General features: G+C 34.4%; 5 protein-coding genes and 4 pseudogenes across 5 annotated transcripts; 2 read left to right on the top strand and 7 right to left on the bottom strand.

Moving 5' to 3' along the window:
- Positions 1–6443: 6443 nt before the first annotated feature.
- On the top strand, positions 6444–7294 carry LOC139040427 (serine/arginine-rich splicing factor 10 pseudogene; annotated as a pseudogene).
- A 2170-nt stretch (positions 7295–9464) lies between these two features.
- LOC139040781 (olfactory receptor 5D13-like) lies at positions 9465–10412 on the bottom strand. The gene has a single exon (XM_070487789.1). The coding sequence runs from the start codon at positions 10410–10412 to the stop codon at positions 9465–9467; it is 948 nt and encodes a 315-aa protein (XP_070343890.1).
- A 12774-nt stretch (positions 10413–23186) lies between these two features.
- Positions 23187–27293, bottom strand: LOC139040916 (olfactory receptor 5D13-like). Its single transcript, XM_070488623.1, has 2 exons — positions 27288–27293; positions 23187–24257 (listed from the first exon to the last, which is right to left on the bottom strand). The coding sequence occupies exons 1-2, from the start codon at positions 27291–27293 to the stop codon at positions 23187–23189; spliced, it is 1077 nt and encodes a 358-aa protein (XP_070344724.1).
- Positions 27294–33692: 6399 nt separating this feature from the next.
- On the bottom strand, positions 33693–35965 carry LOC139040917 (olfactory receptor 5D13-like; annotated as a pseudogene).
- Positions 35966–49850: 13885 nt separating this feature from the next.
- Positions 49851–50619, bottom strand: LOC139040918 (olfactory receptor 4P4-like; annotated as a pseudogene).
- A 9159-nt stretch (positions 50620–59778) lies between these two features.
- LOC139040919 (olfactory receptor 4P4-like) lies at positions 59779–60962 on the bottom strand (annotated as a pseudogene).
- Positions 60963–87798: 26836 nt separating this feature from the next.
- On the bottom strand, positions 87799–88728 carry LOC139040920 (olfactory receptor 4P4-like). Its single transcript, XM_070488624.1, has one exon. The coding sequence runs from the start codon at positions 88726–88728 to the stop codon at positions 87799–87801; it is 930 nt and encodes a 309-aa protein (XP_070344725.1).
- Positions 88729–105869: 17141 nt separating this feature from the next.
- On the bottom strand, positions 105870–106799 carry LOC106821841 (olfactory receptor 4P4-like). The gene has a single exon (XM_014826733.2). It carries the CDS (start codon positions 106797–106799, stop codon positions 105870–105872), a length of 930 nt encoding a protein of 309 aa, XP_014682219.2.
- Positions 106800–134459: 27660 nt separating this feature from the next.
- On the top strand, positions 134460–135380 carry LOC139040921 (olfactory receptor 4C46-like). The gene has a single exon (XM_070488625.1). The coding sequence runs from the start codon at positions 134460–134462 to the stop codon at positions 135378–135380; it is 921 nt and encodes a 306-aa protein (XP_070344726.1).
- The last annotated feature ends 8799 nt before the right edge of the window (positions 135381–144179 follow it).

Genomic DNA, 144179 nt, shown 5'->3' on the forward strand with positions numbered 1-144179 from the left:
GAAGACACCATTTTAGTTTTGTCTGATCAAGTCAATGTACAAAGAAACTATTATCTCCTTCACAGCTAAATGCTATTTTTGACACACACGAAAATGTATTTCCTACATGTAGAAAAGAGAACGGGCAGGAAAGTGACAAAGAGCTAATGACAGACCAGGATAATGAAAGAAGCATGGCTTGGAACCATAGATTTAAATTCAATTCCAGGCTTTGTCATTTACTGTGTTATCTTTGGTGAATTAATTGTATTTTCTGAGTCTCAACATTTTTATCAGCAATAATGACATGATAATACATATTTCATTGGTGTGTAAGTTTTAAAATAGGAAACGATGTTAATATACTTAGCATAGAGTCTGACAATTGTAGAGTCTGGGAGATGTAGTTTTCTCCACCCTCACCCTTTTTAATTCTTAGAGCTATGAATAATTGGTATTATTTTTAAACCCTTATATTATTTTAAATATCTAAGAAATAGGGGCCGACCCCGTGGCCGAGTGGTTAAATTCGCACACTCCACTGCAGGCGGCCCAGTGTTTCGTCAGTTCGAATCCTGGGCGCAGACATGGCACTGCTCATCAAGCCACGCTGAGGCAGCGTCCCACATGCCACAACTAGAAGGACCCACAACTAAGAATATATAACTATGTACTGGGGGGCTTTGGGAGAAAAAGGAAAAAAATTTTAAAAATCTGAAAAAAAAATCTAAGAAATAGATCAAGGCCAAAGTGGGCAGTAATAAAGAAGTGGGTACAGTCTGGGACATTAAAGGGTATCTCAGCTCTTTCCTGGATCTCCTCTTGGCCCTGTTTGTCTTAATTCACCCCTTACTGTCCTTCAATAAATTGTCTTTTTTCCCTTGCTTTCTCATTATTATATGACTCTCTTGTCCTCCTTTTCTCATCTCAGGCTGGTGCCTGTGGGATATTTAGCAAGCTGCAATCACACTCCGGTGGATTACGGTAGCTGAGGAACAGCCACCTTCCCTGCAGTGCTGCTAGCTTGCCCTGTGAGAACATCAGCTTCTTCTCTTGATTTCTGTGGTTATTATGACAGTCATTGGTTCTGAAAACTTTGGCTTCTGCATATCAGCTAATTCTAAATGTCTCTGCTAAGTTTCACCTAAACCCTCACACTAGCTGTTCCCTAGTGCTCAAGCTTCTTCAACCATGCCCGTATTCTCAGCTTATAATGAGCAACACTTGCTCATTTATTCCTTGGCTTATTTGATTTTTCTCTTCTTTTATCAGGAGCATCCTCCTTTTCTAGTATACTGATGCAGCAGTTACAATATCTAAAGCTTTAAATGAAAATCACTATTGTGAAGAAACTTTCTCTTCACTCCAGCAATATTTTCCACTTTCTTGGTATACCTACAGACATTACTCAGGAAATCAAAATTTCATGATCTATTATGTTCACCATTACTTTACACATATTATTTTATCTCCTTTCTACAAGATTTTGAGATGTTAAGGACATTCTCAGATTTAACACTGTTCCTTTAAAAACTTTCAGTGTGACTGTGCTATGCTAGGCACGTGGTGAATATCCTCAAAGCAAAAATAAGGATGATACCACAGGGAAGGGGGAAGAGATCAAAACTCATTGATATGAGACTTTAGGAAGATGGACTCAGGAGACGTTATGGCATTTAGACTAACAGTCTTCCCTGCCTCAAAAGTTGCAGGACTTCAATGTCCCCCATGTAAGTGCAAGATAACACAAGACGGGTCACCCAACCTGAAACCAACTCACCTGAAGATCCTGTTCCTAGTGTTAATAGTCACCGAGAAGGTTCCCACTCAGAATTCAAACGTTATTGAAAATATTAAGAAGTTTGTAAATATAGCAGGAGTCTACAATAAATTGTATTTAATGTGATGTGAATATATTTCTTAAAATCCAGAAAAACTCAGAAAAAGGCAGAGAGGTAGAGAGAGAGAGAGAGAGAGAGAGAGATTTGGAAGCTAAATCTGACTCCTAGGAGCAAACTGTTGGGTTTATGTATGCCTCCATGACCTCAGGGATTTAGACCCTGGAGAATCTTTGCTGAACTATTTCTTTTTATATCACAAACTTAGAAATTAGATTGAATGTGCTCCTATCTTGGATTTTACAAGAAGGTAATTTCTTCTAAATTGCTGGAGACAATACTTCATCAAGGCCACCTCAAGAATTTCTTCTAAAATATTAATTGTAGGCAATATACAAATTGACTTAGAAAGCATGGTGATTACAGTAAACAGCAAAGGTAAAGATGAATCAGCTAAAATACAACCATTCAGAGAGAACCACTGTTAATATTTGCTGTTTCATTTGTCTGTCTTTTTCTTTGCATAATATATGTGTCCTGAAATGTATAAACAACATAACTTGGATTCTGTCTTTTTCATTTAACATAAAATGATCACTATTTTCCTTGGAAACATTGATTCGCTTCCTTGGAACTAATTTGCATTTATTCCAAATATGGGTAGTCGACTTTTCCAAGCTTATGTCAACAGAATTAATCTATACCATCTTAAAAATGACAAATGTATTTTAGAAGCACATTTAACTCTCTAAAATCACTGGGTGTCAAACAACCTATTCGTCCCACCATGCCCAGATATCACCCAATTAGATCCACTTATGCATTCCCTGGTCCCAGACAACATGATTAACCCTTTCCAGACTCTAGCAGAAACCCTTAACACAACAGTGGCTAATTATCACAAGGCACAAAATTATTTTTTGTAGATAACATGGCTTTGCTCCAGAAACTGATGGATCTGTATTACTACACTGTGAGTGGCATGAGTTTCACGCTGCATCTGCTTCCTATCACTGACCTCTGCACCCTGGACCAGGTCTAGAGCCAATTTCTGACCCAGAGTCACTCAAAGCTAGCAACCTTCTGTGTCACCTGCTATATGAGTTTTCTATGCTCCATAATAAATTACCACCTACCGAGTGCCTTAAACGAATGCACATTTTTATATCACAGTTTCTACAAGGCAGCAGTCCAGGCACCACTTAACTAGGTTTCTGGACTCTCCAGTGTGTCATCAGGTTGCAATTCAGGTGTCAGTCAGAGTTGTGCTTTGATAAGAAGCTCAACAGGGAAAAAACTTCAGGGAGGGCCCTGTCTTTCTTTTAGTGGCTTTCACTAGTTAAACCAAGCCCACCCAGGATAAACTGCCATTTGATTACCTAAAAATGAACAGATTTTGGAATTTAATTACAAGTGCACAATTCTTCATCTTGCTATATAACATCACTTAACCAAGGGAGTGACATCCCATTACCTTTGACGTATTGTATTACTTAGAAGCAAGTCACAGGCCTCACCTGCACACAAAGGGAGGAGATTATACAACATTATATACACCAGGAAGTGGTAATCAATTACCTTCAGGGTTGTTTATCAAGCTCAGTATAAGAGTCAGAGCAGTATTTAGAGGAATGTGTTGCCTCTAAAATCTTCAAAGACGTCTTCTAAGAGCTGTGCTTTCTCACTTCTGGTAGGGGACAGAAGATGCAATAACTTGTCTTTTATTTTGGAGAGGGTACCCTGGAATGTTTCTGATTACTGTCAGACTAAACACATCATCCAAGTGGCAGTTCCCTGAATCTCAACTTTCCTTTGTTTCTTACTAAAGCCTTCAGCATGTTAGCCCCCTCTTGTTTATCTTGTTGGTTAGTATGATGCTATCAATGTAATGTACTGGTGTGCTGTTCTGTGGCTTGTTCCGGTGGTAGAGATTTCTTCAAACTATACCATGACAGACAGCTGTAGAGTTAACATGGCCCTAAGAAAAACTTTAAAGAAATACTTTTATCCATCCCATGGAAATGTGAATTGTTTATTTTTTTTAATTAAAAAGTAAACTAAAATAATACACTTTCCAAATAAATGATAGAATACTATATTCCATAAGCCACATGCATCTCTTCAAGGGCTACTATTTGGTTGAGTTTTCCGTAGTCTACAGTCATTCTCCAAGATCCATCTGGTTTCCTTCTGCATGAAGAAGTCTTCTTAAGATTTTTTTTTTTATTGTAAATGTACTGAAGATATTCCTTTAACTTTGTTTTGTCTGAAAATACTTTGTTCCCTCTATATCTTTAAAGAATAATTCTTAGGCACAGGATCATAGTTCTACAGTTATTTCCTTCACTCGTTGTCTTCTGCCTTCCATTGTTCATTGGAGAGTCTGTCATGGTCTTCTGCTTCAGGTAGGTTAGGGAAGATCACTGCAGACCAACAATTCCATGAAATAACTTTGTTTAAAAAATTAATTGCAAAAATTATTTTTTACAGAGAAAAATAGAAGCAATTAGGACTAGATTATTAAAATTTCAGAGTGGAAAGAGGCCTTCCTTGGTGAGCTGGCAGTCACCAGCTGTTTCCTTCACTGTACACATTGTCTGATTCTGGGAACAGGCTGAGTTTCAGGTTTGGCACTTGAAGAGGGACATTACTGAGAAAACAAAGAATCCAGCAGTGCTTTGTGGACACACAAGAATTTATTGATAAATTGAAAACTAAAGAAACCAAAAAGACATGACCAGTTTTTCCACCAGGGCATTTGCTTTATTCTAGGAAGCATGGGGGGTTGGGAATCTGAACCAGAAAGGCAGAATCAAATGTCCTACAGAAATGTCATGGTGCTTAGGAAAAAAAAATCTAAATAGAGAATCAAGACCTTCCGAAAAAGCTTGACCATCTCTCCCTCACGATATTCGTCTAGCTATTAAGCTGCATGGGGTAGCAGGAGAGCGCGTTAAACTCAAACTTCAGAGGGTAGAGCTCAATCATTAACAACCTTTCAGATCTGAGGGAGACACACATCTGTCAGGTCTCAATCAAAACCCCAGCCAAGTCAAGGACCACAGAAGACCATAGGATGGCTGAGTCATGAGAAAACGTTTTCCTCTAGCCTGCTGATTTTAATGGCTTCTTTACTAATCTCTGGAAGACCTATTTCCTCCTTTTTATCCCAGCAATCCTTCCAGTACATTTAAGACAAGTCACTGTTCTAATTTCTCTCTTTTAAAAACCAAGAATAGCTGTTTTCTTTTCCTGACCAGACAATGACTCACATATACAGGGTCTGTTTTTCTCAGAATTAACAGCAATTTGAAATCCATTTTTTTATGGACAAACTGAATTCTCACCTTGAATCTCAAAGGGACAATTACATAAGAGGACAATTATACCTCATTACTACAATTCTCAAAGGCTTAGTAACATAAATATTATGAGAATGTCATCAGTCACAATGCAGGAGAATATCTGCATGCATTAACAAGTATATGTATATTGTACTATAATTTATTTAGCTATGTGTAAGTTTATATAAGCTTGTGTGTATATATAAATACTTCTCTATGTTAAGAGACAAGATCTTTCCATATCACTTCTGTCATTTCCTATTTATCCTTGATAGGTCTATGGAAACAGCTCTTCATGGATGAGAATCCACCTCTTCTAGGAAAATCACTTTTTGTTTTTTTTTGTTTGTTGGTTTGTTTCAGTTTTTTTTGAGGAAGACTGGCCCTGAGCTAACATCCATGCCCATCTTCCTCCACTTTATATGTGGGACACCTCCCACAGGATGGCGTGCCAAGTGGTGCCGTGTCCGCACCCAAGATCCAAACCAGCGAACCCCGGGCTGCCAAAGCAGAATGTGTGAACTTAACCACTGCTCCACCAGGTCAGCCCTTAGGACAATCACTTTTTAAAGGAACAAAGTCCAAAAAGCTCATACAAGGACAAAAATACCCACACGCATCACTCTCCTTACACTTTTCTCTTTCCTATATTACTGCATATGCCAGAAGAACAATTTTCTCCTAAGTTAAAATATTGGATTTCATTTCTCATGGGTGAACATCTAGGAAAGGAATTGTTGAGTTGTATAGGAAATGTTTGTACAACTTCATAAAATATAGCTAAACTGTTTTCAAAGTCATTTTACCTTTTACTACCATCTGAAATGTATGAGCATTCTGCTTGCTCCACATTTTCACCAGTATTTGGTATTTCAGTCGTATTCATTTTAGCGATTTAGCTAGTATGCAATGGTGTCTTACTGTGGTTTTAAAAAGAACTTCATTGATGACTAATGATGTTTAGTATCTTTTTATGTGTTTATAGATGATTTGTATATCTCGTTTTGTCAAGTGCTAAAATATTTCACTGATTCTTTAAGGAGATTGTTTGTCTTCTTGTTTTGAGTATAAACAGTTTTTCATGTGTTCTACAGACAAATTTTCTGTCAAACACATATACTGCAAATATTTACCAACAGTCTGTGGCTTACATTTTCATTTTCTTAATGGTGTCTTTCACCATTAGGAAACTTTTACCATGAGTTTTTAACATTAATGAAGTTTCTTTTATCATTTAAAAAAAAATTTTCTTGCTCGCGAGAAGAGGCGGTTGCCCTAGCGGAGCTCTCAGGCTGTCTGTCTGAGGATCCGCCGCCCGAGCCGCAGACAGTTTACGGAGCCCGTTAGCGCCCCGGTCGAGACCCCCGCCGCCGTCATGTCCCGCTACCTGCGCCCCCCCAACACATCTCTGTTCGTAAGGAACGTGGCCGACGACACGAGGTCCGAAGATTTACGGCGCGAATTTGGTCGTTATAGTCCTATAGTTGATGTGTATGTGCCACTTGATTTCTACACTCGCCGTCCAAGAGGATTTGCTTATGTTAAATTTGAGGATGTTCGTGATGCTGAAGATGCTTTACATAATTTGGACAGAAAATGGATTTGCGGACGCCAGATTGAAATACAGTTTGCACAGGGTGATCGGAAGACTCCAAATCAGATGAAAGCCAAGGAAGGAAGGAATGTGTACAGTTCTTCACGCTATGATGATTATGACAGATACAGACGTTCTAGAAGCCGAAGTTATGAAAGAAGGAGATCAAGAAGTCGGTCCTTTGATTACAACTACAGAAGATCTTATAGTCCGAGAAACAGTAGACCGACTGGAAGACCACGGCGTAGCAGAAGCCATTCCGACAATGATAGACCAAACTGCAGCTGGAATACCCAGTACAGTTCTGCTTACTACACTTCAAGAAAGATCTGAGAAAGCGGATAAAGAACCAAAGAAGGGCAGTTCAAGCGACCAAAGGGTGGGTGGAAGGTGCTGCAGTATGAATACTGTACGAATATTTTGACTCTGGTCTGAAAAGATAAAAGAATGTTATCGAAACTACATGGAATAATTGAAGTCCCTTCAAGTTTGAAAGTAAGCATTTTAGGACAAATCAAAGGAAATTCAACTTTGTACTTCTGGAAACTAATCCCTAAATCTGAATAGGTTTATATTGATTCTTGGGTAACAGGTCCATAATAAATTATTGAAAACTAGTATGTCTGAATATCAAGGAAGAGAGCCATAGTCTCTTACAGTGCCTGTATTGGTCTGTCTCAAATGGAATTGAATGAGAAAAGGTATGGTCCACTATAAACTTTTTCTTGGTTCTCTCTTAAAGTCAGTTGCATTTTCGCTATTGGCAAATCTTGCCTTTGTTTATTCCAGTGCCAGTGTTTTCTGCTTAACGGTTTGCTTTGTTGGCATCTGAGTTTATTTACTTGTGTGCCATGTGCAGTTTACATCTTCCTTAAACACTCTTTCCCAGGTAAATTCCAATTACAATATTTGACAGCCAGCTAAGAGGGTCCATTTCGTCTCACCTCTTTCCTAGTCAGTATATTCAGCAAACATTTACTGAGCCCTTAGTGTGGGCAAAAAAATGTACTGGGTGATTGGGGAGAAAAATAGATAAAATTCACTTATTCAATAAATGTCTACTGAGCACAATCCAGTGAATCATTACAGTATGGCCTCATTGTTTTGTTTGAGGTGTATTATTCGTAACAATATTTTACACCATTCATATCCTAATGTAATTATAAAACCCAATATACTATCAAAGATAAGTAATTTTGTGGTTATCTGCCATTTAAAAGTATCCAGTATTTCTGTTTGCATCCCATTAATACAAATAATGAAAAAATGATTTGTTTTAATCTGTAATAAACTGATTTATTGTGCAGTGGCTGTAATATACTAGAGTTATATTAAATTGTTAACTCTGCCTCCTCAAACACATATTAGGAAATAATCCCCAAAATAAGTATTTAACTTTGCGTTAGATATAAAGGAGACTCTGGGTGCTATAATTAGACTATTTTGAGGCAGATAGCTGTTATCCCAGTTGATTTAGTGTGTTCTGTAATTGAGAAAATGTTCACCAAGTTATACTTTTTAGTGATTTACATGTACATTTTATAGGGACATGTTCTGTGTATAGTGAATAAATAACTTTTATAGCATCACAAAAAAAATAAAAATAAATAATAATTTTCTTGAAGAAGATTAGCCCTGAGCTGGCATCTGTGCCAATCTTCCTCTTTTTCTGTATGTGGGACAGCTCCACAGCGTGACTGGTAAGTGGAGTAGGTCCATGACTGGGATCTGAACCAGCAAACCCAGGCTGCCTAAGCGGCGTACATGGAACTGTAACCACTCGGCCACAGGGGCAGGCCCTTATCAATTTTTGGATGGTCCATCCTTTCTGTGTTTCATCTAAAAAAATTCCTGCCACAAACTCCAGAATATTGTTCTGTTTTGTACTAAAATTTTGTAGTTTGATTTTTATGTTTAGGACTATGATCCAGTTCCTCTAATTCAAGTTAATAGTTGTGTATGATGTGCGGTAAAAGTTAAGGCTCATTTATCCATATGGATATCCAATTATCTCAGCACTATTTGCTGAAAATCATCTCTCCATTGAACTATATTGGCACTGATTATAATGGAAATTTAGATGACCACATATGCTTGAGCCCTTTTTGGGACTCTATTACTCTAATATCCTACTGCCTTTATTACTTTTTTTTTGGAATAAAGTATGAATTTAGGGAACATAGAGCAATATTTAATTTTACTTACTATTCAGCAAGCTATAATTTTCATGAATAAAAGTGAGCTTCTGCCATTCCATACGATAAAAAACAAGCGATTGGTTACTGTACAAGATACAGTGAGCTTAAGCATTTATTAAAGCCATCTCTGAAGTATGAGCTTCCTGATTACAATTCAAAGGAACTATTCTAGATCTGCACATACTTGATGAACTGAGAATTAGTTGTACTTAGGAAACACACATATATAATTACACTATATGATAAAGCATTGAAAAATATTTTATAAATATTACAAAATATAGTCCACAAATTTTATTTTCTAAAATTTTGGTTTGCACATGGTTTAGAGCTATTTCACTAATAATTAATGAATGCAAAAATTCATACTCATAAAATGTGCTGCCACAGATATATTAACTAATAGCTTGTTGAATAAATAGTTGGAATTATCAATTGCAGTATAAGAGTTGAACAATCTGTAGCATAGCAAATCAAATTTTTCAGAAATAAAATAATGAATCTAACAATATTATATTGAGTGACAAAGCAATTTTGTGACCACTAATTTTCTGAATGTGTCTTTCACATCTTTGTTCCTAAGGCTGTAGATCAAAGGATTCAGCATAGGAATCACCACTGTGTAAAACACAGAAGCCACTTTAACTATGAGCCAAGAAGTTTTAGGATTAGGGATACAGTAAAGGAAAAGAATGGTTCCATGGAAGATGGTGATGGCTGTCAGATGGGAGGCACAGGTGGAGAAAGTTTTCTGGCGCCCACTTGCAGAAGGCATCCTCATAACAGTGATAAAAATGAGTATATAGGACAGCAGAATAATCATCAGGCTGCTCCCCTCATTAAATATGGCAATAATAAAACACAGCATCTGGCTGATATGGGGATCTGAGCAGGAGACAGAAACAATTACTGAGTAGTCACAGATAAAATTATTTATGATGCTAGACTCACAATAGGATAATGCAAGAAGAAAATATGTGAGTGTCAGGGCACACACTATACCCCATGAGTAAGACCCAGCCACCAGAAGCACACAAAGCTTCTGGGACATAATAGTGGTATAGAGTAAGGGGTTACAAACTGCCACAAAAGGATCATAGGCCATCGCTGCTAACATGAAAGTTTCTGTTACAGCAAATATGCAAGCAAAACAAAATTGTAGAATGCAACCAGAGAAAGGGATGGTTCTGTCTTCTGCAATCAAGTTCTCCAACAGTTTAGGTGTAACTATGGTAGAATAACAGAAATCTACAAAGGACAAGTGACTAAGAAAAAAGTACATGATCGTGTGGAGTTTTGGATTGATCTTGATGATTATTATCATGCCTAAATTCCCCACGACAGTGACTGTGTAGGTAGACAAGAAAACCAGGAAGAGTGGAATCTGGAGTTCTAGATATTCTGAAAAGCCCAGGAGAATAAAAGTAGGTATGATACTTTGATTTCCTTTGGATAACATCACGATTCCTGTTGAGTAAAGAATCAAAAGTCATTCCTAAAAATACAACTGAATACAGGAAGAAACAGAGAGAAGAAAGAGGCTTCCTATTTGTCTGTGAAGTTTGTACAGAACAGTGATTCTCAAAGTATAGTTCCCAACCAGCAGCAAGAACACCTGACAATTTGTTAGGGGTGCAAATTCTCTAGCCGCATCACCAACTTCCTGAGGGGGGGACCACAGTTTGTGATTTAACCACCCCTCGAGGTGATTTTGGATTTTGATGCATGCTAAATTATGAGAATCATTGTTATAGAAAATGCATAGTAATAATCCTATTGTTTAAAATTCAGCTCTTGTTAGTATTATTAATATAGAATTGAAATATAAATTTAGAGCATGAAAGAAATTATTAAAAAACCCAAAACTTAGAGAGGCAGAACAGAAGCACAGAGCACCTTGTTATGGTTCTAAGAATCACACTAAGGATCAAGGAGATCACTTGGTATTGCAAGTGGTGCCACATAAATCTTAGTATTAATTATTTTTATGTGTTTGACATTTTCTAGACATAATACAGAATGAAATACCCATAGAATTTAGGAGTTGGAATAAATCTTAAAATGCATCCTGTTTGTGCCTTCCACATGATGCTTGAGAATTGAAGATAATTTCATCCATGAAATGATTATGTGGCCTCCATCAAAACCTCCATCAATGGTACACTGCCTCCTGGGGTAATTTTGTGGCTCTTTTATTGACATTTTGCATAACATTTATTATTTTATTAAAGTTATTTAATTATATTTTCATTAACTATTTATTAATGTGCTTTTAGGTCATCTATTTTGATATATGTTTTAAAAATTATATGCATATATTTAAATATATAAACTGTATATATGTTTTTTGAGAAGTGTCTTATATTCACCAACAATAGTTCGATACAAAATATGTTCTACAATCCAATGAAAATAACACATTTTCTTAACCCCTCTGAGAGGTAAGCCCTCTCTTATGAGGAGGCAAACTTGGAGACAATAAGGAAGTGAGAGCAGTGAGACCATAAAATGAAGGGCCCCAAGATATAGACATGAGGCTGCAGTGGAATTAGATGAATGATCTGTCCCATCCTCTTAGCTTTGTCTGGAGCAAGTGTCAGCCTCCAGACTTAGCTCCATGATCACCTACTTTTACATGTGCTACAAGCAACCCCGGATATAAAGCATCTATCATCAGCATCTTTTTTCCAGTAGCAAATGGGACTTGTCGGATACACTGTAAATATCCATTATTGTTCAGTCTATTTTAATAAGTAAGTCTCCTTCAACATTTGAATGTATTAGGAAAATCCTTGCATATTAAAGAGATTACTATTCCTGCTCTGGCTTATTGGCAAACTTCCTAGGTCAATAACAAAAAGATACTCAGGAAAAGACTTGGTCCTCGAACTCTAGCAATTTCAAATAATTTTGGTGAAAATCAATAGATTAGGATTAGGTTTGTACTCAAATTGAAACTAGGCCTATAACATTTCAAAAATCAACCTATATCCCATAAATTTTCTGTGACTTCACTATTGCTCACTGCTGCCAGTTTCTGTGATACAAAATTTAATTATCAGAAACACTTCATTGCCCTGTTAGTGACAATTAAAATGTCTCTGACCATGGGGCCAGCCCAGTGGCATAGTGGTTAAGTTTGTGCACTCTGCTTCAGCAGCCCAAGGTTTGTGGGTTTGGATCCTGGGTGGAGACCTAAATGTCACTTATTAAGCAAGGCTGCGGCAGCATCTCACATACTAAATAGAGGAAGATTGACACACATGTTAGGTCAGCGACAAACTTCCTCAAGCAAAAAGAAGAAGATTGGCAACAGATGTTAGCTCAGGGCCAATCTTCCTCACCAAAAAATAAGTATCTGAGCATAAGAAGAGTCATTTATAATTTTTGGAATAATCTACATGAGCTGTAGCTCCATATTTTCCACCTAAAGGGAAAGATACCAAAAGAGAAATGAACTGACCTGAAACCAGAGATCTTGATATCTTTTGATCATTAATGAACCTCAGGCATTTTTCTTCTCAGTAATCAAATATTCTGTAAGATAGCAACAGGCTTGAAGTTCGTAACAAAAGTGGCAGTATATTTTAATGAGTATGCCAGTAAAATGGCATTGTACTTTCAAGACATAGGAAATCTCAGAGAATACACAGAAAAAGCTGAAATCATAGTACAAACTCTGCCACTTATGTATGTCTCTATGACAGTGGAGTTATAAACTATAGAAAATTATAACTGAAGTAATCCTCGGTGGGCCATGAATCATACAGTTAGTAGAAACACTGTCTCTTGCCTCATTATGGTAGATGCATTTTCTTCTAAATCATTAGGGATAATTACGTCTTCACATCTATTCCATTAATTGCTTGTAGATATTAAATTATTGAAATAATACAAATTGATTAAAAAATGTAAATGGTTTGAGTTTTAACTGAGAAAAAAAGGGACAATCCAGAATTAGCTGTTATTAACTCAACTACCTTTCAAATTCCACATTGAAGTTTAGAGTGGAGAAGCTTGGCCAATGCTACCTTAAGCAAAGGACGAATATGACCATCACCAATGATACAATGTGGATATCATTTACCTCCTGTGGTATGATGTGATGAGAAAGATCTGACCTGTGTGATATTCTTCCCACACAATCCATATCTCAGTTTAATGTGAGAAAATCATCAGGTAAACCCATATTTGGAAGTATTCTACAGGCTTACTAGCCAGCACACCTTAGGACTGTCAAAGTCAAGAGAAGAGTGAAAAATTGTCAAATACTGGAGGAGGCTGGGGAGACAGGACAACTAAATACAATGTGGTAGCCTGGATAGGGTCCCAGGAAAGAATAAGGGCAATGGAAAAAACTCATGGAATACAAATAAAGTTTGGATTTTAGTGATCATAATGTACTAATGTTTCTTTTTAAAATTTTACTTTATTGTGGTAAGAACACTAACATGAGTCCTAGCCTCTTAAGAGATTTTTAAGTGTACAATGCAGTATTGTTGACTACAGACACAATTTTTACAGCAGATCTCTAGAACTTATTCATCTTGCTTAACTGAAATTTTATGCCCATTGATTTGTAATTCTCCATTTCTCCCTCTCCGAGCCCCTGGCCACTATCATTTCACTCTTTGATTGTGTGTATTTGATTATTTTAGATACCTCATGTAAGTGGAGTCATGAAGTTTGTCTTTCTGTGACTGGCCTATTTCACTTAGGATAAGGTCGTTAAGGTTCATCAATGTGGTCACATGTTGTAGAATTTCCTTCTTTTTTAAAGCTAAACTTTATTCTATTGTATGTGTATACCACATTTTCTTTATCCATTTATATATCCATGGACATTTAGGTTGTTTCCACATCTTGACTATTGTGAATAGTTCTGCAAGGAACATTGGAATGCTAATACCTTTTTGAAATCTTGATTTCAATTCTTTTGCATAAATATTCTAAAGCAGGATTAGTGGATCATATACTGGTTCAATTTTTAATTTTGTGAAGAACCTCCATGCTGTTTTCCATAGCAGCTGCACCATTTAGCATTCCCAGCGACAACGCACAAAGGTTCTGAATTTTCCATATCCTAGACAACACTGGTCTTTTGTTTTTTGATAGCAGCCATCCTGACACTTGTGCGATGATATCTCGTTGTGATTTTGATTTGCAATCCCCTGAGGATTGGTGTGGCATCGCACAATTTTTTCATATACCTATTAGCCATTAGCACATCTTCTCCAAAGAAATATCTAAACGAAGTCCTTAGTCCACTTTTTAATTGGCTTATTAGGTTTTTTTTGCTACTGTGTTGCATAAGTTTCTTACATATGTATTGGATATTAATCTTTTACCAGATACATAGTTTGCAAATGTTTTCTCCCGTTCTATATGTTACCTTTTCAATACTGAGAAGATATTACAGTGAAAAATAAAAAATAATTGATAAGCCAACAACAAAGATAATAATGTTAATATTTTTGTTTTTATTTTGTCCATTTTTAAATTTTACATGTTTTTATCAATAAATAGATATATACGTATATTTATCTATCCTCCATCCATCTATGAAGTGGTAAAGAAAGAGCGGACTTTTTATTCAATATATTAAAATCTATATATCTTTGTTACCTCTCCCCTCCATCATAAACTCGATCAAAAAGAGTAATCATAATGAAGGAATAAATCAAATAACAAAGTCACTCTAATAAAGACAATGGTAAAATAAACACCAACTGATATGATTTTCCCATAATTTCGGAAATGTATAAAGTGGATGGAGTATAGACTAATGTAGCAGAGAAGGCATAGCTACAGGTAAGAATGCTTTATAGTGTGGATCTAAAGAATAAACATAATTTTTACAGCCCATGAGGGGCTCAGGCTTCAAAAGTATGTAGTAAATGAACAAAATAAATCCTGAAGTTTGTATGAAAACGTAAAGGGCCAAGGACGATCAATATCCACTCATGAAGAAGTAAAAGATGAAACAATTTCTCTAATGGATATCAAGATTTATTGCAAACTATAATAATTAAGAATATGTAGTAATGGAAAATGCTTCAATAGAATACAATAGAGAGATAAGAAGCTGCCTGAAGTAGATTGAATAATTGGGTTCACTTATTCACCATCTCCTTGCATCCATAAATTCTACATACTTTGTTATTGATGGGGTGTATTTCTTCACCTTTGGATTATGAATCCAGTCCTGTGACATGTTTAATGGTCTGTTAGCAGAAAAAAAATTGGCAGTGCTTAACTTAGGCTTTAAGAAACCTTGAATATTTTCACCTGGTCTACTGCTTTTCTGACATTTCCATAATGCAAATATCCAAATAGTCTAAAGATGATAAAAGACATGCGGAGCAATCCACACTCACGGAACTGTGATGTGAAGCAAAACATTCCTAGCCTCAAAGTCCAGGGCAGAACCACCTCAGATGACCTCCTGATCTTTGAAAATAAATAATCGTACTTTTAAGCCATTGATTTTTGATGCGTTTTTCAAGAGTTATTGTGACAACAGCTAATAATTATACTGATAAGCACACATATGGACACTTCATTTATGACAAGATTGGTATTAAATGGCAACAAGGCAGGAAGGGATTTTTTTTTTCAGTAAACAGCATGTGACAATGATATATTCATCTGGTTAGAAATGAAGTAGTATCATGAATGTTGGTGATTGATTACAGCTCTGAGATGCTGTGTTTGGTTAAGTTTGACTCAATTCCCTTGTTTTCTCATTCCAGGACCAGGCTGAAGGAACACTCTCGCTTTGTGGTAGGCTGTTTTCCAAGTTTAATGCATAAGCTCAAGGAAGGAAGATTCAAACCATGTAGGGACATGTCAAGCTTTTTCTATGAGATAACTTATGACACACTCGTTCACTTTGCATTGTCCCAAGCAAGCCACATGGGAATTGTTCTCCTTCTGCCTACAGAGAAGCATGACAAAGATAAAGAGAGAACGAATAATGCTGAAAAAGTAAACAATCTGTCAAAGACCCAAACCTCATATCATCCACAAAAAACGAATTTTAGGTGACTCATACAGCAAAATATGAAGAAGAACAAACATTCTTGAATATTATATAGACAAATGTCTTCTTGACCTCAAGGGTAGATAAATATCTTCAACAATTACAAAAACATTACAAAAGTAATACAGTTGACTAAGTTAAAATTCAAGCTTGCTCTTTATTTGAGGACATTGAGTGAAAAGTAAAGCCAAAATGCAAAAAAGCTTTCAAGATACGTAACGGCCAAGGAGATAATATTCATAATATAAAATAAATTTTTGAATAAATTGGAACTATCACATAATAACTTAAATGAAGATTGGTAAATGCCCTAAGAATCCACTTTAAAAAGAAAAAGAAAAGGGCTGACCCAGTGGCGCAGCAGTTAAGTGTGCACATTCATGCTTCAGCGCCCCGGGTTTGCCAGTTTGAATCCCAGGTACAGACATGGCACTGCTTGGCACGCCATGCTGTAGTAGGCGTCCCATATATAAAGTAGAGGAAGATGGGCACGGATGTTAGCTCAGGGCCAGTCTTCCTCAGCGAAAAGAGGAGGATTGGCAGATGTTAGCTCAAGACTAGTACTCCTCAAAAAAAAAAAAAAAATACATGAACATATTGAAATGTGCCTAACTTCAATAATCATAAATATCCAAATTAAAACTACAAATGAAATATTCTAAATCAAATAAATGGGTAAAAACCATAACATCTAATAATACTGAACACTGGCAAAGAGGTGAATTATAACTTTAGAGCTTTCAAACATTGCTTTTAGGAGTCTAAATTGATAAAAATCACTTTGAAAAATTAAGAACCAAATAAATGCATAATACTTCTGGGTATAAATCTCAATCAAATAAATACTTATGTGCAGTGTAATGGTACACATGCCCCCAAATTGAAATTTCCCAAATGTCCATCATAGTAGACTGGAATAAAGAAAAATTCTGAAATATTTATAATATAAAATATGTAATAGAAACAAATGGAATAAGGTATAAATATATGTAACATGAATACTTTGTAAAATGTAATATTCATCTATGTAAGTCAGATATTTGAGATAAATAATGCATGATTTCCTTTAAATAAAGTTGCAAAAAAGGAATACGAATTTATATTTTTTGAGAGGCATAGTTAGATATTGAATCTATATAGACAAGTAATTGCATCATTTTGATAAAAATCATCCTTTTGACTCTTGCTGAGAGTAGGAGGAAAGGGCCAGTGATTGTCCTATGTATTGATCTACTTGAGAGTTACATGGATGTTTGTTTAAAAAATATGTTTTGGTATGTTTTAAATTTAAAATGAACAAGTCAGAGAATTAAGCAAATGCTAGATTTTGCAAAGAGTTAGAGTATAATCATAAATGTAATAAAAACTATTGCACAATACTAGGTTGGGGAGTAAAATACATTGATTCTATAGTTTTAAAATATCACTATGGATGATCTGAGATTCATGCCTTATATAAGGTTAAAAAAATATGAGAAATATATTAATTTGATACTAACTGCTAAAAACCCACTTAATGACAATGGGGACACAGGAAGCAGAGACATGAAGACGGTGTTTCATTTTAGAGCCAGAAATAACATAACTGACTGACATATTTGAGAGAGGCTGCAGAATAATAAATCAAAATAAATAATGCCTTCTCCTTTGCTTATTTAAGCAACTGAGTAGATATGGATGGCATTTACTGATATAAAGAAAATTGATAGGGGGCAAAAGTTTATCATTGAGAATGGATGATTCAAAAGTATACTTTATTACTCTCAGTCTTTTTATCAATAAGTAATGGATATAAGTTTTGTTAGAAATAAATTGAACTTTTCTTTAGTATTCAGTATTATTTCCAGTAACTTTTATTGAACTATAAAATATCACATTGATGTTCAAAAGATGAGTGATACATATAGAGAGTGGTTAATATTTTCAGCATCTGCTCACTCAAACTCAGATAATATTTCTCACAATGCAAACTCACAGATCCTCATTTTACTTCGAATGAAGTGAAGTTTTAAGGGGAAGAAAAAGTTCTGTTTTATAGAACTTTCTGAGTCAAAAGAATTGGTTGTGAGAACCTGAGTGCGGATCCAGTAAAGACAGTTATCATCTGTGTCTTTGCAGCACTTTTATAAAGGAGAACTTAAACTATGACATAAGTAATGAGTCTCTAAATATACATCCCTTCTTTGTCATTCTGACTTCCATAATGTCTAACTGGGAGATGTTGAAATATATTTCTTTCTTGAACCCAGGTGAGATGAAGTGCATCAGAATGAATTATTTCTGTATTAAGTCAGAGTGTCCCGACCACCAAAAAACAGGGAAAGTGCAACATTTAATTGATTTAAAACATAATCACATATGTACTTAAAATAAAGGTAAACTAGCATCAACAATATATGTGAAAAATTATTGGATGTAAGTACTACAAAATACATATATTTATTTGAATTATATTGGTTGAGAAAGTAGTTTGGAGTTGATTAAACCCCTGACAGCCTCTTTCACATCTTTGTTCCTAAGGCTGTAGATAATGGGGTTCAGCAGGGAGATCACAACTGTAAAAAACACAGCGGCCACTTTGATCAGGAGCCATGAGCTCCTGGAGGTGGGCACGCAGTAGACAAGAAGGATGATCCCATGGAAAATGGTGATGGCAGTCAGGTGGGGAGCACAGGTGGAGAAGGATTTTTGGAGTCCATTAGTAGAAGGCTTCTGGATGATTGTGACAATCATGACAAGATAGGAGGAGAGGATAATCAGGGGCTACAAGCCTCACTGAGTACAGAAATGACTAAACATATCAACTGACTGAAATAGCTGTCAGAACAGGATAAAGAGATAACGGCAGAATACACACAGCCAAAGTGATTTATGGTATTAGAACCACAAAAGGATAGTTCCAAAACAGAGTATGTGATTGTCAGGGAATATATTCAAATCATATGTAGGTTCCAGCTGCTAGGAGGGTACAGAGTTTATGAGACATAGCGACTGTGTAGAAAAGAGGATTAGTAAGAGCCACAAACCAGTCACAGGCCATCACTGCTAACATGAACATTTCTGTAATCACAAATGCACAGCCAAAGAAAAATTGTACCATGCATCCTTTGAAGGAGACAGCTGTGTCTTCCACAACTAAGATTTCTGGCAGTGTGGGTGTAAATACGCTGGAATAACAAAAACCGAAAAAGGATAAATGGCTGAGAAAAAAGTACAGGGGTGTGTAGAGTTTGGGATTGATCCTTATAACCACAATTATGCTTAAATTTTGTTTACTCTTACTTAGCCTGGAATGCAATACTGTCGGGGTTTGGGAAGGCATTTTATACTGAATGAATCAAATTAAAACTCATTAGCCTGGATTTGTATAATATGTCCATGAGCTATATAACCACATCTTTTTTTCACTGCAATACAACTTCATTCACAACAGTATTTTAAATTTTTATTGTACGAAAACAATTCATTTATATTTTCTAATATAATATGTTTACACCTCTGAAACGGCACATCTACCCTGGTTCTTTTATACTGTGTCATCACTACACATGTTACTACATAACTCTTCCAAGAAAACATTGCTGGTTAATCTAAATGTCTTTTCTCTTACTCTATTTTCTTTCCACTCATATCTTCACAATATTTATGCAATGCCTGGCATATTTTGCTATTCTTATGGATATATGTGTGTCAATGTGCATATGTGTGTGTGTGTGTGTGAGCTTTTCCCCTGAGGAATATAATTTCTTTAGAATAAGACTTACATTTAACATATCATCTATGACCCTTAAAGTGTTTAACGTAGACATATTTTCAAAATCAGGACTATGGCCCTGGAAATAATGAAAGTAGAATTTAGCCTGTTGGTTATAATCACGAACTAAGTAGATATTGCTGTTAGTCAGCTCATGTAGGTTTTTCCTGTCAAAAATTTGTTAGATTCCAGTATCCTTCACTTCAGATTGAAAAGATGATCCTAGGTAGAATCAACTCACCAAAAGCCAGATCTTGATATATTTTTTTATTCAAGACTTCCTTGTTAGTGTTTAAAAATCCATACATATTCTGTCTCAAAATTGAAATTTTTGTTTAATTTTTTCCAATGCCTTAGTCAGAAAGTTGATGATTCTTGCTAAATATAACTTAATAAAGATAGCAAGAAATGCCATTTTTGCAACTGTCAAGAAATTTTGGAGGAAACATAGACATGTCCTTGAGGAATAAACAGATTTTATACTGAATGAATCAAATTAAAACTCATTAGCCTGGATTTGTATAATATGTCCATGAGCTATAAACAGGTCTGGAAACTATACTCCATGATCACATTGTTTTATGTCTAACTAACTGACTTTGGGGACACAGGCCTTGGAGCATCCTGACAAAATTTATTTTTATGAGCTAAAAACAAAATAATTAGAGGAAACTTCCTCTTCTGCAATTTAGAATATAATTTCTTCTAAACCATTAACATGTGGATCTTTATGTCTCAAAAATAATTTACCTCTGTATAAAGGCTATAATTCTTAAAATCATGAAAAAATTATAGTCACATCTATCCAATGACTCCAACATAATTATAGTCGATATGATGTGCTTTTTAGTATATTTTGCTTAAGTGTTGGCACATGTTTTTTTATAGAAACACATTTAACATGACGCTGTACAAATTTTTACTTTCAATAATTTGGGCTTATTGTTTGTTATATCCTAAATATGCATTCCTTTAGCTGGGAGTTGGGGGGGGGGGGTAAGGTATTTATCCCTATCTAGGCTGTAGATCCACTGTATTCTTCAGTTCAGCCATAGGGGTTAACGTGCTGATATTTTAAATCCAGCTATGTGATTCCTACATGTACTCCTCTAGGACACAAATCAGGAAATAAAGAAAGTAATGTTAAATATTGATCTGTCTTGGCATAGGCCTTCAAGGAAAAACAGTCACATTTATACCTACTACAGCCAAAATTTTAAAAGAAGAGCAGCATATGAATCCATTGGCAGAAAAAAATTAACCTGTAAGCATCACTTAACACAACCATTAGTGAACTAAGATATTATCTAACATACATTTTTGCCTTACATTTGTGTAAGTTAACTGCTCATTCAAGAGTATTTACCAAAGTAAAACAACATCCTGTTCTAAAAGGATTTTGCAACTATTCACTCTTTTTTGCTTTTGTTTTATTTTCTACTAAGAGACAGAAAACTAAAGTGCAAAAATTAAAAGTTACATAACTTCAAAATCAATATTTAAGAATAAGATATTCTAGTTTTTAGCTTAGAGTCCTTAATGAATATATCAAATGTTCCATGATGCATGCTCAAACTTTCTAAATCTTTTTTCTCTTCTTAAAGACGTTTATTAAACTACACACACACACACAGGTTTTTATAGTATCTGATAGGAACAGTTACTTATATCCCCTTGTTGACAAACATTTAAAAATTAAAGTAAATCCTTTGTTACTACTGTGATACACTATGAGTATTGAGAATGTTGTTGTATATCCCCTAAAGAGTAGTCACACAAGACATGATTTGATGTAAAGCATTCTGGTAAAGAAATTCAACTTCCATATGGAAATAAATCTCTTAATCATGACAGAAACAAGTAACATTTAATGGGTTAAATTAGAACAACAACATGTGGATATCGCTCTATTCTTTGCTTGTAAACCTTAATCATGATTACTAAGACACAAGTAGAAAAGGCAAGCTCTTATATTTAATCTCGACCAGTCTTTTCGCTTAAAGTAACCCAATGACCCATCAATTATTAGAAAACTTTGCTAAAACGTGTCTCAGTCATGAGTTATCTGTTATCTGCCATAGAGTTATCTGGCATTATCAAGAAATAATGTGTTTCTTGAGGTAAATGTTTTAATCAATCTTTGGTAAAGTTTGAACCAAACTTTACATTTCTCCCTACACCCCTAACCACTGACTTGCAATTTTACTGTTCTATAAGAGGTAGATAACTTTCTCACACTTTGACTTTGGGCTTATCCATGTGTTTTGCTTTGATTCATAAAATAACAGCAGGTGATACCCTAACAGGAGTTTGAATTACGCTTTTGTGTTTGGGCATACATTATTGTGACTCAGCATTCAACATAGACCATTAGCCAAATGGTCCAACAAGGATGGCCTACAAACAGGTCTGTAGATTGAAGTTCATCTGATTAGCTCAGTCTTGACACTAAAGTGACCCAGTTGGTATCAGCTGAGCTAGCTTAATCAAGTCGCTGATTCAAAAGGATTGTTATTATTACATCCCACTGGAGTTCACGATTGTTTGCAAAAAGCAATTTTTGTCAATTTCAGTGATTTTGTCAATAAATCACTGGTGCCTGAATAAGATGTATGCATTGTATTATCAACATCCTGGTTGCTGTATTGTACTGTCATGGGGGAACCTGGGTAAAAGACATTGGGATCTCTCTATATTACTTACTACAAACAACTTAAAATAAATCTAAAATTATGTCAATAAAATTTCCAATAAATACATAAATGATATACAACTACTTTGACATAAATGTAAAAACTAGAGTGATGGGTACATATTTCCAAAATGTGTACCATTTTCTTGTGCTACTACATAGAAAGAAAATATTGTATATTTCGTTATACTACCAATTATAATTTAACTAAACCATATTCTGGAGTGTGCCAAACTTAAACACAACACCAAGGGGCTGGTCCAGGAACTTTTTAAGGGACATATATTTCCTATTTATTTTTGCTTGTCTGTGAATCTTCCGATGCTAAAGTGGTTTGTATGGAATTAAATATATATTTTTTTAGATATTTATGGTTTTATGTTGAACAGCTCTTAATGTACTACTTTTATATTAAGAAATAAACTTCCTCCTTGCAAGATATAACACTTCAGATCAACTCAAAAATTCCACATGACTTCTATTGAACACAAATTTGTCCTGGGCAATCACACAGTCATGTATGCTAACACAGAGACTTTTGCGTTTCAATTTCTGAATCAAAAACTTAGTTTAAGTAGTCTAAGTTTTTATCCCTAACATTATTTGTAACATTAAAATTATTCACTAAACATTAGAGTGAATGGATATTGAACTGCCAGTTAAAAGGTTACCATATTCATGTACTGCTTTGCTATTGGACAATTCTTACCAGACTCTCAAAAAGAAATAATGGATATTTCTATCTTTATATTTTATCACAGAACAATCTAATATTGATTAACTTCTTGAGTGTATCTTTCACATCTTTGTTTCTGAGGCTGTAGATCAGTGGGTTCAGCATGGGGATGACCACTGTGTAAAAGACGGATGCTACCTTGACCATGAGCCATGAACTTTTGGAGTTAGGAACACAGTAGAGAAAAAGGATGCTCCCATGGAAAATGGTAATGGTGGTTAAGTGGGAGGCACATGTGGAGAAGGCTTTGTGGCGTCCCCTAGTTGAAGGCATCTTCATGACAGTAATAAAAATGAAAACATACGAAGTAAGAATGATCATCAGACTGCATATTTCATTGAACGTGGCAGACACAAACATGATCTTCTGGTTAATGTATGTATCTGAGCAGGAAACAGCAACAATGGCACCATGCTCACAGCCAAAATTATTTATGAAGTTATTCCCACAAAAGGATAAGGTCAACAAAAAACATGTGAATATTAAAGAACAGGCTATACCCCAAGAGTATGATGCGCCCACCAACAAGGAACAAAGCTTCTGAGACATTACAACTGTGTAGACAAGAGGATTACAAACTGCTACAAATCGGTCATATGCCATCGCTGCCAACATGAACATTTCTGTCACGACAAATATGCCTGCAAAGAACAACTGCATGATGCATCCTGTGAAGGAGATGGTTCTGTCTTTCACAACCAAGTTTTCTAAGAGTTTAGGTGTAACTACTGTAGAGTAACAGAAATCAACAAAGGATAAGTGGCTGAGAAAAAAGTACATGGGGGTATGGAGTTTGGGATTGATCTTGATAATCACAATCATGCCCAGGTTCCCCACCACTGTGATTGTGTAGATGGTCAGGAATACCAAGAACAGGGGCAACTGGAGTTCTGGATATTCTGAGAAGCCCAAAAGAACAAAGGTGACTCTGCCACTCTGGTTTTCTTCGTTCCTGTGGACAAAATATGAAAGTTTATCCACAGAAGTAAGAACCAAAATTTGAAATAAGTAAAAGAATAGAAGCACTGAGAAGTTCGATGGGTCTCTATTAAGAGTGTTGCTGAAAATGCTACACTTCCACTGTTATATTATTTCAAAAGTTAGTCTTCACTTATGTGATGATTACATAGTAAATAATAATTTTGTGTAAGTGGAATAATCAAAAACAAAGTTGAGACAGGAAGGATGAAAAACAGAGTAGACATCGTTATGTTTCAAATAATAAAATTCGATTTCCTCATAGACAGCTAATGCCAGTCATGAGGGGTAGATCAACTCTGCTGAATCTCAGCTTAGTAAAACTAATTGTATTAGAGGAAATACCTATCATGAGTTTCTACAGTTTCTTCTTTCTCACCTCTTAAGCTGTGAGATAATTAACTTATATGTTAAAAAAATTTTGAAATGCTAACATTCCTACAAAATGATCAATTTAATAGCTTCTTTGTTGTTCTGTGTTCTTTCCAGTGCCCTTCTGACTCCTAGTAACACAGTAGTCTCGGGACGTTCTGGAGCTGTGCTGTAGATGTGTTATAATCTTTTCACTTGTGTAGAACCAATTTTGAAAATGTTTAAATATTATTGATTGCATATTACATTATGCATCAGGAGGCATTCACAATGAAATGTATACTGTGTCTTCAGTGATAACAGTTGAAACAATATTGAACAAAAAGCTCTTCATTTTCCAATGTAGCAAATTTTTTAAGTTGGGTAAGTGACAAACAATAAGAACTATGAAGTACTTGAAAATGCATATAAATTTCAGAGTGCAGGAAAAATTAAATTTAAAGCTTTTCCAAGGATCAGTGTCAGGATAGAGAACTACCTCAACATGGCACCATAGTATTTCTTGAATATTACTTGATGTCAGTAGGTATTTCCTCAGGAGTAAAATGAGCATAGTAATAGTATAAAATTTAAGTCACTAGAAAGGAAATAGGTACTTTGATAACGAATTGAAATGCTATATGATATGACATCATCCACAGCAGATATTTAGCTTTCTTGTTTATTGGATTTATGAGTAATTGGTATGACATCAAAAACCTTATTCGGTTATGCAAATCAGGCCAAGCATGTACAAGTGTCAACAGGTGGGGACACTTTGGAATAGAATGTAGAATTTTTTCCCTACAGAACCCACACAATGGAAATACTATAGGATTTCTTTGGGTACTTCATCTACGATGCATAATAAATGTTCCCCATTCTCCTACAGGTTTTTTCACCACAATAGAATATTCTCAGATCCCCACATTCTTCTGCCTGTAGGAAAGATATCTTCCAAAACCCAACTCCACGACAGATACTTCCTCTGTAAAAATCCTTCATAAGGTCTTAGCTGTGGAAAAATGGAGTATGGCAATTTTTCCCAGCCACATTCCTTCAATTTAAAATACTTTATGCAACATCGAAGGAACAATTTTCCATGATTACTTTAACCTAACTGCCAATGACATTTAAGATTTCAAATACTTTTTATTAGTTAACACATGAAGTTTACATAATTCAGCCTGGCTTTTCCAAAAATTCTTGTATCTATAAATTCAATCTCATTATCACTTAAATTCTTTTTTAGTCATGATGAATTTATCAAGCTCTGTTATGTAACACATGCTCATTTACTTATAGTTTATTTTCCCATTTTATCCTCACTCTTATAATGTTTTATTTTGCCACCTACCATTATTGGCATAGCTCACTGTTTCTTCTCTTTTGTATACATACAAACAATATTTATATCTCACAATTACCACGTGCTATATCCTATCATTCACAAATGTGATAGCTTTGTCACTTTCTTCCTCAGAGATCATAGGAAGTGTGAAGACAAGGCCCGTTTTTTATTATTCTCTTTTGCCAAAATGTTTATTTCGTTGCCGAGTACATTGTGGCCACCCAATGAGAAAACCAGGATGAATATCATTTGAAAGAAAGGAATTAGAATGTGATAATGTAAACCCTCTCCTAGTCAAACTAAGTGGATTTGTGGGCTCTTTGTTCTACGCATGTGTTTGTGTACTGCAAAGATCACTAAAACTCCATATTTACCTTTAAAGTAAAAGAAAAGAGACTGAATCGACTCACCTAAATACAAAAGCACTTGAATGAGTCATTTACTGAAGAATTCTTTGTTAAGATTAATGAACTCCAGGAGTGCTCCTGCTTGATATTTAATTAAGGGAAATAGATTTGAAAACACTAGTAGGAGTCCAGAGAATATTTCATTAAATACTTCCTATAAGTTACTTTTTTCCCCCAACCTATTAGGAAAACTCAGAGATACCAAAGATAAGATCACATCTGAAAACAGAATTCTAACACCAAACTGTGTTACAAATATATGAATCAAGACCTCAGGGACATGGAGCCTAGAGAATACCACTGAAGTATTGTTTGAAGCCTGCAATTCAAGTAATTAGATGTAACACTGTCCCATATGATATCTTCGCTTTATATTTTGTTCCTAAAGCCCTCCTGGGGGCATTTGTATTATCAACTTTACTCAATTAATCTTAAGAAAAATAAATAACCCTGTATATGTCTTTAACTTTACAGGGACATAAAAAACAGAAATGTACAAAGGGAGAAAGCATCTATAAGACAATAGCTAGGAGAGTGACTATTAATTCATATTGATTTATTTTTCTATTTTCTCATAAAGGTATATTTATGTTCCTATGTTTCTAAATATAGAGCTGCCTAAACAATGTCACATTTTTATTTTTTCTTTGTTAATTAGTAATGTGTTATAAACCATTTTCTATTTACACTCTCAGTTTTACTAAAAGAAAACAATTTGTGTTGGCCTTTTAAGTGTAAGTACAGAGGCCTCAAATGTTCATATTTACTATTGAACCTGAAAAACAATTGGGGATTATACATTTCCTAAATATACGAGTTTATGAAAAGGATGATATATTCACTGATTTTGGTAACTCTATCCATCATGCCTTTAAAGACACAAATTAAATTTACCAGTGACTTGATGCAGTAGAGGATTATTTCTTACTAAAGCAAGATAAAGCATGCATTTCTGAACATTGACAACTCTGTTCCTTGTAGTAGTATTATAGGGGCTGAGGTTTCTTCCAACTTGTAGCTTACCATCATTATGGGGCTTCTGAAGTTATGTTTCTCTTTTGTAAGTGAATAAGAGGCAATCATGGAACAACTCTGTGAGTACAGCTTTAGAAAAGATCAATCTCATTGAAGCTGACCTCACATACCACAGAGGGGAATCAAGGTCAAGAGATAGTCAAAAGTCTCAGAAACACTAAACCTGAGGAAGTACAGATACAAAGTGATATGGAGGGCTGGACTGGTAACATAGCAGTTAAGTGTGCACATTCTGCTTCAGTGGTCCAGGGTTTGCTGGTTCAGATCCTGGGCACAGACCTAGGCACCACTTATCAAGCCATGCTGTGGCAGGCATTCCACCTATAAAATAGAGGAAGATGGCCATGGATGTTAGCTCAGGGCAATCTTCCTCAGCAAAAAGAAGAGGATTAGCAGAGGATGTTAGCTCAGGGCTGACCTTCCTCAAAAAGAAAAAAAGTGATATGGATCTGTACTCATCAAGGATATTGGTCTGTACTTTTCTTGTAGTGTCTTTGTCTAGCTTTGATATGAAGGTAATGCTGGGCTCACAAAATTAATTTAGAACTTTTCCCTCTACTTTTGGAAGAATTTAAGAAGGATTGATGTTAACGCTTCTTTAAATGTTTGTAGAATCCTCAACAAAAGACTAGTAAATTGAACCAAACAACATATTAAAGGGATTATATAATATGACCTAGTGAGATTTTTTCCAGGAATACAAGTGTGGTCCAACATAAGACAACCAATCAGTGCAATATACAACGTGAATAGAACAGAGGAATAAAACAACATGGTCAGTTCAATCAAAACAGGAAAAGCATGTGACAAATTGAAACACTCTCCCATGATAAAAACACTCAGAAAACTATGACTAGTAGGGAACTTTCTCAACCTAATAAAGGCTATTATGAAACTAATAAAGGCCACTTATTAAAAATCCACAGGCAGTATAACAAATGATTAAAGACACCATGTGTGGACCTATACACGGTTCATCAGACCATGTTGTGGCGGTGTCCCACATGCAAAATAGAGAAAGATTGGCAAAGATGGTAGCTCAGGGCCTATCTTCCTCACCAAAAAAAAAAAGAAGTATAAGCAAGAAAATAAGAAATAAGTGAATTGGACTTCACAAAATTTAAACGATTTGTGCGTCAAAAAACATTGTCAATAAGGTCAATAAAAAGCCTACAGAATAGGATAAAAGATTTACTAATCATATATCTGATACTAGCCTAATATCCAGAATATGTATAGGACTCTTACAACCCACCAATAAAAAGTCAAACAAGGGGGCCGGCCCCATGGCAGAGTGATTAAGTTCATTAGCTCTGCTTTGGTGGCACAGGGTTTCACTGGTTCAGATCCCGGGCACTGATGTGGCACTGTTCATCAAGCCATGCTGATGTGGCGTCACACATCACACAACCAGAGGCACTCACAACTAGAATTGGGACTCTGGGGAGAAGAAGAAGGAAAAACAAATGAAGAAGATTGGCAACAGATGTTAGCTCAGGTGCCGATCTTAAAAGAAAAAAGGTCAAACAAGATATAAAACAAGATTTATAAATGTCTAATGAGCACATGAAAAGACACTCAATATCTTTAGATTTTAGGAAATTGGAAATCAATACCATAATGAGATATCACTTCACACCCACTGGGCGGACTCTAATTAAAAACTGTATATATATATACAGTAGCAAGTGTTGGCAAGGTTTTGGAGCAACTGAAACTGTCATACATTATTAGTGGGAATATAAAATGACTCAGACACTCTGGAAATCAGTTTGGTGATTCCTCATATAAACAAATATAGAATTACTATCGACCAAATGCATAGTAAAAATATTTGCCTTCCACAAAGAGAAGTTGCCCTTTGCCCTCAGTTTCTGGGAGGTAATCTATGTCTTACCTGACAAAAATGTCTGTTTAGGGAGGGTGGCTGGCCACACCTGATATCAAGGTGGGGCTGACCATATTACACAATCTTCAAGTAGGGATTGCCCATACCAGAAAGATTAACTATGAGATTTAGTGTGGAGGCTTTTAGATATGGAGTATCAGTCAACCTGGAGGCTGAGACCAACATTTGGACAATCAATCAATTAATCAAGCCTCTGTAATAGAGTCCTAATAAAAACTGAACACTGAGGTTTGTGTGGATTTCCCTGGTTGGGAATAACTCATGTGTATTGTACAATGTTAATTCTGGGATGATAACATGTCCTGAGGGCAATGGAAGTTTCCTTTTTGGACCCCTCCTAGACTCTGTCCAATACATTTATACCTTTGAGTTATTTGTCTGTGTCCTTATCTTGTGATGAACCATAACTGTGAGTATAGTTCTCTGTAAGATGTTTGAAATTTCTGGGAAATTAGGGTACCTAAATGCGTTTTTGGGAATTCCTCAGACTTGTAATTTGTGCCAGAATTGAGTGCTGGATTATATGATGTGACCTCAAACCTTACAGTCTGGCTAACTCCACGGTACCAGCAATTCCACTCCTAGGTATATACAAAACAGAATTGACAACAGGCACTCAAGCAAATACTTACACATGAATGTTCTTATCAGCATTATTCACAACCGCCAAAAGGTGAAACAACACAAATGTCCTTCAATAAATAGATGGACACACTAAATGTGGTGTGTATATATGTATGATGGAATATTACTTAGTGATAAAAAGGAATAAAGTACTGATACATTTTATAATGTGAATGAACCTTGAAAACAGTGTGCTAAATGAAAGAGGTCAGACACAAAGGTCACATACTGCATGCTTCCCTTTGTATGAAATGTATAATATGGGTAAATACATAGAGATAGAAAGCAGATTTCTCATTATTAGGACCAAGGAGGAGGGGGAAATGGGGAAAAACTGTTTAATGGGTATGATTATTTTTTGAGATGGTGAAAATATTTTGGAACTAAGTAGAGGTGTGGGTGTACAATACGGTGAACCTTTTAGTGTCAATGAATTTTTACTTGAAAAAGATTAATATTATATTATGAGAATTTCACTTCAATAGAAGAGAAACCAGTTATGAAAAGGAAATAAGATTTGATTCTATTTTTTATCTCAGTCTCTGCAGCAGTTGATTCAAATTTTTCAAAGGTAAAAATCCTGTTATTCGCCTAACTAAAATTCTATTGCTTCAGTCTTCCATATTATCAATAATTCATTATCCAGAAAGAAGGAAGTAAATAAGTTTTTCTTGTTCTAATACTCTATCCTTTCTGTTCCAGTTTGCTGAAAATTTTTATCATGAATAGTTGCTTAATTTTATTAACTATTTTTCACATCTTTTGAGGCGACTATATGTTATATTTTATTTTGTTAATGTGGTGAATCACATTGATGGACTAGTAATGATATAGCAAGCTTGCATTCCTGGATTAAACCTCTCCTGAATATGATTTATTATCCATTGCATATATCAATGAATTGATTTGATATTTTAAGCACTTGTCCATATATATTTATGATATATTGTTCTGGAACTTACCTATCTAGTGATGCAGGTATCATAAAATGAACTGGAAAATGTTGCTTGCTTATTCTATTGTTGGTGTAAATTTATGTAAGATTGGAATTAAACCTCTCTAATGTGCCATATACATTAGGGATAAGGCTATAATTTTTGTAAGGTATTCATGAAATTTTGTTGATACCAGTAGGGAAATAAACATCAAATATAACCAGAAAATCACTCATACATGTTGCTTCTCTGAGACCCACAAGGTCAGAACTATTTTCATACTCTTTCTATTGGGCTTTATCCTTGTGCTTAGAATGCAACTTTTTTCATCAACAAGACAGTCTTTGAGCTTGAATGAACTATGAATCTAAGCAGCAATATTCAGGAAAGAAAGAGCCTTGATGTAGGAGCTCCACAATCCCTTCCCCTAACTGCCCGTCTGAATTTCCTTATTTCTCTTTCAGAGTCAATCTTTTTCTAAGAAGATAAAGAGTAAGGAAGATCAGTTATGCAGTACAAATGTCACCTAACACCCCTGGAATCCTCATATCATAAAAAAATTGTCCAGCATTGCAAATTTCCTGAAGTTTTATTACAAAACATTATATGAAAAGTAATATTTACATAATATGGTCTACATTCAACTTACAACATTTTCTCCATTAAGTGACTATTAATTCTGTACATTCTTCCTTTAATCTTGTGAATACCTTCACCAAAAATCTTGACACAGCTCCTCAGAAATGAAACAAAGGAACTGCACCTATCCAAAGCACTATTAAGAATATAAAGTAAGAAGAGTATAATTCATATATAGAAATGAAGAGCCCATCTAAAAGTGCACAGATTAAAATTATAACTTTGAAATGCTTGGAGAATATCTGCATTATATTTGTGTAAGTAAATGTCCATTTAAAAGCATTTTCCAGAATAACTAAAATCTATTCTAAAGGAACTTACAGCTATTCAGATGTTTTTCTTTATAATTTGTTTTATTTTCTCCTTAGGATCTTAAATCCAAAGACCTATAGCATATGTCAAATACAGCTCACCCTATACTGTGTTCACATCCTTTAAATACATGTTTTCTGTCATTAAAATATTTTTATTAACATACACACAGCCTATCAAACTACTTGTTGACTGGAGCACTTAGTTGAGTGTGTATGACATCTGGCTGACAGAGAGTTAAAAGTTAAATAAATCACATAACTCTATACATTATATATCTTGAATTGTTGAATATATTGTTACATATTGTTCCACAATCAAATAAATAGGTTAGGTTACAAAGTTTGACATCAATCTTCATTAAAATGGAAATTAGAATTTTTTATTTGCAGATAAAAAGTCCATGATTTGGGTGAAGTCAATAACATGATTCACAGTCTGCAGTTGGACTGAAACCATGATAACTTGGAAATTTACCAAAATTTTGTCTATCCTGTGAGACATCAACCATGATCAGCCATGGAAAAGTCTGTCAAGCTACAACAGTTATTTTTATTTATTTATTTATTTTCAAAAAAAGATTCACTCTGAGCTAACATCTGTTACCAATCTTCCTTTTTTCTTCTTCTCCCCACCAGAACCTCAGTACATAGTTGTATATTCTACTTGTAGGTCCTTTTGGTTCTTATATATGAGTCACCACCACAGCATGGCTACTGACAGACAAGTGATGTGGTTCCATGCAAAGGAACTGAATCCAGGCCACCAAAGTGGAGCAATTATATTTATCTGAAATACAACAAGAACAGTTTCCATTAAACAAAATTGACCATAAACTTTAGGTATATTGAAGTGTTAGGCCCAAATCTTCATTGTATTCTGTATCCATGCTCATTGTCATGTAGCTTTTCAGTTCTACAAGGCAGATACAATTTCTTAACCATTGACTTTGTGCTCAGCTATATGATTTGCATTGGCTAATAGAATGTTAACAAACATAATACACATAGGAGCTTGAATCGGCTTTTGTTATAGCGCATTCTGTCTTCTGACTCAGTCATTGACAATCCAAGAAGATACTCTAACTAGCCCAATGGTATGCAGAGCAGAGCTATTGAATCACCAAGCAGATCCATAGACTAGAGATGATTTTGCTAGTTATGCAAGACTATATCAGGTTAATGAAGATGCTCTAGCTGATATTAACAGGGCTGCTCCAATAAATCCCCCAATAAAAAGCAAAAATTGCTTAATGTTACATGTCACCGAATTTTATATTCCTTATTATGCATCAACAGCTATATTATACACAACTCAAGATTGGCATGAATGACAATTTTAGATTTAGCAATAGCTACTTCTGAAGTGTGCAGTTTTTAATTTTAATTTTTGATGTTTTATATACAAATAGCAAATTAAATTTATATTAACAAACATAATTTAAGCAAACAAGATTCTGGAATTTGTTGGGGGCAGAGGTATGACTTCTTTGCACTTAAATTGTACCAATGCTTCCTGTGTGGAATTAAATAAATATTTGTTTTAAATTTAGAGTCTGAGTGCTGAATAACTCCTAGTTTACTATATTGCACTTGATGTATTCTCCCTGATAACAAGCTGTAAATATTTACAGTAACTCTATAAACCCATTCTGTGATGACAAAAAAAGAATGAAAGATTCACTGGGCAAACGGTAATGTGTACTAACTCAGAAATCTTTGCATGACAAACTCTGTGAGCAGATTCTTCATTTAAGTGGCCTCAACCTTAATTAGTGTGTTATTTATTATTTTATAGCTAATTTGCTAAAGTTTAAATTTAACAGACGCTAAATAATCTGTCAACTAGGGAGTTACATTGAACGCTGCTTTGCTTTATGAAAAAAAGGAATTTGAAGTATTAAAAATGCTAAAAGTCTTGGGCAATCCTCCACAATACTGTTTAAAATGAAAAAGTAAATCTTACCATCTTACATTAATGACATAACAATTTGCTGTTGATTGACTTCCTGACTGTCTCCTTCACATCTTTGTTCCTGAGGCTGTAGATCAGTGAGTCCAGCACGGGGATGACCACTGTGTAAAACACAGAGGCTAACTTGACCATGAGCCATGAACTTTTGGAGTCAGGAACACAGTAGAGAAATAGGATGGTCCCATGGAAAATGGTAATGGCTGTCAGTGGGAGGCACATGTGGAGAAGGCTTTGTGGCACCCCTCAGTTGAAGACAATTTCATGACAGTGATAAAACTAAAAAAATAGGAAGTAAGAATGATCATCAGGCTGTTTGTTTCATTGAATGTGGCAGAGACTAAAATGATTTTCTGGCTAATGTAGGGGTCAGAGCAAGACAGAGAGACATTGGCGGCATGCTCACAAAGTTATTTATTGTATTATTCCCTACAAAGGATAATTCCAATAGAAAGTAGGTAAGTGTCAGGGAACAGACTGCACCGCAAGAGTATGATACAGCCACCAAATGGAACAAAGCTTCTGGGACATTACAAATGTGTAGAGAAGACGGTTACAAACTGCCACAAATCGGTCATATGCCATCACTGCCAACACGAATGGTTCTGTCACCACAAATATGCATGCAAACAATAGTATGATGCATCCTGTGAAGGAGATGGTTCTGTCTTCCACGACCAAGTTTTCTAGTAGTTTAGGTGTAACTACAGTAGAATAACAGAAATCAACAAAGGATAAGTGGCTGAGAAAAAAGTACATGGGGGTGTGGAGTTTGGGATTGATCTTGATAATCACAATCATGCCCAGGTTCCCCAGCACAGTGACTGTGTAGATGGTTAAGAATAACAGGAACAGAGGCACCTGGAGTCCTGGAGATTCTCAGAATCCCAAGAGAATCAAAGTGACTTCAGCACTCTGGTTTTCTTCATTCCTGTGGACAAAATAGGGAAGTCAATTCAGAGAAATGAGAAGCTAATTTTGGATGAGGGAGGTTAAAATGAGGAAATGTTGAGAGACTTTGTGATTATCTATAAATAGTGCTGTGGAAAACTCTTTGTTTCAACTGTTACATTATTTAAGAGCTAGAATTTAATAATACCACAGTTTTAGAGTGAGTATGAAATCTGTGAAAATGGAATACAAAAGAAGGCGGTTGAGAGAAGAAGGACAAAAATAGAGTTGACCCTGTTACATTTCAAGTGATCAAATTCAGTATCCTCAGAGGCTGTTAGCATAATGAGAAAGACCAGTCTAGCTTTTTGCATAAATCTGAGTTTAGTTAAAATCCTCATCTTGGGAAAAATATACATGATGTTTCTATGATTTCTTCCCTGACAACTTGTTTAACTATGAGACCTTAGAACTCAAAAGAAAATTAATGAGCCAGTAAAATGGTCGAGTTACAATATTTTTATTTACTATTGTGCTATAACTATTTCTAAATTTCTCTTTCCAGTAGCTTTCTTACACTCAGTAATACACTTCTTTTCCCGTATTTAAAATATTTCCTTCAGAAGATTAATGCATTTGATCAACCACATTTACCTAATTGTTGCAAATTATAAAAATCTGTTACCCTTCCTTGGTGTATTGTAACATCAAGTATTTAGAGAGATTTGTGGTAGAAATAAAATTAACTGTAATATGTCCAGACCATTTTTATTATGCTGGAGACTTTTCTACAACATCATTATCAGATGGTCATTTTAGTGTACTTCAAAACCTCCAATTATGGGCCATTGCTTCCTGAGGTATTACAGTGTGGTTTTTATTTGGTTAAGGACCTTCTTTCATCAAATTGCTTTCAATAGACATAAAGATAATCCTTCCAATGCCCTGTTTTCTTAATTTCTGGATCTCTCCCAATAAGTTTACCTACACTTGAATCACTCCTCATTGACCATCGTCATAGTCTCAACTATGCATCTATCAATGATTATACGACCTCAAAAATGCCAATTTCATCCACATCTGTAACATAGTATGTATTGTACTTATATTTTATCATTTACCTTTTTAACATTGTGTGTTCACAGTAAAATAAAAGTCATGAAAGCTAGGATGGGGCACTAGAAGAGAGTAAGTACTCAATAACACATTGAATAAATGAGTATATGAATACATGAATGAGTGAACTTTAGGTATATAATATACATGTACTGGATAAAAGCTTATAATAATACTAAAGAAGTTAGACTTACCTATAGAGTCAGCACCACACTGTGAACTCACAATGCGCTGAGACACGTCTTGAGTCCTGCAAAACAGGTAGCCATAGTGAAACCCCATGGGACCTAAGCTTACTGAATTAGCATAAAATAAGGATATTTACAGGGGGGAAATAGGCTGAATTATTTTTTTAAATGTCCTGTGTTCCTCCAAAATGGCTCAACTGCTTTTGTCTCCCTTTATAATCCATTATTCTCAAAGCCACTTCCTGACTGCTTACTGAAACCTAAAATGGCACTAGGCATAAAAGCAAGGCCATTCTACGTAGAATTATGTAAAAATTCTGTCTTATTAGGAGCTGAAGTTAAGAGGCTATAGTTTTCCTTTGGTTGTTCTGACTTTATCCTCCAAGACCGTTTGCAGCACTTAAAGCTTCCCTGCATAAATATAAAGATATCATTGACATATCCCTGCTCTTTTTCTTCTTCAATTGCTCCTTAAATTCCCTTGATTCAATACTTGTGATTTAATCTTATACCACATTTATTATTATTTCCTGAAAGTATTTTTCAATTTTACATAAAACTCATTGAGTGCAAATTCCATAACAGAACATATTCCTTCCAAAATCTATACTCGTCTCCTATGGCTGTTATAACAAAGTCTCAGCAGCCCCGGATTGAAAGGGAATGCAAAGCCATCAAAGAGAAATAAAATTTTGATATATATTCAGCTCATTATTACCCATACATCTTTTCCACACAGGTAGCTTTTCACTCCACCTCCTGCACTCTGTATTTGTACCAAGAGACTTAGGGTAAAGTTCACAGTCCCCCATTTAGCCCCAGGAATCATCAACTATGTTGAGCTGGCTGAGAGCAGAAGGTGCTGGGCGCACTCTTTCCCTCCTTTCTGATGCCTACCATCATGACTGTCTCACTGCATATCCACTGTGTATTCAGCAGTATAACAGGCATTTAGAAACCACGATATTGTAAAATATGGTCCTTATCCTCAATTTTTTTTCTTATGAGTATTATTCCAGAGAACAATGCATATAGTTACCAATGATACGTTGCTACCAATAATTCTTGTTTGTTATTGAAGGCAAAGTTTGTGTGTATAAAGAGAGGAAAAGAATATTGTAATCAAGAAAAACTGGAAATATTTCCTAGTGTTGTAAGTCAGTGAATAATAATAAATGTGGTGAAAGATAAGAAATCAGATCTTCTAGTTGGCTGAACTAAGTAGGTATCATGGCAGTTAGAGTTACACAGATGTTTGCCTCCTGCAAAGATTATTGGAACACATTATTTTCCTTTTAAAGTTAAATAAAATAAGGATTGAATCAACTCACTTGAGTGCAGAAGAATTTGACTTATTCATTTAGTGAAGCTTCTTTGCTAAGATTAATGGATTCCAAGCAAGTTCCTGTTCAGAATTCAGCTTTTTTAAAAAAATATAGTAACAAACCTGAAAAAGTAGTGACAGGAATCTACAACATATTGCAATAGCTATTCCAGGGAAATGACTTTTTCCTTTAACCTGTCAAAAATAAATTCAGAGATGACAGAGAGAAAAGCAGATCAAAAAGATAAATCCTAACACCAAATGGTGTCACATGTATATGCGACCAAGACCTTAGGGACGTTAATCCTGGAGAACATCACTGAAGTCTTGCCCCGGAGGCCACAAACAGAGCAATTAGATGAGGTAATGCCCCATGTGATATTTTGTTCACATATAATTTCTTCTAAAGATTGGGGAATGATTTCATTGTGAAATTTAATCCATTGATCTTTTAAAAATGTTGAAGCAGACACTATATTTTTGTCTTTCAATACTTGTAAAATATAGAAATGTACCCAAAAAATCAGTTATTGGGCAACAATCCAGAGATAACTAATCTCAATCTTTGTTGTATTTCTGGTTTTCCCTTTCTATATAGATATACATTTATCAGTGTGTATCTGGATATAAAATTACTCAATAAGCATTATATTATAGGTACATTGATTATTATCTTTTCTTTTCTTTTATATAGTACTTTGAGTTTCATTTTCTATGAAAACCATTGATTTTCTTAAAATAATACAGTCTGCATTACTCTTCCAAATTTGTGCACGTTATTCAATTCTTACATTAATTATTGAAATTGTGAAAAGCTCATACTCTACTTTTCAATTATAATCTAGGTATGTATATAAGATTATATAAATTATATAAATAAAACTAAATGTTTATTATTTAGGTATATAAGATTATATAAATTATATAAATAAAATTATATGTTTATTATTTAAGAAGCTGCCATATCTTAACAAATAAACATCTCAATCTCAGTGACTTGACTTAAAAGAACAGGTCAGTGAACTTTTTCTGTAAAGAGTCACATAGTAAGTACTTTAGATTTTGTGAGTTATATAGTTTTAACCCCAACTGTTCAATTCTGCATGTTGTAGCATGGATGCAGCCATAAGCAATACTTAAATCAATAGGTCTTGCTTTTCTCAAATAAAATTTTATTTATAAAAAGGCAGTGAACAAGGTTTGGTTTGTGGGACATAATTTGTCGACTCATGCAATAAAAATTTATTTCTTGATTGTGCAAGGTCCAAAGTTATTTCGAGATCAGTAGGCAGATGTCCTCTGAGTAGCGATACAGGACCTAGCCTCCTTCCAAATTGTGACTTATAATAGTCTGATTATTATAATGAAATTACAATATAGTGGGAGAAACAACAATTTACTTTAAAGGATACCGCACTTTTCTGCATTGTCACTATGCATAAAGCTTTTTTCTTTGTTTAGTTTTTACTTTACGATTTGTTGAGCTGAGCACATTAGGGGTACTCTCCACAAGTGGGGATAACTGAATAATGTCCACGATTTTTTCTGATTGGTAAAATCATAAAAAGATTTTGAATTTTGGGCTGAACTGTAATGTTAACATAGGATTGCAGGGACAGGAAAGAAAAACAAAAGAATCTTTAAGCAGATAAGACAGTCTGGGCCAAGGTGGGAATTTGGATGTTCATGTTCCTATCAATTAGAAGTAGAGTTTATGCAGGTAGCAGTAAGAGAGAAGATTTGAGGATCAGAGGAGCCGAATTGTGTACAAAATTGCAATTGGGATCTGTGTAGGTTGTTCAACCTGGTAATAAGGTTCAATGCCAATAGGAAAAAGATGGAATAACGAATAGGTTGTGGTTGTAAAAAGGTATAGGCGTTGTGAACGAAGTTGATTCAGTTCTAATATTATAATCATGACATTCAATTTGGATGCATTAATACATTATGTAGACGGAGGTAGCTCCCATTTTCATTTTAGTTTGGAAGGGAGCATTATGTTCTTGACAGCTTGTCATTGCCGGTAAGCTAATAGTTCCCAATAACTATTAATAATTTTATAGGTACCCTGTGATGTCAAGTGATTAACAGTGAGATGTATATATTGGAATTAGAGCATTTAATAAACCAACCAAGGGTCTGAAGATGTCTGGAACATAGAAGAAAAACAAAAAGAGATCCTGACTAATGTCTTCAAATATTTCAAGACTAAAATGTGAATGAAAGGCTGTCCTTGTTTCCTGTGTCTTCAAGAGAATTAATTCCATTAATTCAAAAACCACAAGAACACCAATTTCAGAACGAAAAAAGGATTTTCTTTCCGTAATGTCCAAAAACAGAATAGTATAAAAACCTCTCAGTCTCCCTGGGTTGCTGAATTGACAAATAGCATATAAGAAGGGACTATAAAGATATGCAGATTAATGTGAGTAAAAGGAAGGGGGTGGCTCTTTGGGAAGAATGTCAAAAAAACAATAAAACCCCACAATGTGTCTCTACTTTTGGCATGTTCTGTGACTAATCCTTATATTGGTACGGAGCTCTCACTAAGATCACTTCATATTTGGTGTTCTCAAAATACTCTATTGTTTTCAAATCATTTTTTATGCTTCTCAAATGCTGGAACTTACACATATCTAACAAGTTGGTTTAATTGCCCATGCAATAGAAGTATCTAATAGTAATTGAATAGCACACTCTAACTTTCCTAACCAATAAGGATTTGCTTCAATACAAGATTTATTAATTCTTGCCTATAAGTGAGGAGACAAGTCTTGTAAGCAGATAAGTAATGCATACTATAAGAAAGAAGAAATTCAATTCAGAATAGCCAAAAAAATCTAGTATGATATATAGATAGTTATATATAGAGATAGAGATATTTGATATAAGTATAGAGATATATATAGAGAGACATAGATATAGTTATAGACAAAGATATAGATACCTTTGAGAATGGAAAGTGTAAAGTGTATGCCCATGGCTAGCACTCTGTGTCTACGGTAAGTTTCAATTAATGTGATTACAGGCAATTTTATCCATCTTTCTGATCTAAGCCGGGTCTCCAGTCCGGCATATATTTCAGAAAAGATCAAAGAGTTAGGGTGAACTCGATAATGGATGTCTTAAATCTCAGTCCAGTATTATTTTATTTTTTATTACAAAAGAAGCATTTAAAAAAAAAAGAGTTTATCCCAGTTTGACATAATGAGAAATATTTGTCTTAATTCCCCCAACATTGTCAATTCAATTTTCATCTATTTGTGGTCTCATTCTCAACCAAATTACATAGTAATGGGTAGAATTTTTTCATAAGGTCCAGTAGTACAAAATCCCTCTGCAAATAGTAGGAGAGGGTATGAATTTGTCTGTCCATTACAACTGATACAAACAGAAATATCCACTAGATGGCAGGATGATATCATAATTTAAATCAAGACACTAAAATCTCAGTATATTAGTTGCTTTAAGAGAAAAACAGAGAAAGAAATAAAAAACAAGAAGTTCATAGTCTGAATATACCTTGAAGATCGTTGATTGCACACTCTCTTCCATTAAGGGATAAGGAAATACATGTTCAAAGATGGTAAATTACCTGACTACATTCCAGAATCAACTCACCCATTATTTTTATCTTGCTTTCCAATTTATTAATTTTGAAGTAGGATTACTGTGTTGGCTCTTGGTCACTTACACAATCACATAGTTTTGGGAATAAAGAGCATTAACAGTTCAATTCATTTATAATAAGTAAATACACAAATAAAAAGGGGATTAATAATATATACAGATATTGGTATGAACATAAAAATCCTTATGAAAATGCAAATCTTCCTATAAGGAACGGGTAAATAAAACAAATTAAATGATGAAAAATCTTTTATTTATTTATATACACACATGAGTATCATATCTCCATACACGTATGTATGCACGTATATGATGTAAAATATCATATATATGACATAAAATATTACAGAACTAAAATACAGCACGTTGATTATATTAATAGATTTAATAACAAAGTTGAATCCATCATTGTGATTTGCACATGAAATACTCCTAATAAAAGTGATTCAGTAAAGGTAAAATTAAAGAATAAGTTAGTGATTTCTAAATTAATTTTACGGTTGTCACAGAAAATATTCTGAATAATTTGAAATTTGTTGTGGCTTGATTTATAATCCAGCACATGACCAACTGCAGTAAATTTTCTATGTGCACTGAAACACATGTGTATATTGTTTTTGTTGGGAATCATAATCTATAAAAGTTAACTACGTCAAACGTGTATGTCACTTAGAACTTCTATATCCTTAGACATTTCATTGCTTGTTTAGTTATCAACTGAAAAAGTATGTAAAGTTTCCAACCATGATAAAGGATGCATCTATTTCTTATTATAGCTCTGCATTTCTTCTCTAAGAATTTGGAAGATCTGTCTTGAGCACCTGGACACATGAATTTTAATATCTTCTAAGTAGGTAGACCTCTAAATTATGATAAAATAATCCTCTTTATCTTTAGTAATTTTATTTCACTTAAAACCTACTAAGTCTTATATTATTATAACTGCATGAGCTTTCTTTAGAGGCACTTTGCTTTGTGTATATTTTTACAGTATCTTAAGTAGATGAACACATGCATGACTTACTACCCAGAAATTTACTCAGGTCTAAAACCCACAGAAATATTTATTTATGTTGACCAAATAATATAGCGAGATTCTTTGTAATACTACTATTCATAATACCTGAAAGTAAAAAACAAAAACAAAAAACTTAGAAAGTCATCAACATCTTTACGTATAAAATTTGGGCTATATTCATACAATGAATGCTATACAGCAAAGAGAATAAAGAAATTTGTAAACATGATGAATAGGGGCTGGCCTGGTGGTGCAGTGGTTAAGTTCGCACGTTCCTCTTCAGCGGCCCAGGGTTTGCCGGTTTGGATCCTAGGTGCAGACATGGCACCACTTGGCACGCCATGTGGTAGGCGTCCTGCATGTAAAAAAGTAGAGGAAGATGAGCTCGGATGTTAGCTCACGGCCAGGCTTCCTCAGCAAAAAGAGGAGGACTGGCAGTACTTAGCTCAGGGCTATCTTCCTTAAAAAAAGAAAAGAAAGAAATATGATGAATAAATGTTATAAGTATAATGCTGATCAAAAGAAGTGGATACAAAAAAGTGTATTCTGTATAGTTTTGTTTATATAAAATTATAAACAGGTAAAATATTGGGGTTACAAATTTAAATAGTAGTTTCGTTTGAGAGAGAGAAGGAGGATAAATAAAGGGACCAAAAGTGCTTCTGAGCTCTGTTAACGCCCCGCTTGCTGATCTCTAGCTGGTCACAGAGCTGTGCTTGTTTGTAAAAAACTTGTAGTGATATTTATGCACTTTTCTGTATGCATACTAAAACTAAAAATATGTATATTAAAAATTCAATAAAGATATTAGACAAGGGCAAATAAAAACAAATAAGACGTCAAAATCATGATATGTGACAAAGGAGCATGCAGACCATAAAACTTTAAATGTATTTAAAACAACCACTATATTACAAACACTAGATTCCACAGTGAAGTTGTATATACAAAGACAAAGCAACAATTTTCATAAACCAGTAACTATAGGAGATTAGAGGAGGAATAAACAACTCTCAATTGAAGACAAAAGAAAAACAACATTCAGTAACAAAGGCTATAATCCCAAACAACACAATCACATATATATCACAGGACTCCGGTAATGGCAAATGCGATTTCTTTCGATTGCAATTGAGCTGTCATAAAAATTTACGATACTTTAACTCATGAGTAAAACCACAATAAATCCAACAAAAATGATGAAAATGTAAAGAGTATTCCTTGAACACTAGTAAATGCAAGTATAAATTTTAAAAAGTTTATCAAACAATGACATTCCACATGAAAATCTAAAAGCATGCCATTAGAAAATACCAGAGAGTAATATAGTCCACAACTGCAAAATTAGTATATGAGATATATTTAAGGCAATTATTAGAAGAAATTTTATGGTATTGCATATTGATATCATAAAATGAGAGCAAATAAAACATTCCACTCCAAAGGCCTAGAAAAATGCCTAAGATAATAACAACATCTAAAATTTAATGTTCCTACCCATCCTCCCAAAAGCCATTCAGATGAGGGAAAAGCAAATAAATAATCCACACTTTTTGCATCACTGTGAAAAAGACAGCCCTGTAAAATAGAAGTTGCCTATAAGTAGAGAAATATTTATCAGAAGTGAAGAGAAGTACCGCTGAACCTCAAAGTATCATAATTCTATGTGTGTACAGGGAAGAAGTCTGAAGAAGCAGGAATATAGCAATCTTAAACTGGAAATCTTACAAGCCTCACAAAACCCTCAACTTAGTTCACAAAGTTAACAAAAAGTCTGTAACCATACTATCCTCCTATATGGGGCTTGGGGGACGTAAAATAAGAGTCAAAACATTGTAACCAATGAAAATATCCCCCAAATAATATAACACAAAAATAAGCAGAAGGAAACTACACCATAACATTTTAAATTGAACTAAATACCCTTAAATAATAATTTCACAATATTAAAAATATGCCTTGAATAAAAATTTCAAAAAAATGAAACATAAATAGAAGAAAATGAGTTATACCAAAAAAGAGTTGATAAGATGCAATAAAAAAATTGAAGAAAAAATAGACGAAATAATAATGAAATCAAATTTGGTTATTTGGATAGAGCAATACAATTGGTAAATGCCTAGCTTAATGTATTAAGAGATTAAAAAAAAAAACAAAGAGAGCACTGTCAATGCCAATTTTTAACAAGGACACCCTACAGATATTAAAAAATATAATAAACAAATATTATAAATAATTTTGTCTTTATTTTCAAGTCATATACCTCACATTTATCCTTCTGTCTTTATATTTGCCAGGACTTTGTTTATTGAGCTAGACCAATGTAACACACATATGAAATAAAACAAGAAATTTTGTGATGCTGTCTCACATATTTATTCTTAAATATACTATGTTTAGAAGCTTACTGAATTCAATTGATAAAATTTTCATTTAAGATTTTTACACTTCTGTTCATAAGAGAAACTTGTCAACTTTTTGGTTTTTATCATCTTATTTACAATTTGATGCTTAGAATGAGATATGCAGATTTCATTCTTTTTCTATTTTTTGGAAAACTAAACACATGTATGGAATTTATTTTAAGCATTGTCAGACCTTAGCACTTAACAAAATCCAACTCTCCATTCCTCTTGTAGGGTAAAGTATAGAGAGAAGCTAATAGTCATTTTTATTCATGAAAATGGAATAAATAAATGTCTCGTATCAAGTTTTTTATTTCTTCTTGTGCATAGCCTGACATATTAAAATAGCACAGCCTGTATCCCAAGCTCTCATCCCCCCAACAGAAACATTGAAATAAAGTGCAGATACTATCAGAATCAACTTTGTCAGAAAATTGGAAAACGGTTAAAGGTTTAAAGCAACAAAAGTAATGCTAAAACAAGAAAGACATAATTGAAAAATGGTAGGAAAGTTTTGTGGCATCTATACTTGCCCTTGGTTGCTCCTTCCCTGGTGTGGTTGCAGTCTTGAAATGGTAGACTGAAATGGCATTCCCATTGTGAGATTCTGAACTCTACTTCTGGAGGGAACAGACACCCTCAATCATATTTGCAAATTATTGTGTATGTCTATTCTAATTTGTCTGGAGGCTACATGAAAGACTGAGGCAAAGTGCATGTCTTTGTTTCATCTAGAACAGAAACCTTGGGTGGGAAGAACAATGTGCATTGCTTGAAAACGCTACAAGATGAATAATGACGCACTGATGCCTAAGGTGTAGAACAAACAGCAGGGTAGAGTTTATTTGGGAAATTAGGACATTCAAAAGCATCACTGTATGTGAGAGAAGTGGGAAGATACAGTCATGTTCAGGGTAAGATGCATACTCAGAAAGAACTTGTGAAGATCCTAGGCTTTCACCTTGGGGAGATCCCTAAATTCAGTACAAGCCTGGCTGAATGTTGAAAGAGTGTCTCAGCACTCAGCCAATCTGCAATGACTGGAAGACAACTATATGATGTCTACCAGAGACTCACTTTACATACCCAGAAACAAATAGGTCAAAAGTGAAATGATGGAAAAAGTTATACTGTGCACATGGTAAGGAAAAGAGATCATGCATGGCTGTACCAATATCGGACAAAACAGACTTTAAGTCAAAAACTGCTACAAGAGACAAAGAAGGCATTATACATTGATAAAAGGGTCAGTTGGTCAAAAGGCTGTAATAATTATATATACCAAACAACAAAACCCTGTTAAAAAATTCAACCGCAAATTTTAAAGATTGTACTGGCTTTATTTAATGATTCATGAATAGGGCAGCATCCAATCTAGCAGACAGAAAGCAGTTCCAAGGAGCTAAATAAAGAAAAGTCTGCAGACTTTTATCAGCAGAGGGAAGCAAGAACAAGGAAGTTGTCCTAGGCATAAAAGCAGATTGGTTGTTCCAAGGTTACTATCATTTAGGGGATAGCAGTGGTCTATCATGCAGATTACCAAACTAGTGCTGACGAGACAATCCAGATTGACTGGTTTAAGATTCCATTTCTGGGAGAGCCAAAACTATAATTCAGTTAAGTCTTGGTTTGGTGATATGGGATTTAGCAAAAGTGACTCCATTTTGGGACTGTTGCCTTGTTTTTCACAGCCCCAAACTATATGAAGGAAAATTGACAGAATTGAAGAGAGACATATATAGTTCTATAAAAATATCTGGAGAATTCAATATCCCACCTTCACTAATGGATAGAACATCTAGACAGAAGATTAATAATGAAACAGAGGTCTTAAACAACACTTAAAATAACTAGACCTAACAGACATATATAAAACATCCCACCCAACAAAAGCGAAATACACATTCTTACCCAGTGCACAAGGGATGTTATATAGGAAAGACCATAGGTTAAGCCACAAAACAAATCTCAATAAACTTAAAAAGATTGAAACAATACAAAGTATCTTATACAACTGCAGTTGAATAAAGCTAGAAATCAATAACAGAAGGAAAACTAGAAAATTCACAAACAGGTGGAAATTAAACAGTACATTCTTAAACAATCAAAGGGCCAAAAAGAGAAATCAGAAAATTCCAGAGACAAATGAAAACAACACAATACACCAAAACTTATGGGATGCAGTAAAGGCAATGCTTAGAGGGAAATGTATAGCTGTAAAAGTTTACATTAAGCAATAAGAAAGATCTTAAGATAATAATCTATGTTTACATCTTGAGGAACTAAAAAAAATAAAGCAAACTAAACTCAAATCTACCAGAAGGAAAAAAATAAAGGTTAGAGAGGAGAAAAATTAAAGAACAGAAAAACAACAGAGAATAAAACCAAAAGTTAGTTTTCGTAAAGATCAACAAAATTGGCAAACCTTAGGTAGTCTGACAAAGTGTAGACACAAATAACTAACACCAGAAATGAAAGAAGGCTCACTACCAACACACGACAGCAATAAAAGGGTTATAAGAGAGTACAGCTAACAATAGTACAACAACAAATCGTATAACTTAGATGAGATGGGCAAATTCCTATAAACACACCAATTGCCTCAACTGACTCAAGAAGGCAGAGAAAATCTGAATAGACGCTTATAACAAGTAAAGAGATTGGATCATTCAACAAAACCTCTCAATAAAGAAAGTCCAGAATCAAATACTTTCACTTGTGAATTCTATCAAACTTTTCTCAAACTCTTCAGAAAAATGGAAGAGAAGGGACACTTTCTATCTCATCCTAATAGGCCAGCATTACTCTGATACCAAAGTCAGAAAAATAAATCACCAGAAAAGAAAATTAGAGACCAATATTCCTTATGTATTCAGTGCAAAAATCTTCAACAAAATGTTAACAACCAAATTCAACAGGATATTAAAATGATTATACACCAAGTGCGATATATCCTAGGAATTCAAGGGTGGTTCAACATATAACAAAATTAACCAATGTATGTATCACATTAATAGAACTAAAGAAAAGCCCCATCATCATCTAAATTGTCACAGAAAAGGACTTTGACAAAATCCAGCACCATTTCATGATTTAAAAAATAACGCAGAAAACTAGATACAGAAGGGAAGTTATGCAATAAGATAAAGCTCATCTATAAAAAGCCCAGTGCTAACATCATGCTCAATGGTGAATGACTGAAAGCTTTCTACTTAAAATCAGGAAGAGGGCAAGGATGCCCATATTCACAACTGCCATTCAACATTGTGCTGGAGGTTCTCACTAGAATAATTACACAAGAAGAAAAAAGAAGAAAAAAAGAGCATCCGAACTAAAAAGCAAGATGTAAAACTTCTTTTCTCACTGATGACGTGCTCCTATACATAGAGAATCCCAAAATATCCACAAGAAAGTTTCTCGAACTAATAACCACATTCAGCAAAGTTGGAAAATACAAGATCAACGTGCAAAAATCTGTTGTGGGGCGGGCCTGGTGGTATAGTGCTGGAGCTCAGTGTGCTCCACTTTGGGGGCCCAGGATCATGGATTTGGATCCTGGGCATGGACTCATACCACTTGTCAAGCCGTGCTGTGGCAGCGACCCACATACAAAAAATCAAGAAAGATTGGCACAGAGGTTAGATCAGGGCCACTCTTCCTCAAGCAAATAGAGGAAGATTGGCAACACATGTTAGCTCGGAGCCAATTTTCCTCACCAAAAAAAAACCACATATATATCATAAATATATATAAAAAATATACATAGAAAAGAAAGAAAAAAATCAATTATGTTTTTTTCACCAGCAGCAAACAATCCAAAAAGGTAAGAAAGCCATTACATTTACAGTAGCATCTAAAAAAGTAAAATTACAGGGATAAATTTCACGAAGGAGGTGAAGGACTTATACACTGAAAACTATAAAACATTGCTGAAAAAAATAAGAAATACTTAAATGGAAAGATACCCACTGTTCAAGAACTGGAAGGCTTAATATTGTTACAATGGCAATACTAGCCACTGATCTACAGTTAGAAAGCAATCTCTATCAAAATTCCAACTTTTTTTTTCTGTATATAGGCAAATTTACCATCAATTGCATGTGAAATTGCAAGGGGTCCCAAATAACTAAAGCAAACTTGAAAAAAATCAAAGTTTGAGGACTCACACTCCTTAAGTTCAAAACTTACTACAAAGCTACAGTCATCAAAACAGTGTGCTATGACATAAGGTTAGATATATGGACCAGTACAGCAGAAAGTTGAGGCTGGAAATAATTCTAAACATCTATGACCTATTCATCTTTAACAAGGGTAGAGGGTGAATTCAGTAAGGAAATACTATTCTCTTTGACAAATGTTGCTGGGACAATTGTATTTCCACATACAAAAGAATGAAGTTGTATCCTTTTATCACACTGCATAAATAATGAACACAAAATGGATCTATGGCCTAAATACGAAAGCCAAAACAGTAAAAATCTTAGAAGAAAATACAGGGTTAAGTCTTCATGATCTTGGATTTGGCAATGGATTCTTAAATAAAATAAAGGCATGAATAGTAAAAGAAAAAATAGGTAAATTGAAATCCATGAAAATTAAAAGCCTTTGTGTGTCAAAGGACATTACAAGAAAGTGAAAAGACAATCTACAGAATTGTTGAAAACATTTACGAATCATGTATCTGATAGGTGATTAATATTCAGAATATATAAAGAACTATTATAGTTCAGCCAAAAAGAGAAAAACAACTCAATTAAAAAATTTTTAAAAGATTTGAGTAGACATTTCTCCAAAGAAGATATACAAATAGTCAGCAAGCACATTAAATGAATCTCACCCTCATTATTCATTAGGGAAATGCAGTTCATACCACAATGAGAAATCACTTCACGCTCATTAGGATGGCAATAATAACAATAATAATAATGATAATAATAATAATGGGAAATAAATATTGGCCAGAATGTCTAAAATTTGGAATCCTTGGACAGCGCTGGAGGGAATGTAAACTGGTACAGCCACTGTAGAATAGGGTTTGGTGGTTTCTCAAAAAGCTGTACATGAAAAAGATGTTCAAATTCAACATAGAAGAGCGTTTATGAATGCTGGTTAGCCAAAGCAGTTAAATATTCCACTCATTTACCTATTATCCTCAGCTCAAAAGTCAACCTTAAATGCTCTCCTCTGAGATACAGGGAGTAAAATCTGACTATAATTCTCCTCTACCATATGGTTTCCTATTATTTATTGTCAGTTGAGACTGGAAATCGAGAGGAGGGGAGGAAATACTTCAGTACACATTCAAAATAAAATGTCAGATTAAGGAGGCCTTGAGACAGGTGTGAAGAGAATAGAGGAAAAATGAGTGAACGTGAAAAAATAAGCTAAAATTGCCCAACCAGGAGAAGTCTGAGAAAATTCTAAAGGTTCTGAGCTCTGATCTGTGGCTGGCTTTTGCAATCACTGTGTACTCTTTGTATATCATTCCATATTAATTCTAGGGCTCAGGGTTTAGCCCTAAGGTGAAATTCTGAGATGATTTTCGTACAACTTACTTCTCTTTCAAAAACAATTGCTCCAAAAACAATACTACATTTTCCTGAAGGCATTCTTCATCTCCAAGTTTCTCAACCCGTAGATCAGAGGGTTGAACTTGGGAACAATGAAAGTGTAGAAAAGAGCAAATACTTTGTCTTCAGTGAAAGTTGTGACTGGTCTAACGTAAAAGAAGAGAACAGGCACAAAGCACAGGACCACAACCATGATGTGGGAACTGCAAGTGGAAAGAGCTTTTGTGCGGCTCTCTGCAGGGTAAGCACAGATGGTGTATAATACCAAAAAGTAAGACACCATCAAAATCACAAGAGTTATCAAAGCAATCAGAACTGAATTAACAATTACCAAGAGGCCAATTTTGCAGGTATTAATGCAAGCCAATTTCAGCAAAGGATACACATCACAGAAGTGGTGATCTATTTCATTGGGCCCAAGGAACAGTAAGATGATGGTGAGAAGAAACTGAGTGGCAGAGCATATAAATCCCCGCGTACAGCAAGCTATGACGATCATATTACATCTCTGTCTGCTTATGATTATCCTGTAGTGCAGGGCTTGCAGATCGCCATGTAGTGGTCATAGGCCATCCCTGTGAGGATAAAGATCTCAATGCCTCCAAGGAAGTGAAGGATAAAGAGCTGTATCATGCAGTTATTACAGGGAATGATTGTCCTTTCTGCCAATAAATCAGTCATTAGTTTGGGGCTCACTGTGATGTATAGCAAAGGTTGGAGAGTGAGAGTTAATTAAGGAAGAAATACAAGGGTTGGTCAGTTAGCTGACTGCATGTGATATAAATCATTGTGAGTAAATTCCCATCCAATAGCAATGTAGCAAAATAAAATAATATAAAGCTGAGGACCTCAATGTTCTTCTTTCGAGGTAGTCCCAAGAGAATAAACACAATGACACTATTCCTATTTTCCATGGTCCAGTGGGGTAAAAATGCCTAACAGTCCCCCGAAAAGACATAATGTATAAGTCAATATCCAAAATGTTCATGGGGAAAATTGATGATAACTAACATCATCAATCTGTGTTTAATGGACATGATCCCAGTGTTTCAGAAAATAAAAATCTGATATTTAATAATTTTTTTCAGATTAGTTTCATGCTGATTTCCATAAATCAGTCCTTCAGGACATTATGTTCAATGTTGACATTAATAAAAATGAATGCATTCAATCAATCAATTAAAAAAAGTCTAAAAACTATTAATAGTTGCTAAATATTTTTCAATTCTAAAGGACCATACAACTAAGTCCTTGGAAAGGATATTACTCTGGATCCTTACAAATTGAAATTTGTTAAAGATGCAGTTGTGAGTCATAAAAGTTTCTGTTTAATGATATAGAAGCAAATGTAAAGCTTAACAGTGGTCACTAGTGGAATATATGTTACCTCAAAATAATTCTAGAATGAAATAGAAAATAAAATTAAAGATTTATATAATGATATGTATATATTTAAAAAGTGAAAGCTAAAAACTCTCTGTAAGAGGCCCTTGCAGTTGGTTTGAACAATTTTTGATAGCTTGTTTATCTTTTTCTTAGTGATTTGTGACAGTAAAATCCTGACATTTTATAACAGATGTGTGTTGATTTCTATAGGCACATCAATAAACATCATGTACTTAAATGAACCACAGAATAAAGCATTAGTTAAAACTAAAAAAGTGGAACAGAAGGCAGTCTTATCTTCACAGTTTTGCTCTTGACTCAGTATGTTATAGTTTGCAAATCAATTTATTCTCAGTGATTTGAATTACAGGATGTATTTCTGTTCTATATTTGCCTAATTTATGTCTTTTGTCCAAATCCATAAAGAATCTTGACACTGCATAATTCTGAAAAATTTTATAGGAAGCTTGTGGAAAAAAGGTTTATATGAAGACAAACATTTGGGACGCAGTGCTATTACTAATTATACCAATGTGTGAATTTGAGTACCCACCTCTTGATTTCTTTAAATTTAAGTTATCTCATTTGAAAAATGAAGAAATCTTCTTGGACTTGGTCACAAAATAGTTGTGAAACTCAAATCAATAAGTCGTCTTTGCTTTATTAACCATAGAGGTATTAATTGCTGATTTTATTTTCTTAATGTTAGTGTTGCCAAATCAGTAACCTAAATTTGTCAATAATAAGGTCTAGTAAATATGACTCCCATGTAGAAAATGAAATTTTAGTCATAAAATTATTTTGAGCAGGAAAATAACTGAGATCTACTAGCCAAATCCCCTAGTTCTAAATAGAAACAGTTTTAATTAAAAGGGTCTAGAAAATGTATGAAATGAATAAGAGTAGTTTGAATCTCTTCATCATTTAGCAATTATATTAAAAGAGGATTTGATATATGAAAATATAGGCAATTCAGCTGAGGTTGATCTTAGCTTCTGCTAATTTAGGTTGAGTTTCAATGATAATGAAAAAAGATATATAGAGCTGATAACCACATGGTCCAGTTGTATTTACTACAAATTTTGACCTTAAAATGCATCATTTACACTTAAAATTTTCTTTGAAATTTTTGATGTGTCTTCTGCCCTAATCTTGTAGCTACATTTTCTCATCAAGTAATTTTTAAATTCTGTCTTCATCACTCTCTTTTACAGACTAAGTTCATTGTGTCACTTTCCAAATAAAAAATTCCTTTGCAATGGAGCTTTCAAACAAAGAGATTTATTTTTATGGTACAATTTTAAGATTTAGAATTAGCTTGTAGGGAAACCATGGAAAAGTAAAGATTTTATGCCTCCAATTATATAATGAAAATATTTCCTTACCTATAAATAAATAAAAAATTATTTTAAAAATAATATTTAAAATACTGATTTGGTCAACTCAAAGTAATCACTTGTTTATTTGAATGGACATAAATAAAACCATTATTTTAATCATGTGCATTGAGATAAGAAATCATTTAAGTTGTTTTTCCTCTCCCCAAACTAGACGTGAAAGTTTTGGGTTATACATAAGCCTCTGAGGAAATTAAGGTTGTTAGAAAAGTCAGGCAAAGCCAATCATTCTATCTTCTTTTGACAGAAAATTAATTTTCCTGCTTATTAAATGTGGTCTGGTTTTTTAATCAATTTAACTAAATATTTATTTGAATCTCCAATTTTCTCCATACTCAAGGCCACAAATAATGCTTAATTTTCCTTCTCAGTAATCTTCTCTTTTTATTTCAACTTTCCCATACATTTGTAGTTTACCACGTATAAACTACCACCTATATTTCTAGCTTTTCAATTTTAGAGTAGTAGAAAATCTCTAGTTTCTATTCTTGAATCAGCCATCAATTTTAAGTGTAAATTCCTAACTTCACTTCCTTTCACACTTTTCTTCATCTAAAATGTAGAAAAATAATTGCTTCCCTAAATAAGGCAGAGAGTTTGAGTTTCAAATTTAAAAATAAATGAAGAACTTTGAAAACAGTAAAGGGCTATGCAAATGAACGCAGTTTAAGTTCAGTTTGATGCACATACAAGAGTAATAATACCTTAGAGAGGCAAAAATTAGTTGAGGCTTCTATAAGTGTATGTAGAACACTTAAATAGTGTTTAGCAAACCAGAACTTGAAACCAGAATTTTCTAAGTCTACAGCCTGAGTTCACAGATAAAAGATGCCGCATCAAAGCAACAGACAAATGTAGTGTTAAAAACTCCACTTTTTCACAATTACCTAATTATTTAATGCAAAACCAGATAAACTCCAAAGTTATTGTCCTTGAACCATTTCAGAATATTTTGATATGCAGATGACAAAATGAGATAATAAATTAAGACAAATTCTCTAATCTATAAAACTATAGGCAGTAAACAAAATCTACAAACTCAACCTGTTGCTCTCTCCTACATATGTAGCCCATTTATAAAGAGTAAGAAAGTTATACTCACATACATGAATAAAATGCACTAAATCTCCTCATGCCCTCAAACATGAACACTGCTACCACAGCCACAAAGAGTCCCTGTGTAAGAAAAATGGCTAGGGAAAAAAAGAGCCTAATTCATTCTCTAGAATAGCTCTTCACTCACTTTAGGAACTAGTATTCATTTGGTCTAGGGTCCCCAGCTACAAAATGATAAATCCACTATCATTAATTTCAGTTAAGATTTTGCATAACCTTTGGGCTTTCTACCATTGTTAAAAGCAAAGTTTTGAAAAATCTTAAACTTAAATAAAGTGAAATTCCTTGGGTTTATATACTGGCTTTGCTATGAATAAGCATATGACCTCACTACATTGCATAAATACATTGACAATCAACAGGTCTAATCATTCTTTTTATTAGCTTACAATTTGAGCATTCCTATGGGCCTAATGTTCTTCTTAACACGTTATAGGTACAATCTTTTTCAATCCTCATAATAAGTCTAAGAAGTAAATGCTATTGATATTTACTTAATAATTAAGTGATGTAATTAACATTATTACTCATTTAATTTCTCTATGATTCAGTTTCCTCTTTTGGGCTTATTGTGAACCTAATAAGTAGCAGAGTCAAGATTTAAAACAAGATACACTCGCTTAGCAATATACTTCACAAAATATTACAAAGTTAGCTCAATTCCTGATATATATGGTATACTCAATAAATATTTGATAATATATTAAAACAGAGGATCTCAGTGACCTTGATATTTCAATTTTTAATCTATGCAAAAGTAAACATTATATATGTTTAATTTTCATGATCCTAAATTTCTCAAAGACACAGAGACTTGTCTTTCATTGTCTTGAAATGTTAAAAAGTGCTTGTGCAAATTTAATTCTGAATTCTAGCCACTTTCTTTGATCTGTGTGATTTTTGGCATGTGCTTTTTTTTTTTTCTCAGACCATCATCTCACTGATGGATACATACAATCCTGATGAATACATCTATCTCCCAATGATGTTGTGAGAATTAACTAAATAAAGTGAATGAGCCATCCAGTATATGGTGTGACTCAGCAAGAAAGTATTTCCAATTATTTTTATATTTGTTCTATCCTTGTTAAATACAAGTTACCATTCATTTAACTAATAATCAGTAAATGTTTGTTGAATGATTAAAATAAATAACTTTAATGATTTAAAACAGCATTTGGGGGCTGATCCCATGGATAAGCTCTTAAGATCACAAGCTCTGTTCTGCTGGCCTAGGGTTCACCAGTTTGGATCCTGGGCGTGGACCTACACACCACTCATCAAGCCGTGCTGTGGCAGCATCCTATATAGAAGAACTAGAATGCCCTACAACTAGGATATACAGCTATGTACTGGGGCTTTGGGGAGAAAACAAAAAAAAGAAGGAACATTGGTAACAGACATTAGCTCAGGACCAATCTTCCTCACAAAAAAAGGCATCTAAAAAAAAGTCCCAACAAATAGTTTGACTGGAAGGATCACATCTCGCAGGGGTAGAGATCTCAGGACAATGCATGGACATTTAAAAAGTTAAACAAATGAATAAATAAAGGAAATAGAATATAAATAAAATAGTTCAAAATTGATATTGTTACCATCACAACCATCACATGCAACATGGGCAGGCAAGGAAGTCAATAGAGATAAGGTATCAGAGAGGAAAGATTTGACATACTTCCATTTGACTTTTAAGTGACCCACCCAGGATCTTTGGTTATGTTAATTCTTGGGCCAACTTTATTTTTTTCATGAGACAGAAACAGGGATTAAGGTAGTGGTTACTGCAGGGAACTTATTTGTCCTTTCCATTTGGGTTTTCTCACTTTCTTGGTAACCTGTGAATCACTTTTTTTCCTAATTGATAGTCAACTTTCTACCAAAAAATCTAATAATGTTTTCTTTCTATTTGGAACCTGCTATCCAGCTAAGCATCATTTTCCTGTCACTGTCTGACTGCCTCTTTTGGATGAAATATCACACTCTCAATGGGCAATTCCTTGATTTTATTGCTGACCAAATCTCAAAACAAATTATAAAATTCAGAGAAGATGCCTGTATCTACTGTATTTAACTACAAATGGCAGTCAATCTGTTATCTATAATGGAGACAAAAATATAACCAGATGATCTTACACATCCAGGCAGGACAATGGGAAAGGAGGAAAAATAATTTACCACACATGCTCTTCCACTTCAGTTGTTGTGAATCCATTTTTATTTCTTCGTTTCAGTGATTTCTCTTCTTCCTCATTGAAATGCTAGTCATTCACCTACTGTTCAGAGTATTTCACTTCAACTTCCTGAATTCACATTTCACTCAGCATAGTTCATTAGCCATTTATAGAAAAAGATTTTTGTATCATTTGAAAGACTACTGACACCTGTCACTCAAGCAATGTTAGCAACACTTTAAATTCAAGTGGAATAATTTTAATATCCAAAGTCACATCACAATCTATACTTTCATAGCTATAATTATTCCTAGAGATGTCCAGGCTCACATGATTAATTGAATACTTAATAGAGTACACATTCTAAAACTGCATTTCTTTTATTCTAGACTATTGACTCTTCCTTCCAAATTGTTTGTATTTACCTTCCCAAATATTAAGCTCTTCCTTTAGATTTAAATTATCAGACCCACCTCAGCTAAGATAGTCTCTGGATTATAAATAGTATGCAAGCCATAATAAATTTTGCATGTACTTTAGAATTCTCAATCATTAGACATTCCTCCTGGGCCCCAGTGACTGAGTTCCCCTGCACTTTATTCAAAGAGTTTTGAGATAAAACAAATCTGAGTGGCTTTTGAGTGAGGGACTTATCCTTTCTGTAATCTCTATAAACTGACTGAGGAGGAAAGAATAGTTCTGGACCATATCGTAGCTAATGGTCTTCATCTCTCCTCAAAAATTATCTTTATTGTATTCTCCTAGAGAAATAGAATAAATTTTAATTGTTTCCAAGTATTAGTTAGGTAGATTTCCAGAAAAATTATGAACTAATATAACTTAGTACTATTTTATATAGATTTAAACACTTTCCAAAAAACAATTTTAAAAAATTTGCAGTTGAATATGTGTTAATTTCCCCCAAATCTTTACATCATTTCCATATGTCTTTATTTCCTATGTTTCTTCTTTCACATCTGTAACCAAAGATTGGAGCTGACTTCAACTGTGCTTTGTGAGCAGAATAAATAATAGCAAATGCTTATTGAGGATTTACTGTGTATCAAACACTAAGTGTTCTCATTTAATCTTCACAAGGACACAGTGAGATGGGCACTATGAGCATCATTATTTTACCCATGAGAAAATTCTGTAACAGATAAGATATATACATTTCCTAAGGCTTCAAGGCAAGGGGGAGATTACCAACAAAAGTCAGGAGAATAGCAAATTCTAGGGGAAGGGAAAGAGTAAGGACAGGAAGGGACATATCGCTGACTTTGGAGATGATGACAGAGTTCCACTTCTTGATTCATGTGGTCATTAGAGGGATATTTCCATTGTAGTTCTCTCTCTCTATCATTTGCAAAATTCTTTTGTATTACATTTTATAATTTAAATATGTGAAAAATATGTAAGAAAGCCCTAAAAGCCATATCCAAGGCACCTAAGCTCCCCAGGGTAATGTGAAATTTGATTTTCCTCCAAAGAATTAACTCAAAAGCAAATCTAGCTATTTTACTTTTGTCCAGTCCATTTCACACACTCCTAAAGGCACCTGTTTTTTTCTTTTAACTTTATTGAGGAATAATTGACAACTATAATTACATTTATTTAAAGTCTACAATGTGATAATTTAATACACATATACATTGTAGCACTGTAGCGTGATTACCAAGATCCAGATAATTAACACATCCATCACTCCGCATATTTAACTTTTTGTGTGTGTGTTTGTGGTGAGAATGCTTAAGATCTGCTCTCAGAAACTTTCAAATATACAAAACCATATTGTTAACTATAGTCACCATGCTGTACACTAGATCTTCAGAACGCAATTCTTCTTATAACTGAAAATTTGTACCCTTTGACCTACATCGCCCTATTGAAACCTGCTTTAAGACATAAATGACACTTCTCTTTGAGATATCTCCTACAGACTAGATCATGTTTTCACAATTATTTCTACTCTTAATACTGAAGATCTTTCATGATATCCTCTCTGGGCTTCCCTTTCTCTGTCTTTGCAGACATGCTCGAGGCTCTGCTATATAAATCACAAGTTGGACAAATTACTAATAAAGAGATGAAGATTATGCCAGATTAAACTACTTCTCTAATACAGAAACAGCAATGTGCAATGTCTACAGGTTTTGAGAGAAAAAGGTTGAGAATGATAAACATTATTCCTAGTCTCATTGTCTTTCATTTATGCAGGAAAGTAAAGGATACCTTCATATTTGTTTGGCTTGATTATATGTATTACTTATGTGTTCTTTTTCACCAAAAGCTTTTAAAAAGTCTTTACTGAAATAAATTTTATAATACTGTGTTAGTAACTTGTCCCAATTGCAATTTATGTAATTCTTCTCTCACTTAAATGTGCTGCAATTTGCCTTCCATATACTTTCTCTAAGTTCCCTTCCCCTTCATTTTATATCAATGTTTTAATAATCTTTGTGAAAATCTATTGAATTTTAAGTTCTCAAATAATCTTCAGGTTTTTCAAATAACTCTGTTGTTACTATTACACTATTACCCACCTTCTTATGACGGTCTGTTTTTTTAACGGAAATCCTGTTTATTTGCATCCTATTGATGATACCAAAATATTTTCTTACATTTTTTCTGATTCCCTTGGGAAATCTTTCTCAGAAATCTACTCTTCACAATACCTACAAATAAATTGATTTATCCACAATAGTATTTTTTTTTGAGGAAGATTAGCCCTGAGTTAACATCTTCCGCCAATCCCCCTCTTTTTACTGAGGAAGATTGGCCCTGAGCTAACATCTGTGCCCATCTTCCTCTATTTTATATGTCGGATGCCTGCCACAGCATGGCTTGCTAAGTAGTGCATAGGTCCATGCCAGGGATCCAAACCAGTGAACCCTGGCTGCCAAAGCAGAGTTTGCAAACTTAAGTGCTATGCCACTGGGCTAGTCCCAGTAGTATGTTTTTTAATATCACCAATAGTTGTGTTTTGGTTTTTGTTATTTTTCTCTCACCTTGAGGAAATAAAATATATACAAAAAGTATTACGCAAAAGGAAAATTTATTTTTTAAAGACTATCACTTGGCCCTATTCCCTGTCCACTAGGTTGGAGATTGAATTCATTTTTCATATCTACCTGTCAACACAAGCTGATATGTACAGTTTCTTCCTATATGTAGTCTTGTAGTCACTCAACTAATTGAACTACTAGAAAAGGATGAGACCTATTAATTTTCTCATCCTGTCTTTCCATATTTTGAGTATCTGTGATGTAATAAACACAGTAACAGAAAAATAAATTGTCACCAGTCCCTTTGTCCCTGCCTATGACACTTTCAGGCAGATGGGGACAGGGTGCTGAAGCTCCAAGGAAACAGGTCCGACCACTCCTTTTCCTTCACACCTTAAACCAAATGATTTCTATGAAGTTTTTCATTGCACAATTTATTTCACAGGGCCAGCATTTAAGATTTACTTGAGTATCCTATTGGGAAATAAAGCTCAATAATAGAAAAATATTCTGCTTTTAATTTTTGAAAACCACTTTTAATCTACTTCATTTCTACTTCGTACAGAATGCCAAAAAATTGCCTAGTCTCCATGTATAAATTTTAAACACAAGTGCTTATTAAAATTCTCAATCAGCCTCAGAATCACCTACTCTATATGACATAGTCACCATTCCTTTAGTCTAGAATATTTTTAATACGCATATGCCACTACTCAATCTCAGTGCCACAGTGAAACTGTCACTTTACTCATAATCCTTCAGCTCATCTCTGACATTTATAAAGTGAATAATTTGAGTTCAATGATCTGAAAGCTAACAGAGCTCTCTGATTCCAAGTCCACTTCTATTCCTGAATAATTGAGTAGGAAAAGTCAATTATGTTTTTCTTCTGAAAATATCTTTTCACACCAAACCTTTCTCATGGCCTTTGTCATCTCTGTATTTCTCAGGGTATAGATTAATGGATTGAACATAGGAGCAATGATGGTATAAAATAGAGCAAATATTTTGTCCTCAGGGTAAGTAGTAGGGGGTCTGAGGTAGGCAAAGATTGAAGGCCCCAAAAATAAGACAACCACAGTGATATGAGACCCACAGGTAGACAGCGCTTTGCATCTTCCCTCTGCTGACTGATTTCTTAAGGTGAATAATATAATGACATAAGACCCAAACAAGAGAACAAAGGTTACTAAGCAACCATTCCTGAATTGGTAACCACAAGGACACCAGTGATGTATGTATCAGTACAGGCAACTTTCAGCAAAGGAAAAATATCACAATAGTAGTGATCTATTTCATTGGGGCCACAGAAGGGCAAATGAATTGTCATAGAAAACTGAGAAAATGAATGAATGGCTCCACCAGTCCAAGCAGCCAAGACTAGGAGATTGCACCTTGTCCTGTTCATGATAATCATGTAATGGAGAGGTTTGCAGATGGCAACACAACGATCAAAGGCCATGACTGTGAGGATGAAGACCTCAATGATGCCAAAGAAGTGTATGGAAAAGATCTGCAACATGCAATTACTATAGGAGATGGATTTTCTTCCAAGAGGCAAGTCTCTGATCAGTTTGGGTGTCACACAGGAGGTATAGCAGATGCCCATAAAGGATAAATGGCTGAGGAAATAATACATGGGCTGGTGAAAAAGGGCACTGTGTCGAATAGAGGTAAGAATCAGAAGGTTTCCCACCAAGATGGCAACATAACCAAGTAAGAAGAATACAAAGCAAAATATTTGTATGTTCCAGGGGCTGGCCCCGTGGCCGAGTGGTTAAGTTCGCGCGCTCCGCTGCTGCAGGCGGCCCAGTGTTTCGTTGGTTCGAATCCTGGGCGCGGACATGGCACTGCTCATCAAACCACGCTGAGGCAGCGTCCCACATGCCACAACTAGAAAGGACCCACAACGAAGAATATACAACTATGTACCGGGGGGCTTTGGGGAGAAAAAGGAAAAAAAATAAAATAAAATCTAAAAAAAAAATATTTGTATGTTCTGGTTACAGGAAAGTCCCAAAAGAATAAATTCTGAAATGTTCCTCTGACTTTCCATACAGTGTATACTATGCAAAACTAATTGAGTATCTGAAAAAAATGTAAATTTGAATTAAAACATTTACAATATAATTGCAATCATATAAAAACCACTAACAAACCATGGACGCTAATTCAACAAATCACAGAAGTTAATTTGTAAGTCAATTATATTATTGTATATTTTCTTAGAAATCATAGCTGATTTCTCTAATAGTTTTCTTATTTTTTCAAGTATCTTGTTATATTGATAATACTAGAAATACAATTTATTAAATTTTGAAAATATAATGATTTAAAAATTACTATTTTCCAGAGAAGTTATACTACTGTTATTTATAACATTTAGATAACACGGATACTAATGTAATTTAATGAAGGAAATTTACTTTACTTGTAATTTTCAATTATCTTCTTTATTCATAACAGATTTTTCATTTTAGATATTGTTCCCTTCCCTCAGCATGATATGGAACACCCTCCTGACTGTCTGTAGACATATTGATCAAGGAATGCAGACGCATTTTAAAAAATTGCCTAAATTATAAGATGAGCAATTAGGATTGTAACTAATGTTTCTGGAAATACAAGGGTGTGGTGGGATGAGTACTGAATATTGAATTTGTGAAATCAATCTTGCTGTCAAGTTGCATGACTAAAAATAGTTAAAAATACAGCAAAAATTGGATTTTTTTCCAAAGACTGACATTTTGAAAAAAGTTAGAAAAACTATTGATATTTCATTTAATTTTTATTGTAAAGAATGTTTTAAGGTAAACCCTATGGTCATTACAGTTAATGGAGCACATAAATAAAGAAAATACACTAATCAAAATGCACAAGATATTTGAACTCTGCACAATTTATGTGCTCTGTTGGAATAAATAGCAATAAAAATGATGTCATGCAACGTAACTCTAAGGCAAACATTGTGGTCAGGAAGTACTCAGCTCTTATCTGTTGATAGTTTATTCATGGATTTGCATATATTATGTTCTGTTTGATTTGGGTGGGACTTACACAAAGGCAATGGGAAAATGTACTGCAGAGAGCACAAACTTCCAAGTTCTATTCCCCTCATTCATGAGGAATTAGCTGGTGTCCAGGTGGTTGTCTATCCTACTCCTTTATGAGATGTGGCAGCCATATCCTGGCCCGACAAACAAGCATTATTAATTATACATAATTTTTGATGCAATAATATGTATACATTAACAAGTTCAGCATTTTCCAAATTCTGTAGCTGTATTACTAGTGATATTTAAGATTATTTAGCTGGTAAACACACATGGTTTTAAAGCACATTCTGCAGTAAATTGAGGGACTAATTCTCTTTTCAATTTTAGCTCAATATCTTTGACTACAGTAAGCGGGGAAAGTTTTAACTTAATCATATTATGTCAATATTGCTTAAGACATTTTGGTCCTCCTTTTTAACATGAAGACAACAGGTCTCATCCTCAAAGTTCTGTACAAGTTATAGCACCTCCATAAAATTTAATAACTTTTTCTTATATCTTTAAATATATTGTCAAAGTTACAGTTGCAAATAATAGCTCGTTTACGAAAAGAATATAGTGTGTTCCTTTAAATAAATGTACACAAAACAAAGGTGATTTTTAAAAGAATTGTTAAATAACAAATGTCTAGTTATTAGAGTGACAGGAATTAAATACTCATCTAATCCAATCATATTCTTTTTAGTGTAGAAGAAATAGATTGAGAGAAACTAAGTGAATTTCCCAAAATAAAGAACTGCTGAATGGCAGAGTTTTTAAACTAGATCTCCTAATTCTTATCATGTTTAGTGCTGCCTCCCACAGGAAAAGGGCATGTATCAGAGAAGACAGCAGTGGAGGAATTATCACGATTTTCATCTCATGAAAGATGACAGACACCTAGATCACTATGAGATATATCACAATAGTTATAAGAACAAATGAGTGATGTAGCATATCTCTGCTTTGATGTTGTTTCGCTACACCAGGCTCTGAATTTGACCACTACAGCTGTTAACATTCCAATTCGTATACCTATGGAAATTAGATATCATTACTCTTGGAAACACTAGTAATGACAGTGTGACCAACTTTAGGAGAAAGACACTGTAGTGAGGGAAATAAATGACATTTTTGGGGAAAACTTCAAGGTATTAAACACATAAATGAAGAAAAGAAGACACTATTATGTAAAAGAATAATTGATGTTACAAAGGCGATGTAGGCAGAATTAGAAATGATGGGGAGAGTAAAATAAAGTGGAGAAAAAAACCACTTTTATTCAAAGCACTGTCTATACATCAGTAAACGTGTGGTACTACAGAAAGAATATTGATCACCTGGATGTTTCCAATATTCAGATGTTTGCTATCAGGTGAAATAATATGAAGTGAAGTGTGGCTACATTCTTTTTTCAATCATTGAGATTTAAGTTTTATATAGGAACTGATATCCAAGTCTTAAAAGGCCTTCCAGATTAGAGGCAACGATAACCAATCACCCAGCATGAATTTAGACAATCGCTACATCTTATTCCCAACATTTTATACGTTGTACTTTCAGTTACCATTTATAATGAAATTTTAACAAGAATAAATAGGACAATTTTGTTTCTTTCCATTCACACAAGCTCTGCTCATTTGCATAAGACATTGAACCCAGCTAAGCTTGAGTATTAACTTCTATAATCGGGACATAGATACATTGTTCAGGGAAACAATGAGAAATACGTGAGGTTATGAAACAAAATCCCCAGGGAATATGGAGGGTACAAAACAATCATAATCTTTTCCTTATATTCTTTCTTTGACTGACGAGATTAAGAATTAGTTAAATTGTCCTGCAAACAGACATACGCCCACGATAAAATTTCGTGAAATAAACAAGAACAAAAGCGCAACATAGATTTTAGCAGGGGAATCAGAACAAACTCCAATGTGGATAATGTTTGGGTGGCAAAATAAAATCGATCTGGTGATATCATTTGTTACCTGGGGGAATTTCTTAACACTTAATGTTAAATAAGTAGTCTGTTTTTTCATGCTAACAAAATTAAGTTAAAAAGTCATTTTTCACCTTTTATGATATTGTTTAACTGTCCTGTTCATTCCTTATGAGGCACTGTCAGCATTGTAAAATTGCATTTTCCTATAGGTCATCTACGGTCTGTATATGCTATGTATATACACATTTCTATTGGTGTAATCAGCATGTGCCTTAGGAAAACTTACTTATCTGATTCTGATGAATGTGGAAAACTTTAAGGGATTGGTTATTTGAAATATGAGAATTTCTTCGAAGATTGGAGGCTGAAACATTACTGACAATTTAAAAATTTCATTATTTTTAAACATATTATCCAAAAATGCAAACTCCGTAATATAAAATCGAAACTAAATATTGCAAAAAGACCTTTTTTACTTTTGTTTAGATTTTTATCACATCTGAATGCATAGCCTTCAAATGACAAAAGAAATACCAAACAGACCAAGTGAGCCTAAAAGAAGAATTACAAGGGCAACTACCTGCACATCAGTCGTGGATGGCCCTCAAGTTAGTTTTAAGTTACTCAGGAAACCGTCAGGGTCACACACTTCTACTCATTTTGACAGTTTGCGAACCCTTCACTAGGATTTACATCTGAAATAAAACGAGAACTATAAAGCAGTAGCTGAGACAAATCTAGGATAATTCTCTAAAAATATGTTCAAGTATTGATGTCTTTGAATTTCCAGGAAGGAAAATCTCACTGTTTTACAATGTGAGTGAAGATTTAAATATCACTGAAGACTACTCTGGATTAACAGAGAAGTGATTATTCATTCCATAAGAAAGTGATCTAGAATTTTAAATATTAATTTCACTTGCTAACACCTGCTCATACTTAAAAGTAAAAAATAACGTTTTGAAATATCTGCTAAAGGAGCATGCATATATATATACCCTAGGAGTTGTCTCTTTTATGCATATGCCTGAAAGAAATTTGCTCTGCAAGAGCCAAATATAAACTGAGAGGAGATTATGAGAATATTTGACTTCAAAAGTTAAAGATATTACTTTCCCAGAAGCATTTCTTAAAAGATTCTCAGCAAATAACACTAATCAGTTGTCCAAGGTTGTATTCATTCCTCAGTCTTCTGGGAATGTTCAGGCTTTAAATGTATTTTCCACATTTGCGTTAGCCATGCCCTGGGCATTGTGTCTCTAGAGGCCAGTACTGTTAGCCAGACAGAGAAGCTTGAGAAATTCTGTCCGTTTTGGCTTATTTCCTCCTCTCGAGAATAGGAGGGAAACCTGGGTAACACCATAGGAGCACTGGGCTTGCACTGGAGGAGGTCTCTACTTCTGGGGAGGAGAAGGTGAAGAAAATCAGAGAGAAAGATATCCAGAGTCACCACAAGTGTCATTAATAAAAGGAACACAAGATTCATAAAAGTCAGTTAACAATTAAGTCAATGACTTTTCACTCCGCTATTCTTCTGGACCAGTAGCCACACCAAACAGCAATAAACTGTCACTGCTGCAATGGATGTTTGGGTTGTTAGAGGCAAAGGAAAAGAGAGAATTGTCAAAATATATTAAAATTAGAACAAATTCCCTACTCCTATTGGTAGTGGAAAAGAACCTACGTTTTTTGTTGAAAAGTATTGAAGAGTGTAATGAAGTCAGGAACCAAAAAAATGTATACACTTCTACACTACTTCCTGACACTTTACTTTGAGTAGTTGCAGTGCTACAAGGTATATAGATTCAGAGTAAATCTGCACTGAAATTCAGTTGGCATTCTTTCTTGAACAAAATATCTGTATATCCCATGTAGCCATGTAAGACCTCTAGCATTCACTATTTTATAACATCCCATCTAGATGAGGATGAGAACAATTCACTCAGTAAAATAATTATAATATTTATAAGCATTTTTTAATTACAATATGTGAGTCACTATATTAAGCATTTTAAGTGAATTGTCTAATTTAATTCTTCAGAAAGACATTCTCAGGGGCCAGCCCAGTGGCGCTGTGGTGATGTTCACACGTTCTGCTTTGGTGGCCCAGGGTTCGCTGGTTCAGATCCCAGGTGCAGACCTATGCACCACTTCTCAAGCCATGCTGTGGCAGGTGTCCCACATATAAAGTAGAGGAAGATGGGCACGGATGTTAGCTCAGGGCCAGTCTTCCTCAGCAAAAAGAGGAGGATTGGCAGCAGATGTTAGCTCAGGGCTAATCTTCCTCAAAAAGAAAAAAAAGGACATTTTCATGAGAATTATTTCCCCCGTTACTCAAAAACAAACAAACAAAAAATCTTCTAGAGATTAAATCGCTTGCTCAAGATCACAGAGCTGGTTTCAAAAAAAATAATATATTGTGGTGTTTATAAGCTAGGTAGAAATAAAATGTATGATAACAAGACATGAAGGCAAAAAGGGGAGAAATGGAAGTATATTATTGTAGGACTATTATACTATCCATAAAGTGGTACAATATTGCATGGAGCTGTGATAAGCTTGAGTTGTATACTACAAACCCTAAAGCTACCACTAAAATAACAAAACAAAAAGTGATAGCCAATAAAGAAAATAAAATGGAATCAGAATTATACTAAATAGATCTAAGAGGAGGAAGATAAAGAAAAAAGGGAACAAATAAAATTAACAAGAAAGCACTGCAAGATGATAGACTTAAACCCAAACTTATCAACAATTATATTAAATGGAAATGGTCTAAGCAGAAAATTAAAAGGCAGAGATTGTCAGATGGGATAGAAGAAAACACAACTATATTTTAGATATAGAAAATGTATTTTATATATGAGGATACAAATAGGTTAGACGTAAAAGGATAAAAGAGATAAATAATGCTAACATCAGTGAAAAGAAAGATGGAGCAGCTTTTTAGTTATTAGACAAAAAAAATTAAGAGTAAATAACATTACCAATGATAAAAAATTTCATGTTGTAATGATAAAATGGCCAACTAAATCAGGAGACATGACTACTAAATGTTTATGCCCCTAATAACAGTGCTTCAAAATACATGAAACAACAATTTATTGAATCTTAAGGAAAAATAGATAAATTCACAATATAGTTGGATATTTCAGAACTCATCTGTCAATAATTAGTGGATCAAGTAGACAGAGAATCAGCAAAGATTTAGCAGACTTGAGCAAAACTATGAACTGGCTTCACTTAGTTGTCTTTGTAAAATACTTCATCTAACTCTAGCAGAAGACACATTCTTATCAAGTATACTCAAAACATTTACCAAGATACATCATATTGTGGGCCATCAAACAAGTCTCAATAAATTTAAAAGACCTCTAGTCTTTCTAAGTGTGCTCTTTGACCACAATGGAATCAAATTAGAAAGAATAAAAATAAATCTATGGTATTTCCAAATATATCTGGAAATTGATAACACTTCTAAAAAACCTCATGGGTCAAGAAGAAATAAAAAGGAAGTTAGAATGAAATAACTGATGCTTGCAATTACATGGACTAATCTAAAAATAATTATGTTGAAAGAAGCTAAGAAACATAGAATATGTACTGTATGATTAAATTTATGTAAAAATCTAGAGAACACAAACTAATCTACAGAGACAAAAAACAAATCAAAAATTGCCTTAGAAAAGGTGCCTGTTATGGAACAGGAGAGGGGATTATAATGAATAGGAGGAAATTTTTGAGAGTGATGGATTCTCTCACTATCTTCATTGTGGTGATAGTTTCACAGCTGTATTCACGTCAATATTTATCAAATTGTACACTTTAAATACTCACAATTGATTTTATGTCAATTACACTTCAATAAAAGTGTTAAAAGTAACCAGGATTGAGGAAGAGTACACAAGGAATGAACTTGGAAGAGAAGACACCTCCATAAGGATGGGATTTAGACCTTATTGGAGAAGTTGCAGTTGCAGCCCCAGTCAGAACTGCCATGGTCCCTGAGAAAGCAGGAACTGCCGCTAGAGGGCAGGGTGGCTCAGGCTGGTGGCAGGCAATGCACATGTTGAGTGCAGAAAACCAGCTCAATGCACAGCTGTGTGAGGCTTGGGTTGTGCAGTGGACTCTTAGGGAAGACTCTAGAAAAGAACTTTCTTGGATGTAGGCTTGCACATGCTGAGGGGTGAGCACTCAGATTTAATTGAGATTTGGAAGTTTTGTTGTGGACAGGGAACCACAAATGCTGGGCTGCAAATGTCTGCTTCTGGAGGGTCAGCAGAGTTCAGTGAGATGATCACCAGGTTTGCCCTGGAGCTGTGAGTTTACTGAGGAATTGCAGACTTAGGTAGAATGTTTTTGTTAAGTGGAGCAGGATCCAGAAGAAACCAAAGCTAAAACACCAGAACCAGGAGGAAAGACTTTTCCTCCTGCAATTCACCTTCAGTGCCCTCTATAGACTGGCTCCACAGCATGCTCCCTACAACTCCACTACTACGTGGTAGGTAATGAAAGGATGAGATGGAGTTGAGAGGCAATAATAACTGGCTCACCAGAGACTGATACTGAAAAATAATATCTCTTTTATGAACTTACATTTTCTTAATTTTCTGTGTGGCCAGAGAGTGTCAGCAATTTGTCCTGTCCCCAATCCTGAAGATTACCATTGAATAATTATTAAAATTCTCTTTAACTTCACAACTGACCACTCCATTTGACACAACTACTATTGCTTTAACTCAGAATCTTTTATATACAGGTATTATGGATTTGTGGTGTTGTCACATACCATTTTACTAACTACTGTCATCTGTCATGCCATTAAATCAAATCAATGATGCGAGGTCATCCTGCAGGAAAAAGCTTGAAGGCAGGAAGAGTACTTTGTTTTCCAAAACATTTGTATCACAATATCATTCCGGAGGGTTTTAAGGCTCAAATGCAAACTAAGATTTTAGGTAAAGTTTATATCCTCAAAGTACATTTGTTTTCTCCCAAGATGTTGCTTATTTCATTCAAATTAATTATTTTACATTCCTGGAGTAATCAATTCACCAGTTAGTGTGCTTTTAAATCTAAGCATCCAGAGCAACTCTACAACTGGATTATAAATGCCCCATGAAAAAGTTAACTCTTTTAGCATGTTGTCAGAATCCCACTCTTTAAAAAGTCCTTGATGACTGAGATTTTCTACCTATGCAATTTGAATTTCTTTTTCTCTTTATTAAAATCTGGGGGAAAAAAACCCTCTAGTGATGGTCTTTGTGTTAAGAAATGATCTCCATCCAATCCCACATAGGGTTTTTATCCTGTTCTCTGGGGGAAAAAGAATGGGTGCATTCTTTAATGTATTTTCATTTCAGGTCAATTTCTGGAAAATTACAGATATATAGATTTTTCTTTTGTGTATTTTTTAGGGTTACAAAATGCTCAGTGAGTGTATAAATTATCAGTGGAGATGAACATTCTGTAATTTTGCTCTATTCTTATATCATTTTCAATAGCCTTTCCTCTTTTGCATCTATATTCAAAACTAGTGCTTGCTTCTGCTTTGCACCCTGAGCTTCACTAATCATAGCAAGTATTTAGAAGACCTGTGCTCTTTGTCAGACATGAGCTGATTGAGTTTAGCTTATTTTTCTTTACAACAATCCTATGCAATAGATACTATTACCAGTCCCATTTCCCAGAAGAAACAGGGGCATAGAAGAGTTACAGTGCAAAGGAGTAATTCTCATGAGATAGAGGTTACATTTACAGCGAGAAAGAGCATGTGACTGTGAAAGGATAGTGATGCTATTTTTCTGTCCTGAGTAAGAGTTATACGGGAGCTTACTTAATGATTATTCATTATTGGGTACATTGATGTTTCCTTGGGTGTCGTATTTAATGGTTAAATGTTAAAATAATAGAAGCATAAAAATAACTAAAGATCATAGCCCAAGGTACTAAAAATTAACAAAAACTGTAAATGTGCTTTGGCTCTAAAGTACAAACTACCAAGGGATTCTGGGAGATCTACTTATGATCAGCCTATTTCCTACCATCCAATTAAATTTTCTTTTCAATATTTTTTCCTTTGTGTGTTGTATGTCTCCCTCAATCTTGATGAAGTCAATGTTGTTACATTTCCTTCAGATTTCAGAATATTCTTCATGGGATCTCCTAAGTTCCTCCTCTCCTTTTTTACATATTTTTGTCATCACTCTCCCATTCTTTCTAGGTATACTTGTTTATTCAAAACCTCATCTACTCTGGATTCTCCTCCTCCTTAACAACAAAGGATCTAAGCATATCTTCCTGGATTTTTTAAAATCACCTTAAAAAAACCTTTTATATCTTTGATGCATTTTAGCCGCTTTTTGTATAAACTGTGAGTTGTAAGTCTGTGTTCATTTTCTACATATGTTTGTCCAGTTATTCTAGCACCCTTTGTTAAAAACAATATCTTTTTCTCCACCAATTTACCTTTTGATTTTTGTCAAAAATCACTTGACTATATTTGTATGGGTCTATTTCTAGCCTCTGTATTCTGTTCCTTTGATCTTTGTGTATATACCCTGTCCACCAACACCACACTGTCTTCACTACTGTAACTTCATAATGTCTTGAAATTGGATAATATGAATCCTCCAACATTTTTTTCCTTTTTCAGAATTATTTTGGCTATTCTCCTTGCTTTTCCTTTTCATATGAGTTTGAGAATCATCTTGTTGATATCTACAAAAAAAAGCTCCTGGGATTTTGAGTGGGATTGCATTGAATCTAAATAACAAATTGGAGAAATTGACACCTTAACAATACTGAGTCTTCTAATCAAAAAGCAATGCATATCTCTAAATTTACTTAAACTTTCTTTGATATATTTCATTATTGTTTTGTAATTTTCTGCAAGTAGATTTTGAATATATTTCATTAAAATTATATGCAAATAGGTTTTATTAGAAAAGTTTTATTTTTATTTTATTTATTTATTTATTTATTTTAGGATGTACGTCATAATATATTTCATATTCTGCGTAGATTACATCATGTTCACCACCCGAGAACTAATTATAGTCCATCCCCTCGCCTGTGAGCCTAATCACCCTTTTTGCCCTCCCCCCTACCCCCTTCTCCGATGGTAACCACCAGTACAATCTCCAATGCTATGTGTGTGTTTGTAGTTTTTATCTTCTACTTATGCGTGAGATCATATGGAATTTGACTTTCTCCCTCTGACTTATTTCACTCAGCATAATACCCTCAAGGTCCATCCATGTTTTCACAAATGGCCGGATTTCATCGTTTCTTATGGCTGAGTAATAGTCCATTGTGTATAAATACCACATCTTCTTTATCCATTTGTCCTTTCGTGGGCACCTAGGTTGCTTCCATGTCTTGGCTGTCGTGTATAATGTTGCAATGAACATAGGGGTGCAAGTATCTTTATGCCTTTGTATTTTCAAGTTCTTTGGATAAATACCCAGCAGTGGGATAGCTGGATCATATGGTAGATCTATCCTTAATTTTCTGAGGATACTCCATACTGCTTTCCATAGTGGTTGCAACAGTTTGCACTCCCACCAGCAGTGAACAAGGGTTCCCTTCTCTCTACATCCTCTCCAACATTTGTTGTTTCCTGTCTTGTTAATTATAGCCATTCTGACCGGAGTGAGGTGATACCTCATTGTAGTTTTGATTTGCAATTCCCTGATAGCTAATGATGTTGAGCATCTTTTCATATGCCTGTTGGCCATCTGTATATCTTCTCTGGAGAAATCTCTGTTCAGATCTTTTGCCCATTTTCTAATTGGATTGTTCTTTTTTTTGTTGTTGAGCTGTATGAGTTCTTTATATATTTTGGATATTAACCCCTTATCTGATATACGGTTTGCAAATATCTTTTCCCAATTGTTAGGATGTCTTTTTGTTTTGTTTAAGGTTTCCTCTGCTATGTATAAAGCTTGATGTCCCATTTGTTCATTTTTTCTTTTGTTTCCCTTGCCCGGTCAGACACGGGATAGTTTTATTTTAATTTAAGATTCCATTTTTCTATTTCTGGTATACGGGAATGAAATTGATTTTGTATGTGAAGAATGTATCCAATGAGCTTGCTAAACTCACTTACTAGTTTCAAGATATATTTGTAGATTCTTTGAGATTTTAACGTATGCAGTCATGTTGCCTAGAAATAAGAACAAGTTTATTTATTCTTCTTACTCTGTGTGACTTTTATTTATTCTTTTTGTCTCTTACACTAGCTAGGACTTCTGGAAAAATGTTAAAGAATAAGTGGTGAAAAAAGACATCCTTGTCTTGTCTTAGATCATAGAGGGAAGTCAGTCTCTCACTAATAAGTATTATGTTAGCTACTGGTTATTTACAGATATTTTTTATTAGGCTAAGAAAGTTCACTTTGTTCCTAGATTGCTGAGGGTTTGAATCACGAGAGGATGGTGAATTTTCTTGAAAACTTTGCCGGCATCTGTTGATATAATCATATACTTTTTCTTGTTCAGTCTATTAATGCAGTAACTTACATTCATTGTTTTTCAAATGAACAAGACATGAGTTGCTTGGATGAACCCTGCTTGGTTGTGATTTATTGGTTTTTATTGCTGGATCAGATTTACTAATGTTTTGTTAAAGATTATCATGTTTATGTTCCTAAGCAATAATGGTTTTTCATTTTTATTTCTTGTAACATTTTCATAAATAATGAGCCACACTTCTAACAAAAGGATATATTATATATTATGTTTGTGTTTTCAATGAAAATGTTGAACACTGCTACTTTTTTATTAACCCACTACCTCATGGCAGCGTGGTACAGTGGAAAGAGCAGAGATGAGTGGGATAGGCAGGTAGACCTGGGTTCAAAGCCCACCTCTGCCGCAAACTATGGGTGAAACTGCAGGAGTCACTCTAAGCTTTTAACTCTGTAAAATGGAGATAATTATACCTTAAAGTTTCTATGAGAATGCAACAAGAAAAAATATCACGTGCTTTACATAGCATATGACACTAGAGCAAGCCACCAATATATAGTTGGCTAGCCATAATAGACATCTAACTGATATTATTTTCTTCATTTACAAAAGAAATTACATTGTATTAAGCATTCTATCACAGCAAACCTTGTTCTTTTTTATTATTATTCAATGGTTAGAGGTAGTAGAGCATCACAATTAAGAGTTCTAACAGACTAATTATGAGACTTCAATGAATCTTAGCTCCATTACACGCTGGTGAGTAGATGTGGACTGAATTTCTTAATCTCCAAAACTCAATATCCTTATCTTTAAAATAATTATGACAGATTCGAGTAAACTGCTGAACGAAGTGCCTGTTACAGATTCCGATTATTTTTATCACTTATCAAGATTTGTATAACCTTGATAAATTTGCACAAATATGAGGCCCAAATGATGAAGCAACCGTTTATGAAGAGAAGAAGACTCATCCAAGAAGACCTGGGTTCTCTTTGTTCTTCCATTAGGTAAATAGGCTGCTTATTTTACCTCATTGGCCCTGAGTCATCACCCCTTGTTCTGACACTGTGCAGAACATTTTTAGATTCTGAAATAGAATGTATAAAATGTGGATGGAAAATTAAGAAAAAAAGAAAACTGCATTTCTCATCAAAGGTCAAGATGTGCGAGGTTTTCTGCCTCCTCTATCCATCATTTCTTTTTCTTTCGTCTTCCCTCTACGGTAAATCCTCTCATCTCCTCTCTCATCATCATCTATACCTGACTTCCACCTCAAGGGAGAGGCCACATCTAGAAATGGATTATAGAAGTCAGGCACAGATCACGCCTTGTCTTCTCTCCTGATCTCCCAGTTGCCTCAAGTCTCTCCCCACTCCATTCCATCAGGCACGTGCTCCAACCTCCCATGGATCATGACAGTGTCACATCTTTTCTCAAACACAGGGAACAGCTCCCTACTGCCCTCCAAAGACCAGTCATATTAACTATTACAGAGTGCATACTCAGTGCCAGGTACTGCACAAGGACTTTTCCTTCATTATTTGCAGTGACTAAATGACGCTGGAAGGAAGTTATTATTCTTTTATTATTGTTATTATCTCCAGTATTATTCAAACTTCATATTTGGTCAAGGTTGTGTTTTCAGGCTTTCTTCCAGCATTGTTCCTTGAACCCCAACCAAACTGAGCCCACTGTTTCCTATTCAAGTCTTGTAGTTCTCCTTTGGTCCTTGCTTGTGGCTTCTCTACAATAGGAATGCTCTCTTACTTAATACATACCCCTTTTTCAAAACTGATCTCAAACACACCTTCTCCACGAGGACTTGTTATACCTCTTAGCCAAAATAATATTTTCTCTCAATTAGTACACATATTTTTGTATCGCTTTTACGAGATTTCCATCTGATTCTGTACATTCCTGTCTCTCTTCTTCTAGAATGTTCATTTTTCAACTTTGTGATGCTGATACCTGCGCTTGGCATTAGGCACATAACACACATTTGCTGAAGGAATGTCTTATGGATAGACATCAACTTTGAGAAGAAAACCTAATCTCTATTTTTAGTGTCTTTTACATTCTGCTTCTCTCAATGAATACTTTTGTCTTTTCCCTAAATTACCTTTTTCATTCTCATTTATAAACCAATATCACAGTAAACCTCCAACAGTATTATATTATTTTTCAAAGTATATCTAATGATGGTTATTTAATCAAGTCTCTGGTTGGCTCTGCAGTTAAGTGGACACTGACAAGAAATTAAGGAAAGAATCTATACAGAAAACTACCTGTGCCTCCTCTATTAATTATTCCAAGCAATGCAACTATCTACATTTTCATTTAGACAAGCTTGCAGATTAGGAATAATAAGTTAGTATTTAGCTTTATACATTCCCCCTATCACATTGCACATCACTGAAAATGGCATTTCCTATAATTACCTGAAGGTATTTTTAGCTTGTTTACAGGTGTTCCTGGCAGTATAATGGAAATTAATGACCCCTAAACCTTACATCTGTTTTGATTTCTTTCTGATGTTAGTAAACTGTTTTACACAACCTGAGGTGAACTCATTTATGCCCAGGCTTATAGGTATATGTGAACATTTATTAAGCTATTTCTATCAGCAGGGATGATGAAAACTGTTCAAACGTTCATAATGCAGTAATTATTATTGAGCAAAGAATTACAACATAGTGTCTTCCCTAAGTTAGCAAACAGGCAGGCAAGAAAAGAATGTGTAAACACTTAGGTGAAGGAAGGTGAAAACATAATAAAAGAGTTAGAGAGATTTGATGAATGCTGAATCTCTTTAAGAAAGGTCTAAGCTGGCTCTGGAGGACACGCATATTTGGAAGAGAAGTGAAAGCCAGAGGAGAAAAAAGTAGATGATAAATAATTAGTGACTGAAATAAAATAGGTAAATTTGAGAAAAAGACTGAGGAGTTACAAGATGAACCAGGATGCGAATAAGCAGGAAATACGAGCAAAAATGAAAACCCTTAGGATTAACTTTCTTATTAAAAAAAAAATGTTGCCAAGATGTTTTGAATTGATAAGACCAGTAGCTGGAAATGAAATGCTAAGCAAGCTCAGAGTGGGGCCAGTTCAATGCAATAGCTATTTACAGAGGTCCTTCTATCAACAAGACTCCATGCTAACAGCTACCAAGACAACAAAGACAAAAAAGAAAGGACCTGCCCTCCAAAAACCCAGCAAAATGACAAAAACAAAGCTAGCACTACACCTAAAACCATGATAAAGAGCAGAGTGAGATGCCTTATGGTAGAGAAGCGCCCAGAGATACTGAGAAAGGTGAACACTCCCTAGTGAAAAAAGTGACTCATCACAAGCATGTTTGAGCATATGTGTTATTCTCATTCATGGAGAAAAAGAGTTAAATACGCACCCCAAAATGTCTTGAATTAATACACAAGAAGTAGACATTCTCATTTTAATGGAGTTAGGGTGGGATGAAAGAATTTGGAGATAAAAGACAACTAGAACCTTACTCTGTTGTGATTTATTGGTTTTTATTGCTGGATTTGATTTACTAACTTTTTTCAAAGAATTTTATGTCTATATTTATGAGAATAATGGTCTTTAGAGCTCATTTCTTGCAGTATTTTTGTCTGGTTTTGCTACTGGTGTAAGGCTGATCTCATAAAACGCGGTGGGAAATGTTCCTTTTTCACTTAAAGAGAATACGAAGAATTAGAACTATTGATTCTTTAAATGTTTGGAAGAATTCAATGCTGAAGCCATCCGGGCCAGGAGTTTCCTTTTTTGGATGGTTTTAACTGCAAAATCAATTTCTTTAATAGATGTGAGTCTGTTCAGGTTATGTATTTCTTCTTTAGTGAGTTTTGATAGTGTGTATCTTTCAAGGAATTTGTCTATTTCAATTAAGTTGTCAAATGTATGGCATGAAGTTGTTCAAATATCTTTTTCACTTCTGTAGGATGAGGGGTGGTGTCCCCTCTCTCATTCCTGATATTGGCAATGTGTCATCTCTCTTTTTTCTTGGTTAGCCTGGATAGAGGTTTATCAATTCTATTGTTATTTTCAAAGAAACAGCTTTTGACTTTGTTGATATTCTGTATTGTTTTTTTCTTTTTACAATTTAGCTGATTTCATTTTTCATATTTATTACTCTCTTCTGCCAGCTAGGTTTGGGTTTTATTTGCTTTTCTTTCTCCAATTTCCTAAGATGCAAACTTAGCTTATTGATTTTAGATTTTTTTAAAAATGCATACCTGTAGTACTTTAAATTTCCTTAAAGCATTGCTTTAACTGCATCCTGCTAATTTTAATATGATGCATTGTCATTTAGTTCTAAATACTTTATTTACAATTTCCCTAGAGACTTCCACTTTGACCCAGGGGTTGTTTAAAAATGTATAGTTTAATTTCTAAATATAGATCCTTTTCAGAAATGTTTCTGTTATAGATTTCTAATTTAATCCTATTATGGTTTGAGAAAGTGGCTTTTATGATTTTTATAAATTTGTTAAGTTTTGTTTTATCATCCAGAATATAGTGTATCTTGGTGAATGTAACATGTACACTTAAGAAGAATGCATGTTCTGCTCTTGTTGGATGAAATGTGTCTATGAATGTCCATTATGTCAAATTTGTTAATAGTGCTGTTTTCAACAAATCTTTAGTCTTAGTGATTTTCTGCTTACAATTAGTAAGAAAAGGATGTTGAAGTCTCTAACTGTAATTGTACATCCGTTTCTCTACTAGATCTATCAATTTTGATTCTCTGTTTTTAGGAAAATGAACATTGGAATGGTTATGTCTACTCAGAGAATTGATCCTTGTATCATTACACTATATTAGTCTTTACCTCCTGATAGTTTCCCTTTTCTGAAGTCTACTTTGTCAGAATTTAACATTTCTTCAGTTTTCTTTTGGTTAATATTTTCATGGTGTATCTTTCTTCATCCCTCTACTTTTAACTGTTTCTTATATCCCTATCTTTTTAGTAACGTATTTGGATCACTCACACTTAAAATCATTGTTGAAATATTTAGGTGAAAATCTGTCATTTTACTAGCTCTTTCTATTTGATATATTTGTTGTTTACTTCTTGTTTTCCCTTACCATGCTTTCTCTGGTTTTGAGTGTTTTTTATAATTCCGTTTTGCCTTCCTTATTGGATTATTATTTATACCTCTTTTGAAAACACTGCCAGTGGTTTCCCTAGGTTTAGCAATATAATTTAGTGTTTTGTTTTTTTTTTTTTTTTTAGGAAGATTGGTCCTGAGCTAACATCTCTGCCCATGTTCCTCTATTTTATGTGCAGGATATCTGCCACAGCGTGGCTTGATAAGCAGCACATAGGCCCATGGTCAGGATCTGAACTGGCAAATATTGGACTGCCAAAGCAGGGCATGCAAACTTAACTACTATGCCACCAGGCAGGCCCCAGCAATGTACTTTTAAGTCATATGATTACATCTTCAAATAATGTGAGTCGACTTCCCATGTAGCGAAAGATTCCTATAACAGAATATCTCCAGTTCCTCCCTCTCATCACTTGTGTCACTATTGCCATACATTTCAGATTTCCCTATACTATAAACAGTCAATACACTATTACTCTTATTGCTCTACGTGGTCAGTTATCTTCAGAACACATAAAGGTGAGGAAAATGATGGATGGTGTATGGTTGGAATAATGGCTAGAAAAAACCATGTGTTACTGGTTTAGAGACAGAGATTACAGAGAGATAGTATAAACTCAAATTTTAGTTTAATACACAGATGAATAGATACAGAAACAATTAGAGATATATGTGCACACAAAAGTCAGTGTACAGACCTGCTGTATACATGCCTGCTGGGAAGTATAGAAATCATGACACCCCAGTAGCAACAAGCATACCTGGGATATCCACTTCCCATATTTTGGTTTCTAAATATCATTCTCCAATAAAAAGGAAGCAGAGTTCCTAGGAAAAATGGCTGATTCTAGGACTGGGGCATGGGAAATAGAAGATGAGCCTTGAGTATCTTGTAGTACTATAAAGTCAGTAAGTTCTCAAAGAAATTAAAGAATGTCGGCATGCCAAAGGGACACAGGAGCCAAATTGGATTTGCTCTCAATGTCCAAAGATTGAATAAATTGAGTAACAAAATAAATAACATAGCATTGGATTAAAGTATAAAATAAATATAAATATTGCTATACTAACATGAATGAATGGGAGATTAGAGACAAATCCTGCAGAATGATTCCAAATATGTGCAAATACTACCACCATAGGAGGTGAAGCTTCATTCTCACACATCTCCCTGAAGGGTGAGCTAGATTCAGTGTCTTACTTTCAAAAAAAGATTAGGAATGGGGACTATAATGTCTTTACTGTGGAGAAACATGACAGACACTACCTTAAGCAAGTGATAACCTTTGGCATCGCCAGTGATGTCAAGTGAATATGATGTGATATGATGTCACAAGAAGGATTCTTCACCTCTGTTGTATGATTTCTAAAAAAAAATCTCAGTTTGGGGACTGTCTACAGGATAACTAACCATTACTCTTCAAGATGTTTAAGGGCATGAAAAACAAGGAAATAGTAAGAAATTGTCAAAGACCAGGGAAGACTAGTAGAGAGACAATATAACTGTTTTCAACATGATATCCTGAACTGGACCCTGGAACATAAAGAAACCATGAATGAAGTCTCTACCTGTAAGAGATATATGCACCTCCATGTTCAATGCAGTGCTGTTAACAATAGCCAAGACATAGAAACAATCTAAGTGTATACTGACATACGAATGGAGAAGGTGATATATCTTTATTATATACATATATATAATACAGAATATATATATTAAATATTTGTGTAACATATAGATATTCAGCCACAAAAAAGAAGGAAATCCTGCCATTTAAGAAAACATTGATGGACATTGAGAGTATATGCTAAGTGAAATAAGTCAGACTGAAAAGGCAAATACTGTATGATCTCACTTATATGTGGAATCTTAAAAAGCCCAACTCATGAAACAGAAAGTAGGATGGTAGCCAGTAGGGGAAATGGAGAGATGTTGGTCAACGGGCACAAAATTCCATTATAAGATGAATAAGTTCTGGGGGTCTAAAGCACAGCATAGGGACTGTAGTTAACAATATTGTATTAAATAACTGAACTTTGCTAAGGGAGTACATCTTACATGTTTTCATCCCAAAACAAAGGTAATTGTGTGAGGTGATGGATGTATTAACTAATCTTATGGATCATTTCACAATATACAGAAGCGTCAAATCATCATATTATGCACCTTAAACTTACACAATGCTATATTTCAATTATATCTCAATAAATTTAGTGAAAAAATAATGAAAACAAAACATAAGGTTTAGTTAATTTATCAATATTGGTTTCTGATTATTGAAAAAAAATAAACCATGGCAATATAAGATGTCAACAATGGGACTAACTTGGTGAAGGACATACAGGAACTGTACCATGCTGATAGCCTTTACGTAAGTCTAAAATCATTCAAAATTTAATAAATATATATCTTTTAAAAATCTTCACAATCCCTCCAACTAAAGATAATAAAATGTAATGTATAAAATACATACAAGTATGTGCAAAAACTACAATTGTGTTTACACTGAAAACAATTTTTTGAAACTACTTGTACAATTAACATTATAATTATCAAAAGTGCAGCAAAACAAAGAAGCGAACAATGTTCACTATAATACCAAACCAGAGATACTTAGAGTCAAACTTTTCAGGTACTTTACTCAGTAAGAAATATTAGACAATAAGAAATATGCTTGCATAAGAAATAGTTATGTTTTAGTTCGGAAATCAACTAAAAAGAGAGTAAATGAGAAATTGTTTGGTTTTATTAGAAAAGACTTCATAGGTGTGGAGTGAATCATGGCTAAGTGCTGTCTCACTAAGAAATGAGGAAGGGGTTAGATAGTTTAGATAACTTGCTGAGCCAAACCCAGACATAACCATAGAAAGAGTTTTGAGGCTTATGTTGTAAAAGTTTAATTCTCTAGATAGGCAATGATTCCAGGCTTACGAATGGTACAGTTGTCTTTCCTAGGTATTCTTACTTTATCCTTTCAATTTTGTGTGCTATCAATATTACTGTATTCAACGTTTTACTTAAAAATGAAAAATCTAAAAATCACAAGGTTAATCAATTTAGTCAAGTTAAAACAATAAATGAAGGGTCTCTTTCTCCAGTGTAAGTCATTGATGATGAACAGAGAAGGCATCAAACCTGAATTTTCTCATATCATTATAATTAAGTTTTTCTTTTTTACATCAATATTCTTTGCTCATATGGCAGTGTCATAATTGCTATAGCCAGATGATTTTTATGTGTATAAACATACTCACAACATCTCAAAAATCTCACAAAATTAACTAAATTTCCAACACAATTTTTGTGGGGTAAAACTAGTATTTTATTAGTAGCTACTTTAAATCACTAAATCCCATTTATGTCATTCATAAAATGATACCAATGGGACAATTAATCTGTGAGATAATTTTCTGTTTCTCCCATTGCACATCTAGTTGTCCTTCCTTTTTTTTGTAAAGATGTTTAGCTATGACATTTGACACCAAACTTTGCTCATGGCTTTTTTTCATTTCTGAATTTCTCAGTGTATAGATTAAAGGATTGAACATTGGAGCAATGATGGTGTGAAAAAGTGCAAATACTTCAGGGAAAGTGGTGGGAGTTCTCAGGTAGGCAAAGACTGAAAGTTTTTCAAGTCTTCAAGTGTGTATGTAGCATTATCATTGTGTTTTTTATTTGTATTTACCTAATCATTAATGATGTTTAGTATCTTCTCATGTACTTATTTGTAATGGGTACATTTTCCTTGATGAAGAATCTGTTTAAATTTTTTACCCATTTTTACTGGGTTGTGTATTTTCTTCTCAATGAGTTTTGAGAGACTTCTATTTATTCTGAATAGTTGTTCTTTAGTAACTAGATACTTTTAAGATATTTTCTTCCAGCATGTAACTTGTTTGTTTTATTCACTATCTCATTCTTACAGCAAAATTTTTCATTTTGATGAAGTCCAACTTACCACTTTTTTCCTTCTTAAGACATACTTTTGGCATCCTATCGAAGAACTCTTTACCTGATCCAAAATCGTAAAGATTTCCTCACATATTACTTTGTAACAATTTATTCATTTGTATTTTATGTATGGATCTGGATATGTTTTGGATTAAATTTTACACAAGGAATGGTGTACAAACAGAGGTTTACTTTTTCTGCATATAGATCTCCAATTATTTCATTACAATTTGTTGGAAAGACTGTCTTTTCTTCACTGAATTGCCTACTGAGCTTTGTTGAGAATTAGTTGACCATAAACGTGCATGTCTACTTCTGCGCTCTCTGGGCTGTTCCATTGATCAATTTGTCTACCTTTATGAAAATACCAAACTACTTTGATTACTGTAGCTTTATAATATGCTTTTAAATCTATTAGTGTAACTTGTAACTTCTTCAAGTTTCTTTCTCTTATAAAGTTGTGTGGGTTAATCTATATCCTTTAATTTTCCATATAACAATATAATATAATAAATTAAAATGTTATAATAAATAATATAATAAAGATAAAAATAACTAAAATAATATAATAAATTAAAATGATATTTTGAATTGAAAAACAATATCTGCTTTAATTTGAGAGGTATATTTCTTTGAGATTAAATCAAGGTGGGCAGAAGAGACCTGAATGTGGTCTTTTCATCTGGTCGATAAACATGGATTGCTTTCGATCATTAAAGTCTACTTTAACTTCTCTCAACAAATTACTACAGCTTCCATGTACTTTTGCTACACATGTTTTGTGGTATTTATTCCTAAGTATTTCATATTTTTGATGTCACTCCATACGATATTCTTAAACTTTATCTTCTGATTGTTTGATACTAATAGAAAGTACAATATTTTTGTGTGGATTGATATTATATGTTGAAACCTTGCTAAACTCACTTTAATAAGAAAATGTCAATGATAGTGGAAAGGAAGACAAACTGTCTTTATTCAAAAATGATGATATGATATGGAGAAAGATCTGAGACGTATAGAAAAGCTACAGTAATAGAGGAGAATCAGAGAAATGCTGGCCTTGTAGAACAAATTCAGATGTAATCTTTTATATTCTATGTTTGTTTAGAATTTGTGTAGAATAAGTATTATTTCTTCTTTAAGTTGTTGTAGAATTCACATATGAAGATATGTGTATGGGGGTGTTCCTTTGACAAAATTTGAGACAGGAAATGCAATTTTCTTAAGAGACATAGAGATATTGAAATTATCTATTATTTATTTTTAAGTGAATTTCAATAGTTTACATCATTTGAGGAATTTTCCCATTCTACTTAAATTGTTCAATTTGTTGAGCTTAATATATTCATAATATTCCTTTATTATCTTTTTAAAATCTGTGGAATGTGTAACAATATCACCTCTATCATTACAAAACAAAGTATTGTGCAAGTAAATGATCTAAGAATCCTAGGTATCAAAACCTGAGAAAATACAAACAAAATAATTATAGATATAATGTAGATGTAAGAATATAATAGATATAAGGAAAGAAATCAATGACATAATTAACAATCCTAAATGGAAAACAAAAACAAAGCCAGAAGTTGTTTCCTTGAAAGAATTAATAAATGTCAGAAACCTTTGCCAAGATCAATCAAGAGAAAAGAGAGATAACAACTACAAAATACTAATATGAAGAATAGAAATCTTATATATTACTGGTGGTGGTATAAAATTGTGCAAACTTTAAACCACTATTTCACAATATTTACTAAGGTGGTCATGATCTGTGATATGGCAATACTACTTCTAGGTAATGATTTGCTATACTATAAATGTGTATGACTAGCACCAATGTACCACCAATTAGAAGTGTAGATATAGACTAAACGTGGTCTTAACAGGAACAGTAAGTAGAATGAGCATACGGCTCAAACTTCTATGTGCTTGATCTTGTTTGCAATAAATAGCAAAGAGCATATGAGCAACCTCAAAGAGGGAGAAATAAGTTATCCTTGGACTTAAGTGAGATTATGCATCCATTTCAGTAGCAGGAATCAAAAACTATAAGGCCAATCTTCTTACTGACATGTACTCAATTGTTTGGGAAAAGATGTCTGCAAACTACATAGTTCAGCATTATAGAAAATCTAAAATACCCAGAATTCTATCTACAATAGGCATAATGATTCTAATGTGGAAATCTCTCAAGATAAATCCAGACCTGAATTAAACTGTAGCTTGGTTATTTGGATGGATCAAAGAGAGAGCCTGAGGGAAGCATATTTGCATGGAGAAAAGAAACAGCTGGGAAGGGAACAAATACCATGCAAAGACGCCTTCAAGAATGTGTTAATACAGTAACAAAGAGTTTGCACTTGGAAGGAAAGAAATTAATTTAAGTAAAACATACTATGTCCTGACCATTCTTATGGTTTAAGTGTAATTGTGGTGCATTCAAATCATGTTGCACGTGTTATCTTATAAAGTTATCATAGAGATGACAACACTGGGGACGAAGGAAATAAAAAAGACTAAGGAAACAAAACCTTAAAAGAAAGATAAAGAATGTTTGGGAAATACAATGCTAAAATTATTTGGGAATCCAATCACAGATAATATATGTACCCAAAATAGTGGTACCACTGGCAGACCTCTGAGATATTTAGATAAGGAAGCCTAGCAACTAGATAGGGCCAAATAGGACCTTCAGAGTCCCTTCCTTATTTTGAGGGAAAAATGAAGTCAAACAGACCTTGCTCTTTGGAAGAAATCTCAAGCTTAGCTCCAGTTACATGCAGGGTGAGAATCACCAACACCTCCATCTCCCTCTCCCCAACAAAAGGTGGCCCCAGGTGCTGAGAAAGCAAAACACTTGCACTTCTTTCAGTAAGTTATTTTTAGGACTAGAACTGCTGTTGCTGAAAATGGAGAGGAAATGTAACACGGTGATTAAAAACTTGAGCTTCAAAGTAAGAGAACCTTGATACAACCTCTTATGAGTCCCACTATTTAACTTCTCTAGCGAAGGTACATAAATTCTCTGAAATCCTCAATACACCTCCAGTCACAAGAGGAGTAACTGCAACCACATATAGAATATTTATTTCATGGTAAGAATTGAGTGAGATGCTTCATGTGGATTAATTAAGGTCACACAGCTAAACTATCATTAATCTGTTTTTCTGACCTCAGAGCTAGCCTCCTGGTCATCATAACACATCCTGGCACATCACATGTCCTGACATACTCAGAACAGTATGACCACCTGCATGTGAGAATGCATTTTAATCAATGTGGATCTAATACATATTGAAATGTGGAAGGTCCATTCTAAGAAAAACCAACCATCTGCTATGACATAGTCTCAGGGTCTTGAGAAAAAAGTATTGGAGAAAAAACCTGCTAGTCCAATATTTCTTATGGTGAACACAATTCAGAGTATAGCTCATAGCTCATCTTATAGTAATAATATCAGAACATGAAGTAAAATAAGTCAATTTTGTGTACTTTCAGATGAAGCAGGTAGTTTAAGAGATATTTGGTAAACAAAAATGTTCTGGGAAAGTTGAAGATTTAGGCACAGAGAAAAAAATAAAGTATTTGAAATTAAGAATGTTTTGAAAAACTTAAGATATATGATAACTATAATCATAGACCTCTCTCAGGTGTTGAAGAGAATACCAGAACAGGCTAGAGGTGTCTAAATTCGCCCTCTCAATGGATACCTGGAAATAGATGTAGGGTTGAGGAAGAGAATGAGGGGTACAGTGTGTGAGTGAGACAGGAAGTCGTATAGAACTACAACACTGAGAGCTGGTTATGGCCTTCGATATCTCCATTAGGTCCCAATCAGGTCTTCTAAGCATCTTGCACTCTGATGCTTTCTGACACCCTGGAGTTTAAATAATGTGCCTGTGTAATGTGAGTGCTTGTTAGGTCTTTAAGGTATTCCTTTAATAAACTTGTAATGGTGGACTTTTAAATTACCTATACATTCCTGTATAAGTGGATAGAATTTCTTAAATTACACATTTACAACCATAAATATTTCTGAAATATTCTGTGTTTATACTCACATGCTAAACAAAACATTTTATCAAATTCTTCCAAACTTGACAGATATTTTTGAAGATATTAGGCATTGTGCTACAGGCTGGAAAGTGAATCCTAGAAAGAACACCTCGCAAGTAGACAACTAATCTTAAGTCAACATATTTTTTTTGTGGGATTTTCATATATCTTCTTTTTTTCCCAATAATATTGTGGACCCTTGAGAAAAGAAGATAAATAATAATAAAAGGTTTGTTTAGTTTTCTTTCATAATATTCTTTCAGATGGGGTAAGAATTTCCCTTGACGGGTTCTCAAGACCCGCAAGATCTCCCACACCATACACACACAGACACAGTCATCAAACGCACAGGCACACATATGCACACCACATTTTTGTAGTTAAAAAAGTTTTCATTGGAAAAATTCTACTTTTAGTCAGATCAAACAGAATTATGAATAACTCGTTCAAGTTAATTTCTATGGAAGAGTTACAGGGTTTTCCCCTCATATTCCAGAGGTTTGTATGGTTCCAGGAGGGGGAAAAAAGTATTAGATGTGCAAAATATTGTAAGAGTTGAAACAATAAATCAAGGGTGCCTGACATTAAAGGCAAACTCTACTCTCCATAGAGTTTTTCCTGGAATTTGCCTTTGCAGTGGGGCAGGTGCAACTCAAGGAAAATGTGTGGAAGAATGCAATCATTCACTTGAGAAAACAAGTGCCTGGGCAGAGAAAAATGTTTAGACAAATAGGAGCCAGAGCACAGAGCTGATAATGAGTTATGTGATTTGATGGACATGGCAGTAAACAATAATTAAAATAGTAGTACCTCCTAAATGCAGAAAATAAATAAGTTAAAAGACATTATAGGAGGCTGAGGTCTGCTGGATTTCATTCGCTTCCTGATAGACCCATGAGATTTTTGTTAAATTTTCAGCCTTTCTGACATTACTTATTTTATATTAAGGCATGATTCTTAAAGACAAAAGGGGAAGTTCTAGATATGTGAGAACAATTTACATAGTCAAAAAGAGAAGATAACATCTTTGAACGTAACTCAGATGCTCTTTATTTACATCTTAATTTGTGCCAGCTTTATTGCTTAGAAAAGAGAGACAAAAAGAAAAATAATGATATAGCACATAATATAATGGGTCAGTCAAACTGGAAAAACATAGTTCATAAGAAAGAACACTATTATAGGGCACAGGATTATTTGAAATAGAGAAAATGGGGGTCGGCCTGGTGGCACAGTGGTTAAGTGTACGTTCTGCTTAGGCAGCCTGGGGTTCGCCTGTTCAGATCCCGAGTGCGGACCTGGCACCACTAGGCAAGCCATGCTGTGGTAGGCGTCCCACATATAAAGTAGAGGAAGATGGGTACGGATGTTAGCTCAGGGCTAATCTTCCTCAAAATAAATAAATAAAAATATGAAATACAGAAAATGTTCAGCTGTATTGCAATTCAAACACTTCTAGTCTGTTGATGGATCTGCAGTCTTTCTGAATAAAGTACTATCAGGAGTATGAATTGCATGTAAAATGTGCACTATGAAGTATAGGGATGGAGGCATCCTAAGCAGAGGATATAGAAAAATAAAGCCACAAAGATGAGAGATTTCAGAGAATGTTTGGAGAGTGTAGAGGGTTCCAGTGTAGTTGGAGGAAAACATCCAAGCAAAGTGGAACACATGAAGACAGGAAGGAAAAGAGGAAAATGACCTGACATGAATTTCCTATACACCACACACGGTCCTAAAACTTCCCGTGTGTTAGCCAAAGTAATACTACATCTTTATGAAGGGTAATATTACCCTATTTCATAGATATTTTAAAAATAGAGACTTGTATAATTAAAGCAAACTGTCAAGAAACAGAGATAAAAACTTACAATCAGTAGTCACCCATTTCTTCCTGACCCCAAAGCCTATCATTATGACACCATACTTTCTTCCAGTGCAGTGACTTCTAGGACTAGTAACTTAGCCTCAGACCAACTTTGAAAATTTCTGATAAACAAATGAAAAGGTTGATTTTACTCTAAGGAAGATAGGGTTCCATACCAATTTTTGGAGAGGGCAGTGACATGATCAAACGTCTACTTTAGAAGGACATGTCTCCATTACTCAAATGCACGTAGTCATACACTTTAAAGTGCAGATTGCATTCTAAATCACACTAATGTGTTCTTTGGCTCATATATTGTCAGAGATCATTTATTTCAACTCCCCAATGAAAGTTTATATGTTTTCTATAATATCTCAAATGATAAATGCTTTTGGGATGCAGGACTCAAAGCACAATGAATATCACCTTAGTTACATTAATTCTGAATGTGCCATTTGAGACCACACCTTCTGCATGGTGATTTTCATCTCCACATTTCTCAGGGTATAGATGAGAGGATTCAACATTGGAGCAATCACAGTGTAAAACACAGAGATTTCCTTATCCTTGTTCTCACTCCCTGCAGGTAGAACATAAATATAGATACAGGGCCCAAAGAATAAAACTACAACCATTATGTGAGAGCTACAAGTCGAGAGAGCTTTGTGTCGCCCTGCAGAGGAATAGGTCCTAAGATTATATAATATGAATATATAAGAAGCTACTAAGACAAAAAAAATGGCAACTGCCACCGTCCCTGAATTAGCAATCACTAAGATACTAACAAAATGAATATCTTTGCACACTAGTTTCAAAAGAGGCTTCACATCACATACATAGTGATCTATCTGATTAGGACCACAGAAAGGTAAATTGAGTACCATGAACAGTAAAGCAACAGAGTGCCAGAAACCTACAACCCAGGCCATGACAATCAACATGTTACATCTCTGCCGAGTCATGATGACCACGTAGTGCAGGGGCTTGACAATGGCAATGTAGCGGTCAAAGGCCATGGACACCAAGATGAACATTTCTACACCTCCTAGCAAGTGGGCAGTGAAGAGCTGGGTCATGCAATTGTTATAGGAGATATTTTTTCTTGTGGCAGCTAAGTCCCTGATTAGCCTGGGGACCACAGTGGAAGTGTAGCAGAGGTCCATGAGGGAAAGGTGGCAGAGAAAGTAGTACATGGGTTGTTGGATTAGATGGCTGCAAGTGATTGTGAGTAAGATGGTGGAATTCCCCATTAAGACAGCCATGTAACAGAGCAGGAACAAGAAAAAGAACAGTAGCTCTATATGCTTACTTTCACACAGGCCCATAAAAACAAATTCCGTGACATTGTTTTGATTTTCCATGAGGTTGAGTTGAATTCAGAGTACACAGCAGAAACTCAATACATCTGAAATGGACAGAACATTATACATCTTTAGTAGCACTTTTTAAACTTTGGGGAGATTTATACATTAAAAAAAGATGTAGATCATACAGGATTTACTACAGACTTAATCTGCTAAATGCTTTTTAGATTAAAGGCATCATTATATGTCAAATGATATTTAATGAGAGCATATTTTCTGTCTAAAAAATTTTGTAAACATTTTGCATGCATTTAACTTATAAAAATGCGATAGGTACTATTTTAATACTCATTTTAAATATGGGGAAACAAAACATAGGAGAGTTCAGCTAATTAAACCAATTCATTGAGATATTAAGTAGCAACCTAAGATGAAGATATATTTGATGCCAGATTCCATGCTCCTGGGAGCTGACACTATACACCGAGCAAATGAAATTCCAGCTCTTGTCCACCTCCATAAAGGATATGAGATGTTTCTCCATCTCTGCTGTTAACTTCCGTATAACTTTAAGCCAGTGCCTCCCCTTCTCTATGCTACATGTAAGTTGTGTAGAAAGATTTTTGTGTGAGTGTGAGGAAGATTGCTCCTGAGCTAACATCTGTTGCCCATCTTCCTCTTTTTGTTTCAGGAAGATTGTCGCTGAGCTAACATCTGTGCCAACATTCCTCCATTTTATGTGGGATGCCTTCACAGTGTGGCTTGATGAGCATTGCTGGGTCTGCACCCAGGATTTGAACCTGCAAACCCCAGGCTGCTGAAGCAGAGTGCATGAACCCAACCACTACACCCCCAGGCCGGGCTCCATGTATAAAGCATTAATCACACACAAACATTCCATACATCCAGTGGAACAAAATATTTCGTCTCAATATAAAAACTTTTAATCATAGCAGAGCATGGCTGATTTGGTTGAAAATAGTTTCAGTGACTCTCCTTCCTAACATGTCTGGTCAATATTCAGAATGAGAAGAGGCTGGACATAGGGAACTAGAAGCACAATATTGAGCATCTGAATATAGGAATACAAGCTGTGATTATATAAAATCTTCACCTTTTTGCTAACAATTCTAAAGACATTTTAGAGGTCACTGTTGAAATGTTGTAAACATTTTAGAGGGATAGTTGTTTTCTGTTGACATGTTGAAGAACTCATTGTGATTGAAGAATGACCTGCTTATTTCAAACTCACATTTAGAACAGTGCTACTATTTTAATATAATATAACTAGAAGCAGAGAGTAAATATGTTGAAACCATCACCTTTTACCCATAACCAAATATCCTCCACAGCAAAATCATGGTTTTCTTTAATGTGTTCATTTCAATGGTTAATGTTTTTCACTGGTGTCAATGGTTGAACAATATGATATGGTAGACAGAACCTTCATCAAACGATCGTGAAGATGAGCCTCCAGTCTCACATGTCCTGTTGATTTTCTCTTGTGAGCACTGAGCAGTTCAACTTCTCTGAGCCTCCTTCTTCAAATGGCAAGTGGAACTAGCAATACTGGATCTATTTGCCTTATGCCAAGAGTAAAATAAATAAAGTTCAGGCAGAGAATAGTCAATATAAAGATCTTATGATTCTAATTTGTCAACTCCACAAAACAGTACGCCCACAAACATTTGGAGAGTAACAAACTGTTGTATAAGACAATAGATAACAGCATTTTCATCAGTTAATTGGTTTTACCTTTGGATTTTTGTATTCTGTCAGAAGAGGATTAAATGAAGAACTCATATTAGACATACATTAAGTTTAGGAAGAAAAATAGGAATTGGTATAAGTTTGTACTGGGTTCAAAATAGATCTTAGCAAGGTACTTTTTTATGTACAAGTTGAGAATATCCAAACAGTTATTTTAATGTGGAGGAATCCGATCAAAGGATGTAAAAAAAATCTAAAGATAACATTTCGTTAAAATTATAGTACAAAACTGTACAAAAGCTAGAGAATCAAATCTTAGAAAGGGCAACTTTTAGTTTAGAATGTCTCCTGAACATTGGTGCAAGCCTCAGTATCTCTTAACATTTGGGCCAGCACTGCTCAGATTACAATGATTGAACATCAGCTGGGAAAACACAGACCGATAGGAAAAAGAGGCTTCAAAGCAATGCCCATAGACTGGGTCTAGCAGGAACTCTCTGAGCAAGCTACCTCATACAGAAACATCACCCACTCTGATCCTCAGATCATTTTCCTTCTGGTCTTCTTTTAATTCATCAAATCTCCCTGTGACTCTTTCCTTTCTTTCTCTATCCCTGTTCTCTCTCTCTCTACCTTTCTCATACACACACATACACACATACTCCACCCATATATATGTTTAGATACACAATGTTTTTTGAGCGAAGAATATTGAGTTTACCTTTTCACATACCTTTCAGTTAAAGAGCATCTCCCAGAAATCCCCTCTTTACACTTTAAATTCCTTGAGAAAAATCTGTGTGAGAAATTGTTTGCAAAGACATGTCAACTGGAGTTTGAAAGGAAAAAAAAACATTGAAATAAGATTCTTGGGGAGTGGGATATATAACTAAGGACATTAGAGTATACGGATAGTGTAAAAATCTATCAAGGTCACTTTGAGATGATTTTTCTGTTTATTCAACACATCTATAATAAAGAACGATTGTGAAATTGAAAGTTATGGGCTATATTATTTGACGTATTTAGAGCAAAATGCTTAGATACCACAGACTAAGTAACAATATGTTCTAAATACTAAATACTTTTCGTGTACCAACAATTTCATCTTCCCTATGACCTAATGATAGCAAATAATTATTGTATTATTGTCCCTGTTTTGCAAATGATGAAAGTAGGACTTAAGGTTACAGAAGTACTAAGGGGAAGGTCTATATAAACCATTTCTCTCTGATTTGAAAGCTCATACTTTTTTCATTATGTTTGAATGTCTTCTCACTAATACAAATAAAGGCTTAAAATCCTCAATTTACCCTCAAATTATCATGCAGATTTTCCTGAATATCCTTTCTTGAAAATGAACACAAAAAAATATTAATCCATAAGAATTTAAACTTAAAAATTTGAATTACTAAGATCAAAATTTTGTATAAAATGGCTATTCAGAATTCCAATTATTTTATACTAATTTAAATATATATACATATAACTAATTATAATGCTCACTTCTGCAAGATTTTACATTTCTTTGGAATGTCAGGTTATCCTTTAGTCTAGTTAATTTTATTTTTCTGAGATTATGCTACAAAACATCATATAGATGTGGAATGCCTCTGACTCCACCATGAATCTTCCATCCAAAAGAAGCTTTTAGGACAGCATTTCTGGGAATACCTGGGGTTAAAAGCACAAGAGGGACTAGAGGGAAAAAAGTCCCACAGGCATTTTACAGCAGCCAGTGTGTGTGGTTGTAATTGTAAAAATAAAGCCGATACTATTAAGTGGGCATATAGATGGACCTGAGACTCACTTCTTTCATTTAATTTCTTGAGACTTATCATGAGAATGATTCAATACTTCTGTAATATTATAACAGTGATGAAAGATTATGTGTATTTTTTCTATTTCTCTCTTCTGCTAGAATAATTTTTATAAGGACTGAAGTATATAATATATATTTAATAAATATTGAAATCTTTATTATCCAATTATAAAAATATACTGAGAAAATCTGAAAAGTAATAATATTTTCCTCATCAACATGACATCATTGCCATTAGGATGGAGATTTAGAAACAATTTCTCAACATTTAATTATACTCACCGGAAACTTAGAAGCCATGTACACTATTTTGTGTTACTTAGCATCATCTAACATTTGAGTACTGGTTAGAATTGGGAAATGCCACAATGTATAGTCATTTTTCCTTCTTATTTTAGTTTGTATTTGTTTTGCCTTGTTTTGTCTCCCCCCCACCTCAGGTGAGAGAAAGAGAACAGTCAGTAGAACCTAAATGGAACAGGTTGAGTAAGTCATAGTCCTTAGTACATAGTGCATGATCCTCATGGGTCCATGCAAGATCCCTCCAAAGTTTATTTTATTTTGTAACATACTTTTTCCTGTTTTAATTGCTTATTTCCACTCTGTTTGCCATTATGGATGTCCATTGTACTCTTACATATCCAGATCTTTCTAGTCCCAGGGTGTTGCACATCTTATGGATTTCCTATAGCCATACACATCTTGAAAATAATCTCTTACAATACTCCCCTTAAGTTATGGCATTTGACTCACTCTTCTCCTTGCTCCATGACCCTGACTCATACATGTACTTAATAATAAAGTCTAAAAATGTTTGAAACAAACTTATATCTACATTAAGAACCATAAAAATACAACTTCATAGTGATGATTAAAATGTTCCTTTTTAAATTATTGATGAATAAACCAGGCAATAAGGAGGGATATAAAAGATCTGAATAGCACAATTCAGAAGCATATATAAGCATATATAAAATTATGTATCTAACAAAGAATACTTATTCTTTGCATGCACAGAGAAAATATTTATAAAGCTAATTATTAGATAATTTAAAAAGCCTCAACATATTTTATTTTGACCACTAGTCTATTCATGTATCTATGTGTTGGTCATTGCTTTATTGTCCACATATGAGTCAAATCATATGACATATGACTGTCCCCATCTGACTTATTTTGCTCAGCATAATCCTTCAAGGTCCATCCATGATGTCACGAATGGCAAGGTTTCATCTTTTTTATGGCTTAGTAGCAGTCCCTTGTATAAATATACCACATCTTCTCTTCTCTTTCATTTTTTGATGGGCATTTAGGTTGTTCTCAAGTCGTGGCCCTTGTGATTAGTACTGCTATGAAGAAAGGGATGCATATGTATCCTCAAATTAGAGTCTTTGTGTTCTTTGGATAAATATCCATTAGAGGAATAGCTGGGACATGTAGTAACTCTACTTTTAATTTTTTGAAGAACCTCCGTATTGTTTTCCCTAGTGACTGCTCTAGTTTACATTCCCACCAGCAGTGTGTGAGAGTTCCCTTTTCTCCACATCCTCTCCAACACTTACTTTTCAGCAATAGCCATTTTGATGAGCATGAAGTGAGATATTGTAGTTTTTATTTGCATTTTCCTAATAATTAGGTTCACAGCATAATTGAGCAGAAAGTGCAGAAATGTCCCATACACCCATATCGCCACAAGGGGACAATCTCCCACACAGAGTGGTACATTTGTTACATCAAAGGAACCTACATTGACACAACCTTATCACCCAGATTCATACTTTATATCTTGGTGTTGTACATTCTATGACTTTTGACATGTATAACGATGTTTTATCCATAATTCTAGTAACATACAGAGAAGTTTCACTGCCCTAAAAATCTTTTGCTCTACCCATCCATCTCTCCCTCCCCTCAACCCTTGGTAACCACTTATCTTTTTGCTGTCTCCACGGTTTTGCCTTTTCTAGAATGTCATATAGTTTAAATCATACAGCATAAAGCAGATTTCAGTGGTACTTTATTTCTTGACTGTCACCACATAAGTGATCCCCTTCACTCCCAGTGCCCCCCACTGCCCTTCCCTTGGTAAACACTGAACTGTGTTCTTTGTCTCAGTACTTGTTTATATTCCACATATGAGTGAAATAATCTGGTGTTTACCTTTCTCAGACTGGCTTATTTCGCTTACCATAATTCTCTCTAGGTCCTTACATGTTATTGCAAATGGGATGAATTTGTCAAGCCCTTTTCTTTTATGAAGATGCTTAGTCATAAGCTTCTTCAAATTAATTGTGTGCTTCCTTTGAAAATAACATTGACACAAAATTTTTCTCATGGTGTTTTTCAGCTCTGTATTTCTCAATGTATAAATCAAGAGGTTGAAGATGGGAGCAGTGATGGTATAAAATAGTGCAAATAATTTGTCCTCATGGAAAGTAATAGGTCTAGGTGGATAAGGATTGTAGGCCCCCAAAATAGGATGACCACAGTGATACGAGACCACAGGTAGAGAGAGCTTTGCACCTTCCCTCAGCTGAGTGATTTCTTAAAGTGAGTAGTGTAATTACATAAGAAACAAATAAAACAAAAAAGGTAACTAAGCTAAATATACCTGAATTTGCAACCACCAGGATACCAGTGAAGTAGCTATCAGTACAAGCAATTTTTAGCAAAGGGAAGACATCACAAAATAGTGATCAATTTCTTTAAGACCACAAAATGGCTGCTGGATTGTCAGAGATAAATGAAGAAAGGAATGGACATCCCCACCAACCCAAGCAGCCAGAAGTAGGAGATCACACTTTTTCCTGTTCATCATAATCCAGTAGTGTAGAGAGTTACAGATGGCAGCATAGTGATAAAAATCCATAGCAGTAAGAATGAAAACCTCAACAGTGCCAAAGAAGCGCATGGCAAAGACCTGTAACATGCAACTACCATCGGAAATGGTTTTTGTCCCCCCCAGCAAGTCAGCAATTAATTTGGAGGTAAGATTAGAGGTATAGCAGATGCCTGTTGAAGATAAGTGACTGAGGAAATAATGCATTTGTTGCTTATAAAAAGGACTGCATCTAATGGAGATGAGGATCAGAAGGTTTCCTACCAACTGGACAACGTAACAGAATAAGAAGAGCACAAAGCAAAATACCTGTATATTTTGGTCATAAGAAAGACCTAGAATAATAAATTCAGATGTATTCTAATGGAGATGAGGATCAGAAGGTTTCCTACCAACTGGACAACATAACAGAATAAGAAGAGCACAAAGCAAAATACCTGTATATTTTGGTCATAAGAAAGACCTAGAATAATAAATTCAGATGTATTTATCTGACTTTCCATATATTTGAGTTTGGAGTATGATATACATAAATGAGTTATGTATCTGAAAGAAAGAAAATATAAATTTTGATGAAAAATTAACAATGTGGTCACAATAATATAAAATTTATTAGAAAATAAACTGACATGAATAGAATATTAATTGTTCTTGATTTATTGAATGAAACTGCTTTATCATTTTTATTAGTATCTTATTTGATGAATCTATTGTGGAATAATATTACAGGGGGAATAATGGGAATAATTATATATTTCACCAATTATGATTTAAAATATTTAAATGATATTTTGAAAATTAAAAACTGTTTATTAGTGTTAATTATATTATTTAGATAAAAATATTTTAAAAAATTGGTCTAAGTAAAGCATGCTTTTTTGCTTATATTTTAAATATGTGTATCTTATACATGAGGCCATCTTTATTTTTCTACCATTATCTGGTCAAATTCCCTGAATTATCTGAGAGTAAATCCCAGGAAATTAAATGTGTTTGAATGTGAATTGCTGAATTCTAATTTGTGTAGAGCACCCTCTTCTTTGCTGTGTGATCAGCCTTTTACAATGGGTCATGCTAAACCAATGTTGTTGCTGTCTTATTCAAAAGCAAAGAATGGTTAAAAATTATTCAGCAAAGGAAAGAATGCCAACTAACAACTGAAATTGTGAAAAATAGTGAGCAAAGTCATTCTTTTCTAATATTTACATTTTAATGTGTTGAAAACAATTAGTACTGCCATTGAAGTTTGTGAGGGCAATCATTAAAGGATAGATAAAAATCATTAAATTGCCCAAATTGTTTGAATTGTGCATATGTCGTGATTTTGCTAGAAATTTCATGTGTTTTACATGCAATCTAAGGAACTATCATCAATAAAAGGAGATGATGGAGATGATACAGAAGGTAACTTTAGAGAAACTTTGTGGTCAGGAAGCACTCAGTGGTATTTGATGCAATAATAAATAAATGAAAAATTCATGGATTTGCATCTTTTGTATTTAATATGTAATCTTAAGACATTATTGAATCAGTACAAAATGAGTAAAGAATAAACAGACTACACCATTGATGAGGAATTATCTGACTTCATTTGGTTTTCAAAAGCTACAATACCTTCTACCTTTGTCTGGACCTGATGTGACAGTCATATCTGGATCCCTAGATGTTTATTTTAAAAAATAGAGAATGTTTTTCTAGCAAAGTTATTTAAAAATCATCAACTTTTCTGTTACCAGATGTTTGGTCTCTGAACTCAGTGCCAATCCAAATAACGAGAACTGAGTTTTAGGTGAAAAGGAAAGAAGGCTTTATTTTCTTTGCCAGGCAAAGGGAACAGCAGCCAGCCGGTGCCTTAGGAACTACTGGCTCCCCATCAAGAAGTGGGTAAGGGGGCCAGCCCAGTGGTACAGCGGTTAAGTTCGCACCTTCCGATTCTCAGCAGCTGGGGTTTGCCAGTTCAGATCCTGGGTACGACATGGCACCATTTGGCAAAAGCCATGCTGTGGTAGGTGTCCCATGTATAAAGAAGAGGAAGATGGCCATGGATGTCAGCTCAGGGCCAGTCTTCCTCAGCAAAAAGAGGAGGATTGGCAGTAGTTAGCTCAGGGCTAATCTTCCTCAAAAGAAAAAAAAGTGGGTAAGGGGTTATATAGAGGAAGTCCAACAGTCCGGTTTGGGGCTACATGCCAGAAAGCACATATTTCTTTCTTGCTGGTGGTCTCAAGATTGTGAGTGGGTGCCAGACTTTGCTGAGGCAGATGTATTTTTTCTTTATGGTCAGTGAGATGCGGGATGTGACAGCCAGACACTTTAGATGTTATCCAGGCTTCCTGAAACTGGGGTTGTTCTTAAGTCCTAAGGGAGAAGGAGACACTTTTAATTGCCAGCCTCAGTTGCTGGGAAAGTTTCACTTCAGATAAGGAAAACATTGTTAGTCAGATTGTTATTTAACCTGCATACTTCTAATTTCAGAGAGTAAAAGCCTATAAAACTAGTGATTCTTAAAATCAGTATCTATGTTATTCATAGCCTTGGAGGCAATTACAGATATCAAGTAGTTAACAGGTAGGCATTCAAAAATGTACTGTAGGACATCAATTTTATTTTTAATTATTATTCAAATCTCTAACTTTGCAAAGGAGAAATTTTCAGCTTGTTCTTACTGTTTTAGGATAATTGTCAGTTACAGAGTATTCAGCAGTTAATGATAACATAAGCATATTGAAAAATTTTCTGGGAGTGGGGATCACTGACCTATCTTCTACTTATTACAACTAATACTGATTCTTTGTTTATGAGGTGGAATTATGTTAATTTTTCAAATACATTGGTTTACCTAAAACAAAGTGATTTACAAAGAATTATCATATAAGTTAACTGTGAACAATTTAAAGGTGGAAATCATTGACTAATCCAAATCTCTAATTTTAAATAGAAGAGACTCAGATCAAAAGAAGCTAAACATTTCTCACGATTGGAAAATAATATACTGTGAACGTTTGAAGACAAAAGTCCTGATTCTCCCTCAATCTGGATCTACATTGAATACAAGAGAGCTGAGAGGGATGGCAGAAGGTGTCCTGAAGAACAGCAATGAAAAGACTATTTTGAATCTGTATCTGAGTATAAAAGAACGTGAAAGATAATGGGTTAACAAAACAATCCGTCTTTCTAAGTATTTATGTATGTAAAGAGATATGGAGTATTTAATATAAACATGTACTCTAGAATTCTCTGATTCTAAATTATTTGAACCAATTTTCCTTCAGTTTTAAAAAAAATGTAAATTGCTTAAATTTGGATTCTTGTTTGTCCTCTAGATGATCTTTCATATTCAATTTACAATAGCTCTTAAAATCCATTCTGTAATCTGAGGGAACTTGCTATACGATCATTTCTGTTGCCAGATATGAAAGAGGAAAGTCTGTTGAGGAGAACTATTGTCATAAAAATAAAATTTTGATCACAGAGATACTAAGGAGAACTCCTATGAAAAAGTTGAAGTCACAGTTGATGAAATAAAGAATATCAGGCAACCACTGAAAAAGTCATTAGAACAGTTGGCATCAACAGAAAGAGGTACAAACGTTGAGGAATGCCAAATAAACTGATCAGAGCAATCCTTGAGCTAATTGTTTAATCACTTTAAACTTCATTTTCCTCTTGTACAAAATTAAGATATCATTACATAATTCAGAAATTTAATGAGGAATGCATGAGGTAATGTGACTTACCCCAGTGACATACGTGGTTCATAACACAGCCATATTCCTTTCATGCTCTTTCCTCTTTGAGTGAGTAGTTTAGAATCACATAAATTGTCATGCAAATACATACAATCTAGTTAAAAGGAAAAATAAAGAAAAAAATTCACAACATGAATTTAATAACTGATCAGATAAACTTTAATGTCAGCATGTGTTAATGAAAACATTTAAGTAAGTTTAATGATAGATAGATTGGTCCTCTTAGGGAATGTTTAACATTAAAACTAGCCTGATTTTTTTGCACTTTAAAAGTATAGTCAAACAATTAATTTTCTTCTTTGATAGTACTGAATAAAAATACTGAGTACCCTTTTGATTAAGCTAGTAGCATTAGAATAGAAGCTCTTATATTTAAATTAGAGTTCCCATGGCATACTCAAATTTTATCTTAATGTATCAGAACGTAGCATGGTATAAACTTACTGTAGTTGACTCAGATGAAATTAGTCTATTTTAGGATGGCAGGTGCTTTGATAGATAGAAGACTCTTCATATTTGCATACATTCTAGCATAAACTGTGCTATTTCTTAACAGTAATATGGAAGATTACACGTAATCACAAGAATGGGACACAGTGTAATTCACTACCAATTTGAAAATGTTTTAACTTTATTATTCTTAATGACAACTTTGCTTTTAAATATGCACAATTAAAACTCAAACTAAAAGCTAAAACACTTTTATAATAATCAAATTACCATAGGCTACAAAAGAAGTTATAGCCTTCAGAATGAAATTATGTAGAACAAATATAAAACTCATATAATTAGCCAAGCATATGGCTGATAGGGCCCTTGTCAAACCAAGGTGCCATGGGTAATTCACTACCTTCACATCAGATCTGAGCGCTGTCGGGATAGTTTTAGGCTGCATTAAGGAAAAATTTCACCCTCAGATACTCACTCTGCCAATTCATCTCTAGTATCAAAATCTGCACAGAATTACAAACCAGTAAACCAAACACATCCAGATTAGTTCTCTGAAAATATTTTGAAAATCTCAACACATCTTAAATCTTCTATAGGTTTACAAGGGAAGTAGACTTCAAATATTTATTAAAACTGTCTGTGATGCAAGGAGAAGTGCATCTTTATGCCTCAGGAAAGCACGATAGGATTTTAAATGTCAATTTAACATCTCAATACTAGTGCACAGTAAAAATTAAACAAAGTGTTTTTAAATTCCTGCAAAAGCTAACACAGTATTTAGGTCTTAGGAATCGTCTATTTTATGCCCATGCCTGAAGAAAATTTGATTCAGAAGAACAGTACGAACTTCAGCTAAATACAAGAATTAATACGTCTCTGAATGCTGTAAGTAATTAAATTCCCAAAGGTGCTTCAAAACACATCCTGGCCAAATATCACTACACCACTGTCCATGACAATGTCCCTAGAGGCCTTGGGTATTAACTTTCCACATTTGCCTTATCCTGCCTCAGGCACTACTTCCCTGGAGGCCCAAAAAGTTTATAGGAAACTGACTGCTCTGTGCTCTTCCAACTTTCTGAATAATAGAAGGGAAACTAAGGTAGCTTGTGATAGTATTAGGTTAGCTTTTAAAAAATCTCAGAGGAGTAGGACAAAGAGAACCAAATATGGGCATTTACAGTCCAAGAATGAACCATTATCAAGATCTTAGGTGTGTAGAGCAGATAGATTAATAAAATCAGTGATGCCTGATAACATAATTTGTACCAACTTACTCATTGTTAGGGGTTAAAATTGATGAAGTAGATGGTTGGGGGAAGGGAGACAAAGAAAAGCAAAGATAAAAGAATAAATTTATTTTTCCCCATAAACTTGGCAGGGAGAAAAGTAAAAGTAGATGGAAAAATCAGAGGAAGAAAGCACTGGAAGTATAGCAAAGCTTTTACTGTGCTTGCCATTTGATTTTTTCTCCTGTCACTGAATATTCACAATAAAGTTCAGTTAGTCTCTCTTTCTCTACGATATAAAAATCCATACATAAAGTCTTCTCTTCCATTTAACACATCAGAAAATCAAATTTTATATTACCTAATCTGATTTGGATCACGCTACTAAGCAAACTAATAAGAATAACAATAATTTATTGAGGGATTATTGGTATGTATTTAAGATCATTATATTATTTAATACTCATTATAATGCACATATTGACATCAATATTGTTTCCTGTATTATGCATATAAGAACACAGAAGTTTCTAGAGGTTAAATAACTAGCTCAAATAGCCAGTAAGCAACAAAAAGCAGAAAATGAGTATTTTTAATTTTGGTGCTCGCTTCCAGTCTTTGAAAATCTAGAAATTCTGAGTAAATGAAGGATCTAGGACTTGAGCATAGAAGATATCAAAATCCAGTGTTTTACTGGTTCTTCATTTCAACATTATGCTCAATGTTGACCAAGCTTTACTCAAACTAGCAGGTATCAATCCACAGACAAAAAAAAAAAAGACAGCTGGTCATATCTCTAATCTTCTCCTCTGATAAATACACACTAGGACACCTCTTAGAAACATATGTAAGTATTGCATTTACATCCTCAAATCTTAAACTCACCCCAGAGATATAACTTGTTCTGCTGCAAAAGTTTTAATTTTGGTGAAATACATTTTATCTTTTTTTTAATGGACCAGACTGTTGGTACTGTATTTAAAAATTATCTTTCTGATCCAAGGTCACTAAGATCTTCTCTTACGTTTTATTCTAAGTTTTTTATATATTTGCATGTTGTATGTAGGTCTAAGATCCACTTTGAAATAAATGTATACAAGGCGTGATGTATAGATGAAAGGTTTTTTATGTTGTTGTGATTGTTACATTTGGACGCCCAACACTTCCACTACCGTTTGTTGCAAAGGCTATTTTCTCCACTAAATTACCAGATCTTTGTTCAGAATTAGTTGACCAACGGCTGCCGGTCTACTTCTGGACTTTCCAGTCTGGTCTATTGATCTGCCAGTATATCTTTACAAAAACATCACAATGTTTTGAACACTGTAGCTCTATAATTTACCTTGAAAGCAGATAGTGTAAGTTCTCCAACTTCGTTCTGTTTTAAAGTTCTGGGAATTAACTTAGGTCCTTTGCATTTCCATATACATTTTAGATCAGTTTAGAAATTCTAAATTTATGCCTGTTCATATTTTGTTTGGGATTGCTTGAAGCGAGAGATTCATTTGTGGAGAATTCACATCATAATAACGCAGAGCTATGTGGTCCATAAACACAATATTTCTTTCTATAAATTAAGGTCTTTATACTCTTTCAACATGGTTTTCAGTTTTCAGCATGTACAATAACAAAGCTTTTGTAGTTGGAAGAAAAATATATTTAATGAAAACATATGGTGTCCTGCCCACCCTCATGTTTTACGTTAACTGTGGAACAATGAAATAATTATATGCATGTTATCTCATACATTTATCAAAGAATTTACAATATTTAGAGGGCAGAACTACATAAGATTAGTGAAAGCAAAACATTGAAGTTAAAGAATTTAGGGAGCATAAAAAGATAACAGTGCTTGAGAAATCAATCAGAAATAACTTGAGCATGTGAAAGAGAGTATGACTTGCTGATGTTGAGGATATTCACTGAATGAAGGCAGGACAGTGGGCGGGGCAAACAGGGGCTTCCTAGTTTCTTTCTTCCTTCTAAGGAAAAGTGAAGTCAGGAGACACCCTTGTTCTACAGGAAAATATTTCCAGTGAAGCCCATAGCTATCTTCAGAGAGAAAATCACCAACATGTCCACCTCCCTTTCCCCATCAATAGGTGGTTCCAGCTGCGGCAAGAACCAACCATCTGTGTTTTTTTAGTGAACTTACGATTAAGTACAGATTTTTGCTCCTGTTAATGGATAGGCAGGCAGCACAGTTTTTAAAAATTTGAATCTTCAAACTCAAAAAGCCTAGATAAAACCTCTTACTAGCCAACTGCTTAAGATCTCTGGCCAGGGAGCTTGAATTCTCTAAAGTCCTGATAACAAGAGCAACTGCTATAACCACACAAAAGATGTTTGCTATATACCGAGAATTAAACTAGGAACTGCAGGTGGACTATGTTCAAAGTCAGCCAACTAGCCTATCATAAACAGATCTTACTCACATGAGAGCTTAGATTCCTGGCCACCATAATGCACTTGACACACCATATCCCCTCAGAACCACCTGCATGTGAGAACATATTCTAATTATTGTGGCTCTAATGTACAAGTTGGGCAGAAGTGGGAAGGCACCAAGCCTCAGAAAGGGCCTTCATCTTCTTTTGATATATTTAACTCCAGACTACTTTTCCTTGTGGTGGACTCAATTCAGATTATGGCTCCTTATATAGTAAACATATCAGAACTTGAAGTAAAATAAGATTATTTTGTGCAGTTTCAGATGAAGCAGCTATTGTAAGCGATATTTAGTAAAATCAAAATGCAGTGGGAAAGTTGTTGGTTTAGGTACAGAGGAAAGGAAGAACTATTTGAAACTAAGATTGCTTTGAAATATCTAGGATATGTGACACCATAATCGTAGGTCTCTCTCTGGTGTTGAAAAGAATACTAGAATAGCCTAGAAGTGTCTAAATCATCTCTTTCAATGGATGACCAGAGACAGGGAAAGGGCTGAGGAAAGAGTGAGGGATGGAGTGTGACTGAGACAGGAAGTCACATACAACTGCATCATGCATAGCTCATTACGGACTCCACTCTTTCCATTAGGCCCCAGTTAAGTCTTCTAATCTTCTTCCAGTCTGATGTTTTTTGACAACTCTGGGGCTTAAATAGTGTGTCTCTCTAATGTGAGTGTTCAGTAACCGATTAAGGTATTCCTTTAAAAACATTTAGTAAGGTAGGTTTGTAAATTACTAATAAATTGGTATATAAATAGATAGAATTGATTAAATTACATATTTAATACCATAAATGTTTCTTAAATATTCTGTTTGCACTCACATGCTGAGGAAAATATTTTATCAAATTCTTCTACACATTAACTTGACAATTTTTTTAAGGTATTAGATATTGTGATGCAGGCTGGAAAGTGAATCTTAGAAATAGTGCATAGCAAGTAGATAACTTACCTTGGTTCAATATATTTTGTGACGTTAATATATAATATCATTATGGTTTTGACAAACATCTTGTATACATTTGAGAAAAGAAAACAAATAATATTTTTGTGTGGTTTTGTTTCATAGCATTCCTTCTGATGGCATGAGAATTTTCTGTGGCCTTTTCACAAGAGCCACAAAACCCCCCACACCATATACACACAACACAACCCGCACACGTACACAGGTACACTTAACACACCACGTTTCTATACTTTAAAAAAATCCAAAGACTCTTTCAAACAATTCTCCGTTAAACCAGATCAAACAGAACTACGAATAATTTGCCAAAGCTATGGACAATGCTATGGGATGGACAAAATGTTTTCCCATCATATACCAGAGGTTTGGGTGGATCCAGGAGAACAAAAATATTATTAGATATGTGAAAGGTTTTAAAGATTAAGACACTAAAAGGAGGGTGTTTGGCCCTAAAGACAAACACTGCTCTCTCTCTGATTTTTCCTGGATTTTGTGTTTGTCTGTGGGGCTGAAGTAACTCAATCAAGGAAACTGTATGTACGTAATGCAGCCATGCTGCTGAGAAGACAAGTGCCTGGGCAGAGAGAAATGTCTGGACAAGTGGGAACCAAAGCACAGAGCTGAGACTGGGTTATGTGATTCAATGGACAAGGGAGTAAACAACAATTAAAATAGTAGTGTCTCCTTACTGCAGAAAATAAGTAGGTTAGAAGACATTACAGTGGGCTTAGAGTCTGATCAATTTCATTCCCTCACTGATAGACACATGATGTTTAGCTTAAACTTTTAGCCTTTCTGACATTACTTATTTTACTATTAATGTATGATTGTTAAAAACAAAAGGACAAGTTCTAGGTAAGTGAGAACAACGTATAAAGTCAAAAAAAAGAGAAGATAGATAGTATCTTTGAATATAGTTCAGTAACTTTATTTACATTTTAATTTGTGCTGGCTTTATTGCTAGAAAAAAGAGAGATACAAAGAAAAGCTAAGAAATAGCACATAACCTGGCTCAGTCAAAGTAGAAAAATACAGTTCATAAGAAGACAGACTATTACAGGGCAAAGGATTATTTGAAATAGAGTGAATGTACAGATGAATAGCAACACAAAAAAACAGGGCAGGAATCAGAAATACTTCTGGTCTGTTTATGGATCTGCAAAATCTTCATGAATAAGAAAATAAGAGAAACATGAACTGTACGTAAGAAATGTACACTAAACTGTAGGGGTGGAGGCATTATAAATAGAGGAAATAGGGGACATAAAGCCACAGAAGTGAGAGATTTTAGAGAGTGTTTGGAGAATGTAGAGGGGTTCAGTGTAGCTGGATGAAAGCATCCAAGCAAAGGGAAATGCGGGATGAAAGGTAGAGAAAGTGAAAAATGACCTAACAGGAGTTAGGTATGCCATATACAATGCTAAAACTTGACGTGTTATCCAGAGTAACATTACATCTTTATGACATATAATATTACTCCATTTTACAGATATTTAAAAATGGAGACATATAATTAAAGCAAATTTCTAAGACAAAGAGATAAAAACTAGAGTCAGTACCGCCCATTTCCCATAAACCCTAAAGCCTATCATTGTAACACCATACTTTCTTCCAGTGTAGTGACTTCTGAGACTAGCAAGTTAGACCAGTTTTGGAAGTTTCTGATAAACAAGTGAGAATGTTTGATTATATTTCAAAGAAAATAGAGTTGCATATCAATTTTTGGAGAGGGCAGTGATATGATCAGAGATGTGCTTTGGAAGGACATTTCTTGAGTTCCTCAAATTGAAGTAGTCACACCTTGAAGTATTTGGACCCTTTAAAGTAAAGATGCCATTCTGACTCACAGTAACTTGTTGCTTGGGCTCATATATTGTCTGAGGTAATTTAGTCCAACTACCCCTAAAAGAGCATAAACACTTCCTAAAAATCTCAAACGATAAATGCTTTGAGGACACAGGGTCAAAAATACAACACATATCATCTTACTCACTTTAATTTTGAATGTACCATTTGAGACCATACCTTCAGCATGGCAATTTTAATCTCCATATTTCTCAGGGTATAGATGAGAGGATTCAGCATGGGGGCAATTGCTGTGTAAAACACAGAAATTTCCTTATCCCTGTTCTCACTCCCTGCAGGTAGAACATAGGTATAGATACAGGGCACAAAGAATAAAACTACAACCATGATGTGAGAGCTACAGGTCGACAGAGCTTTGCGTCGTCCTGCAGAAGAGTGTGTCCTGAGATTATATAATATGAGTATGTAAGAAGCTACTAGGACAAGAAAAATAACAACTACCACAATCCCTGAATTAACAATGACCAAGATTCTAACAACATGAATATCTTTGCACACCAGTTTCAAAAGAGGCTTCACATCACATATGTAGTGATCTATCTGATTAGGACCACAGAAAGGTAAATTGAATACCATGAGCAGTAAAGCAATAGAGTGCCAAAACCCCACAACCCAGGCCATGATGATCAGCATTTTACACCTCTGCATGTTCATGATGATCATGTAGTGCAGAGGCTTGACAATGGCAACAAAGCGGTCAAAAGCCATGGACACCAAGATGAATGTCTCCACAGCAGCCAGCAAGTGGGCAGTGAAGAGCTGGGTCATACAGTTGTTATAGGAAATAATTTTTCTTACTGAAGCTAAATCCCTGATTAGCCGAGGGACCACGGTGGAGGTGTAGCAGAGGTCCATGAGGGAAAGGTGGCAGAGAAAGTAGTACATTGGTTCTTCAATTAGATGACTACAAGTGATTGTGAGTAAGATGAGGATGTTCCCCATTAAGACGGCCAAGTAACAGAGGAGGAACAAGAAAAAGAAGAGTAGCTCTATTTGTTTATTTCCCCACAGTCCCATGAAAACAAATTCTGTGACATTGTTCTGATTTTCCATGATGTTCAATTGGGGTCAGAATACACAGCAAACAGAATTCATCTGAAATGCACAGAACATAAAACATCTTCAATAGCACTCCTTAAGTTTTGGAGAGATTTATACATAAAGAAAACATGTAGGTCATACAGGATTTATTAGACTTAATCTTTTAAATCCAGTTTATATTAAGCGCATCATTACAGATCTAATTATTTTTAATGAGTATATTTTTTGTCTGGAGCTTTTATAAACATTTTTCATGCATTTAATTCATAACAATCCAATAGGTAATCTTCTGATACTCATCTTAGATATGAGGAAGAAAGAGTTTGTTAATTGCACCAATTCTTTCATATATTAAGTAGCAACCTAAGATGAACCTGTATCTGATGCCAGATTCCACGCTCTTTGGAGCTAACACCATCCAGTGACTAAATGAAGTTCCAGTCACTGTCCACCTCTGTAAAAGTTCTCCATCCCTGCCATTAAATACCTGTATAACTCTAAGCAAGTCCCTCCCCTTATCTATGCTACATATAATTTATGTATGGAGTTTTAAGCACACACAAACATTCCATACATCCAGTGAAACTAAATAATTATTCTTGAAATAAAAATAACTAAGGGCTCTTAATCACAGCAGAACATAGCTGAATTAGGTGAAAATAGTTTCAATTACTCTCCTTCTTGGCATGTTTGCTCAAGATTCAAAACATGGAGAGGCTGGAAATAGAGAACCAGAGGCACAATGCTGAGCATCTGAATATAGGAACAGAGGTTATTATTAAATACAAGCTTCACCTTTTTCCTACTTATTCTAAAGACACATTTTAGAGGTCACTTTTGAAACATTAGAAACACTTAGAGAGTTAGTTGCTTTCTGTTGACATGTTGAAGAACTCCGTGACTGAAGAATGATTGGCTTATTTCAACTCACATTTAGAACAGTACTGCCATTTTGATGCAGTATACCTATGAGCAGAGTGAATATGTTGAAACCACTACCTTTTACCCATAACCAAGTGACAAATGTCTGCCACACCAAAATCATGTTTTTTTTCCTTACCATCTGTTAATTACAATGAATGGTTTCAATGATACCAATGAGGAAACCATTTAAAAGGTATGAGGTTCCAAATCACACAGAAGTGGTTTAGATATAGACCTTCCCCTTAGTACTTGTGTAACCTTGGGTTCTACTTTCATTATTTCCAAAACAAGGAGAATAATAAAAAATTTCCCGTGAGTCATGATACAGTGGACAGATCCCTCATCTAATGATTGTGAAGATGAGCATCCAGTCTTACATGTCCTGCTAATTCTTTCTTGTTAGCACCAAGCAGTTTTTTCGTCTCTTAGCCTCTTTCTTCAACTAGTAAGTGGAACTAATAATATGGGATCTCTTTGCCTTGTGTCAAGAGTAAAATAAATACAGTCCATGTAAAGAATATTCAATATAATGGACTTGTGATTCTAACTTGTCAACTCCACAGAATGATACTCCCACATATGTTTGGAAAGGAACTTTGGTATAAGAAAATTGATATCAACATTTTAATCAATTAATTCGTTTTACCTTTGGAGTTTTGTATTCTGCCATGAGTAGATTGGTCGAAGAACTCATTAGACTATATCAAGTTTAATAAAGAAACATGGAAGTCATTATAAGTTTCTACTGTGCTCAACGTAGAGTTTAGCAAAGTACTTTTTATGTATAAACTGAGAATAATCAAACAGTTTTTATTTATGTGTAATAATCTGATCAAAGGATATAAAGAAACCTAAAGATAACTTTTCATTAAAATCATAGAACAAAACTGTAGAAAAACTAGAGAATCAGACCTTAGAAAGTACAGTTTTGGTTTAGAATGTTTCCTGAACATTGGTGCAAGCCTCAGCATCTCTTAGCAGTTGGGTCAGTGTTGCCCAAATCGCAATGATTGAACATCAGTTGGGAAAATACAAACTAATAAGGAAAAAGATCCTTCAAAGCAGCGCCCACAGAGTCTCTACTAGGAATCCTGTCAACAATCTTCTTCATGCATAAATATCCTCCAGTCCCATCCTCATGTCATTTTCCTTCTGGTCTTCTTTTAATCTATAAAATCTCTCTGAGACTCTTTTCTTTCTCTCTCCCTGTTCTCTCTCTCCCCATCTCTCTCTCTCAGAAATACTCTTTCTCTCTCTTTCACACACACACATGCCCTACCCACATTTATGTTTAGACACAAATGGCAAAGAATATTGAGTCCACGTTGTAACGTACCTTTCAGTTGAAGAATGTCTCCCAAAAATCTCTCCTTTATACTTTACATTCTTTGAAAAAGATCTCTGTGAGGAATTGTTTACAAAGAAATGTCAACTGTAGTTTGAAAGGAAAAAAAGACATTGAAATAAGATTCTTGGGAAGTGGGATTTATGACTAAGGACATGAGAGTCTATGAATAGTGTAAAAATCCATCAAGGGCAATTGGAGATTATTTTTCTGTTACTTTATTTATCACATCTATAATAAAGAAATATTGTGAAATTGAAAGTTACAGGCTTCATTATTTGATGAATTTAGAGTAAAATGTTTAGATGTTATATACTAAGTAATTATATGTTCTAGGCATTATACTTAATTCTTCTAATTTACCAATCATTTCATCTTCACCAGTACCTGATGAGGTATAATTATTGTATTATTGTCCCTGTTTTGTAAATAGTGAGAGTAGAACCCAAGGTTACACAAGTACTAAGGGTAAGGTCTGTATCTAAACCACTTCTGTATGATTTGGAACCTCATACCTTTTAAATTATGCTTAAATGTCTTCTCACACATGCAAATATAGGCTTAAAACCCTCAACTTGCCCTCAAATTATCATCCAGATTTTCCTGAATGCCCTCCTTTGAAAATAACCACTAATAAAATTATTCCAGAAAAAAAACCCTAAAAAGTTGAATTACTATGACCAAATTTTTATATAAAATAAAGAGCTTTTCAAAACCCCACTTTTTTTTTTTTTGAGGAAGATTAGCCCTGAGCTAACTACTGCCAGTCCTCCTCTTTTTGCTGAGGAAGCCTGGCCCTGAGCTAACATCCATGCCCATCTTCCTCTACTTTATTCATGGGATGCTGCCACAGCATGGCATGCCAAACAGTGCCATGTCTGCACCCAGGATCCAAACCGGCGAACCCTGGGCCTCCAAGAAGCGGAACATGCAAACTTAACCACTGCGCAACCGGGCCGGCCCCAAAACCACCCTTATTTTATCCACATATGTATAATTTATGATGCTCACTGCTGCAATATTTTACATTTCTTTGGAATGTCAAGGTGATCCTTCAGTCTGGTTTCTCTTATTTTTCTGAGACTGTGCTATGAAACAGCAAATAGAGATAGAAAGCCTCTGACTCTCCCAGGAGTCTTCCATTTCAAAAGAACCTTTTAGGAAAGCATTCCTGGGAACACATTGAATTAAAAGGCACAAGAGGGACCAGAGGGAAAAAATCCCAGAAGCACTTTACAACAGCCAATATGTGTGTGGTTATTTTTAAAGAAATAAAGCTAATACTATTATAATGGTTATATAGAGGGGCTTGAGGCTTACTTTTATTGTTTATCTCTTGAGGATAATCACAGGGATGATTCAGTAGTTCTGTAATGTGATAGCACTGATGAAATATTGTATATATTTATTTTTCTATGTGTCTACTGTCCTAGAATGATTTCCTCAAAGACTGAACTTGCTGACATTTACCATGGTTTTATGTATACATATATATGATATTGAATTCTTTATCATCTAATTAAACCAATATGCTAAGAGAGCATCAGAAGAGTAATAATATTTTTCTCGTCAACGTAGAATCATCGCCATTATTGTGGAGATTCGGAAATAGTATCTCAATATTTAATTATACTCATTGCATACATAGAAAATATGTACACTGTTTTGTGTTACTAGGTATCATCTAGTATTAAGATATTGGTGAGAATTGGGAAATGCCACAATGCATATTTTCCCCTTATTTTAGTTCATATTTGTTTTGTCTTTTCCCCCCTTGGGTGAGAGAAGAAGAGGAATGTCAGTAGAACCTAAATGGAACAGGTTGAGTAAATTGTATTCCTTAGTTCATAGCAGATGATCCTCTTGTGTCCATGTAAGGTCCCTCCAAAGTTTATTTTATTTTATAGTGCGTTTTCTCTGTTTTACTTGCTCATTTCCGCTCTGTTTGCCCTTCCAGACATCCACTGTACTCTACCATATTCAACTCTTAGTAGTCCCAGGGTATTGCACACCTTGTAGTTACACTATAACTGTCCACATCTTGAAAATAATCTCTTACAATACTCCTTTTAAGTTATGGCATTTCACTCCATCTTCTCCTTGCTCCATCACCTTGACTCATACAAGCATTTAGTAATATAGACTTAAATGAATAAAATAAAGTTAGATAAACCCAAATGAAGTAAAATATCCATCAACATTCACAGTGGAAGATTTCAATGCTCTTTTTTCATTATTGATGAGTAAAGCAGGCAATGAGTCAGAAAGGATATAAAAGATCTGAACAACATAATTTAAAAGTATATAGAGGTATGCACAAGATTATATTTTAACAAAGAATACATATTATTTGTATGCATAGATAAGATATTTACAGAATTAATTACTGGATCTTTATAGAAAGTCTCAACATATTTTAAAGAAGTGATTGCATACAAAAATCTTATCACAATAAAATATATATCTAGATATAGGTATAGATAAAGATATAAACATAGATTTAAATATAGATAGCTATAGATACAAACACATATACAATATTAGGAAATTATAATTACATCTTGCAAAATACCTAATTTGATTGGAAAAAATCATACTGGAATTTTAAAACTACCTATATTTGAAGTATAATTAATAGAATACATACCAAACTTTATAAGATGCACAAATTGTGGCACTTAGAAAGAAAATTATAGGGTCCAGCCCTGTGGCCGAGTGGTTAAGTTCGCGCGCTCCGCTGCTGCGGCCCAGGGTTTCACTGGTGCGGACATGGCACAGCTCATCAAGCCATGCTGAGGTGGCATCTGACATGCCACAACTAGAAGGACCCACAACTAAAAAGACACAACTATGTACTGGGGGGCTTTGGGAGGAAAAGGAAATATAAAATCTTTTTTTAAAAAAAGAAAATTATAGCCTTAATATTTACATTATAAGAAAAGAAAAGCTGAAAATAATTCTATCTTTAGAATTATATCTTTAGAAGATTATACAGAAACGAAAAGAGATGACATAAGAAAACTCATACTTGAAATTAATGAAAGAGAAACATAAAAAAGAAAGCGAGAAATTCAGAAACTGGATCTTGGAAAAAACCTATCAAAATAAAGAAACTGAGTAATATGGATCAATACAAAAGAAAAAACATAAATAAAGAAGAGGTACATAACTGTTGATAAACAAAGGAGATTAATAAAACTATAAAATGTTGTCAACTAAATGCCAATAATTTTGAAAATTTGGATCAAAAAAAGACATTTCTAGAAAAAAATTACCACCAAAAGTGAATCAGAAAAATTACAAAACCTATCTAGTCTATAACTAGTAAGAAATAGAATTAATTAAAAATAACTCCATAAAAGAAATACCAGGCCCAAATGGATTCATAAAATTTTACCATATTCTTGCAAAATAAATAGTACTACTTTTTTTTTTTTTGAGGAAGATTAGCCCTGAGCTAACATCCGCTGTCAATTCTCCTCTTTTTGCTGAGGAAGACTAGCCCTGAGTGAACATCCACGCCCATCTTCCTCTTCTTTATATGTGGGATGCCTGCCACAGCATGGTTTGCCAAGCAGAGCGTAGGTCCACACCTGGGATCCAAACTGGTGAACCCTGGACTGCTGAAGCACAGTGTGTGAACTTAGCCACTGCACCACTGGGCTGGCCAATAGATAACACTACTTTTTTGGTGTGTTTGTGAGGAAGATGGGCCCTGAGCTAACATTTGTTACCAACCCTTCCTCTTTTCGCTTGAGGAAGATTGTCACTGAGCTAACATCTTTGCCAATATTCCTCTATTTTGTATGTAGGATGCTGCCACATTGTGGCTTGATGAGCGCTACCGAGGTCTGTGCCCAGGATCTGAACCTGCAAACCCCAGGCCAGCAAAACAGACCACATGAACTTAACCAATACTCCACAGGGGCTGGCTCCCTAGATGATACTACTTTTATACAAAGTCTTTCATAGAGAAGTAAAGAGTAAACTCATTATTTTGCAAGACTATATAACTATTGTAACAAAGAAAGGCAATTAATTACTTGTATTTTTCCCTTCAAAAGTGAGACTGCAAAAAGTTTTAAAAAATATTAGCAAGCCCACTCTAGCTTTGTATAAAAATTAATGTTCCATTACCAAGTTAAATTTATGCCAGATATTCTAGAATAGTTTATTATTAGGGTCTTGATAAATATATCTACAAAATTGGAAATTAAAAGCGAAACACCAAATAATTATTTTACTATGTGCAGAAAAACGTGATAAATGTTTATCACTATTAAACATCTAGTTTGTTAATAATATAAAGAAACTTTCTTAACACTAAAATTATTATTTATTAAAAACCCTACATAAAACATTATCATAAACAGCTTAAGTTAGACACATTAGCTTTAAAATTAAGAATGAGAAAAAGATATTCATTCCTATCACTGATATCATTCAGCATTGTAATGCAGGTCGTAACCAACACAATGAGACAAAAATCTGATACATAAGAAATGGAAAGGAGAAAATAGAACAGACATTATTTGTGGATGACGTGATCATTTACATAGATTTTATAGATATTATTAGAAATAGAACAGCATAGTGTCTGACCATAGGATTAATATACAAAATTCAATTACATGTCCATCTGCCTTCAACAAACAATAAGATGTGTAGTTAAAATACATGTAATTTACACTAGTGTTAGAGAATAGAATATTGAGTAACTAAGAATTTTCTATATATACATTTTTTTCTGAGGAAGATTGGCCCTGAGCTAACATCTGTAGCCGATCTTCCTCCTTTTGCTTGAGGAAGACCATTGTTGAGCTAATATCTGTGCCAATCTTCCTCTATTTTTTATGTGGGATGCCACCACAGTGCGGCTTTATGAGTGGTTCTAGGTCCACATCCAGGATCTCAACCTGCAAACCCCAGGCTGCTGAAGGGGAGTACACAAACTTAACCACTACACCACTAGATGGGTCCAGAATATTCTGTAATTTGATGAGTAGTATTCCATTGTTTGGCTGTGCCACAATTTTCTTACCCATTTACCTACTGCTACACTTTTGGATTATTTATAGTCTTGGACTGTTACAAATAAAACTGTTATTAACATTCATGAACGAGAATTTGTGTGTATGTACATTTTTATTATTCTTGATAAATACCAATAGAATGTCTGTATCATAAGGTAAGTGTGTGTTTAGCTATTTAAATCCCTGCTAAATTGTTTCCCAAAGTTTCAGGACTATGAAACCTAAGCAAGAAGATACAACAACCAGGGGAATGCTCAATAAAGAAAAAAGCTGACAAAGAGAACTTTGTGGTGTTTTAATTAACTCCCCTACCATTTTCCACTTCCCAGCACAGTGGTAGCCATGAGGATGATGTCCCACATTCCTCATGTGGTTTGCACGCGCCAGAGGGAACAATACGGACCTAGGTCTCAAACAATTATGATTGCATGTTTTGAACTTAGTGGTAGCTCCCTGGAGATTTGACTCATTTGCTTGACTTTGCTTTATCTGCCTTGAAAATTTCCCAGGGCTGGAGTGAACTTCAGAGCAGATTTTGTCACAACCATCTAAAGTCATATATACTGGCCACAACTGTCTGATGTAATGGTAAGGCAAGGAAAGCAATAGATAGTCTGAATAACCTGAAAAGAATGAGGCTGGGGAAGGAGATACATGGAAACAATAAGGGCTTTGAAAAATTCTTGTGTATAACAAGGACTCTAGACAACCATCCACATACTCAGAGCTGGATGCATGCTCATAAAATTTAAAGACATTAAACTTTTACTACCTATTTATCTTTAGGTCTGTGAAGGCAGGCAGTGAAGATTAAGGTTGAGTTTTAAACAGTCTGCCTAAGTATTCAATCTAGTCAAATAACTAGCTGACCACTAAATTAACAGAAGAGACACTTCAATAACCACACATGACAACAAATGTCATTTTACAAAAATAATTTGGAAAAGTCACTAAACAAACAAAAAACTATACCTCAGAAAATACTTCGCTCATAAAGTCAAAACCATACAAGGATGTCCACTCTTACTATTTATAGTTAACATTTTACTAGATATATTACTAGAGAGATTATGTTAAAAAGAGAAGTAGTAGGCATCCAAATTGGAAAGGAAGAAGTAAGAATATCTCTATTCACAAGGGCATGATTTTATATACAGAAAATCCTAAAGAATACATATATACTTTGTATATATAAGAGTTAAAAAACAAGTCATCAAAGAAGTAGTATACAAGATCAACATGCAAATACCAGTTATATTTCTGTACACTAGCAACAAACAATCTGAAGATAAAATTAAGTAAACTATTCCATTTATAATAGCATTGTATAGAATAAAATACATAAAGATAAATTTAACCAAGGAGATGAAAGACTTTTTACATGAAAACTATGTAACAGTTTTAAAAGAAATTAAAGTAGACCTAAAAAGATAGAAATACATCCAGTGTTCATGGATTAGAAGATGATGTAATTAAGATAGCGATAGTCCCCAAAGTGATCTACAGATTCAATGCTTTCCCTATCAGGATACCAACAGCCTTTTTTTGGAGAAAGAAAAATTTGATCCTAAGATTTATAGAGAACATCATGGAACCTCAAACACTCTTGAAAATAGAAGAAAAAAATTGAAGGACTCACGTTTCCTTATCTATGAACTTACTAAAAGCTACAGTAATTAAAACAGTGTGGGATGGGCATAAGGAGACACATATAGATAAAAGAAATAGAAGTAAGAGTCTGGATATCAACCCATATATCTATCGTCAATTGAGTTTTGGCAAGATTACCAAGACTGTTCAGTAGAAAATTAATAGTTTTCGACCAATGGTGTTGGGAAACTGGTATCCAAATACAAAAGAATGAATTTGGACCCCTACTTTACACTGTTTACAAAAATTGACTCAAAGTGGATCAAACCAAAAGGTAAAGCTAAAACTGCAAAACTCTGAGAAGAAAACATAAGTAAAAGTGTTCATGATTTTGGATCAGGCAGTGGTTTCCTATTATGGCAACAAAAGGTAAATAGATAAATTAGAGACCATCAAAATTAAAAACTCTTGTGTCTGAAAGGAAATGATCAAGAAAATGAAAGTCGACCCATAGAAAGTGGGTAAACAGTTGATATTTCTCAAAACGTTAAACATGGAATTGCCACATGACCAAGAATTTCCTCTTCTAGATTTATAGCCACAACAATTATAAACAGATATTCAAACAAACTTGTATACAAATAATCTTAGTGCTATTCACAATAGCCAAAACAACTCAAATTTCTGTCAACTGATGAATGGATAACCAACTGTAACATATTCAAACAGTAGAATATTATTCCACCGTAGAAAGGAATGAAGTATTGATACATACTACAATATGAATAAAACTTGAAAACATGCTAAGGAAAAGAAGACATAAAAAGCCATACATTGTATGGTTCTATATATATTAAATGTACAGGATAAGCAAATCCATAGAAACAGAAAACAGATTAGTAGTTTCTAGATGCTAGGGGCAGGGCAAAATGATAATTGACTGCTTTATTGGTGTGGGGTGATGAAAATGTCTTGCAATTAGATAGTTTCAATCATTGTACAAAGTTGTGAATGCACAAAAATGCCAATGGATTTAATATTTTTAACTTTTTAAAATGATGAATTTGATGTGATGTGAATTTACTTCAGTTAACAAAAGAAAACACAAAACTAATAAAAATTTTGAAATAAATGAAATTTAATTGACAATGTATCTGAATTTCTGGGAAGTCATTAAAGACCTGAGAGGAAAATTTCAACATATAGATTAGAAAAGCAATAATGTCTAAAATCAGTTATAAAGGATTTGACTTATAGAGCCAGAAAAATGAGAGGAAATTAAACAGAAACTAAGTAGAAGATCTTGCTGACCAAGGGCTCACTTCATAATGCACACAGAAGCCAATACTATGGCACCAGCTTTTGAAAGAAGAAAGAGGTTTATTGCAAGGTCGACCAGCAAGGAGACAGCAAGCAAGCCCCAAGTCTGTTGCCCTGAGGTGAAGCAAGGACAGATTTTTAAAGAGTTGGAAGTTGTAGTGGTTATATAAAATACTAGCTTGACAGAATATGATTGGATGGTGGGAGTGCAAGTATCTTTTAAGCCTGGTGTACTACAAATTGAGGGACACTTCACTTTTCACTAGGTTTCCCATGCTGCTTTCACATCACGTTAGGTTCTATAGTCAGGGACCTTTTTGTTCCTAGGTGGCTCGAGGTCATCTGAGGATGAGGTTTCCATCTTCTACGTATGCTCTTTCTTATGCATATACTTTCTGAAAAACAACTTACAGAAACATTTTAGAGAGGGAAGCAGATGGAAGATGCGGAGGTGGTTTCAAAGACAAGAAATAATAGGGATAAGAAAAAACTCAGTGACATAGTAAACGAAAAAACTATAGAAAAATCAATGACACAAAAACCTGATTCTTTGAAAATATCAATAAAACTGATGAAGCCTAGGATGAGGATAGGGAGGCAGGAAAGATAGGAAAGAACAAAAAAGAGAGAAAGGAGGAAAATTGCTCGATAGGAGGGATGAAAGATGGGAAAGAAGAAGAAAGAGAGAAAGGAGGAAAATGCTCATACCAAGAATGAAAGATCACACAGCATTTCAAGTTCTATAGACAATAACAAATAATAGGAAATATTATGAACAAATTAAGGACAATAAATTTGAAAATTTAGAAATTATTTCTAAAAAATATTACAAAATCTGACAGAAGAAGAACTAGAGAACTTGAATTCTCATTTATTGGTTAAAGAAATTAAATTTGTAGTTAATGTCATTATCAAAAATAACTCTAGGCCCAGTGATTTCTATTTGAATTTCACAAAATATTAAAAAAATAATAATAATATGAATTCTATACCAATTCTTTCAGAAAATAGAGGGAACATTGTGTATGCATTTAATTATGAAGCCAGCATTGCCCAAATGCTGAGTTGCTTCCAAGAAAGAAAATGACAACTATCCTTTAATAACAAATGTACAAAGATAGTAAAGTACCAGTAAACCAAATCTGTCATTTTTAAAAATAATAATTGATCATGACAATGTGGAGTTTATCCCAGGAATAAAAGGCCAGCTAAACATTCAGAAATCAATCAAACTGAATCACCAAATCAATGTAATGAGGAGAAGAATCATAGGATCATTTCAATACATAGAAAAAAATGTTTGATAAATTACAAGTACAACTTGTCTTTTAAAATTAAAAAAAATTTTTTTTGAGTTCATAATAGTTTATATCAATATGAGATTTCAGTTGTACATTATTTCTTGACTGTCACCACATAAGTGCTCCCCTTCACCCTCTGTGCCCACACTCCACCCCCCACCCCCCTTCCCCTGGAAACCACTGAGCTGTTTTCTTTGTCCATGTATTTGTTTATATTCCACATATGAGTGAAATCATCCGGTGTTTGTCTTTCTCAGTTGGGCCTATTTTGCTTAGCATAATTCCCTCCAGGTCCTTCCATATTATTGCAAATGGGATGAATTTGTCCTTTTTTTTTACGGCTGAGTAGTATTCCATTATATATATATATGTCACATCTTCTTTATCCAATCATCAATTGATGGGCACTTAGTTTGCTTCCATGTCTTGGCTATTGTGAACAGTGCTGCAATGAACATAGGGGTGCATATGCTACTTTGGATTGTTGATTTCGAATTGTTTGGGTAGATACCCAACAGTGGGATAGCTGGGTCATATTGTAATTCTATTTTTAGTTTTTTGAGGAATCTCCATACTGTTTTCCATAGTGGCTGCACCAGTTTGCATTTCCACCAGCAGGGTATGAGGGTGCCCTTCTCACCACACGCTCTCCAACATTTGCTATTTTTAGTCTTAGTGATTATAGCCATTTTAACAGGCATAAGTTGGTATCTTAGTGTAGTTTTGATTTGCATTTCCCTGATGATTAGTGATGTTGAACATCTTTTCCTGTGTTTATTGGCCATTTGTATACCTTCTTTGGAAAAATGTCTGTATCTCTTCTCTGCCCATTTTTTGATCATGTCGTTTGTTTTATTGTTGTTCAGTTGTGTGAGTTCTTTATATATTATGGAGATTAACCCCTTGTCAGATATATGATTTGCAAATATTTTCTCCCAATTGGTGAGTTGTCTCTTTGTTTTGATTCTAATTTCTTTTGCCTTGCAGAAGCTCTTTAATCTGATGAACTCTCACATGTTTATTTTTTCTTCTGTTTCCCTTGTCTGAGAAGACATGGTATTTGAAAAGATCCTTTTTAATTTGATGTCAAAGAGTGTACTACCGATATTATCTTCCAGGAGTTTTATAGTTTCAGGACGTATCTTCAAGTCTTTGATCCATTTTGAGTTTGTTTTTGTGTATGGTGTGAGAGAGTGGTCTACCTTCATTCTTTTGTGTGTGGCTGTCCAGTTTTCCCAAACACCATTTATTGAAGAGACTATCTTTTCTCCATTGTATGTTCTTGGCACCTTTGTTGAAGATTAGCTGTCTGTAGATGTGTGGTTTTATTTCTGGGCTTTCAGTTCTGCTCCATTGATCTGTGTGCCTGTTTTTGTACTAGTATCACCCCATTTTGATCACTATAGCATTGTAGTACATTTTGAAGTCAGAGATTGTGATACCTCCAGCTTTGTTCTTTTTTCTCAGGACTGCTTTAGCAATGCAGGGTCTTTGGTTGCCCTGTATGAATTTTAGGATTCTTTGCTCTATTTCCATGAAGAATGTCATTGGGATTCCGATTGAGATTGCATTGAATCTGTAGATTGCTTGGGTAGTATGGACATTTTAACTATGCTTATTCTTCCAATCCATGGGCAAGGAATCTCTTTCCATCTCTCTATGTTATTATTAATTTCTTTCAATAACGTCTTATAGTTTTCATTGTATAAGTCCTTCACCACCTTGGTTAAATTTATTCCAAATTACTTTATTCTTTTAGTTCTGATTGCAAATGGAATTATATTTTTGAGTGCTCTTTCTGTAAATTGGTTATTGGAGTATAGAAAAGCAACCGGTTTTGTAAGTTGATTCTGTACCTTGCCACTTCAATGTAGTTGTTAATTATTTCTACTAGTTTTCCAAAGTATTGTTTGGGGTTTTCTATATATAAGATCATGTCATCTGCAAAGGGTGAGAGTTTCACTTCTTCACTCCCTATTTGGATTCCTTTTATTTCTTTCTCTTGACTAATTGCTCTGGCTAAAATCTCCAGTACTATGTTGAATAAGAGTGGTGATAGTGGGCATCCTTGTCTTGTTCCTGTTTTCAGGGGACTGTTATTCAGTTTTTGCCATTGAGTATGATGTTGGCTGTGGGATTGTCATATATGGCCTTTATTAAGTTGAGGTAATTTCCTTCTATCCCCATTTTGTTAAGAATTTGTATCATAAATGGCTGTTGGATCTTGTCAAATGCTTTCTCTGCATCTATTGAAATGATCATGTTATTTTTATTCCTCAGTTTGTGGATGTGGTGTATCACATTGATTGATTTGCAGATGTTGAACCATTCTTGTGTCCCTGGTATGAATCCCGCTTGATCATGATTTATGATCCTTTTAATGTATCACTGAATTTGGGTTGCCAAAATCTTGTTAAGGATTTCTGCATCTATATTCATCAGTGATATTGGCCTGTAGTTTTCCTTTTTGGTGTTGTCCTTGTAAGGCTTTGGTATCAGAGTGATGTTGGCCTCGTAGAATGTGTTAGGAAGTGTTCCATCCTCCCTAACTTTTTGGAATAGCTTGACAAGTATAGGTATTAAATCCTCTCCAAAAGTTTGGTAAAATTCCCCAGGAAAGCCATCTGGTCCTGGGGTTTTATTCTTTGGGATGTTTTGATTACTGTTTCAATCTCTTTCCTTGTGGTTGGTCTGTTCAGACTGTCTGCTTCTTCTTGATTCAGTTTTAGAAGTTTGTAAGAATCTAAGAATTTATCCATTTCCTCTAGGTTATCCATTTTGTTGGCATACAGTTTTTCATAGTATTCTCTTAGAATCCATTGTATTTCTATGGATTCTGTTATTATTTCTCCTCTTTCATTTCTGATTTTGTTTAACAGAGTTTTATCTCTTTTTTTCTTTGTAAGTCTGGCTAGGGGTTTGTCAATTTTATTTATCTTCTCAAACAACCATCTCTTTGTTTCATTGATCCTTTCTACTTCCTTTTTTGTTTCAATAGCATTTATTTCTGCTCTGATTTTTGTAATTTCTCTCCTTCTGCTGACTTGGGGCTTTGTTTGTTCTTCTTTTTCTAATTCAGTTAGGGGTAATTTGAGATTGCTTTTTGGGATTTTTCTTGTTTGTTAAGGTGTGCTGTATTGTGAAGAATTTCCCTCTTAATACGGCTTTTGCTGCATGCCATATGAGCTGGTATGGAATGTTATCATTTTCATTTCTCTCCAGATACTTTTTTGACTTCTCCTTTAATTTCTTCAAAGATCAATTGCTTGTTCAATAGCATGTCATTTAGTTTCCACATCTTTGTCCTTTTCTTGGCTTTTTTCTTGTAATTAATTTCCAGCTTTATGGCATTATGATTGGGAAAGATTCTTGTTATTATTTCAATTTTCTTAAATTCATGGAGGAGGCTTGCCTTGTTTCCCAACATATGGTCTATCCTTGAGAATGTTCCCTGTGCACTTGAGAAGAATGTGTATTCTGCTGTTTTGGATGGAGTATTCTATATATGTCTATTAACTCCAACTGTTTTAGCTTTTCATTTAAGTCCACTGTTTCCTTGTTGATTTTCTGTCTGGATGATCTATCCATTGATGTGAGTGGGGTGTTGAGGTCTGCTAGTATTTTTGTGCTTTTTTTAATATCTGCTTTTAATTTTATTAATAGTTGCTTTATGAACTTTGGTGCTCCTATTTTAGGTGCATAGATTTTTTTTCTTTTTTGAGGAAGATTAACCCGGAGCTAACTACTGCCAATCCTCCTCTTTTTGCTGAGGAAGATTGGCCCTAAGCTAACATCCATGCCCATCTTTCTCTGCTTTATATGTGGGACGTCTACCACAGCATGGCTTTTGGCAAGTGGTGCCATGTCTGCACCCGGGATCCAAACTGGCGATCCCCAGGCATCTGAGAAGTGAAACATGCGCACTTAACCACTGCACCACTGGGTCAGCCCTGGGTTCATAAATATTTATAAGTGTTATTTCTTCTTGTTGGAGTGTCCCTTTGATCATTATGTACTGTCCCTCTTTGTCTCTCTTTACCTGTCTTATCTTGAAGTCTACTTTGTCTGATATAAGTATTGCAACACCTGCTTTCTTTTGTTTGCCATTAGCTTGGAGTATCTTCTTCCATCCCTTCACTCTAGCCTGTTTCTCATTGGAGCTGAGATATGTTTCCTGGAGGCAGCAAATTGTTGGATCTTGTTCTTTAATCCATCTTGCCACTCACTCTGTGTCTTTTTATTGGAGAATACAATCCATTTACATTTAGCGTGATTATTGATGTATGAGTGCTTAATGCTGTCATTATATCACTTGTTTTCTGGTTTTCCTGCATTTCCTTTGTTTCTCATCCTGTGTGCTTTGGTCTACCCATTGAATTATGAAATTTCTATGTTGTGTTTCTTTGTTTTTTCCTTATTTCTTTTTTGTATCTTTGTTTTGCTTGTTTGTTTAGTTTTTAGAATCTTGTGTATAAGACAGTCTATATTCTGATGGCCTCTTATTTCCTTAGTCTAAACTGATTCAGTCCCTTTCCTCCTGCCCTCCTAAGTTATTTTTCTCATATCTTATTTCAACTTGTGTTGTGAGTTTGTGATTAGAATGACAAGATTGCCTTTGTTTTTGGTGTATTCTTTACCTTTAGCCTAATGCTATAGTTGAATATTTGCTATCCTATTCTGATTCTGTCTACCTATTTATCTCCTTACTCTGTGTTTTGTGACCCTTTTCTCTCTTTTTTTCTTTTTTCAGGTATGAGGGCCTTCTTGAAGATTTCTTATAAAGGGGATGGTTTCACAGCTATGAAGTCCCTTAGGTTTTGCTTGTCTGGGAAAGATTTAATTTCTCTCTCATATCTGAATGATATTTTTGCTGGATAGAGTATTCTTGGCAGAAGACTCTTGTGTTTTAAAGTTGTGAATATGTCACTCCATTCTCTCCTAGCTTGTAAGGTGTCTTCAGAGAAATCTGAAGAAAACCTGATAGGCGTTCCTTTGTAAGTTATTTTCCTCTGTCTTTCTGCCCTTAGTATTCTTTATTTGTCATTCATTTTTGCCAATTTTACTACAATATGCCTCAGAATAGGCCTTTTTAAGTTGATAAATCTAGGAGATCTGGAAGTTTCTTCCACACATATTTCCCTCTCCCTAGACTTGGAACATTCTCTGCTATTATTTCTTTGAACACACTTTCTGCTCCATTCTTCTTCTATTCACCTTCTTGAATACCTATAATTCTTATGTTGCATTTCCTCATTGAGTTTGATATTTCTCAGAGACTGTCTTCACTTCTTTTTAGTCTTAGTTCTCTCTTCTCCTCTGCCTGGAGCATTTCAACATGTGTATCTTCGCTTATGCTGACACACTTCTTATGACATCCACTCGAGCATGCAGGGAATCCATATTTTGTTTTAGCTCTTCCATTGTGTCTTTCATCTCTAATATTTCTTATTGATTCTTCTTTATAGTTTCAATCTTTTTTGTGAAGTAGCTCCTGAACTCATTGAATTGTTTCTCTGCATTCTCTTTTACCTCACTGAGTTTTTTGATGATAGCTATTTTGAATTCATTGAAATTTAGTTTACATATTTCTGTCCTCAGGATTGAGTTCTGGGTGTTCGTTGTTTTCTCTCTGGTTTGGAGATTTGATGTAGTGTCTGCTGTTGGAAAGTCAGGTCTTTCTCTTTCTGATGTTATTCAGTTGCAGTTACAGGCTATTGCCACTGGGTGAGGGTCAAGAGCCATGTATTCTGAGCCCTCCACCTTCAGGTGAGATAGTGAAGCATTGGGGGGGGGTGCTCATTCTGTTGCACACAGACCCAGGTTTCCCAATCAGCTCTCACTATCTGGTCTCCTGGGGTCTTTGCTTGATGAGGTTACCCTCTGTGAAAGCTTTCACCCCATTAGAAGGCTTCCCTCTAGGCTGCCAGGGCCCTAGAGAGTCCTTGATGATCCCATGAATGAGCAACCCCTCCCCAACTCCTTCCCTCATGGATCCTCCTTCGGTCCTGATCACAGTCTTTAGGTGAGGGAGCGAAGATGTCTCTTACCCTGTTCCAGATCCTCTGAGGGGGCTCCAGACTCTCTAGCCTCCGTCATGTGGCTGTGTGTCTCTCTGAGGTTTTTGTGTTCTTAGGATGTCTTCTGTTGGAGTATAGATGCCCCTTTTTGTTGTATATTGGAGGGGAGAGAGTCTCAGGCAAATTGACTCTGCCATGATTCTGACATCACCCCTAAATTTTTTTTTTTAACAAATGAAGAATAGAAAGGAACTTGCTCAACCTAATAAAGAACATCTGCATAAAATCTACCACTACTATATTATTTAATGGTAAATAATTTCTTTCTAAGATTAGAACAAGACAAGCATGTCCACTCATCATTTCTGTTCTGTGCCGTACCCTAGGTTCTAGCCATTTAAATATGATAACAAAAAGAAATGAAAGCCATATAGATTGGAAATGAAGTAACAGTCTTTGAATCTATTTATGTTCTGATGGCATGATTATATAGGTAGAAAATATTAACTGCTCTACAAAAAATCTAATAGCCCAAATCATTAATTTAACCAGGTCACAGGTTACAATGTTGATACAAAAGAACAAATGTATTTCTATAATTTCAAGAATTAGAAAGTGAAATTAGGAAGAAAGTGGTATGTAAAATACTATTTAAAAACAAAAAATTGGGAGGATTAATGTTATATGTATATTCCAGACCTATATATGAAAAGTAGAAAACACTGCTGAGAGAAATTAAATGCATAAGTGGAGAGATAAATCATGTTGATGAATTAAAAGTCTCAATATTTTACCATGTCATTCAATATTTTCAATGCAATTCCAATAAAAATCCCAACAGGATTTTTAGAGAAATCAGAATCCTGTTCTGAAATTTAGATAGAAATATACAAAATTAAAGGAACCTGGAATAGCAAATCTCTCTCAAAAAAATTAGTTGGGGCACTTACTCTACTTAAATTCAAGACATTATAAAGCTCCCATAATCAATACGGTGTGGCATTAACATAAGGATAAACATATAGACCGTTGAAACATATCAGAATGTCTAGAAATAGATCTAAGTATGTGATTTCTTTTACAAAGATGTCAAGGTATTTCAATAAGGGAAGAATTCACTTCTCAACAAATTGTGCTGGATCAATTAGATATCCATAAGAGAAAAAAAAATGAGACAACCATTTTTCATACGATATACACAAATTAACTTAAAATGAGTCAGAGGCCTTCATGTTAAAGCTAAAGGTATGGAAATTCTAGAAGAAATTTTTTTTTACCTTGGGATAGGCCAATTCTTATTAGATATGACACAATAGGATGAACCATAAGAAAATGTAAAAAATTGGATCTTGTCAAAATTTTGTCTTCTGCTTATCAGATGACACAATTTTTAAAGATGGCAATCCATCAATGTATTAGAAGAAAATTTTGCATATATATTATATATATGACAAAGATTCCTATCAGGAATATTTAAAGAACACTTACAGCTTAGTAATAAAGCCAGAACTCTATTTTCAAATCCAGTGAAGAGCTTGATCAGAAACTTCACAAGAGAAGATATATAAATGTTCAAGAGTAACAGAAAAAAATACTCAAAATCATTAGTCATCAGGGAGAGTAAATTAAAACCACAATAATTTCCCACTACATACTTCCTACAATGACTAAAAGGAAAGTAACTAACAATACCAAGTGATAAGGATCTGGAATAACTAAAACTCTGATCTGTTTTTGTTATCTCCCCACGTTTTAATCCTGCCTAATTTCCATAGGGATCATCACACAGTCCCAGAGATAACTAATCAAGAGCCTTTTAGAGTTTCTCACTACTTCCTTAGCCCTCTGAGGAATGTGAAAAACAGCTTTCAGCGTCAAATATTTTAAAATAGATGCCATTGATTTTAGCCTTTCACTGCTCTGGCTCTCAAGCAATGAAGAGTGGGTTTCCAGAAAAGATTTAATATTGACGAGAACACAGAAGTTCTCTCTGTGACATTAGTCTACAGATAAACTATGTCACAGGTCCCCACACTGGAATTATGCCCCTTTGCTATTCACCTGACTTTAAGCTTTCTCAGAAACCTAGGTTCACATAGGGAAAGGGAACTCTCACATGTTCCAAGTGCAGAGAATAGAATTCCCCATTCATGAATGAGTGCTTCTCAAACTTGTCTTTCTGGAATACCTGCTTCTAAGAAAAGCCTTTCCATTAAAGAAGAGAATTAATCGATGGAGGGAAAGCAGCAGTTACCAGACAAAGTTTTTGAACCTTTATGGATACCTCTTTAAATATCCATGTGATGCAAGGTGAAAATGATTTTTGTTGCTCACATCTCCAGAGCAAGATTCATAACAGGTGGAGTGACCCATTTGAATGTATTTCCTCCATACTAGCCGCCTCTTGCCTCAGGACAAGTGATGCCTAAAGAAGATTATTTCTCTAAAGAGTTTCAAGTGAATCCCTTCTAAATTCAAATCCCAGTTTTTCCATGAAAATGTTTTGAGGCTTTAGATTAGACAGAATGCTTTTGAGTTGTAAAAATACTTATCCACTGTTGATTTGATATTGGTTTATCTGAATAGTCTCTTTCCAAGTGTATCCTATTTTTTCATTTTGAAAGTTACTTATCTCAGGAAGAGGTCAGTGTGAAGATGGGATTGTTTCTGAATGCCCCCAAACATCATTAAGATCACCTAAGATCATGAAGTAAGTTTTCAATAGGGCTGATGCTTACTAAATATTGTTATATTTCATATATAGTAATCTTTATATTTCAACACTTTTCAAATATAGTAATAGAGTATTTTATCCTTAATTCTTCAAAAGATGGTTGGTAAATATCATTAATGTAATATGACAGATGAAAAATTTGAGAGTCATAGAGATTAAACAGATAGATGATCCCAGCACTCTGAAACCAGACACCATGCTTTTGACATGAGACACTTCCTTTAGTAATCAAGACCAATCAGGAGAATGAAAACAAATTTTAAATACATTTCTCAAAAGATATTACATAAATATAAATATTAAATGACATAAATAGTCAGTCCAAGCACAAACATGGAGCCTCCTTCTGTGGAGCAACTACTATTGATAAGGGATGAGACTCTGTGTCTTCTTTAAAAGCAAAATTGGAGATGATTCTTGCTGAGCTTATGGTATGGTTAAGAGTTTCTCTGTATTATTGCTCAAAATGTCAATTTTTCTTATCTCCTAAGTACATTCACAGTCACAAAAATAGAGGAAAGTTCTATGTGTTTCTGTAGCACTGTGGTGAATATGTTCATATATATTTCCTTAATCAATCCTGATAAAAACATGTGAGGTAGACATTACCATTCGTGCTTTATAGAAGAGGAAACAAATATGTAAGGTTCCAAGAAATGTACCCCAGATAAAAGAGGTTACATGTGGAAGAACCAGGATTATAGTCTGGTCTTTCTGATTCTTAAAGCAAAACAATCAACCACTATGGCAGTAGTCTTCAACATTTTGCAGAAGAGGGGGCCCATACTCTGGAGGGGATCTGAAATAGGGAGAAATGGATCTGAAGGACAGGTCAAAATAAAAGACCTTTCAATGAATGCAATACCACATTTTATTGGATGTTTGGGAGTTCAAACATATCATTGTGTGTGTATGTTCATGTGTGTGTGCATGTTTATGTGCTGATGAAATTGCTTCATACACACTTGCCTCTGAAGTAGTCTTAGAGTAATTATAATTATTGTGACACTATAAAAAGGAGATTAAATTATTAATTATAACAATATAGGGTATGGAAGAATAAAAAGTTAACAAATATAATCTGACCTAATCTTAGTTCTGACCTTAGTTAGCACTTGGTCTTGGGAGGATCCTTAACTTCTCTATGCTTGCATTTCCCAATGTGGAAAATATGTATAAAAATGATAGTTCTAGTTATCTCATAGGTTTTTAGTGAGGATTACATTAGCACATGTCTGCAAAATGCTTACATTTTACTAAGCGTTCATTTTCCTTAATATTGTCGTTGTTATTATTATCAACATAAGTCTCTGAGATTGTTCCCTCAACTGCAAAATCGTGAAATAATACCAACTACACAGATTATCAGCATTAAATGTGATCATGTATGTAAAGTGCCTGTTACTATGTCGTGTACATGGCAATCAATCAGTAAAAAGTATATACCATTAGCTATTATAAAGTTATTAGATTTAGTCAAGCATATGCATTTTATTATAGTAGTTCCTGTATTCTTTCTTTACATGTCCTATTACTCCTCATGTCAAGTGTTATAAATAATCTCCTAATTGAGGTTCCTGTATCTGGTTTCCATCCTCTGCTGAACTTCAGCCCACTTCATCCAAGACACACAAAGATCTTTACTAGAGTTATATCTACAATTCTCCCTTCCTCAAATTCTTCTTCATCTTTCCACTTATATTTTCCATTACCTTCCATAGATCCCCATTTTCTAAAGACAAAAGGAAAATTCCTTAGCTTGGAATTCATATTCTTTACACCCATGTTCTCCCTCCCTTTTCAAGCTTACTGACATGATGTATGCAATCTACTATATAGATCCTCATGGCTACTCTTAACAGAAGCTTCAACCAGGAGGTAATTTGAGTAATCTTCAAGATCAAAATCTTTTTTTCTATCTAAAAAGAATCTTATAAGAGTTCACAAAGCAATATATGCTAGGCATTTATTACTTAGAATGGAGAGGTTTAATAAATTGAAGTTTGCATTAATAAAAAGTGATTTTTTATTATGTAATTTAGTAACATAATATAAAATATATGAAGAATAGGAACAACAGGACAAAGTTTGTTCTACTAGGGCTCACAGAGAATTCCAAGATGCAGAATAAAGGATAAATCACACAATCATTTCAATAGATGCATAAAAATTGATAAATTTCAATTTAAATATATTAGTTTTAAAAAATTCTTTTAGCCAATGAAGAATATAAAGGAACTCGCTAAACCTGACAAAGAACATCTGTATAAAACCTACCACAACCATTATACTTAATGGTGAATACTCTCTCAATGATTAAAAACAAGGCAAGGCTTATCAACTCACCATTTCTGTTCTGCGTTATACCCTAGGTTCCAGTCATTGCAATAAGATAAGAAAAAGAAATAAGAGAAATATAGATTATAAAGGAAAACATGAAATTCTAAAAAATATATATCTTATACAGATGGCATGATTGTATATGTAGAAAAGATTAAGTGTTCTACAAAAAATCTCATAGAACTAATCAGTTAATTTAGCAAGGTCACAGGATACAACGTCAATACAAAAGATCAAATGTATTTCTGTATAGCAACAATTATAAATTGAAAATAGAATCATAATACTATTTAAAATGCTATTTAAAAATGAAACGAGGGATACATTTTAAAAATATGTTCAAACCCTATATATGGAACCAGAAAACATTGCTGAGGGAAGTTAAATGTAAAAAGAAATGGAGAGATATGCCACATGGATTGATTAAACAATTCAATATTTCTACCATCTCAATTTTACAATTTCAATGCAATACCAATAAAAATCCAAATAGGGGCTGGCCCGGTGGCGCAGTGGTTAAGTTTGCACATTCCACTTCAGTGGCCCGGGGTTCACCAGTTTGCATCCTGGGTGCGGACATGCACCTCTTGGCAAGCCATGCTGTGGCAGGTGTCTCACATACAAGGTGGAGGAAGATGGGCACGGATGTTAGTTCATGGCCAGTCTTCCTCAGTAGAAAGAGGATTGGCAGCAGATGTTAGCTCAGGGCTAATTTTCCTCAAAAAAATTTAAAAAATAAATAAATAAATTGGTTTTAAAAAAAAATCCCAACAGGATATTTGGAGAAATTGAAAATCTTATTCTGAATTCTATGTTCATTATATACACATGAAGCATGAATAATAATAAAAATTTTATAAATGGACTTTTTCAAAATTTTAAAACTTCTGCTCCTCAGATGTGACAATTTTTAAAAATGAAAAGACAATCCATAGACTGGGAGGAAATTTTACATATAAAATTGAAAGTACTTCAAAGTTATATATTTGTGTGTATATATATATATAATATAAACACATATTTATGTAAATTTTCGTATGCAACTTTATAAAATATATATATTTATGAAACATTGATATGACGAAAGATCTGTATCTAGTATATGTAAAGAACACTTACAACTTAGTAATAAGAAACTCAGGACTATTTTTAAATTGTGCAAAGGACTTGAATCAGAACTTCACAAAAGAAGATATACAAATTGCCAATAGTAACATGAAAATTTAAGAGTACTCCTTAACATGATTAATTATCAGGGAAAGCAAATTCAAACCACAATAATTTACTACTACACACCTCCTAGAATGACTAAAAGGAAAATAGCTAACAATACCAAATAACAAGGATGTGAAACACATGGAACTCCATTCTTCTTTTTCTTTTTTGAGGAAGATTAGCCCTGAACTAACTACTGCCAATCCTCTTCTTTTTGTTGAGGAAGACTGGCCCTGAGCTAACATCCGTGCCCATCTTCCTCTACTTTATACGTGGGATGCCTACCACAGCATAGCTTTTGCCAAGCGGTGCCATGTCCGCACCCGGGATCCGAACCGGTGAACCCTAGGCCGGCGAGAAGTGGAACATGGGAACTTAACCACTGTGCCACCAGGCTGGCCCCAAGGAACTCCATTCTTGTGTTTTAGATATCTCTCCAAATTTTTAATGCTGCATGGTATTCCATACTGATTATCTCATAGTCCCAGAGACAGCTAATTGGGAGTATTTTAGAGTTTCTGTCTACTTTCATAGTCCTCTCCTGAATGTGAAAAACTGCTTTTGGAGTCAAGTACTTTAAAATAGAAGCCATTAGTTCTATGCCCTCACTGCTTTAGCTCTCGAGCAATCAAAAGTGGGTTTCCAGGGGCCAGCCCTGTGACAGGTCAGTTAAGTTCGCACACTCAACTTCGGCAACACAGGGTTTCACTGGTTCAGATCCTGGGCGCAGACGTGGCACCACTCATCAAGCCATATTGAAGTGGCTTCCCGCATAGCACAACCATAATGTACAACTATGTACTTGGTGGTGCTGGGAGAAGAATAAGAAAAAAAAAAAAAAGAAGAAGATTGGCAACAGATGTTAGCTCAGGTGTCAATCTTTAAAAAAAAAAGAAAAAGGAATGGGTTTCCAGAAAAGGCTTAATATTGATGAGAAGATAGATGTTCTCTTTGTATCAAATGCCCAAGTTAAAAGTACCACCCTGTAATTGTGCCTACTTGCTGTTCACATGACATTCAGCTTTCTTGGAAACTCAGGTTCAGTTAGAGAAAGGGGACTCTCAAATGTTTAGGTTCCAATTGCAGGGAGTACAATTCCCCACTTATGAATGGGTGTTCCTCAAACACATCTCTCCAGAATACTTGCTTCTAAGACAAAACCTTTCCATCAAAGGAGATAATTAACTCCTGGGGGAGAATATAGCAACTACAAGATAAAGTCTTTGCAACTTTATTTGAACTTCTTTAAATATGCACGCAGTGAAAGGTGAAAATAACTTTTGTTGTTATATCTCCAAAGCAAGATTCTTCACGGGTAGCTTGAGCCATTTGATTATGTGTCCTCCACTCTTTATACCTCTTGCTTATGGGACCGGAGCCATTTATAGAAGAGCATTTCTCCATAGTGTTTCAAATGAATCTATTCTAAATTTAGTCCTATGGTTAGTGTGAAAATGTTTTGAGGCTTTAATATGGAAGAAAAGATTTAGACTTATAAAATTACTTTCTTAACAACTGTTGATTTTATATTGAATTATCTGAATAGTCTCTTTCCGAGTGACCTATCTTACATTTTGAAAGAGGAGTTATTACAAGAGGAGATCAATTTGAATATGGAATTGTTTTGAACACCTCAAAATATCACTGAAATCATCTAAGAGTATAAGGTAAGTTTTTCAATAGTGCTGATACTTACTAAAGATTGTTACTTTTCATATATAGTAATTGCTATATTTCAACATTTTTTAATTATAGTAAAAGAGATTTTATCCTGAATCATTCTTCACAAGAGAGTTGGTAAATATCAGTAACCAAATTTGACAGGTGAAAAACTTGAGGCTCATCGAGATTAAGCAAATTGTAGGGCCCAGCTCTCTGACCCCAGGCACCCTTCTTTTGCCATGAGATATCTCCTTTAATAATCAAGACTAATCATGAAGATGAAAACAAAATTTAAATACACTTCACACACAGAAAATACATAAATATGAATATTAAGTGAATAAATAATCAGTTATTTAGTCCCAGTACAAACATGGAGCATCCTTCCGGGGATCAATTGCTATGGATAAAAGGAGTCTCTGTGGCTTCTTTAAAAGCAACATTGGAGATGCTTCTTGCTGAGCATATTGGCATGGTTAAAAGTCTTTCTGTATTAGTGCTCAAAATAACAATTCTTCCTATCTCCATGGTACATTCACAGTCACAAAAATGGATGAAATCTTATGTGTGTCTACAGCAGGGTGAAGAATATGTTTATATACTTTCCTTAAATAATTCTCACAAAAACTTGTGAGGTGGTATTATTAGTCTTGCTTTAGAGATGAGGAAACAAGTGTGTAAGTTGCCAAAAAATATATCCCAGGTAAAAGAAGTTGCAAATGGAAGAATCAGGATTCTGGTCTGGGCTTTCTGATTCCTAAACCAAGCACTTAACCACTGTGGTAGTTTTCAACATTTTGTGGAAGAGTCTGGGGGACCATGTCTGCAGGAGGATTGGAGAAGAGTGAACTGTATCTGAGGGAGATGTCAAGATAAAAATACTTTAAATGAATGGAGTACCACATTTTTACTTGATATTTGGAAGATCAAACGTGTCACTTTTTGTGTGTGTGTGTGTGTATTGGTTGATGAAAATGCTTCATATGCACTTGCCTCTGAAGCAGTAGCAATTATAATTATTAGAATTATATAAAAAGGATATTACTAGTTCAATGTTGTTAATTATAAGAATATAGGACATATATTTAGAATTTGTAGTGAACAAAAGATTAACCTAATCTTGGCCCTGACCTTTATTAGCTGCTTGATCTTGGGCAGGATCCTTACTTCTATATGCTTCTATTTCTTATGTGTAAAATAAGCATAAAAACGATAATGGTAATAATCTCACAGGTTTGTAGTGGGGATTAGATCAACAAATGTCTCAAGAACATTTATAGCAAATTAAGTGTTCATTTTCCTTAATATTATCATTTTTATAATTAATCTCAACATAAGTCTCTAAGATTGTTTCCTCATTTGCAAAATGGAAAAAATAACACCAACCACACAGGTTATCAGTATTAAATGGGATCAGTTGTGCAAATCACTTGCTATTGTGTCATGCACATAGCAGTCAATCATTAAAAAGCATATGTTATTAGCTGCTAGAAAGTTATTAGATTTAGTGAACAAGTATAAGAATTCTTTTAGAGTAGGTCCTGTATACTTACTTTACATTCTCATCAACAGTGTCCTGTTATTCCTCATGTGAACTGTTTGAATAATCTCTTAACTGGGGTTCCTGTGTCTGCTTTCAACCACCTTACTGAACCTCAGCCCACTTGATTCAAGACACACAAAAATCTTTACTAGCACAATATCTACAATCCCCTCTTCCTCAAATTCCTCTTCATCCTTTCATTTGTATTGTCAATTACCTTCCATGGCTCACCACTTACTAAGGATAAAAGTAAACCTCTTTAACTATGCATTTATAATCTTTATATCCATGTTCTACCTCCCTCTTCTTGCTTAGCTGACACTATGTGTGTGATCTACTAGTTTATCTTAGGTTCGTAGTCATCTCAGATGATTGTGTGCACTCATGCCCTCCTATTTGTTTACAAAAGATCTTAAAGTATAAACTTTGGACAGAATCTTCAACCAAAAGGTAATTTGAGTAACATTCAAGAACTCAGAACCGTTTTTTCTATCTCAAAAAACCTTCATAATAATTTACAACTAAAATGTTTTCATACTCATTTAATATTTACTACAATGGATAAGTTTAATGAATTCGAGCTTACATTAACAAAAAGTTATTTTTTTCAGGTAATCTAATTAACACAATATAAAATACATAGAGAATATGAATAATGTGACAGAGTTTGTTCTACTGGGGCTCACAGAGAATCCAAAGATGCAGAAAATCATATTTGCTGTGTTTTTTGCCATCTATATCATTTCTATGGTAGGAAATGTGCTCATCATGGTCACCATCACTGTCAGCCCATCACTGAGGTCCCCCATGTACTTTTTCCTGGCATATCTCTCCTTTATTGATGCCTGCTATTCCTCTGTTAATACCCCCAAACTGATTGTAGATTCACTCCAAGAAAAGAAGACCATCCTATTTAATGGATGTATGACCCAAATCTTTGGGGAACATTTCTTTGGAGGTGCTGATGTCATCCTGCTCACTGTGATGGCCTATGACCGCTATGTGGCCATCTGCAAGCCCTTGCACTATACAACCATCATGAATCGGCGTGTATGCAGCCTGCTAATGGGAGTGGTGTGGGTGGGAGCCTTTCTTCACGCAATCATACAGATTCTCTTCATTTTCAGATTACCCTTCTGTGGCCCTAATGTCATAGATCACTTTATGTGTGATCTGAATCCTTTGCTCAATCTTGCCTGCACTGATACCCACATTCTAGGGCTCTTTGTTGCTGCCAACAGTGGATTCATCTGTGTGTTAAATTTCCTCATCTTGTTGGTCTCCTATTTGGTCATCCTGCACTCCCTAAGGACCTACAGCTTGGAGGCGAGGCGCAAGGCCCTCTCCACCTGTGTCTCCCACATCACAGTGGTTGTCTTATTCTTTGTGCCCTGCATATTTGTGTACATGAGACCCGCAGCTACTTTATCTATTGACAAAGCAGTTGCTGTATTCTACACTATGATAACACCCACGTTAAATCCTTTTATCTATACCCTGAGAAATGAGCAGATGAAAAATATCATTAGGAAATTGTGTAGTAGGGAAGCTATTTCAAGAGACAAATAAATATGTTTGGAGCCCAACATTGATGCAACTGAGGCAATGGTCAAAAGGACATTTTGGATTACTTCAGCAAGAATACTTATGGGATAAAAGAGATAATTAACTGCCATGAATCTTAGATTCTGCATTGAGTGGAGCAGAAACAGCTGCCTGAAAATGAGAAAATCCAATCCAGGAACATTCTTTGCATATTTAGACAATCTACCAAATTGAGACTTAGTTTTTTAGTTCATCGATGCATATGGACCCATATGATTTCCTTCTAATAGAAATATAAGAAATAATAAAGTATTGTGGTATTGAGCAGTCATCTCTATAACAATCCCAAGAGGTAGGTACTGCTATTATCCCTATTTTACAAGTGAAGAAACAGACAGAAAGGGGAAGTCATCAAAACTGATACATTGAAGAGCCAGTAACGAGAATCTAACTGATTTCTCACTATGCTCTTAATTACCATAATACACTGATAGGTAGTGATGATAGAAAAGCAAAATAATTAAACTAGTTCTCATTTATTTAGCCAAGGACTGTGCTGGGCACACTGTATATATTTGTTCATTATTATCACTAAATTCTAATAATTTTACAATAATATATCTGCTCATTTTTATCTATCACAACTGATGGTAATATATTGCCTGCAACATTTTTATATCTAACTACTTAAGAGTTAAAAAAGTAATGGGTCATGGCACTTCTGTGGAGTACGTAACAAGGATTACCCATGTTTCCATATACTTGTAGGTTTCTGAATCTTTTGGTATTGCTCATGGCACCTTCTTGGGCTGATAACCCATCAGAAAGTGATGGCTCAAATACAAAAACATTTTAATGCCAGACAGGTGTTTCTATTTATTAAATAAAATGTCATACTCCATAAAGTACTTGCCTGTTTGCCAACAATAGTTTCTACAAGCAGCACAATGTTTGTTACACAATAAATATGTAATGAATGAATAAAGGTATAAAAGAAGATGAATGAAGTCAATAAAATGTAGAAGAAAAAAATAGTGCTGGAGACAAGAGACCCTTTTTCCCTACCTGTACGGATTCAGACTCTGAGCAGATTTCTAGGCAAATCTCTCAGAGAAATCAGAATTTGTTTTCACTCCTGCTTAAACTGAGGAATGAGAAAGAAATTGAAACAGGTTCTCATTGTATGAGCAAATAGTTTACCTTGATAATATCCTTGCTTTCACCAAGATTTCATCATCTTATGAATGTGGGCTGTTTATGTTATATTTCTCTGTTAATCACTTAACTACTTGGTAGCATGTCATTATGAGAAGCTGTTTTTAAAAATATGTAGGTCTGTCTACACGGAAAGCAATTTCAGGATAAATATATTCCATTCATTCCTTCCATGCTTCAGTCACTAATCAAAAAACATTTTAAGCCCAAGGAATACATTAGGCAGTTTGCTAGTTGCTGAGGTGGTGAATAAAGAGACATCAAGGTCATGCCTTCACATAGCTTAAGATCCATTGAGAGACTCCCAGAAGAGAGCAGAAAATTATAACACATTGTTATAAATGGTAAGATAGTGGAAGTACAGGGTGCTATGAAAGCATGTTGGAGGACACACAACAAGTACCTGGAGGGTCAAGAATGCTTCCTAGATGAAGAGACTTTAAAAATGTGGCAAAAAGGATAAAAAGGATTCATCAGTGTGAATAGGCATGTGTTGAAATGAAAGCATTCCTAGCAGAGGGAACACATGCAAAGGCCAGGAGGTGAAAAAGAGTATATAGGGGATCTAATCGATTCAATATGGCTGTGGCTATTAATTCATCCTTTCATTCAGTAATTATTTATTGAATCCCAACTCTGTGTCAGATTACAAGCTGGACACTGAGCTTGTAAAAGGCTAAGAAGTAAGATACGAATCTGGAAAGATAGGAACAGGGAACACCAATAAGGGTCTCATAATTGTGTTAATGCTTAATGCTAAGTACCACAGGGAATACATTGAAAGGTTCTTCCATCTCTTTTCATGGCCTGATAGCTCATTTCTTTTTAACATGGAGCATACTCCATTGTCTGAGTTAGCAAAGTTTATCTATTCATGAACTTACTGAAGGACATCTTGGTTGCTTCTAGATTTTGACAATTATGAATAAAGCTGCTGTAAATATCCATGTGCATGTTTTTTGTGCAGACATAAGTTTTCAACTCCTTTGGGTAAATACCGAGGTGTGAAATTGCTGGATTGTATCGTGAGAGTACGTTTGGTTTTGTGAGAAACCACCAAACTGTCTTCCAAATTGACTGTACCACTTTGCATTTGCACTAACAATGAATAAGAGTTCCTGTTGTTCCACATACTCGTCAGCATTTGTTGGTGTCAGTGCCCATATTTTGACCAGTCTAAGAGGAGTAAGGTGGTAAAATATCCTTTTGAACCCTTCACTTATCCAAAATTTGAAGCATAAATATTAAAAGAAGGCTCACGGAGTTGAAGAAAGTTGGTATGTATATATATACATACCTTAATATATATCACTGCTACAGATGCTAAAACATTTGTCTGCTCTTTTTCATGTTTTTAGTGACAATTTTTTCATGGTCTTGGGATTAGGTGCATCTTTTGTAAAAGATACGTATCAATAGAAGATATATATTTACCAAAAGACGTGTGCCAAAATGTCTGAAGTAGTGCTACTCATAATAGCCCTAAATGGGAAACCACCTAAATGTCTAGCAACAAGAGAATGGTTCAATGGTGACATATTGATGCAACCAGATGATACAGATCAATGAAAACAATCAGAAAATAGATAAAACATGAGGAATGAATCTCAAAAACATAGTAAAGAGAAGACAGACACCTAAGAGTACAAACTGCATTGCTATTTTTCCACGAAATCAAAAAATAGGTAAATGTAGTAACTTTTACAGATGAAGATACTGATTAACTCTGGAAGGGAGTGATTATAAAGAGGTATGAGGAGGACTTCTGGTGTTGTGGTAATTTTTGACTCATAATCTGGCTGCTCATTACATGATATTGCTCAGTTTGTGCCCATCCATGACTACAACTGTTACACAAGAATTCCAAGTAGAAAGAGCTTTGCTGCAACTCTCCAAAGAATATGCCTTGGTGTTATACAACGTAAAAAATATGACAACCAAGGACAACAAAGCTATTAGGCCTGAGTTAACAATGACTAAGAGACCTATGATGTGTGTATCAGAACAGGCCAATTTCAGCTTAGGATAAACATTACAGAAATAGTGATCCATCACACTGGGGCCACAGAATATTAAGAAGATTATGAGAAGAAACTAATTGCCAGAGTGTATAAATTTCCTCTTATAGCAGGCTATGATGATTATGTATTACACTTTGTCTGCTCATGATGATAGTGCAGTGAAGGGGTTTGCAGATGGCCATATAACAGTCATAGGCCATCCCTGTGAGGATAGAAATCTCAATGCCTCCAAAGAAATGAGTGGTAAAAAGCTGTTTCATGGAAATACGATAGGAAATGATCTTCCTTTCTGCCACTAAGTCAGTCAATAGTTTGGGTGTCATAATGGACGTGTACCAAAGGTCAAAGAGTGAGCAACTTAAGAAAGAAATACATAGGTTGCTCAATTAGCTGACTGCATGTGTTAGAAAACATTATGAGCAAGTTTCTTATCCAAATAATAATTTAGCAACATAAAAATAATACAAAGCAGAGGATTTCAATGCTTTTGTTTTGGGAAAGTATCAAGAGAATACAGTGGCATTATTGCTTTTTTCCATGGTCTGATATAATTCATAAGCCCATATTAAAGAGATTTTATTGAGAAGAGTGATGGTCATATTCTATTCAAGGAACTAACTAGGTTTTATTGACCTCATCCAAGTGTTTCAACGAATGAAAACTAAGTGAACAATTAAAATGATGCTGTAATAAGACTGTGTGAACATGTGCTACATAATTTCCAGTAACTCGCCAGAAAATTGTGATCAATGTCTGCCTCAGCAGACATGAACTCCTTTGACTAATCAACAATATTAAAGATTTAAATTTATGTAATGTCTATTTCCAGAGCATAACGTAATATATACAATAAGTCCTTACAAAGGAAAACTCTTCCTCTCTAAGACTCAAAATTTATTAAAGAATCAAGAGTAAGTCACATAGCTAATTATTGTTTAATTGTGTACATGCAAATGCAAACTTTAAGTTGTTCTTATTACTGGAATATACATAACCTTAAATCCGTTTTTAAATGAGGAAGCGTAAAGAATACAAAATAGGTAACTATAGACAAATACTTTAAAATGGCAGGCTCTCTCTTCAAGAGGGATGTAAACATTTTGATATATTTTGATGTTATTAACTTTCCTGTTTATCTGTTTCTAATGATTTAGTGAAATTTGTGTGCTGGCATTTTAACACAGAAAGGTGTTTAGTTCTATGACTAATTCAATGAAAACAAGACATTTAATAAAACAACAAATAAACCTCAAGATACATTCACTAAAAGACAGAATAGAAGGCAGTGTTATGTCAACTCAGTACATTACATTTGGCAAGTCAAATTTCTTTAGTCTTCTGTTTTTTGGGGGTATATGTATTTCCTTTTTAAAATATTTTGCCAATGAAATACTTTTGTCCAAACTTACAAGCTGTCCAGCCAACATTCATCCATTGAGTAATGTGGTTCATAAGGAGATAAGAGTTAGGACATTAGCTGTACTCTTTGCATTATTCTACAGTATGCTTTTTTACCTTAGGTGCTAATAATTTTATCTGTTGGGATATAAGTAAAATGGGAAATTTACCTTGTCTTAGAAGCATAATCTTTGAGACATTCAAAGAGTAATGGAATGTGAAGATCCTTTGTAAATTTTAAAGATATTAATAGTAGATATTATTATCTAAATATCAGTAAAAACGATTCAGTAAACTAGACTTTGAACTTATAAAATTTTAGAATCTTAAAAGAAGTTTGAGCCCAAAGTTTATCAATTCACTAAGTAAATCTCTTTCCTCACCCAGTGAAAGGTTTTAACGCAAATCAAGGAAAAGTAGTTATCTGTGAGTAGTGTGAATCTCTTCATCAATCAACAAAAATGATAACAAACCAATAGGATTTGATTACATAAATAAGAGCCATTGCAGCAGATGGTGATCAATCCCGGTGTTCAGTTAAGTTGTTAGAGTCTTGATATTGTTGAAAAGATGATACTAAATGACTAACAATGTGTTCCATCAAATTCTCTTTTAATTTTAAGTCAAATTTTTCAGGATTAACCTGACCAGACATCCTCAAAATGTCTGCACTTTCATAGTAAACCGTTTCTATCCTCACCTGATATTTGGCTTCTCAATGAATTTCTACTTAAATTTCCTCTTCAAATTCCCCTACTACTGATTAAATTAACATTGTCACCCATAAACTGATAATCAAATTGTGATAGAGCTGGAATGTTAAAACAGAGACATTTATTTCCATTGTGGAATTTTAAGAATTTCAATTAACTTAAAGACCAATTATTGAGAAGTAGCTTCTGATGATTCCAAAAATCAGACAAAGTAATAAATTGTCAATAAGAAAGAAAAGCTATTTTAATTTGAATACAATAATAATGTTGGATATACTACTGGCTTGAATAATTCTTAAAACAACTTTTTGTTCATTTTAATTTTCATAAACAAAATCATATATATGAGATTAAAAACATCCTGAAATATCTATCTATCCCCTTTCACAGAAATTAAGGCTTTTACATAAAATTAAATCTCTAAGTAAAGGAAGGCTGGGAACATACAGCTAGTCCATCAGTCTGTGTGCAATTATCAGGTGTTCGCTAAAAATATTTTCATTTAGATAACAATAAAAGTTTAATTTACATAATTAAAGAAATAAAATTTTTTGCACATTTAAAAAAATGTGTCCCTTTTCTATAGGGTCAACTTTTCCTCTTCCATGATAATCTGAACAAATTTCCTGAATTATCTGGAGAGTACCTTTGGAAGTGCAAATTTGCTTACAATACATCAGCTTGAATCTTTTAATTTGTGTTAAGAATAATCTTCCTTGATATGTAAACACCAGAAATTGGACATTTAAAACTAATGTGGTTTTAGGCACTCTAAAAAAAATGAATGGTTGAAAACTATGCTGCAAAACATAGAATGTCAACTGACTAAAGTTGTGAAAAATAATCAAATTCATTCACTTTTCCTATTTGCATTTTATATGCCAGTGTAATTTTTTTATTTAAAATATACTAAATTTATAATGGCAAATGATAAGTGAAAAATAAAATGAAATCGCTCAGGCATATTTTAATTGTTCATATTTTATGCCTTTTTCTAGAAATTTCATGGTTTTGTATACAATCTAGGCAATAAAAGAAGAGAATACAGGACGGAGTTCTAAGAGAGATTTGTCTCAGCACTCAGTGTCTATTTTTTGCATTAATGAATGGATGAGAAATTCACAACTTTGCATCTTTTGTACAACCTTGAGACATTATTTACATAAAGGGAAGTAGAGTGTAGAATAGGGAATATGAACTCCAAGGGCTATTAACTGACAGCCAATGAGGACACAAACACTGCAGCACAGTTTCAACCTTAGTCTGACCCAATGTGACCACCATATCTGAGCTCTCTGGATGATTATTTAAAAAAGTAGAATGCTTTTGTACTGAAGTTATTTAAAAGCTATCAAATCCAGCGAATGACGAATTCAAACCTGTTTCTTTAAGATTATTTTGAATAATGAACTGATAATTGGTATAGCATTAAAAACTGGTCCATAGTGTGAGAAAGCAATTCTGTTTAAATTATCATTCAACTCTAATTTCATCAAGGAGAAAAAATTTAACTTGTTCCTACTATGAATTTAATATTGCTATAAGGCTTCCTAACCTCTAACTTTCTTTTTTAACAAACCAGAAATAATTATCAGGCTTATAGTGTTCAACAATTAACAGTACTTAAACAAAGTATAATAAATCTTTGGTTTATTGATCAATGTTCTTCTTACCTTATTATAGCTAATGCTGATTACTTGTATAGGACATAGCATACTGTATAATTTACAGAGAGATTTATTTACATAAAACAAACTGATTTAAAATAAACTCACATAGGGTCAGCCCTGGGGGCCTAGTGGTTAAGTTCAGTGCACTCTGCTTTAGTTGCCCAGGTTTGGTTCCAAGGTGTGGACCTATACTGATCTGTTAGCAGTCATGCTGTGCTGGCAGCCCACATACTAAACAATAGAGGAAGATTGGCATAGATGTTAGCTCAAGGTGAATCTTCCCCAGTAAAAATTTAAAACTACAGTTAACTTACATAAATAGGTTTGTAAACAACTCAAACTGAGTATCACTTGATATATCAAACCCCCAATTTTCAATAAAAGTGATTCATCAAGACAATCTAAGTAATTTATTAACATCACGAAGTAATACATTATGGATATTGGAGGACAGATATATCTGATTCCCACTCAGTCTGAGGCAGCATCCCAAACTTGAGAGCAGAGCAAGTATCATGAAGGATAGCAGAGAGAGGAAATATTTTGAATCCAATATAAAAGAATGTACAAGGTGACATTACCAGGTTATCCAGTCTGTTTTTCTGAATATTACATTGATATAACATGCAGTTAATATAAATATATGATTCAGTGTTTTCTATTCCAAATCATTTTGAAATAATTTTCCATCAGTTTTAGCAAAATGTTCGTTTCTTAAGGTAGGATTCTGGCTCCTTTTCTAGACCATCATAAATGTATAGTCCACAATAGCTCTTAAAACCCATCTCAAATTCTGAGTGAAAATAATATTATGATCACTGCTGTTAGCAGAAATAAAAGGGACATGTGAAACAGTATAGTGAGAGAAGTATTGTCATTGAAGCACCTAACATATTCTTGAACATGTTTTCTCAATTTTTCAAATAATTGAAAACAAAAATGTTGACAGGAGGAAAGATGCACACACTCTACAAATGGTTGGAATAGTGGCAACAAGAAAGAGGTAGAAACATGGAGAGATATAAAATAAAGTCAATGGTGACCTGTTTTGATTCAAATTGTGTTTCTATAGCAGTAATCATCTGAATATAAAAAGAAAACCAGTTATCTAAGTATTTCTAATAGTCAGAGTATTGATAGCAAGTGAAATGTGTCCTATATTTTCCTCATTTTTCACTTTAATTGTAGTTATTGAGGGTTATTTGTTTGAATTTAAAAGTGGAATTTGAAAGTTATTTGTAGAATTTAAAATACGAGCAATCTTGCCAATGTTCTACGAGAAATAAATCACCCAGTATCAGCTCAGACACTATCCAAACCCTATTCTCACTAATTTTATTAAGCATCTTCCTTTCCTATCAAAACTTTAAAAAGGGAACTCGATAAACAGAGTCAAGTGTTTCCCATTCTATAACTTTTGTGTATGTTGAGCTAATTGCTAACCTCTCTAAGTCTCATTTTCCACATGTATAGAATGGACATACTATTTCATACTTCAGAAATATAATGAGGAATACAAGAAATAATGTTATACACACCAGTATCACACATGGTTCATAAACACATGTTAGTTTCCTTTTATTTTTTCTATTTTTTGAGGGAGGAGTTTCTGAAATTGCCACAAACATATATAATTAAGTCCAATGAAGATATAAAGAAAAAACAAAGATATCACGACATGTGAGGTGATCAGAATAAATTTCATTAATCAACAGGGAAGCAAGAATGGATTTTCAAAAATGAAAAAAAAGAACCTTTAAAAAGTGTTTTGAAATTCTTGTGAAAGCAAACATATATTTCCGGTCC

The sequence above is a fragment of the Equus asinus genome, chromosome 17, assembly GCF_041296235.1.
Source record: "Equus asinus isolate D_3611 breed Donkey chromosome 17, EquAss-T2T_v2, whole genome shotgun sequence".
NCBI lineage: Eukaryota > Metazoa > Chordata > Mammalia > Perissodactyla > Equidae > Equus > Equus asinus.

What these genes read in the sequence shown, in the direction of transcription:
- LOC139040920 (XM_070488624.1), bottom strand. Translation starts at nt 88,728, where the DNA reads ATGGAAAATCAAAACAATGTCACGGAATTTGTTTTTATGGGCCTGTGT.
- LOC106821841 (XM_014826733.2), bottom strand. Translation starts at nt 106,799, where the DNA reads ATGGAAAATCAGAACAATGTCACAGAATTTGTTTTCATGGGACTGTGG.
- LOC139040781 (XM_070487789.1), bottom strand. Translation starts at nt 10,412, where the DNA reads ATGTTATCCAAAGGAAATCAAAGTATCATACCTACTTTTATTCTCCTG.
- LOC139040921 (XM_070488625.1), top strand. Translation starts at nt 134,460, where the DNA reads ATGAATAATGTGACAGAGTTTGTTCTACTGGGGCTCACAGAGAATCCA.